At 36.7% G+C, this 110756-nt stretch overlaps 6 protein-coding genes and 4 long non-coding RNA genes across 17 annotated transcripts in view; 9 read left to right on the forward strand and 1 right to left on the reverse strand.

Annotated features, from left to right (window-relative positions):
- Positions 1-286, forward strand: part of LOC309490723 (monocyte chemotactic protein 1B-like) — a 1100-nt gene extending 814 nt beyond the window's left edge. The window contains exon 3 of the mRNA XM_082159943.1: positions 1-286. This exon is cut by the window's left edge and continues 255 nt beyond it. The gene's annotated coding sequence lies outside the window, so the exon portion shown is untranslated.
- Positions 287-8162: 7876 nt separating this feature from the next.
- On the forward strand, positions 8163-14133 carry LOC309490875 (monocyte chemotactic protein 1B-like). Of its 4 annotated transcripts, none has more exons than XR_014202861.1 (6): positions 8183-8322; positions 9296-9443; positions 10346-10463; positions 10570-13520; positions 13665-13788; positions 13900-14133. XR_014202861.1 is itself a non-coding variant. In XM_082160168.1 (4 exons), exons 2-4 carry the CDS (start codon positions 9380-9382, stop codon positions 13994-13996), a joined length of 279 nt encoding a protein of 92 aa, XP_082016294.1. In that variant the 5' UTR covers positions 8163-8450; positions 9296-9379; the 3' UTR covers positions 13997-14133. The 4 variants fall into 4 exon arrangements, 2 of the variants coding, with proteins under 2 accessions (XP_082016294.1, XP_082016293.1); XR_014202862.1 differs by having other exon boundaries at positions 8184-8450; XM_082160168.1 differs by lacking the exons at positions 10570-13520; positions 13665-13788 and having other exon boundaries at positions 8163-8450.
- Positions 14134-16030: 1897 nt separating this feature from the next.
- LOC309490940 (C-C motif chemokine 4-like) lies at positions 16031-17058 on the forward strand. Its single transcript, XM_082160269.1, has 3 exons — positions 16031-16320; positions 16464-16581; positions 16693-17058. The coding sequence occupies exons 1-3, from the start codon at positions 16257-16259 to the stop codon at positions 16919-16921; spliced, it is 411 nt and encodes a 136-aa protein (XP_082016395.1). The 5' UTR covers positions 16031-16256; the 3' UTR covers positions 16922-17058.
- Positions 17059-19993: 2935 nt separating this feature from the next.
- Positions 19994-20925, forward strand: LOC309490941 (C-C motif chemokine 4-like). The gene is made up of 3 exons (XM_082160270.1): positions 19994-20258; positions 20468-20585; positions 20694-20925. The coding sequence occupies exons 1-3, from the start codon at positions 20195-20197 to the stop codon at positions 20890-20892; spliced, it is 381 nt and encodes a 126-aa protein (XP_082016396.1). The 5' UTR covers positions 19994-20194; the 3' UTR covers positions 20893-20925.
- Positions 20926-25882: 4957 nt separating this feature from the next.
- Positions 25883-26777, forward strand: LOC309491328. Its single transcript, XR_014203032.1, has 3 exons — positions 25883-26038; positions 26239-26359; positions 26457-26777. It is a non-coding gene; the product is annotated as an uncharacterized lncRNA (long non-coding RNA).
- Positions 26778-32108: 5331 nt separating this feature from the next.
- On the forward strand, positions 32109-33076 carry LOC309490381. Its single transcript, XR_014202676.1, has 3 exons — positions 32109-32376; positions 32518-32641; positions 32727-33076. It is a non-coding gene; the product is annotated as an uncharacterized lncRNA (long non-coding RNA).
- A 2954-nt stretch (positions 33077-36030) lies between these two features.
- LOC309490879 lies at positions 36031-55219 on the forward strand. The gene is made up of 6 exons (XR_014202863.1): positions 36031-36230; positions 37295-37319; positions 41410-41469; positions 41584-41825; positions 51973-52087; positions 52232-55219. It is a non-coding gene; the product is annotated as an uncharacterized lncRNA (long non-coding RNA).
- A 1535-nt stretch (positions 55220-56754) lies between these two features.
- On the forward strand, positions 56755-90323 carry septin15 (septin 15). 3 transcript variants are annotated; one of them, XM_082160197.1, is made up of 13 exons: positions 56755-57024; positions 61160-61259; positions 72461-72567; positions 78326-78426; positions 79247-79381; positions 81187-81304; positions 81393-81485; positions 82229-82325; positions 85548-85599; positions 85769-85894; positions 87372-87507; positions 87595-87740; positions 88791-90323. In XM_082160197.1, the coding sequence occupies exons 1-13, from the start codon at positions 56986-56988 to the stop codon at positions 88828-88830; spliced, it is 1290 nt and encodes a 429-aa protein (XP_082016323.1). In that variant the 5' UTR covers positions 56755-56985; the 3' UTR covers positions 88831-90323. The 3 variants fall into 3 exon arrangements, with proteins under 3 accessions (XP_082016323.1, XP_082016324.1, XP_082016325.1); XM_082160198.1 differs by having other exon boundaries at positions 61163-61259; XM_082160199.1 differs by lacking the exon at positions 56755-57024 and adding an exon at positions 60615-60835.
- Positions 90149-92763, reverse strand: LOC309490905. 2 transcript variants are annotated; one of them, XR_014202868.1, is made up of 3 exons: positions 91747-92763; positions 91604-91654; positions 90149-91511 (listed from the first exon to the last, which is right to left on the reverse strand). It is a non-coding gene; the product is annotated as an uncharacterized lncRNA (long non-coding RNA). The 2 variants fall into 2 exon arrangements; XR_014202869.1 differs by having other exon boundaries at positions 91604-92763.
- Positions 92764-99529: 6766 nt separating this feature from the next.
- Positions 99530-110384, forward strand: uba2 (ubiquitin-like modifier activating enzyme 2). Of its 2 annotated transcripts, none has more exons than XM_082160194.1 (17): positions 99530-99738; positions 100664-100747; positions 100825-100895; positions 101011-101075; positions 101551-101651; positions 101739-101860; positions 104006-104073; positions 104323-104444; positions 105752-105851; positions 106871-107022; positions 107451-107544; positions 108209-108321; positions 108546-108701; positions 108823-108919; positions 109014-109119; positions 109198-109337; positions 109685-110384. In XM_082160194.1, the coding sequence occupies exons 1-17, from the start codon at positions 99598-99600 to the stop codon at positions 109879-109881; spliced, it is 1929 nt and encodes a 642-aa protein (XP_082016320.1). In that variant the 5' UTR covers positions 99530-99597; the 3' UTR covers positions 109882-110384. The 2 variants fall into 2 exon arrangements, with proteins under 2 accessions (XP_082016320.1, XP_082016321.1); XM_082160195.1 differs by having other exon boundaries at positions 109688-110384.
- Positions 110385-110756: the final 372 nt, after the last annotated feature.

The following is a 110756-nucleotide window of genomic DNA, read 5'->3' on the forward strand; positions in this document are numbered from 1 at the left end:
TATTGAAGCTATGGGGTTAAACAATCCAGAATGTACGTTGTTTGGATTTATCTTTTTGACTCGTCTGTCATTTGTTTTATTTCTAATGAGAGTGTTTTGTGCTGAAACTAAAGTATTGCAGATGATTAGCCTATCACTCAAAGGACAGACATTTATAGAAGAAAATTAAATGAGTTTGAATATTTATTCAATTTTGTCATTAGAAAGAAAAATGTAATGATTATTTCTCTTTATGTAAGTTTTTGCTAACCTAACCTCCTCATAATAAAGAATTTCTGAATCTCGATTTGACTTTTTCACACTTTTTTACTGCCATGATTCACGCGGTTCACACTTACATAGGTTGTCAAGTTTCGAGAATACTGTACATTCTGTACAAACTAATTAACGTTCATATTTGCATATTTGAGCAACCTATTGTATTTTATTCGATCTATGGAAATTTGGCAACATAAATCTACTTTGTTGCCTTACAGGTCCAGTAAGCAATTTTATATGGAAAAGTTATACAAATTATTTTCCTTACTTCGCAACCGCTAAAAAAGTATAAATGTGTGTAGTGTTAATGTAATCTGGATGTATACGCCATGTTGTCATTAACAGTTGACCTACCAGCGTCATTTATGTGGCTTCACTGCCATTCATGAATCCTCTCCAGTGGCCTCATGGGATAGTAAAGTGTCCAATATGCACACTTCAGAATCTCGCCGGAAGTCGTAGATCATCCGGGTACTTTAGCCAACTCTTTTATGAGTACTGTGAATTCGGACATAGCCTACTTCTTTAGTCACATACTGTTTTTCACCTTATATAGTATGTGATTTCAGATGCAGCCAATGAGTCGCAGACAGGTCCAGATATTAAGCATGTAAATATCTGCAAGGTCATCTGTAACGCATGCGCTTGTCTCAGATCGCATCTTTGATCATACACTGCGTGATTGTCACTCACGTGAACGAGCACCGATTCGCCTCCGATTTCAGGAATTTTTCGGCGATTTCCACAAAAATTTCGGCGAGTGAAAATCAGGGCTAAAATCGTGCAGTGTATTTGGCATATGGCCCGTTCACACCAATTATGATAACTATAACAATAACTATTAGCGTATGTCCACTCCACACACTGTATGATAACCTGTTTACAAGCACTCACTGCAGTTTTGTTGTCTGTCGCTTTAAAAGCTTGGGCGTCTTTAAAGCAGAATGGATTCATGTTGGTTCACAATGTTTTTATCATTCATCAGCTGGAAAAAAAATCTTTCTGAAAGTGATTACAACGATATCGTTCATCTGTGTCATTATTGTTTTGCTTTTGCATCAATTTGTTTTGATGTGGACTCTGCTAATCTCATAGAGTTGGAACGATTATTAAAACGTTATATCATTATCATTATAGTTATCAACACTGGTTTGACAGGACCTAAACACTGCTATTAAAGGGATAGTTTACCCAAAAATGAAAATTAGCCAATGATTTACTCACCCTGAAGCCATCCTAGGTGTATTCTTCTTTCAGACGAAAGACGAACAATCAGAGTTATATAAAAAAATGTCCTGCCTCTTACAAGCTTTATAATGGGAGTGAATGGCTGTATGACTTTGAAAGTCCATTAAAGCGCATCTATTCATGATTAAAGTAGACGCGGATCATTACGTTGTGTGTCAAGTTCAAGTGTTACTCTTGTGGCGTAAATAGATGCGTACGGCCGTCTGCTGGAAGCTAATTATTTTTGTCGATAAAGTTTTAAACATGGATATTTTTCTTACACAAACGCATCGCTTCACTTCAGAAGACCTTTATTAATCCGTGTCGAGCACTTTAATCATGAATAGATGCGCTTTAATGGACTTCCAAAGTCAAACGGCCATTCACTCCCATTATCAAGCTTGTAAGAGCCAGAACATTTTTAAACATAACTCCGATTGTATTCGTCTGAAAGAAGAATGTCATATACACCTAGGATGGCTAGTAAATCATGGGCTAATTTTAATTTTGGGTGAACTATCCCTTTAACACCTTATGAAACATACAGGAAAAATAAAACAAAAGACAAAAACAGACTTGTCACTGTTTTATGTTTTTCAATGCTTCCCTGAGACGCTGAAAATAAACAGCACGTGAAGAGCATGAATATGAGGCAAGCGCTATTTACATCATAACTGATTTCACTACTGCTAAACAACTCGTCATTCTAGCACGAGATGTACAGTACCACTAATACCATTGCTTTGTACATGTGTACACCCGATGGAAAGTTTGAGTCTGACGTACAGTGAGTGATCATTTTCAACCACACTGGTTTGTGGTCATGTACTTCACTGTTGAACTTGAGAAGGTTTATCTTCAAATATAACCAGACTTAGTTCTCTTTTCTCCCCACAAACAAACGTCATGTTGGTACTAGGAAGTGGCACTGTCTATTTTAGATCCAGATACTGTGTGTGTGTAGCTGTATGATTTGACCATATAGAGGCAGAAGCCAGAACTTTAATATTAAGACTAAAACTATGTAGGATTAAGCCTCGGGAGAAACAACAGAGGTCACTGACTGGCTGATTTTGATGGCTTAGTCAGAATCATACTGTGTATTCCGCTCTCAACAATATAGTCACATCATTTGACCTTAAGCGTTTTCAAACTTTTTCTGGCCATGGACTCTTGAGATTTCAAGTCTGGTCACTAATATAGTAGTATCATATGTGTAATGTATGTACATACTTTACATGCATACCTACTTTATATCGTTTACATTGCAAAGTCATTAAAAAATCAATACAGAGGTACAGAGTCATAAAGGCTACTGTACTTGTACATTTCATTTTAATTTATGAACTAAAAACGTAGTTCAGAGTCAAACTATAGTTGGCTAACAGTTAGCCGTCGTAAACTCTTTTGTCAGACTATGAGTTGAGCTTCATGAAATGCTGAAAGTTTTAAACAGTTTGTATGGAAATAAAATACCTTCACAATGGAGTGGATTTCAGCCTCTTTAAAAAATGGAAGTAAGATACATGTGTCTGGAGAGATACGCATGGTTTTGGGAAGTACAGTGGGTGAGAGAAACAGTTGCTTTCATACTGGCAGATCCTAAATAAGAGGAGTTCTCGGCTGACATCTGGTGGTGGATTTTGATTTATTTAGATTTTTTGGTGTTGTTACATTATGATTTTGATTTTTAAATCTCTCATTGAGATTTATGGGAATTATCTAAATATGACTAAAACCACTGAAGGCAAATATAAATATGAAAATGCTGTAAATGCTGTAAATCATTAATACAAATGAAGAACAAAATGAGCATGGTAAGCTTTTGATATACAGTAGCCTACAGCACCTGGTAGTGTTCTACAGTCATCTACTGCCACCTACTGATAGAAGTTTTCAGTCTGATGGGCTTTCATTGGAATGGAATGGAAATTATTTTATTTGAAACAGGGAAAATGCACAAATAAACATTAAACTTGTTAAACAAGAGAATATGTCTTGGGCCAGGTTATAGCAACAATTGCTAATTTCCACCTGTAGTCCATGAGCAGTATGACAAATAAAAAATAAAAAAAGATAACAATTTTACAATAGAAATTTCACAGAATTATGGATAAAATTATGTCCATTGTAATTACAAACAAACAAGTTTGCAAAAAACAGAACCAGGGAGGCCATCAGCCCATTTACTCTCTGTCACCTCTCTCTCCAGCAAACACACTTAAACAGTTCAGTAGCATCTTAAGCACACACACACACACACACACACACACACACACACACGCACGCACGCACGCACGCACGCACGCACGCACGCACGCACACACACACACACACACACACACACACACACACACAGGTATATCTCAAAGATGTGTGCAAACTTGCTTACTTATCAACCAACTCTTTGTCAGGCATGAGAAAGTGTGAGAATCTGTACATAAGATATGTTCCGTGGGAAGGGTATTCCACTGCCTCATGGCCACACATGAGAAGGAGGAACTCCCAAATTGGGTTTTACGTTGTGGGAAGCTACACTCCCCCCTTTTTACACTTCTAGTCGTTCGCACTGTTTTTTCGGAGCAGGGTGTCACAAACTTTTTCAGAGGGGGAGCAGTAGCACTATATATGATTTTATGTAGCAAAGACACATTTGAGTGTTTTATTAGATTATCAAAACTAAGTATATCATATTTGACGAGTATTTGACAGTGATGATAATAACGTGTTTTTTTATCATGGATCTTGAGACAGTTTTTATACAAAGATTCTAAAGGTTTTATGACTGTTTTACATGCCTGAGACCAGGATGTAATGCAGTACAAAAGGTGGGAGATGATCATTGCATTTAAATAAGTACTGGATGCTTCAGTGGTGAGAGTTTCTTATGTATCTAAAGTTTACTAAATTAAATTTCAATTTTTTAACATGACCTTTAAAACTAAGTGTGGAATCTAGAGTTACCCCCAAATATTTAAATGTATCTACATGTTTTATATGTTGGCCATTTACTAAAATTTCCGGATAAGTTTTAAGTAAACCGGTTTGTAAAAAACATAGTTACAGTTTTTTCAACATTTAATGTGAGGCATGAGTCATGTAACCAGTCACTGACCTTGCTCATGACACTTGATAAGTTTTTGCCTACGTCTGTTGCACTTCTCCCATGGGTATATAATACTGTGTCATCAGCATACATAACAATATTTATGCCCTTGCAGACCGAAGGCAGGTCATTAATATATAAGCAAAACAACAGTGGCCCTAGAATTGACCCCTGTGGTACTCCCATAGTAGAGACAAGAGACGTAGACAATGTGCCATTTATTTGCACACATTGTTTTCGATTTATCAAGTAGGATTTTATCCAATTTTGGACATTTGTGGAAATGTTGTATTTGGCCAGTTTGTGTATCAGTACCTCATGGTTAACTGTATCAAAGGCTTTGCGTAAATCTAAGAAGACTGCTCCCACCACTCCTCCTTGATCTAAGCTAGTTTTAATCTCCTCAAGGAAGTAGCAACATGCAGTTTCAGTGGAATGTTTTTTTCTGAAACCAAATTGCATAGGATGGAAAAAGGACTTAGAGTCTAGATGTGCTATAAGTTGTTCTGCCACAACCTTTTCGATTACCTTTGATGCAGCTGGGAGAATACTGATGGGTCGATAATTAGAGACCACTTGAGTATCCCCAGATTTATGGACAGGGGTGACAATGGTAGGCTTAAATACACTAGGAAAAATATTTTCGTTAAAAGACTTATTTATAATCATCACTAGAGGTATCATAATAGATGTCTTGTGTTGTTTAAGAAAAGCTGTATCACAACCATATATATCTTTAGCTTTACTATTAGATAGAAGTGAAATTACATTTTCAACTTTTCTGTGTTGATTAAGGAAAACTTGAAAGCAGAATCATCACAGGTTAAAGCTTGTGTGAGTTGAATTTTTGGTACCGTATCTCGTACCGAATTTATAAAATAATCATTAAAACATTCCGCAATAATCTGATCATCATCCTGGATACAGCCATCCACCATGAGTTTTAAATGTTTATTTGCTGATTTTTCCCTTCCAAGTAATTTGTCAATGCTCTTCCATAACTTTTTAGATTGGGATGAGATGGTAGAAGAGTGCTAGGCTACAGATAGATAATGCCATACCAAACGTTTGTGTGCAATGCTTCTGTTCGGTCATTGTAAGATTACAAAATTCCAGTTTGTAATGAATGTACAAGTAGAGGAACACATATGGTCTTATGGATCCTGAAGGACCCTGCAGATGTCTGGATTGATCGTCATAAAGGTCCAGACACTTATCATTTTAGTTTGATATAAAATAAATTAGTATAGTGAATGTAGTGAAAGCTAACATGTGAAAGAAAAGCTGCACTTTTCCTGACTTTACATTTGTAGATTTTATTTCAGCAGTTTAACTGGCTTCTCTATTAGAGTAAGAAAAGCAACTATAAAAAAGAAGAAGTGGTTGTGTTCTTTTTAGAGCATGAGTTTTGGTAAAAATTCTGATATGATCATGAAGATCTTCTGATTTATTACATGTAGACCCAGTTTCACAGACAGGACTTAAATTAAGTCGCTTTGGATAAATGCATCTGCAAAATGAATAAATGTAATGCAAATTAAGCCAGGATTATGCTTTTTAGTTCAATTAGTGAATTTAAGTGGCTTTTTTAAATGTGCCTTAGAAGAAAAAAAAAAACATTAGTGATGTGCATATTGAGATAAAAACAATGGCACTGATATATTTTAAGATCTGTCAGTGTAAATTGCTTTCAGTTAAAACGGCTCAAACATGCATTTTGGCTTTAAGCCTGCATGGTCTTTGAAACCGGTGGCAGCATGACAGGACTGAAAATGAAGAAGCCGTGTGTTGATTTCCTGAAGCGCATTTTCTATTAATCTAAAAGAAAAGTAGTTTTCGCCTTCTCACATGAGCGACAAAGCAGAAAAGGGATGTGGTAAAGGAAGAGTAAAGATTAAAAGAAAAAGAAAAAAAAAATCTTCAAACGGCTACTTGGAAAGGGATTTACAAGAATGTATTTTGGAGAAAAGTACAGGACTATATCGTACCCTAGGCCTATCTCAGGGCCGGCCCTGACCAATTTGCTGCCCTAGGCAAGATTTTACCTGGTGCCCCATGCATCACAGCCCATTTCACCCCGTCATTGTGTTCATGATAATTTAGCCTATATATATGCTAAATTATATATATATATATATATATATATATATATATATATATATATATATATATATATATATATATATATATATACACACACACACACATTACAGCCTAAACACAAATAGCAAGAGTATTATATCTAGCATTCAAGTCAAGTCACCTTAATTTATATAGCGCTTTTTATAATACAGATTATTTCAAGGCAGCTTTACAGAGATAACAGGAAAATAATGCAAAAAAGTTTGCTTCTCCTGTACAGCAGATCTAGAAGAAAATAGTGTCACAGTCCAGCTTAAGTAAGTTCAGTGATGGTTTATTTTTGTTGTAAATAAGTTATTAATTTAGTTCAATTATATAGCCACTCTGGATAAAACAGTGATGTCATCGTCCAAATGTCATTCATGCACAAACTATTCATTGAGCTCTAGCAAAAGTGTTTGTTTTCCAGTTGATGGTAGCAATCTTCCACTAAACTATGGCACGGTTCATGTTTACACTATGAATGAAACTGAGAAATGTATTCTTTAATGTGAATTTGACATAAAACATTGCTATTTTAATAAACCTGTATATAAATATCATTACTAATTTTGGCAAAAACAAAACAAAAAAGCCATATATTTCCCCCAACACTGCACAAAGTGTAAAACATTGATTAAAAAAGTGATAGTAGGCCTAAATGCGTCTAAAAAACTGGCATGATTGTTACAAAATCACACTGTCTGCGGCCTCTGGAGAACTCAGAACAACTGCTAGCATAAAGTTTAAGGAAAAAATAACTGCCATTAAATTATAGTATCTTACTACTATGCAATTAGATAAACTGTTCATTCATTCCATCACTTTACCTCTGTCTTTATCATCTTCTCTTCTTTTTGACACTGCATCTATTGCAGACTATAATGCTAATTTATAATGTGTCATGTAAATTCGGCCATCTGCCAAAAAGCGCCCTCAAACAAAAACAATGCGCCGAGAGGCGATGCTACACAACAAATTACCAACAACTGATTGCGCAACACATTCGCGCGCGCTCTCTTTCTGACGCACTTCAAGCACTCGCTGGGCGGTGGGAGATTGATGCGCCGAACCGGAGTCGGGGGACTTAGTTAAGTTTTTGTGCAGTTTTTTGCTTTATTTGGTAGTATTTCTAATTAATGGTTTTAAAATAGTATTAGTAATAAAAATTTTTTTTTTTTTTTTTTTTAATCAGTCTTTCAATCATTTTGGCGCCCCTATGGATGAGTGGCGCCCTTAGCATTTGCCATGCCGCGGGCCGGCCCTGGCCTATCTCTTACATAATAATGTGCTCAGACGTTTTTATAACACATATAACACATATTACTCATCAGTCCTATGCACACAAATATGTAGGCACAATAATTGTGTAAATTGTTCATGGCTCAGTTAACAGAAGTAACGGGTTTATTTTCTCAATAAAGTGTGGAGTTGTGAAATTCTGAAATTCTGAAGTGACTTTTGTGTGGACAATACAAAGGGTAGTTTATTTTGGCATGTTCATATCGGATGAAAGCTGCGCTTGCTTCCTCATACCATCCTGATACCATCAGACTAGCGGTGAAAGAGCAGACACGATTCCTGCTTCTTCATTTCTCCTCCTCTTAAAGGTGAAATATGGGTATTTTAGAATAAAAACACGTTTTAAATTGAATGATACTTTGGCTATTGCAATAGATTGTGAATATAAACCGTGGCGTTGGTGAGATTGGAGGATCCATCTGTAAAGTTTTTTGAGGTAGGCCTAGGCTAATGTTCGAGTTTTCTAAAATGACAAAAGTGATTCTTGCTCCAGCGACACTGAATAGTATTATGTAGCTAATTCTGGTGATATAGCCTAATGTAGCCTGTATTTTTTCATGCTAAAATTATGTAAGGGTTACATGATTATTAAACCGGAAACTGTGACCGTGATTTAGTGAACTAGTGTTCAAAGTGCGTTCGTTACTCAATCAGTCAATATTTATCCTTGCCCATCATTATTATTATTTTGTATTTTATTTGTATTCCTGTTCCCTCGTAGTCCCACGAGGAAAACATGGAAATTATCCAACATATTTAATTAATTTAACGATTAAAAACAAGCTGCATTGTTTTGTATTTTCATATTTGTCCTATTGTTTCCCTTTCATTTTCAATGGTGGTCATTTTTGATCGCAAACAATAGTGTGACAGTTTTTTTGTTGGGACCATTTAGCCTTTGCAAAGACACATCATCATTACTCCATTTGGCACACTTGCTTGTCACATGCTACACCAGAACAACATGCATAGAATATGAATCTTTTGTAAATCCACTCTTATAGGGGAAATTTGTGAATTATTTATAAAAGAGGTATACAAGTCATAAAATGTGATTATTTTATTTATAGCCTAATTCTAAATTGGACTGTTATGGAAAAAGGGACACTGAGATAAATTAAGATTGTTAAATATTTTATTTGTGCTTTTAAGAAGTAACAGAAACCAACTGATTGTTGTAAATAAACACTATCTGAGGAGCTGCGACAGTGCAGATGCTTCTTCATTTTTCCCTCTTCTTTCAAGGTAAATTCTCATCTGTTTCCTCTGCCTTCTGAACAGGTCCTAATATCAGCTCTGACATCTTCAAACTCAAGAGAACTTCTCTTTCATTCATTGCATCATTGTGAACAAACATCTTGAAGAATGAGAAGCCTGATGTTTCTGCTGGTCCTGGTTCTCTTCTGCTCTGTGCCGATGACTTCAAGCGGTGAGGACTCTTTGAGTTTTAATTAAGATAAAATGCATTGTTTCAGATGATTTATGTCAGGTTAGTTTGATTTGTTGCATTAGGTGATTTAAAAATATGGCAACTTTGTAATAAGTTAGTAACAAGAGTAATTGAAAACTTTTGTCTTTTTAAATTTTTTGCATGAGCATGGTACATATTTGTGATAGCCCTTTCCTAGCTGGAAAATTCAGTCAATGGTGGGGAAAGAGTAAAGTAGAATCAGAGTAAATTCCTATGTACACTTTCAGTGGACTAGCCTACACAAAAATTCAGATATATGCAGAATTAGATATCAATATTCTAATCAATATTGTCACACAATGTAAGTTTCATAAGACTGTATGCAAAACTATGTAAAAAAGTATATTTAATAGGCTACTCGATCAAAAGAGTTAACACAACTACAAGCCAAGTATACTTTGAATACTTAATTATACTTTAAGTGTACAGTATTTCTCAATCAAAAGATTGAGTTCAAGTACAGGCCAAATATACTTGGCCTTTTCTCTCAAAATTTGGTTTTATGTTTAAGGGTTTAAGAAAGTGAGTGATGGTTGCAAGAAATGTGTTTACAGTTTTTGCCTATTGCTTACACACTTTTTGCAGAATTTGGCTCATTATGTCAAAACTCTACACACAAGCCAATCAGACATAACACTTGGAAATTACAGTTTTTCTCAATTGCTAAAACACAATTTCTGAAACCTTGCTCCATTTTATGAAAACATTAAACACAAAACCTCATCTTCAAGCACTATTTACAAAACCTCTGACTCCTCTCGCAAAATGAAATCCCCTCGCGGGCGGGTGTACACCCTGTTACATATAGCAACTTAGGATATAACTGCCTTTGTGATAGGCCTATTTGTCTCCAATTTCAGATTCCCATGCCATTAATGTGGCAAACTGCTGTATGGAGTTCAGTAATGTGAAGATTCCTGTGAGACTGGTGAAGTCTTACTACTGGACCAGCAGCGAGTGTCCCAGACGAGCCATTGTGTGAGTGTCATCTTAGACATTTCATTTTTGAACTGCGAAGTCAATTTGAATGAGACACTCCATTAAAAAAAACGTTGATTTAAATATTTTGTATTTTTCCCCTCAGGTTTCAGACATTAAAAGGTAGAGAGATCTGTGTAGATCCAGAGACCACCTGGGTGAACGGCCATGTTGATAAAGTGGACAAGAGAACAAGAGTTCCCAATATATAATTGATCATTTTTATCATCATGCAGAATTGTTTTATCCTCTATTGCACACATTTTTAAAATAAACTTTTTATTTAAATTTAAGTCTATATATCTTCTGTTAAGAAACAAAGTGTATTAACCCTTGTGCATCAATTAAAAAAAGTCCATAAAATTTGAAGCTTAGGAGCTCAGACAGAAGTTTGGTCTCATTTTAAAGAAGACCCTTGGCAGATTATTGCTGAAGTAAAAAGAATTTACAAAGTAAATCCCCAAAAAAGTTATATAGGTTTAAGTTTATGAAAATGATTTATGAACATTATTTTATATAAAATGTATATTTTAAGAAACATGTTGAACTATAAAACTGATAGAAATTCAAAGCCATAAATCTAAACAAGTTGTGTTCCAAATTTGAGGATGATATCTCAAATGAGCTTTCGGTCAGATTTTGTTTGGGCGCAGTAACAGATTTTCCCCATTGGATGCCATGCAAAACTCCACTGGTGCACACAGTGATTGGGTTTTAGATTTGCAGTTGAGTTTTTCTCTCTCAAATATTACAAGCGCACACAAGCTCAGACATACACACATTTCTTTTATTACATACATACAAACCACACTCAGACATCCATACCAACACACCCACACAATTATCGTTGCATAATTTATCCAATTGGCTCTATAATATAATTATAGAAAACAGTCTACAATCTATAATTGAGAAAACAGGAATAAAGCGAGTATTTGCTTTATAGGCCAAAACTGAAAAAATGGCGTAATATTTTTTTATTTTGAAGCCTTGCCAACAGAATGAAAGCCTCTCAACAAAGATTGCATCATTTTATAGTTAAATGTCCCTGGGATTAAAAATTGCAGTTTTAATGGGTTTCAATGCAGACATTTTTGTCCAAAAGGCGCTGAGAGGAAGTATTTTGTGTACCTATAGTGCAAAATAGATTTTTTAAAGGAAATGGCGGTGAAATTGTAAAATTCCAGTAAAAATACAAACATTTTATGCCGTTAGCATTAACACAGGCAAAGTGATAAAATAAAATAAAAATAAATGTCCATAAGGATGCACAAAGGTTAAGTATCTCAGTCAGGCTAACATGAATTGTCTAAAAATGACTAACAAATCTGTTTAAACAACACATTTCATTGTAAGCACTAAAATACTTTACTTGATATTAATAGAATTAACAAAATTACGTGTACGTGTACTTACCTTAGAACGTACTGGCTAATATAAGATAACTATATGGGTTAAGGTTAGGTTCGGGGTTAGTTATTGCCCAGTTATTGCAATTACTATAATACATAATATGTACATGGGGAACAGGACTGTAAAATAAAGTGCTACCCTAAAAATTGTCCATTGTTGCTGCAAACCAAAATCTGTAATTGTAAGATTACAAGGAGTTCATCTGTAAGATTACAATCAAGAAGCAAAAAAAGGTACAGGACGTTTCAATGACAATTTATAATAAGTAAGAAAGTACTTACAAATCATTTGCAAACTATTTGTTTATAGTTAATTCATAGTTCATATATATTGTTAATATATTAGGCTATACAATCAAATATTCATTTATTGTCACTGTAATTGACACTTATTATTATTATTTAATTATCTCATATGTAAAGTTAGATAATCTTTTTTTATGCTTTGTTAAATTATTAACTGCAAATAGTTGATAATAGAATTGGAAAGTGTCATTAATTTAGTGCTTTAAACCAACCTTTATTAGATTAAATACATTAAGTGTTAAGTGTATTAAGTGTTCCTTAAAACTTTTAAAAATATATATATATATAATGAAGCTTGGTTTAAAGCACTTAATTAATGACATTTTCCGTGACCTAATCTAAAGTGAAAACTATTTAGTCCTATAATAATCAATTAACAATTCCTTTAATACGAGCTAATTAAAGGATAATATTGTGTTAAAGTGACAATGAATAAAGGACTCACTATTTGTGTAGTTTTTTAATATAGGCCTATTAACAATGTAGAGACTACAATATTAACTATGAATTAACTATAAACTAATAGTTTGTTAATGATTTGTACTTTATTACTGTATGCTTATCATAAAGTGTTACCGAAGTTTCTGTGGAACACAATTTGTCAAATTAATTATTAAAAGCATCCTGTGGATCTCTGGATGGATCTTCAGAAATGTCTTCTTTTAGTCAGAAAATGTGAATTATTGTTTTAGAAGTAAATCACACCTTTTTTTCTAATACTGTCAATACAAGAAAAGCTTCCTCTTTTCATGTCATTACTTTCACTGTCATTACCATATTTCAGTTCAGTGAAGCAGTTCAACTGTTGCTTCTCTATCAGACTATGAAAAGTCACTAAACAATAGTTTAGTGCTGACTGTGAGTTTAACAATAGTGGATTTAGTAGCTTTAATCAAACACCTCCATTCAGATTCAGATTTGATCATAAAATCTTTAGATTTAGTTGTCTACGTTTAATGCTGAGCAAGGCCTGAAAAGAGGAAGCCGTGTGTTGCGTTCCTGAAGCACGTTTTCAGCGAATCTGAAAGAAAAGTACCTTTCACTGTCTTACACGAGCGACAGAGCAGAAAAAGGATGAAGGAAAGGAAGAGCTAAAAACAACTTGCACCTTACAATGTTGTTACTCAGAAATGGATTTACATGAATGTCTTTTTGAAGAATTCCTCTCCTACTATGTATATAAGAAGGAGCTCAGCCGTTATTCTGGACACATCTGCTCTGAGATCTTCAAGCTCTACAGACTCTTTCTGTCATTGTGAACAAACATCTTGAAGAATGAGAAGCCTGATGTTTCTGCTGGTCCTGGTTCTCTTCTGCTCTGTGCCGATGACTTCAAGCGGTAAGGACTCTTTGAGTGATAATTAAGATAAAATTAATTGTTTTCAGATTTTTTATGGAAGGTTTAGTTTCATTTGTTGCATTAGTTGATTAGGTGATGGGAATGTATAGATTTGTGATAGGCCTATTTGTCTTTATATTTCAGCGACCAGTGCAATTGAAGCGGCACAATCAAAGTGCTGTGGAGAGCTGAGTAATGTGAAGATTCCTGTGAAACTGGTGAAGTCTTACTTCTGGACCAGCAGCAACTGTGCCAGACGAGCCATTGTGTGAGTGTCATCTTAAACATTATTTCATTTTCAAACTGCAAAGTCAATCTAAATGAGAAACTCCATTAAAAAACTTTGATCTAAATCTTGTTTTGTCCTTTTCCCCCTCAGGTTTCAGACATTAGCAGGTAGAGAGTTCTGTGTAGATCCAGAGACCACCTGGGTGAACCACCATGTTGATAAAGTGGACAAGAGAACAAAAGTCTAAAACAAGTTACACTGTTTCTATTTGAACTGTGCATTGTGCCTTTCATACTGTATATTGCTGATGTGTATATAAAACTATTTTTTTTACTGAATTATTGATGTGATTGGATTGTTGTTTTAATAAAATATAAATTATAATTTCTATTGTCATGCAGTATTGTTTTTATCCACTATTGCACACATTTGGAAATTAAACGTATTATTTAAATTATATATCTGGTGGATCTATATAGATGTTAAGAAACAAAGTATATGTATTAAGTATCTTATTCAGGCTAACATGAATTGTCAACTGACAATTGTTCACAAAAATTGTAAAAAAAAAACACATTTCCCTTGTAAGTACTATAATACAACATACTTGATATGAATAGAATTAACTAAATTAAATATCTACATCAGAAAAACTGTGTCCTTCCTGGTACTGTTCTGCCGTCTTTTACTTCCAATGTGTGGTGAAATGTTTTTAGTCTGATAGGCTTTCAGTGAAAAAGATTTCTTAAAATATTATAAATAATAATAAAACCATACTAAAAATCTTGTCAACTGTTGCTGAAACCAAAATCTGTATCTGTAAGATTACAAGGGCTACAACTTTAAGATTACAATTTGTAACGAACTGTTTGCTATATAATTGCATCGTAAAACAAAAATCAGGAAAGAAAGAAATTGCACAGGAAGCTTCTAGATAGCACACACACTTCTGCAAGATGTCTTGTTAAAGAGCGCTTCATCTGGAAAACCTCTACAAACATCTGAGAAACGTCTTTAAGATGTCAGTTTTACATTCTAAATCATAAACACCTTAAAGACATTTTCTAAATGTCTGTTTAACGTCTGACAGGAATCGTCCTTGAGATGTATTTCAGAAAAGCAAACACTCTAAAAAAATACGTCTTCCAGATGTAAACACACATCAAATAGACATCTGATCCTGTAGATCTCAGGGTGGATCTTCAGAAATTTCCAGAGACTCTCCTCCTTTCTTCTTTTAGTTGAAAAAGGATTAATTCGTGTTTTAGTCTGAATATAAATAACATTTTAAAGTGAATGTTTAACTCAGAGGTAAACCACACCTACTTTTCTAAATGTGAATAAAAGAAAAACTACCCTTTTCTTATTATTACATTTGCATATTTTAGTTCTGTGAAGCAATTTAACTGTTGCTTCTCTATTAGACTATGAAGTTTAACAATAGTGGATTTAGTAGCTTTAATCAAACACCTGAACCAGTTATTCAGGGTCTTTGGGGTTACTTTGTGAGTAAGGGGGTGAAGGTTTAGCATCTAATATTTGGTGATAGGAAATTTTGTTTATGAAATCTTCATATTTAGTACGTGTAAAGGGGTAATGACATCGATTTTTTTATTTTATTTTAATATGTTCCATTAGGTTCACTTATAATGTCAATAAAGTTTTTTGCAGAAAACAAATATATGCGGAAAGACTATCAATTACAGACAAAGCATTGTGAACTAATTTGATGTTGTTGTCAGATCCACTCAGTTGACTGCTTCATTTCTCAACAAAATTAAAAGACTCAAGAGCGTGAAGTAAGTCAGAAAGTGTAGCGTCTCAGTTATAATAATGAGTTTTATTTGCTTTTGATGCGAAGCTCACATCCAGGCAAATGTCAGCCGTTATGCGACTGAACGCCAGACAGTGGGCGGGGCTTATTGTTTGATGATGTATTCGTCAATGTCTTGCTCTGGACGCAGTCATATGCACTTTTTTCCGCCCATGTGATGTCACAGATCCCGCAATATATAAACAAGCTTTTTTTGGAGCTTGATTAAATAAAAGCTTTTTTTATACTGAGGAGGACGTTTTAAGCTCTGAAACTTGCAGGATTTTTTTTATTATTTTTTTTTATGGTACAAAGACCTCTTATATGTCAAAAGATCAAGGCAATTTGAATTTCTCATGTCATGACCCTTTAATGCTAAGCACAGCAGACTTGAAAAGAGGAAGTCGTGTTGTTTTTCTGGAACACCTTTTCAGTGAATCTGAAAGAAAAGTTCCTTCCACTTTTTTACATGAACAACAAAGCAGAAAAAGGATGAAGGAAAAGGAAGAGCTAAAAACAACTCGCATCTTTCAATATTGTTACTCAGAAATGGATTTACATGAATGTCTTTTTGAAGAATTCCTCTCCTACTATGTATATAAGAAGGAGCTCAGCCGTTATTCTGGACACATCTGCTCTGAGATCTTCAAGCTCTACAGACTCTTTCTGTCATTGTGAACAAACATCTTGAAGAATGAGAAGCCTGATGTTTCTGCTGGTCCTGGTTCTCTTCTGCTCTGTGCCGATGACTTCAAGCGGTGAGGACTCTTTGAATGATAATTAAGATAAAATGTATTGTTTCAGATGATTTATGTCAGGTTAGTTTGATTTGTTGCATTAGGTGATTTAAAAATATAGCAAATTTGTAATAAGTTAGTAACAATTTGTCTCCATATTTCAGCTCCCCTAGCCGTTAATGTGGCAAAGTGCTGTATGGAGTTCAGTAATGTGAAGATTCCTGTGAAACTGGTGACGTCTTACTTCTGGACCAGCAGCGAGTGTCCCAGACGAGCCATTGTGTGAGTATTATCTTAAACATTATTTCATTTTCAAACTGCAAAGTCAATCTGAATGAGAAACTCCATTAAAAAACTTTTTACTAAATCTTGTTTTGTCCTTTTCCCCTTCAGGTTTCAGACATTAAAAGGTAGAGAGATCTGTGTAGATCCAGGGACCACCTGGGTGAACGGCCATGTTGATAAAGTGGAAAAGAGAAGAACATCTGCTGCATCTGCTAATACAACAACAACAACAACATCATCAACAACAACTACATCAACAATAACTGCTGCAAAAACAAAATCATCTTCTGCTGCATCAACTGCTACTCCAGCAAAGACTCAGAGACCAACAGTCTAAAACAAGCTAAACTGTTTCTACTTGAACTCTGCATTTTATATTGTATATCTGACCACTATTTCTGATGTGTATATGAAAATATTTTTTTAATAAAATAACTTATGTGATTGGAGATTTTTTAATAAAATATAAAAGGAATATAATGTTGTGATGTTTTTAATGCAATCATGGTATTTCAACTTATTTTATTTTTATTTAAAAGTCAGTAGCGAAAGAAGATGGATAATACAAAAAAAAGTATAGTAAATAAATATAAAAAATCTAGCAAATAATATAAATATTTGATATAATGAATACAACTTTATTGTTAGTTTTCACGGAAATTAATTTCGCATCCATAAGGACAGCTTCATCATATCCATATTACCAACACGTTTTACATTATATATACACACATATATATATAATTCAGCAATTCAGTTTATAACATTTATAACAAGACATGCTGTTCTTACACAACATACTCCAAAAAATAAAAATAAAGATTGGATGTTTGAAGTTGATTCTCTTTAAGACGTGTGAGGGATCAGAAGAAGCACTACGGGCCAAAGACTGTTCCAGAGTTAAGCCAGTGATCTTTGCACAAATGCAAATTTGGTTAAATTATTTAGATTTAGGTTTACAGACAAACTATAAAACTACCGTCTTTCTTTGAATTGGTACACTGAAAGATTCGTCTGTCTTCATCCACAATCTACTGTCTGCACTAGTAGTGTCATGAACGAAAGAGAAAAGGCAAAAGCAGGTCAAATCACGTTTATTCGAGGATAAACAGAGAAGGTCAGGTTCACACAAAATACGACAGACGCAGGGACTTCGACGGGCAACCGGGCTGAAGGTGGATGGTGGATGAATGACGAGTCCAGTTCCAGAGAGTGAAGACGAAGAACGGAGACGAAGACACAACAAACAATCCAATAGGAACGGAGACCATGAGAGAATGCCAAACGGGAACAGGAACAAACACCGGAAACACCAGTCACTGAGAATATATAGCTGAGTAGAGTGGAATCAGCTGGCACACACTAATCATACACACACAATCACACGAGACAAGGAAGAGACAGTGAATTCATGAACCGTGACAAGTAGGTCTCAAGTCATTTTAGACTGAAAAGATACCAGATGCTCTCTGTGTGTACTTGGCCTCGTAAAAATATATAAAAATAACTGTATACTGTGCCTATAGGCCTACTGCATTCATATCAGCAAGAAGTTTCTATACAACAGTGACAAAGCAATACCTCACAACATACAAATAATTTATGACTGTAAATGTTTTTTAAAAAGACATTGAAAATAGTAAAAAAGTCACCCCTTCATTATTAATCATTTTAATGCAATCTGATATGCACCATTGGCCTGGATGCCAGCTGAACTTAGCCCCGCCCACAACATTTGAAGTCGGGAAGTTCGGTCTGGACTTGATCCGTTGTGGAGACCAGAGCTGTTGCTGTTCGGACCAATCAAATTGTCAGGGCGGGCTTTATACGATGATGGACAGATGATCAACAGTAACGTAATCATCCACGTCACCAAAAAGCGTTTGGGTTGAATTTCATTTACAACAAAGATGGCTGCCGCTGGAGAATTGAGATTTGTAGATTCCGCCATTGCGTCTGTTATAGAAGATATCGACAGCGCATTCATTTTAAAAGAGGAACAGAGAACCATCAAGGCATTTGTCAATCGTAAAGATGAATGAAGAACATACACTTACCCCATTGCTCTGATTGGTTGTAGGTCTATCCAATTGAGTGCAGAGGCATTTTCTTTCCTGGTTCGGTTGAAACACGCCCCATAATCACAGCCCAATGGAGCAGTTTCAGACTCACATTCTGACTAGAATCTGAGTATGGCGATGTCAGGCTAATGCACCATATGCTTTTGATGGAAATTGGTTTGTTACAGATCTAATACAGTTGGCTGCTTCATCTCTCAACAAAAGTTTCTTTGCAAACTCTGTATTACACTGTGCCTCGTTCACAAAACAAAATGCTCCGAACAAACATATAATCCTTCAATGTGATCCGGAATGAAATAACACATCCAGTTGTTTCCGACACTGGGATCCTTCTGAAGTCTGTACAGAGACGCAAAAGAGCTGTTTAAACTGGACGTTTCAAAGCGAATGTTCTTTCTCTCTTCCATTTGTCCTGTTGTCGACAGACTCAAGTTTGTGGAGTATGTCAGAAACTGAACGTGCATCTGTATACTGTACCCAGTGTTGAGAGCCTCAGTGATTATAATGGGTTCTATTTGTTTTTACGCGGCGCTCACATCCTTTTTTAATTTTTTTTTAATTTTTATGCAACAATAACAAATACAAAAACAAGACAAGACAGTAATGAACAATAATAGACAATAATGAGTCTGCTTTCGTAACACTTACATGCAGTTGAGTTTTTAGAGTACCTCAAGGAGTTTAGATACATATCAAACGCTTTCTTAAAAATAAAAAAGAAGGATTTTTCTTTGAAAATGTACATTTGTGAATATAACATTTGGCAAGAAAAAGTAGTAAATTAATTACAAATTTAAAATGAGAAGGGTCTAATTTCAGAGTCACACATTTTTTGGGGGAAAAGTCAACCCAAAGTACTTTGCAATACACACAGTCCCACACAAATGATTTCATTGTCTCTTCAAACTGATGACAAATGGAGAACATGTTATTGGAATGGAGAATGCAAATGGAGAAATACTATTATTAATTTTAGCAAGTTTATAATTAACTGGGTAGCAATTGTGAACAATTTTAATAGACTTCAACATCTTCCCATATTATATCATTAAATTTGTTACTCTAAAAGCTTACACAAGCAGGAAAAGAAATCTGAGCTCTAAGAATTGAGGGATTTTTTTTGTTTGACAAGCTTCTGAGAGGACATTGATTAACAAATATATTAGTGCTGTCAAAAATAGGACAGCATAAAGGAAAATGCTGAGCACATGCAGCAGACTTGAAAAGAGGAAGCCATGTGTTGTTTTTCTGAAACACGTTTTCAGCGAATCTGAAAGAAAAGTACCTCCCACTGTCTTACACGAGCGACAAAGCAGAAAAAGGATGAAGGAAAGGAAGAGCTAAAAACAACTCGCATCTTACAATATTGTTACTCAGAAATGGATTTACATGAATACTGTATCTTTATGAATAATTCCTCTCCTACTATGTATATAAGAAGGAGCTCAGCCGTTATTCTGGACACATCTGCTCTGAGATCTTCAAGCTCTACAGACTCTTTCTGTCATTGTGAACAAACATCTTGAAGAATGAGAAGCCTGATGTTTCTGCTGGTCCTGGTTCTCTTCTGCTCTGTGCCGATGACTTCAAGCGGTGAGGACTCTTTGAGTGATAATTAAGATCAAATTAATTGTTTTCAGATTATTTTTGTCAGGTTTAGTTTAATTTGTTGCATTCGGTGATTTAAAAATACAACAACTTTGTAATAAGTTAGTAACAAGAGTAATTGAAAACTTTTGTCTTTTTTTTTTGCATGAGCATGGTATATATTTGTGATAGCCCGATTTGTCTCCATATTTCAGCTCCCCATGCCATTAATGTGGCAAACTGCTGTATGGAGTTCAGTAATGTGAAGATTCCTGTGAGACTGGTGAAGTCTTACTTCTGGACCAGCAGCGAGTGTACCAGACGAGCCATTGTGTGAGTGTCATCTTAGACATGATTTCATTTTCAAACTGCAAAGTCAATCTGAATGAGACAAACCATTAAAAAACTTTGATCTAAATCTTTTGTCCTTTTCCCCTTCAGGTTTCAGACATTAGCCGGTAGAGAGTTCTGTGTAGATCCAGAGACCACCTGGGTGAACGGCCATGTTGATAAAGTGGACAAGAGAACAACATCTGCTGCATCTGCTAATACAACATCATCAACAATAACTGCTGCTGCAAAAACATCTTCTGCTGCATCAACTGCTACTCCAGCAAAGACTCAGAGACCAACAGTCTAAAACAAGCTAAACTGTTTCTACTTGAACTCTGCATTTTATATTGTAAATCTGACCACTATTTCTGATGTGTATATGAAAATATTTTTTAAATAAGTTATATGATTGGAGCTTTTTAATAAAATATAAATGATTATAAATATAATGTTGTGATGTTTTTAATGCTATCTTTTTATCTAAATGGTATTTAACTTATTTAATTTTTTTATTTAAAAGTCAGTAGTAAAAGGAGATGGGTAAAACAAAACAAATCTAGTAAATAAATATTAAACAATCTAGAAAATAATATAAATATTTCATACAGTGAATACAACTTTGTTGTTAGTTTTCACAGAAATTCATTTTGCATCCATAAGGTCAGCTTCATCGCAAATTACCAACACAATTAACGTAAATATTCAGTTTAAAACAATTACTACACAAGACATGCTGTTCATACACAACATATTCCAAAAAATCAACTCACATTTATCACAGCTCTGTTACTGGTTTAATAGACTGATCCAAAGAGTTTTTCAGTCTAACAGTCTAATTAAATCGAGGACTCTAAAATGCCAGAAGCTGATACTCAATATAAGACGTGTGAGGGATAAGAAGAAGAAATACGGGCCAGTATGATCATACTTTTGTTGTGAGCTATCGGAAAAGACTGTTCCAGAGGTAAGCCAACTATTAAAGTACTGGCTTTTTTTTGACTGGTACACTGAAAGACACATCTATCTTTATACTGAAAAGGTACCTCTAGATGCTCTCTGTGTGTATATATATTTGGAGTAAATATATATACATATAACTGTATACTCTGCATATGCATCCATATCAGCAAGCTGTTTCTAGACAACAGTGACAAAGCAATACCGCAGAACATACAAAAAATGTATATGACTGTTTTTAAAAAGACATTAAAAACAATGTTTACTGTGTGTCACTCCTTCTTCGTTAATCATTTTATTTCAATCTAATATCCACCATGTGATGGAAATTGGTTTGTTACTCTGAGGGTATGTTTACACGACGACAACAATGTACTAAAAACGGAAACTTTTTTCTTTTGCATTTTTGAAAGTTTCAGCATACAGAAGACAACTTTGTCAAAACGATCCCTGTTCACATGGATCCATGAAAACGACAAAAAATGCTATATTATGCTGCCTGGCCAGTAGTTGGCGATGTCACTTAGTAAAGAAACTCTACGTGCCTATAGACAACATACCATGCGCATGATGTCACCGTTTTCACAAGTTTCACATTTGCACATTTGTACACAGAGATGATAATGGTATTGTTTTCAAAACTTGCACTTTGAACCCCATTTTTAAAAAGTTTGCGTTTTCAGGCCCCGAAAACACCATTGTTGTGAAAATAAACGGCCAAAACACATACAAAGTTTTCCGTTTTTAGTTGAAAATGGTGTTGTGTAAAGTAAATGCCCCTGAGGCAACATCATGCAATAGGCTCTATGCACGATCGCTTCCGCGTTTTGTCCCAGTTACATCCGGTGCTGCGTTTTGCATTCGTTGGAGATAATGGTAAATTACACTCACTGTTTACAAGAAATTCCAGCGGTTAACGTGAATGATGTTAACAATATTGTGAGGCAGTAGCTGTCACACCTGAGAGTAAGAAAGAGAAGGGCTTTAAATTATAGATTTCAAGCTACATCTACAACTTTGAGGGTGAGTATTCTCTCATATCATGCGAAATCTGACTAGCTAATCGGTTTCTAAAATCATTGTCTCCGTTTCTGAGAAATTTACGAAAGTTTTGCCGCTAATCCACTTTGCTATAGAACGCACTATGCGGAAGTAAAGACACTGGCTGAGATTCTACCGGAAATACGTCAGCAGCGTTCGCGCATAGAGCGTATTGATGTTTAAAGGCACACTATGCAGTTTCCGTTTTTCTCAAACAGCGACCCCTAGAGTACTTGTATTTAACGTTACTGTCGTAAATACCACTCACGCAGAGCCGTCGTTTTCTTTTCCTTGACTCTTCCGACCACGCTTTCTTCGTTTTCTTCGTCGACTCTGCTAGTGTCTTCCATAGAGGCTGCTTCATATGTTGTTGATGTATGTGACGTTGTGCCGTAAAGTCTTGATTCTCGCGAGAGTTGTTGGGTCGCCACCTCTCAAACTTGCATTGCTGGTTTCTTGCATAGTGTGCCTTTAAAGCAGGGCTCAGTAGTTTCGGGATTTCTTCGCTGTATTCTCGCTTTTTGCTCGCAGGTTTCTCTCTAGAGCTCCCCCCACAGCTTCGGAATAGATATTTGACAACACTGTTGTAAAAACTCGTTGGCGATTCTCAGACACCAGAGGCTAGTAGATCAACGACATCAAAGCAGATGGGACATTCTTTCAAACGTCTTCTTCATTCGGGTTCGAACAGCGTGAGGGAGCGCAATAATGACAGCATTTTAGCAGATTTCTTTTGGCCGTAAAGCAATTGTTTACATCGCGAGACCACCTGATATCACACGATACTTCCTGACGCGGCGGCCCGCCGGCTCAAAGTTGCAAGTGCAGATTTTCCGCTCACGGGCACCAGGGGGGTGCGAAACGACCACCATTCAACCCGAAATAAGTAATATAACCATTCCAATGACTCCGAAGCTGTTCAGTTAAGGTAAAAAAGTTACTTAGAGCACCTTTAATGCTCACTACTTAAAATTCACCCTTAATTTGAGACTAGCAAGGCCGATCTTGAGCAAAATATTCAGTCTGTTGCAGTCTTAAGACATTACAGCGCAACATAATACAGAGCTGCAATTGTGACACAAAGCAGTGAAATACATGAATGTACGTAAATGCTGAGGAGGTGATTTTAAAACCACACAGACATGATGCAACACCACGTGTTCCATTCACAAGAAATCTAGTTTCTTCTTTCTTCTTATTAGTGGAGGAGCATGTAAAAACTGCCTGTCTGGGTCAAACTTATGTTTTGTTTTTACTTAGAATTTTTTTTTACAATTATGAAGAGAAGTGGTCTTGTTAGTAAACTAGAAAAGTACAGTGCCCCTAAAAGGGACATGGTGATGGAAAAAAAAATATGAGATGGGAGGAAAAACTATATTTAAATGCTTTTGCATTCGCTTGCAAAAGTTTTGCTTTCCCCCGAGAAACTTTACGTTCGCTCGCAAAACTGTAGTAAAAAGAAAGTAAGGGAAAGTCAAGTCTAAAACAAAACTATAATGAAAAAAAAAACTCTGGTGGACATACTGTACATCTCTCTTTCTCAGAATATTTGCCCCTGTGAAATATTCAGACAGTGAATGCTGAGTAAGCTAACTTGAAGAAAGCATGGATTGGGTCATTTCTTATAACACTGAGGAGAAATAAAACAGAAGTAGAATAATGATGATGAATGGAAACAGCTCAAACCATGATATCATCATGGTTGATCCTCAGATGTGAATTTACTTGAATATCTTTTACAGGATTCTCTTTCATACTCAGTAGGCAATACAATGAGAAAAAGTTACCCTCTGCATGACACTGAAATATGTTCTCAAAACATTTGCTTCTGTGAAATATTCACATGGCCCTTTAAAATGATAGTTCAACTAAAAAACTAAAATCTGTGATTATTTGCTCACGGACATCTCATTTCTTTCTAGTGGGAAACACAACAATTTTAATTCATAGCAGAATGTTCAAGATGCCCATTTTTAAAAAATGTTAGTCAATGGTTACCATGGCTATAATAAAGTAAAAATGTCAAGGTAAGATTTGAAAAATGAGTTTCATTCTGTTTCTCACACAAAGCTACCATGTCTTCAGATTTTTTGAAATATGCACACAGGTTGTATATGATCTATTTTTCGGATGATTTATGCTGCTTTTACTTTTTTTTTTCTTAGTGTGAAAAACATTTGAATAAAGAACCTTTTCCACTATAAAGAACCTTTTGTGCAATGGATCCTTTCCAAATGCCAATAAGAGTGCAGTTTGTCCAACAAGTGTTAATCAGTCATCAGTCTTACTTTTTCAAATCTATGTTTTTATGTAACTGAATTAAAAATGTTATAACCCTTCTTAAAGAAGAAAATAACAGATTACTAATTAGACTAGTCTAAGCAGTTTAAGCATCCAGACACTGATCACCATCCACTTTCATTTTATGGAAATTAGATGTAAACATTCTTCAGAATATCATCTTTTGCGTACCACCTATTAGAAAGATTAGGCCTACAGGTTTGGAAAGACATAAGTGAGTAAATGATGGCAGCATTTTTAGTTTGAGGTGAATTATTCCTTTTCATTGTAGTATGTCAAATTAACTAATTTACATTTAATCATAATATTATTTGAATTCTTTGTCATTAAATGTAATTATATATTAAATCAGCATTATTTAAATTTTTATTCTCTAAATATCATGTCATTGAAAAACAATATCAGTTGACCAAAATAAAGCTTCTTTGCGGTTCCATGAACATCCTTTAACATCAATGGAACATTTCCATTGCACAAAAGGTTATTTATAGTGGACAAGGTTCTATAGATTAAAATGTTCTTCAGACTATGCTTCTTTTAAGAAAAGATAATTGAAAGGTTCTTTGGGGAACCAAAAATGGTACTTCTACATGCAAGAAAAAAAAAAAAAAGTAAAAAAAGAAAAAAAAAATTTTTGGAACCTTTATTTTTAAGAGTGCAGAGATATTGATTCTAAATATAAGGCACTTGCAGAATCTAGAAATTGCACATAAAGACCATAAACAATACAATTGCATCAATTCAAAATTATTAAGAAATAATCATTTCAACTCAGAAATTCTTAAGTAAACAATACTTTCTGTATGTACCAAACCCCTTATTTTATGTCTAGCAAGATTGTAATTGCAGGAAAAACATTATTTTCTCAGAGCCAAAACATAATAAAAAAAAAAAGAAATTTGTGCAAGAGAAGGAACAGACAAAAAGGGAACAAATATGGATCCTCATTCAGTCACTACTTTGAAACAGATTTCTGTGAATGTCATCAATGAACGTCAATGTCCCTCAATATATAATGCGACACCGACAGGTCATTCAGTAGGCTATACACACTCTCAGACCAGACTCATAGATCAGTAAGGGCTGAAACGTGTGAAAAATGAGAAATCTGATGTTTCTGCTGCTCTTCATCTCTATTCAGCTGACTTCAAGTAGTGAGTACATTATGTAGATCATGTTATTTGTGCTATTATAATGCAGTTTATTTGGGGGATTATAATGCCGTTCATTTTTGGGGATTATAATGCAGTTCATTTTATTTCGTCAGCATTTGCATTTACTGTACGTTTATTAAGTTTAAAGGTGAAGCCTTTTGAAATGTTTTTCACTGACATAACACATTGAATTCGTTCAGGTCCTATAGCACTCGAAGCTCGAGCAACATGCTGTTTCCAGTTCTCCAATATCAAAATCCCCCTGAGCCGAGTGGTGTCTTTTTACAGGACCAGCAGCAGCTGTCCCATATCAGCTATTGTGTAAGTTTCCTCTCAAGATTTACAGAGCCAAACGGAATGATTCAGTCTGATCAAATCTTTTACCTAAGTGTTGTTTTGATGGTTTTTTTGTCCTCAGGTTTCGGACAGTTATTGGAAGGGAGATCTGTGTACATCCAAACACGTCCTGGGTGAGCGACCATGTTGCTAAAGTGAACAACAGACACAGAACAACTACAGCAAAGACTTCGAGCACTACAGTCTAAATCTTGTTTAGTATTTAAATGGAGAAAAATCTTCATACTTATTGTTCTATTATAATTATTTATTATTAATATTTCTTTTCAATTATTCTGTACACCTCTGCATGATAAACGTTTTCTCTCTATTTATACAAATATGAAGCTGCATTGTAGTGTTTTGCGGACATTAAAATGACTAATAAAAGTGCATTTCTAAAGGTGTCTTCTGATTATGATATTTCATTATAATACACAATAGTGCTATTTATTTCTGAAGTCAGATCTTTTTTTGAGAATTATTAAATGTATTGGGTTTTTCAAGAATTTCAATTGAAACACCTACTTGATCTGTCCTGGTAAAAATGTACACAAGGCATTGATAATTCATCAAACAGGTTGGCAGAACTGTCTAAATCGGTTTGCGAATCAGTTTGAATGATTTGTTCAGTTTCCTGTTCGCACTGAATCGTCTGAAGCGGTTTCACACTCGGACTCGGGAGTCGTAACAGGAAGATTTAAGTGGCCGTGGACCTACAGTCAAGTGAAAGCAAATCTACAAATGCATAATTTTGTTAGCCAGCGATGAAGATCTTTATTATCTGAACATCTTCGTATGCTGTCTGTGAATGAATGATTCAACAGGATGATAAATTCGATTTAATTTCATTGAGGTAATAAATCCATTTTACAACCAAACAGATTATTACGCCACAATACCACTACTACAAAGTATGACATTAGGCCTACCAGTTTTTTTGGACATGTAGGCTACCTAAATGTAGCCTATACATTACAGTTTTTCTCGATTGTTTACACACATTTTCTGAAAGCATGCCTCATATTCTCAGAACTCTACACACAAATCCAAAAAAACACACACAATGGGCAAAACCCCTCAATTCTCCTGCAAAATGAAACTTTACATTCAAAACAATGTTATTTCTTCTCAAAATGGTATTTTGTTTTTCAAATGACACACACAAACCATCAAATGAATAGACATTTATAAGATCCAGTTGAACACTGATGTGCTCAGTGTAAAACACTATGATGAATGGAAAACACTTCTTCTCCATTTATCATAATGACTTAGGCCTTTTTTTGTTCAGTGTTACACTTACTACAGACAGTACATACATAAGTGTGATGTAAAATATTTGAGAATATTGTTTTTATACTCAGAACACACAAATACATGGTAACAAATATATTTTATTTTTCCCACAAAAACAATGTACATTTGTACATTCCCACAATTTGTACATCCCAACCAACACAAAGTTGTACATACAGTGGTCTACATACAAAACAACAGAAGAATTTACTGTATACAGTTACAGTAAAAAAATAAAAAATCCAATGTTGGCATCCATTGCACCATTGAAGAGCTGACCTATTGCCCTTTTATGCTAAAGCTCTGATTGCTAATTGTAAAACTGTGTGACGGGTGTTTGCCCATGTGATGAGTCAGTGTGCATATTTGAATGGCAGTGTGTTCCTTGTGAAAACAAGAGATTTTCTGCATGAAAATTGTGCCAAAAGCAGAGAATTGTGTGTAGTGTTTTGAAAAAAGTGTGTTTTAGAACTGCAATTTGAGTGTAAAGCAGGAATTGTGCTTGTAGTTTAGCAGAATTGGTTCAGGTGGTTGGTGAATGAGTTACATGTTGTGGTCATTGTGTCTCAAGTACCAGAAAATATGTGTAAACAATGGAGAAAAACTGTAAATAAGCTACCATTGTTCACAGTTTATGAATGGAACACCCGCGCCATCCCGTGGTAATTTGTGTGTATTGAGCAGTGGAGTGTAAACTCTTGAAAACGAATGCCTTTGCCTGCCTTAGACACAATTAGCCAGTTTAAACGCGCTTGCAGAAATATACATCTGATTACATTTCGGAGAACAGACAGAAGAAGATCCATCAATGTGCATTTGATCGTTGTTTGTGTGTTCAGATGTTTATTAGCGGTGATGTGACGAGTTTTAACTCTTTCTTCTCTGTGGCAATGGTTCCCTTTACATGCATTTGAATGCAAAACTCTGCAGATTCACTTTATTTCGACATTGTTTAATAATCCAAATCTAGTTGTATAAATTACTATTATACAAACCAAAGGACAGGCAATGTATATCCAGAGGTGTAAAAAGTAGGCTACTCAAAAATGTTACTCAAGTGAAAGTACAAGTACTGAGGGAAAATTTTACTCAATTAAAAGTAAAAGTATCTGGCCAGAATCGTACTTGAGTAAAAGTAAAAAAGTACCACATTAAAATTGTACTTGAGTATTAAAGAAGTAAGTAAAAGCAAGAATGAAACTAGAGCTTTTAATCTCTAAAAACATGAAGTCAATGAACCACATACAAGGTTTTATCCTGCTTTAGAACTGTTTGTATTTAATTGTATTTAATTATCAAACTATAAGACTACTATCTAATGCCAGTATGCAACATGCTTTAAACAATCCACTAAACATACTTTTACCACTAAAAGAATAGAATTCGCTAAGGTACGGCCACGGGTTCGCAGCTGAATCACGTTCTTCCTCCATTGTCTTCCACTGATTGACTGTTATCATTTCTCTAATTTCCAGTTTAAGGTGCTGTGCATTGAGAGCCTAAGTCCCTCCCCTCCGCTTCCGGCTCATGGGACCTTATTTCGAAAAATAATATGTATGGTAGCCTAGGCCTAGTCAATGGCGAGAGACAACTTATATTTTTATTCCGTCTGAACTGTGCCCTGAATTACACATGATGTTTGTCAATTTAAAAGATAATTATGAAAGTTAAGAAAGCCGCAGTTTGTCATAAAACAGAAGTGAAAATCGCTCAATGAACTACATCTCTAATCTCGCACTATGTACGTCACAAGATCCGTTGCTCGTATGTGTGCAGTCTGGTACAAAACACTCAGGCATTACGGCGTAACATTACGATTATAACGTAAGACTATAGAAAAAATGACAGACGTAAGCTTCAGTAAAGTTAGCTTCATTCATTGAAAGAAAAGGTATGACGTCACATGTGCGCCTTTTGGGTTTGTAGTCTTTGTAATTACGTATTTTCACAGTCTTACACCTCAACAGTTTTACATCAAACTGCGACTTTCTTGACTTTAAAATGTATCTTTTTAATTGACAAACATCATGTGTGTAATTCAGGGCACAATTCAAACGAGATCAAAATATTTGTTGTCTCTCGCCATTGACTACCATACAATATTTCTCCGACATAAGGTCCCATGGTGGTCAACCGGAAGGGAAGGGACTTAGGCTCTCTATAGATGTATGAAGTCACTTCCAAAGGACCAATGAATGTGTCTTCCCAATTTCATGGAATGTGAAAACGAATCTTATTGGCAGAATAAATGACGTTTAAATTAAACTGGGCATGAGCGCAATTCAATTGGTTTGATAATAGCAAGGGAAAATAGAATGAAGTGATCTCCAAAAAAGAAGTACTTTTTGACTATAAATAAAATAAGGAGTAAAAAGTACTTTTTTTCTTAAAAATGTAATTAAGTAAAAGTAAAAGTATTGATTTTTAATTGTACTCTAGTAAAGTAAAAATCGCCAAAAATAATACTTAAGTACAGTAATCAAGTAAAATTACTCAAGTATTTTACACCTCTGTGTATATCACAACAAAATTATATATATAATATATATATATATATATATGTGTGTGTGTGTGTGTGTGTGTGTGTGTGTGTGTGTGTGTGTGTTATATATATATATATATATATATATATATATATATATATATATATATATATATCAGATGCAAAAGCCTCTAAGTGCCATCTGAAATTTTCTTCTAGAATGATTATTTTTTATCAAGCTCGTATATTTAAGTTCAGTAATTTTACTTCAATGGCAATGCAAATTACATATTAATTGTCATTTAAGTTTAATTACTGAACTGAAATATACAAGCTTTATAAAAAATTATCACTCTAGAAGAAAATTTCAGATGGCACTTAGAGGCTTTTGCATCTGAACTCTTAATATAGATATCTCGATTATTCCGGAGGTAGGCACGCCAATGATCTTTGTACAAATGTGATGCAATGAGATCCAGGCATACAAATCATGATTATGTCAGAGATCAAATTTGAATAAGGAATATCAAATTTACTAATTAAAATGGTAAAATTATAAAGACAACAAATAAATGTAATATATATGAAAATTATAATGGCAAATAGGTTTAGATGTAGAATAGATATGTAGAATAGATGTAGAAGAGAAGAAGCAGAAGTGAAGATAAAAATAAGGAAACGTACATCTTCCTAAACTTGTGATTTGATCTGATAAGAAAAGGTCAAACAGTTATCATAGTTGGTGTAATGGCTAGACTGCTCAAATGCTACAGTTGCAAAGAGACGAAAATAGATCCAAGTTTTGACACCTTTAAGATATCAGATTTCATGTCTGAAATGGATCTATATTTTGATACAAACGTACATCACCTAATCAAGGGAGAATGATCTTACAGCAAAGAAGAGAAACCAAAGATCTTTAATTTGGAAATAATCAAACATATCAGAGCATATAGTAAAAAAAATTAAAATATATAAATGATTAAAGAAATCAATAACATGTAAAATAATAATGCAACAAGGAATATAACGATAAATGATGATTAAATGAATACATAGCCATCAATGACTGGAATAGAAGAGATTAATAAGATTCATACAAAGTAATAATTAACAAAATAAATAAATAAAAAGCATTAATCAAAAGAATAAATTGAATAATCTTGAATATTAATAATTTCGCATACACCAAATGCAAATTTGATTAAATTAGATTTAGTGTTACAGACAAGCTATTACACCAGGTTGTATACAATACAAAATAACACTCTGATTATTTGCTCCAAATGATCTAAGCCAACAAAAGAGATAAATACGCTGTTCTATCTCCTTACTGAGAAATTCTATTTGAGGAGATCATGACAGATCAGATCATTATACTAAAATACTTTTAGGATGAGGCTTGATCAATTCCCACATTGTGAATTTTCACTGGATGTAGCTGAAGATAATCAGAAAGCTAGTTATGCAGTCAGCGTAAACCATAATGAAGAACTAAAGCAACCTTGAGGCATCCTTACATTAGTTACAATTCGGAAAGGAAAATGTATTATTTATCTTCACTATCTGTATTCTATATGTGGTGGTGGCGCAATGGATAAGAATCCACTGTGAGACACCAATGTGTCCCTGAGCAAGACACTTAACCCCTAGTTGCTCCAGAGGCGTGCGACCTCTGACATATATAGCAATTGTAAGTCGCTTTGGATAAAAGCGTCAGCTAAATGAATAAATGTAAATGTATATGTGAGAAACACATTGGATAAGATAAGGATTTAGCTCTAAATTAATTATATTTCTCACTGATAAATCCATTTGAATATTATTAAAAGCTGTAAAGATATAGGAAACTTTTATTGATACTGTAAGCGCAGTTATTTTAAGGAGCCTATGGGAGGTCATTTGAATTGAAGTGGGGTATTTACGTGAAGTTGTATCAGCACATTTGTATTTTTAGCACATAAAGCAACACCTTCAAGTAAAGAGGAAGAGGGTTCAGAGACAGTGTTGTACTTAGAAAATGTTGTGTCACTGGTCCATAGAATCAGCATAGGGGATTTCTTTCAACACAGTTCACCGTCTCTATATAATGGAGTGCTGAAAGTTCACGATACTCTAGCTTTCTCTCGTACGGTTTATCAAACCTGGAGAATGATGACAGTCCTGAAGACTTCGTTACTGCTTCTGCTGCTGTGTTGTGCTGTGCAACTTACCTCAGCGGGTGAGTGTCTGCTTCGGACATCTTTTTTCTCTTTCAGAGTGAAAACGGGGGATAAAGTTGTAAAGGATGTAAAGTCTGGAGAGTAAAAACATTCTGTTTAAAAATCTGTTGAATCACATTTTGAACCCTTTACTTTTTCAGGTACTCTTGCAGAAGATGTCGCAAATAGTATCTGCTGCTTTAATGTAACCAATATCAGAATTCCTAAGAAACAGCTGGAGTCTTATATCTGGACAAGTAGCAGTTGCCCCCTTAGACACATTGTGTGAGTATCCTCTCAATATCTACTAACCTTTAGAATTCCCTCACGTTCATGTTGTTTTAATGCTTTTGTCTGTAATCTGCTGTAGGTTCGTAACAGTTCGGAAGAGGCAATTTTGTATGAACCCTGAGAATCGCTGGGCCAAGTTGTACCTAAACCACATAGAAAACCACAAGAAAAGGGCTTCAAACTCACCTAAATGAAACTTGAAAGAATTTTTTTACATCTACATTTCAGAGTGTTATTATTGTAATTTTAATCTCATTATCAGTCAAAAATAAATGTACTGATATGAACTTTAAATGAGCTGTATTATTATTACTAATATTAATAGAGAATATTGCAGAAGTTGTCAAATGTTAAGATTTTCTTCATTTAATTGTCCATTATTTTTTTATTTACTATTTACTTACGTATGTACTATGTACTCACCAGTTTAGATAACTTGACAATTTAACTTCATATATTTCAATAAAAAACATGTCGATGTTTTAAAATTCTTGGATTGAATTCTATTCATTGATGCCAGTGTTGTCTTCAAGTAAAATTCATAAAAAGCATCCTGCAAATATTATTTTTAAATGTTATGTATGAAGTCTATTTTATGAACAAAAGGATATCAAACATTTAAACATTCATGTTCTAAAGGCAATAGAATGTCCTATAATTATTATAAATAGGGCACATTACAACTACTATTTGAATATTTCTCTAGAGGACACACGTAGGCCTACATCAGATCATTTCGATTACCAGACCTCTATATACTGTATATACAGTGGTGGAAATGGAGATTCACTGGGGAAACTCTAGTTGGGGACATATTTAAGATTTTTAAACCATAGATGCAGAAAATCCCACCATATTTATGTATGAAATTTGCATAGTGTTTGGAGGCTATTAGATGGATAAAACATGGAAATCATAGACATTTTGAACTGGAACTCCATCCCCCCTTTAAATTCACTCCCTGGACTCAGTTCCTCCAAAAACAAAGTCCATCTCTATCCCACCCCTAAATCTAACCTAGTCTCAGCCTCAGACGTAACACCCATGGATCGTTGGCTGAACGTCTGATGCATATGGCACACTTTTCTGGAAACACTTCAGGAGTTTCAAAGTCGTAATCTGATTGGTTCAATTCTACAGGATGTCCGGGAGACGTGTGTGTCGCGTTCTTTAACGGTCCGCCTGGAAACAAATGCGGTGACGTCAAAACCCCTCGTGGAAGAAGAAAGCCGTTGTGTTTACAACTGTGACAATGAGCGCTTATCAGGATCAACTAAACGCTGGATTTTCAAAAGTATGTGAAGTTCACGGCTCCATTGTTGCAGTAAACTAACTAGATGCTAAACTAGATGCACACCGGTCTGTAATAGGGACATCGACATTGTATTGTCACGCCCCTAAACATGATGCGGAACAAAACAAACTGTGATTGGTTGCATTACATCTCAGTCAAATGTCCTCTTGGGCGGTCCTTGGCCAAGAAAAGCTGCGATAAGAGTCCAGACCTTCTACCATCAGTCTGAAAGTCTGGCTATGCAAGACTAAATCTAACCCTACCCATCACTTATCTCTAAAATAAGAGGGAAAAGATATAGGTGAATTAGAATGGTGTAGAAGCCCCTAACCCTGGTTGTAAGTCTAAACTTAACTTTAAACCTATCCCTCGAATCTGATTGGTTGATTGGAATATTGTTCTACTTGGTGAAATCACATTCACCATGCTCCATACTAGTATACTACTCTATTTTGAATTTCACCTGCTAACTTGTCTGATGTCTTATGGTGCGTCCCAATTCGTATACAATCCGTCCTAAATAGTATTCAAAAATAGAAGTCCAATCATAGTATGTTGAAATGAGTGTTCCAAAGATACAGACCTGCCAACCTGTACGCATTTTGCGTAGCGGATACGCATTTTGACTTCAAAGTACGCTGGTACGATTTGTCACTCTAAACTACGCAAAAACCTGATGACGCCTCTGTGCACAATGCACGCGCTGTCCTCAAATCAAGCTACAGCAAAAGAAGAAAAGTTCGACCAATCATAGCGCTGGGTTCATTCCCCAAATAGCAAGCGTGGATGATTGACAGATGCGTAAGGCCTATCATTAAAAAGAGACTGAAAATCGACACCAATAAAGATTCCCGCTCGATCCCCCTTCCGCCGTCTGACTGATGTCATAAGCGAGGACAGTACAGTACGGTAGGCTACTTCTGACTCCTGAAGGTAAACGGCCTGGGGTCGATGTGGAAAGATGATTGTTGAGTTAACTTAATCTTATGGATTCGATGATCACACAGATCGCATGGATTATCTTAAAATACTCAGTTAAGTTATTCATGGTCACTCAGAAAAGAGGAAGACATCATTCAGTCATGCAAATAATAAAATGCTCAAGTAATGCTGAACTATAAATCTTGAAATCGCTATGGCTTAGTGATTATGAAAGTGTTGTGATTTGTGGATTAAGTCTGGAGAAACAGGCGTTTATTTATTCATTCATTCTCAGTGTTGAGAAACGTATGTGTTACGTTATTGTCTTAATTATATCTAAAGTAGCCTACCTAATTATGTTACATATTTATTTTGTATGAAAACTAGCGCGTTAGTTACTTATGGATTAAAAAGTACCGTTGTATCAGTGCTGCGCGAGCTCTCTCACAAACACGGACGCGCGCACACAGACATAAGATCATTGTAAAATGAAAATTGACGGGCTAAGTTTAAATTTTGTTCTTGCTTGTTTTTTTTCCTGTCAAAAAGCATTTTGTATTATCCATCCCTGCTTTTAAAATTCGTTAAATGACGGACGTTTACTGTTAACACAGCCCTCATATGTCGGATTCGGAACTTATAACGTTACTTTATATTATTTTTAGAATAAGTGATTCGTTATGCTATTATTGGACTCCTGTCTATTCTTTGTCAACTGTTTTCTATAAATATGTTTGTATTGGCTAACATTTATTCAGTTAATGCGTGTCCTGTTTAAAATGTGCAATGTTTAAATCATTTAAATTAAATGCAAAGGCAGCACGTCACAAATAGAAGCCCTTTTCCCTGTGGTATTTAGTATCATATTTGGATATTGGAAAATAAATGAATTAGCCTATCTTAATTGTACACAATGTTCCAATGTTTTATCTTTTTTAATCTTTTTATTTTATTTTATTTTTTTACTGGGGTTTCTCAATTTTAGACTAGTTGACCAGCACATATATGCAATGCAATTATATAACGCATGTGTGTCGCCGTCCAAACCGCCTGTGTGAAGGGTAGGGTATTTCCTGTGTGAAATGCACTGAGCAGCCCTTAAGAATTTTTGTACCTTGTAACAATACCAAATTAGGAGGAAGAGGGTTCAGAGACAAGTTGTTGTTAAAGAAAAGATTGTGTTATTGGTCCAGAGAATCAACAAGGAGGTTCTTACAACTCAAAATCTAATTCACCATCTCAATTTCTGCTGGCAATTCACCACATATTCTTCTGTTGAGGTGTATCATACCAGGAGAATGAAGACCTTCACAAAGACTTTATTAATGTTTCTGATACTGTGCTGTGCTCTGCATCTTACCTCAGCTGGTGAGTGTCTGTCTCTGTCACATTTTAGGCTGGAAAGCATTTCAGGCTCCATATTCAAATCTATCACAAACATATTTTAGCTGGCTCTTTGTGAAAATGTTGGTTAACTATCACTTACTCTGTATTTAAAACCTGAGGAATAAAAATAATGTTTCAAAATATGGTGAATCTAACACAAACTGTTGTTCCACAGAATATATTGCACAGATATAGTTTAGTCGGTAACACTTTACAATAAGGGTGCACTAATCTGCATTAATTCATGCTTAACTAATGCACAGATAATCATGTGTTAATGTATGATTCATGAAGAACTAAACCATTAATTAATGATTACTGCATCAGCAACTAATAAAGATTCTAAATGATTAATAGATTAAGTAATATATGAATTGTTATTAATTAAATGTGTCAATGTATTAAATCCTTAACTTATTTTATTAACTAAAAGTGTAAATTAATGCGTTATTTACCACAGTTGGTCAAAGCAATGTACTTCAACTTCCAGTTGTCTGCTTTAATTAATCATTAACTAATGATTTGCAAATGCATCACTTGTTGAGGCACATAACTGTAACTAAACCAAAATGGCATATTACTTACCAGTTAGTTAATAGTCATGTGCCTCAACAATAAAGTCATAACATAATGATACATTTGCAAATCATTAGTTTGATTAATTAAAGCAGACAACTGGAAGTTGAAGTACATTGCTTTGACCAACTGTGGTAATTAACGCATTTACACTTTGTTAATAAAATAAGTTAAGGAATTAATACATTATGACACATTTAATTAATAACAAGTCATATATTACTTAATCTATTAATCATTTAGAATCTTTATTAGTTACTGATGCAGTAATCATTAATTAATGGTTTAGTTCTTCATGAATCATACATTAACACATGATTATCTGTGCATTAGTTAAGCATGAATTAATGCTTATTAGTGCACCCGTATTGTAAAGTGTTACCGTTTAGTCTTGTATTAGAGTATTTGTATATTGAATAATCTCTCAAGGATTCTGCTCAGACTAATATAACATGTTATCTCGCCAACAGCTCAAGCTCTTCCAGTTTCTGAAAGGTGTTGTTTAATTTCTAATCCCACATAACATAATTTGGTAACACTTTATTTTACCTTGCCTTTGTTACATATGTTACATATACTTACTGTAGTAGCAATAATAAATTATGCATAATTACATGCAGCTAACCTTAAACCAAACCTTAACCCTAGCCCTAATTATATAGTAAGTACATGTTGTTAATTACAGTTTTTCTGAATTGCTAAAACACTAAACCCCATTCTCTGAACCAAATTCTCAATACTAATTTGTCAAATCAATCACTCTTTCTGTAAAACATTAAACAAGTTCAGGTAGTTAAACACTGTTTGCAGATCTCATGCACTCTTTATGATGGTGCAAGGAGATGAACCCAAAGGCAGACAGTATTCAAGTGAACTACGTTTATTACAGAAAAACAAAACCCACAAGGGGGCAAAACAAGACAGGATTGACTATATAAGAATAACAAGACTACACTAAGACTCAGACAGAAAACTGAACAATAAACTAACAGCTTAGACAGGATCAAACTCTTCACAAGACTTTCAACAGGTTACTCACGGTTGGTTTCACATAATGAATGACAATGAACCGGCACAGGACAGCAAACACAAGGGGATTAAATAGGGAGAAACTAATGAGGGAAACAGGTGACAAGGGTAAAGCAATGATGACTAAACGAGGGTAACAAGTGGGCGGGGTTACGTGACGAGACAACGCAAGCACACAGCCCAAACAAATGGCCATGTGCTTACACATAAAACATGGGTCTGTCATGATCCTGCCTCAAGACCAGGGAAAATTAAAGACTAGATGGCAGAATCATGACAGAACCCCCACCTTACCAGACGGCTACCAGACGCTCCCCAAGGTGACACTAAACACGGGACATGACGGACTGAGACAAGGACACAAACCAACAAAACATGACAAATAACAATAAAGGCAGACACAAATACACAATGACAGGATTGGGGTGACAAAATAAAAATAAACAAGGAAGAGGAGGAGGAGGAAACACAGAGTTCATGGGGGATTGTCCAGGGTGAATAGGAGGACTGGTGGGCTTAGGTTTACGGGGCGAGGGCTTAGGACAAGGGATCTGGGCGGGTTTGGGTGGTGTAGAGTGGGAAGTGGGTTTGGGAGAAACATTCCGAGGTTGAGCCATGACAGGGGTGACCGGGGAAACATACAGAGGTCAGGTGACAGCGGAGACCGGGGCAGACGGCAGCGGGTCGAAGACAAGGGGTGTGGCAGGTGGCAAGGGGTGTGGCAGGTGGCAAGGGAGCGGAGAAAGGCATTGCGGCTGACTGTGAAGCTGGGACAGGATCCGTGTTTACAAAAACAGACTTGGAACCTTCACTCTCCGAAGCAGACTCGGAACCAGCAATCTCCATTGCTGACTTGGAAACAAAGTTCTCTGCAGTAGTCATGGAGACAGCCTTCTCTGCAACAGACCTGGGTACAGCAGACCTGGGTACAGTGCTCTCTGCAGCTGGCCTGGGATCAGCGCTCTCTGCAGCAGACTTGGACACAGGGTTAGAAGAAAAGACAGGACTGACAGGGACATCAAGATTTCTGACAAGACGGGATAAATATTCGGACAGGGTTCTGGCAGCGATGATGACTGGCATCTCCTGGCGAGCTGATACGGACTCTATCACAGCCTTTGCAGCGGAATCGGCCGCTGCTTTCTCTTCAGCAGACTGACTGAAGACTCAGAGACGACATTCACGGTACAAGTCTCTGGAATGGATCTCCCCACCGCCGACTAGGATACAGCGCATTCTGCAGCAGGCTGTAGAACTATGTCTCCTGTTGCCAAGACTGGAACCACGCTTACAGCAGCGGGGCCAGGAACAGCGCTTTTGACTTCAGCGGCGGGTTGGAGAGCCATCGCGGACTCAGGAGGAGGTAGAGACGGAGAACCAGAAACTCCCCTCCTCCCCTTCTTCCTGGGTCGCGGAGCAGAGACGGTAGCCAGACTGGTGACTGGAGAGGGAAGTGAAGCAGGAACCGTTACAGGAACTGGGGAGCTCAGCGCAGGCGAGGAGGACTCCGGGCAGGAAGACTCCGATGCTGACTCCCACGACGGGTGCCTTCCACGCTTACCATGAAGATTGATGGACGTGGAAGGTGTCTCAGGAGTCGCGGCGGGACTGGGTTGGTCCCCAAGTGTAGCGACGGCTAGCAGACGACCCTCAGGGATCACAGGAAGTGTAGCGGGAGAAGAAGACCTTGTAGTACCCTGCAGCTCCCTCTGAGGGCGCTTTCACACTGGCAGTTTAGTGCGGACCGGGGCACGGTTCGCATGAAAAATCGTTAATGTGAACGCTGTCATCGGACCCGGGTGCGCACTAGAGTACCGAACCCGAGACTAGCTGGAGGAGGTGGTCTGAGCTCGGTTGCTCCCGAACCGTGGTGCGGTTCGCGTTAATGTGCAAGCAACACGGACTCGGGTGCGCGCTTGTTCAGGAAGTATAGTATCCCGCGCATGCGTATCACTGTCGATATCATTGTTTGATTGCGTTTGCGATGACGTAAGATCACTGCAAACGCACCTGGGTTCGATACAATTAATTGAGTGTGAAACCAGACCAACGCTGCGGGAGGCGCCGGGAACTAGCGCACTCGGGTTCGGACCGCAGCAAACGAACCCAGTGGAAAAACGCCCTGAGACAGACTCTCCACCATACTGTGGAACGGACGGCTGACCAGTCCTTCACGTTCAGAGAGAGGGGGAGGGACATTGAGACCCGCGATGAGGTAGCTATTGACTTCAGAAAACTGAGCTAAACTAACAGCTAAGACAGGATCAAACTCTTCACAAGACTTTCAACAGGTTACTCACAGTTGGTTTCACATAATGAATGACAATGAACCAGCACAGGACAGCAAACACAAGGGGATTAAATAGGGAGAAACTAATGAGGGAAACAGGTGACAAGGGTAAAGCAATGATGACTAAACGAGGGTAACAAGTGGGCGGGGTTACGTGACGAGACAACGCAAGCACACAGCCCAAACAAATGGCCATGTGCTTACACATAAAACATGGGTCTGTCATGATCCTGCCTCAAGACCAGGGAAAATTAAAGACTAGATGGCAGAATCATGACACTCTTTTTGTCCAAACACATTTTCACACATTTCATACTGTGATGCACTAGTGTTTCAAAACGCTAAACACATTTTCACACATTAAAACACATTTCACACTGTGATGCACTAGTGTTTCAAAACGCTAAACACAGGCAGGCAAAAGTTAAACACAACTACACACAACGACTCAAAATTGTTCACACTTATTTCTAATGATGTGACCAAACCATTAGAAATAGATGTGACCAAACCAACTGTACATAAATGATGTACATGATGCTGAAGCAGAATAAAATCTCTCTCACTGACCTTGATTTTGCAGTTGCAAAACTCTGAGTGTACAGTAACGTGCACATTTGGACAATTACTGTTACCTTTTTGGCTTTTGCAGTGGAGTTACTGTATTTTCACAGTATGCAAGTGCTGAATTACAGATTGAATATATTCAATATTATACAATATTCAGTAAAATACTATACTTGCAGTGCAGACAGTAAGTTATTCACCTTACTACTGTAAGTTGTCATTACTATACTTTTTTACGTAATTGTACAATTTGTTCACTTTGTTACAATATACTTTTTCTCTGTAACTGCTTGCTTTGGATTTTGTGTTCTCCATTTTTTTTATGTATAGTGTCTAACAAATGATCTGTAGTGTTTATAATATTGACTTGCTGTGTTTATGATCTGAAAGCATTGTTTGATTTGAGCACAGATAAAATGGTTTTGAGGCAGTTGTTTGATTTTGCCAGAAGAGTCAGAGAGGTTCTCTGAATGTGGTTTGAAAATTTGGTTTTGTGTTCAAGGTTGTGAGAAAGTGAGTGATGGTTTCAAGAAATGTGTTTTAGCAATTCAGAAAAACTGTAATAAGAAGACTTACTTAAATGTATAGTCACTGTAACAAAGACACCTTAAAGTAAAGTGTAACCCATATATTTTTTAACCAGTATATTATGGCAGCACTTTTAAACAAACATTTCAAATGTGATTTTATTTCCCTCAGGGCTGCAACCCCTAAAATCCAATTTTGTGTGAAACCAGATAAAGGGATAACAAGAAAAATGTGAGCTTCGCCACTGAAAATTCAACATATTTAGCCACAATTAGGCTGTTTATACTTCTAAACCACTCTTTTTTTTTTTACTAAAGATATTTTTTCCTATCTCCTCATTAACAGAGGTGGGGTGACAACAGAAGCAACGCTCACCACAATCATGCTCTTACCCCTCCACACCGACCCGACTTCACTGCACCCTACCCAGCTCCCAAATACCATCCCGACATCTCACTCCACGAATCTCCAGCCCACCTCAACATTTCAATCCTCCAAATCCAAGATCATCCCAGCAACGCTTCCTCCCATCCTGCCAAAGAGAGATGCACAACCCAAACCTCTACCTACCCACTACCACCACGGGCGTAGGTTTGATTTTGAAATTGGTGGGGACATCACCAGAAGCTGAGGATTCAGGAAATGAATAGGATAATGTATTAAGGCTTAGTCTATATTGAGTTTATGTTAACAATATGTCATGCTAATTAACAATATGTTAATTAATGAATTCTGTAATGTTACAGGTAACTAATAATTACAAGGTGGCAGTTTAACAGAGACTTAACTTTACTCTGTTCATAGTGCAATGCAATAGTCAATGGCTGTGTCCGAAATGGCCCTATACCCTTAAATAGGGCACTATTTGAGGGGACAGCCATTTGTAGTGGTGTCCGAAACCGTAGTGGACGTTATTGAGTGCACTCATTCAATCCCACAATGCACCGCAATAATGAGTGTACAACCGTTTTGTACGAGTTTTCATCAGCTCCTTCAAGTGGACTATATTAGTGGAGTAAACTTAGTTCTAGGAACTAGCCATCAGGGGGTTCCCTTAGGAACATTTTCCTGGTTGCATTCAGACTGCCAGTAGGAACTCTCAAGTGATTTAAGCCACGCTTGTTGTTGTGACTTTTATTTTGACGGTGCGGCGGACCTTTATTTTGACGGTGCTGAGAACGCCAGACAGAGCCACACACAGTGGCTCTCCGTGTTAATTAGTTTATGATCCATCTAACACGTTATTAGATAGAACTGTTATACATAGAAAGTAGACAGTAATAAAAAGTTTTTAGCGTGCGCCATGTGGTAGATGTCCACTGTTGCTAGCTGAGCAGAAATACATAGGCTAATCATGTTTCGCTTGATCCCCTCAAAGTTGTGTTGGATTTTCTCCTCAGCGTAAAGGTTAAGAGGCCCATCTATCACTGTTTTCCATGTTCGTAGAGTTAGTTTCTGGGGTAAATATGTAGGTTATAATCTGTTTGTTTACAGAGCCTTTTTAAAAATGGCAGGTGCTGGTGTTTCGCGTGCGTTCGGCCAATCAGCGTGCAACGTCACGGATAATTCCTATGGTGCTGGTTTAGACCCTACTCTGAAGTAGGAGCTAAATTAGTTCCTCCAAAAGGAGTTCCTAGAACTAAAATCATTCCTAGTTCCTGTGGTGCGAACACACCAAGATTCGTGTACTTCCGCCAATAGTTCTAGGAATTATGAAAAGGTTCCTCCGGTGCGAAAGCCCCTAATGTAGGGAATAGTGAATGAGGGCATAGGGGGCGATTTCGTATACAGCAAATGTGTCTACTGTCTTGTTCCTTGCTATTTGAATAAGCCAAACACATTTCTACGCCTGTCATTAACAGAAATGGATTGTTGGCATATTGTCAATGTCAATATTGTCCAGTTTGTCCTGGTGGACATGGCACACAGCAATACTGTTAAGTCTCACTTGTGCCATGATTGTTCTGAGCCATATTATGTTTTCAGTCTCCTAAGAGCACTGAAACTTCTTTCAGCCTCAGCTAATGAGCAGCCTGACAAGGTTTTCAACTTGATCAAACACTTTCCTCATTTGGACCGAAAAATGTCCCCACAAGGACAAGGATTTCGGATATTGTGGGGATCTTTGTGGGGACATTTTGTCCTCATTACGTAGGGTTAACCAGGAAGACCACAGTGTGGTCCCAGGCCCACACACACACACACTCACACACTTACTCACACACTCACTTACTCTCTCTCTCTCTCACACACACACGCACACACATACACTAACGATCAGGTTTGCCATTTATCCGGCGAATGTCATTGAAAAAACTGCACTGTCCCTGTGACGCGATTTGCACCGTATTTTCAAGCACAGAACTGTTGATTTCTCCCTCACTTACCACATCTTGGTTTTGGAGGAGCTTTGCAGCATTGCACAACCAAATGTACAGCCTCTCAGAAGTTAGAAAGAAAAAACAAAGCCAATCAGATTAGTGATTTGCGTTGGGGAGACGGGACTCAATTCTATTAACCGTTTGTATACCAGGAATTGTGCTTTTTTTCAAAGAACGCTCTTGTTTAAAAATAAATAAAATAACACGGTCAGTGACAGACCATTCTGGTTACAGCAGAGTTCAAACTTCACAGTCACTTTTAGGACATGCCGATAATGATGCCTACCAAATTTTGTACCAATATGTCAAATCGTTAAAAAGATATTACGATTTAGGACAAAATTCTAAATGGTGAAATGGGTATCCCGGATTTGACATAACACAAGCAGGGCTCGAATTTGGGCACAGGATTGTGGGTATTGCGCATAATTTTAATAAATCCCGCAGGTCTCCCATTTATAATACGGGAAATTCTCCCACAAACATTGATTCGCATGTAGAGTGTATGAGTAAATTAATCCACACAGATTATAAAATCAAATCAATCATTTTAAAACTTTCTGCGAGATGCAAATTCACAAACACCGTGAGTTTGTGCACCAGGGCTGCACAAACAGCGTGAGTGTTCAGCGGTGCTGCGTCATCTCTCTCTCTCTCTCTCTCTCTCTCAAAATGGTTTTGCACAAAGCAAGCATTAAGCGCTGCAGGCGGCGATACTAGACTCTCGCGTTTAGGAGTCCGGACATGACGGTATATTCACCTGTACAATTGGGCCAGCAGTGCATCGTAACAAAATGTTCATGTCTTTTAAAGGGCACCTATTATGCCCATTTTCACAAGATGTAAAATAAGTCTCTGATGTCCTCAGATTGTTTATGTGAAGTTTTTGCTCAAAATACCCAACAGATAATGTTAAACAGCATGTTTAAATTGTCATTTTTTGGGGCTCAGAAAAACATTTTAGTGTGTATCCCTTTAAATGCAAATAAGCTGCTGCTGCTGCTGCCGGCCTAGAGGGCGGAGCCTCACGAGCTTGCGCTCACGCCCGTTTCACACATACTCCGTGTGCAGTGCGTATGCGGTGCGTATTTTTTTCCGTACCCATGTTTACAGGTTAGAGCTTTCACACTGCACGCGGATGCGGTCCGTCGATCCGTTCCAGGTGCGGTGCGTATACAGCAGTGCAGAGATCGTTTCCGCACCGAGTCTATTTTTGCTGTGCTGCAAACGCTGAATTAAAGTGACAGCGCATGTTTCGTGGTCAAAATGAACACAGCATAAATGCGATTAATTAAATAAAATGTAGTAAATCTCACCATAAATGTATTTAATTAAATACTACTTTTTTCACTTTAAAATCGGGGTAAAGCAAGGAAAGCTACAATTTACCTCAACAAGGCGACATAATGAACAACACTTGTCTCATTCGTGGAGGTGGAAAAACAAGTTCTTTGTGACATGCAAGATTTACTGTATTAAAATTTAAATGAAAAAGAAAAGGCATGAGAGTCGGCTGTTTTTGTCAATTTTAAGTTTTAATTTAAAATGTTTGCGATTTAATATAAGTACATGGTTAAATATTTGACCACTTGCTTGAGCAACTTAATATAAGTAGAAGTAATGCATTGAATAATAGGCTGACGTGCATACGTCTATTATAGAGTGTATATGTGTGCATACGTCTATTATAGAGTGTATATGTGTACAAAGAGCATCGCAATGCTGAGACGTTAAGACCGGCGCAAATCAAGGGAAAATACAATTTACTTCAACAAGTCAACATAATGAACACACTCGTCTCATTCGTGGAGGTGGAAAAACAAGTTGTGACATGCAAGATTTATTGTATAAAGATTTAAATTATGCAAAAGAAAGGGTAAGTCTGCTGTTTTTGTCAATTTTAAGTTTTAATTTAAATGTAGGCTATGCGATTTTAATATAAGTAGCCTACATGGTAAAATATTTTACCACTTGCTTGAGCAACTTAATATATAATTATATAGAAGTAATGCATTTAATAATATGTTGTTTAAATTGTGTTTTTAACGTGAATACGTCTATTAAAGAGTGTATATGTGTACAGAGAGAATCGCAATGCTGACAAAAAAACTATTTTTAAATAAAAGTTGCTGATAACTTCTGGATTTGAAATACAAATAGTGAGTAGGCTATGTATTGTGGTATAGCCTACAGTAGCGGATCAGTTACGCACTGCAAACGCAGCATATGTGAAAGCACTATTGCGCGTGCTGCTCCTGCACTGTATACGCACTGCAACACGCACCGCATACGCACTGCACACGGAGTATGTGTGAAACGGGCGTCAGTCAGGACAATCTCATCTGATAATATCAAAACAGAAACTCTCAGTAGCAGTGTTCATTTCGACCCGGAGTTGGACAATAATGCCCACAAAGCCAGAGAATATATGCTGTATGAAGATAGAAATCAGCAAAAAAACTGTACTGTGAACTATCATGTAAACATGTGTCGCAAGCATTTTATCACCTCTCAATCTCTTCTTGCAAAACGCATCGAGCTTCAGTGAAAACTAAGTGAATATTTAATGATTACAATAGTGATTTCTCGCTAACAATGACATCATGGAAAACATTGATAAAACATTTACATTTACACACAAACTGATGACCAGCCGCAACTTTCAGACGCCATCTTTATTTTTCTAGCTCAGCTGTCACAGAATGGAGGGTTGTGGGATATCAAAGGCAGCAAAGGATACTTCTATGCTGCCTTCAAAAATCAATCAGATGAAGGTATCTCAGGAGACAGGAAGTGAAACTAACATTGCATCCTCCGAATGCAGCATTTATCAGTTTTCGGACGCAGCCTTGTCTTTTTGTGAAGAAAAGGTGCTTACTTTTGAGTGTGTAGCAGAAGAGTAGACAAGCTTTGGGACATACTATCATGTCATACAATTGCGTCTTTAACGGTTGCTCGCTGTCCCTTAGTTACACCCATTCTGTCACATAAACAATGAATGGCGACTGCAGAAAGCAAAAGCCGAATCCCGGACATTTTGGACGATCTCGACGGCCGGACATGTCCGGGAAAAGAGGATGGTAACCCCTACTCAGCTTTCTCCTACTACTCAGCTTTCTCCATGGAACAAAAGCCTGCTAGCTTAGCTTCCAAAGAAAGACGGCTGACACTATGGGCCAATCCCAATTCTACCCCTTACCCCTTCACTTACCCCTTCCCCTCTGTTTTGCGTGTGCACGTGAAGGGGTAGGGCTGTCTCAATTCTCTTTTGGTTGGAGGGGTAGGGGTAAGGGGAAGGGCCAGATAGCCCTTGAAACAAAGATTTTTCGGGACCACACTTCAAACGTAGGGGTATGAGAAATGTACCTGCATACACCGGCTACAGAGGCAACATGACTGCCAATAATCATTTTCTTTGTCACATTCAATCTCGTGTTCATATTTACGGTCATGTTCTTCAAAGAAACAGTTGCTAAAAAATCGTTAAAGTTCGTTAACAATATGACGCGTGTAAAAAGCAAAAGTTTGAAGCGAAGTGGACGCGCGAATGAGGCGAATTCGCGTCCACCGCGCCGCACTAAACGCCTCATTCGCGCCGCAAGACCTCCAGACGCGTGTAAGCGCGTCTTTTAACATTGAAATCACTCGCGCCAGACGCTCTATTCGCGTTTGGTGTGAACGCAGCTTTTAGGCGTCGAAGATATCGTCATCTTCGTTATTTTCTGCAAACTTCAGAAAAAAAGAAAAAAAAAGCTGTAACTCACGCAAGACTACAGCTGACGACGGCATCTTGGAAGTTTGTAATAAACATTGGCGCATCTCCTGTGACGTAGGCGCTAGCGACGATGTATAATGATATGTAACGGTGTAGTAGTGGTGTCCCATTTCTTAGGGGAATATTTTCACCCCTACGCCTTGACACTCTGTTTCAAGGGGCAAGGGTTAGGGGTAGGCGAAGGGTTAGGGGTAGGCGAAGGGGTATAAAATAGAATTGGGATTGGGCCTAAGTGTACAATCTGTGAGTGAGATCCCACCCCCTATGGGCGGGTTGAAAACATGCGGGACAGCCCCTCCTACTGGCTGTAGTCTTTAGCCTCTGGCCAAAAAATCCTTCGATGACGCAAAATGGCGATTTTTGCGTCATCGGAGGATTTTTTCCAGACAAAAAATACATAAATCTCTCATCTCAGGGGGATATGAGGCTGGAAAGCACGGTAATTCGAAAATACTACAGGTTTTCTACTAATACAAAGCTTAATGCTAAATCCTGAAGTATCCCTTTAAACTTTGATTAGTCACTCAAACCTTTATCTAAACCTCTCACCGTCGGTCCGCCGTGTTGTGTAGTTTTTAAACACTTTTTACTCGTGTTTGTAGTTCCTACTCCAAAGCGCAGTGGGTTGTGGGCAATATTAGCTTTTAGAGTGTGCACGGATCAACCAAGGGGGTAATCCAGCACCCGGAAAGCGTACCTTCCTTGGGGGCCGCCATTGGTTAGCAAGCCATCACCTGCTGTTAGCATTCCATTGACTCCCATTAATTTTCGCGTCACTTTGACAGCGAATAACTTTACATCTGAGGCGTTTAAAGACTCTATTTGTCCATTGTTTATTTCTAAAGAAACACGACAATTTATAAAAGGCTCCATTACCTTGTATCTTACGTTATGGTCCCGTAGAAGCAGTTTTTGTAAAAATAGGCTAACGATTGCGTCATAACCACGCGACTCTCTGTCGCACAGTATAACCGTGATAATAATGTCATAATCATTAGCCTACTGCTTAGTTAAAAATGGAAAATTCAGCATTTAAAGCATGCCATAAGGTAGGGTTGGGCAATAGCCGATTGCCAAAGAAATCTGAATTTTTGGGTTAAATGGCGATGTATAGCATAATCTCAGTATTTACATTTATTTTCTATTTGAAAAAAAATATATATCGGTCTTTAATTAAAAAAAATTTAATTTCAAATCCTGATCAATATTGTCCTACAAACAATTATCATATTGAAGGCTATGAAAACAAACATAACCTTGCAGTATATCTAAGCAGTCTATCCAAAAAAGGGGTCAAATCACATTGCATTCTAACATTGCAACATTACAAATATAAAAACAAAATAATGCTTTTTAAAGAAGTAGTTACATTTACTAAACTTAAAATGGAAATAAATAAAAACAAAACTGATATCATAAAAATCAACTCGTTGGTTTGAAATTCTTTAGCACATTTATGTTCACCAACAACAATAAATATTCAACAACAAATAATTTAGCTAAATATATTTATAATTTAGTGTTAATGTATATTTTAGTCTGAATTATTAAGCTCCTATTGTACTGCGCTCCGTCTGTTCGGCACGCATGCACGCGGCGGCGCTCGTTCACGGAAGTTTAGCCTGGAGAAGGCTCGTCCACTCATGACAGCAAAATGGAAATATTTGCTCGACTTTCTAACATTTACAGATGGAGAATATGTCCGTGGAATGTAAGTTATGCACCGAGGAAATAACTGGATGTCACTAAGCTTAAAGATTATTAATATAGGTATATTTGTTTCCACCAATCGCTGCACAAGTGAAGGTTACGTATGATGACGGCAGCAGTGCGAGCCCTCCCGGAACCTATACGCTGATTTCACGCAGCCGCCATTTTGAAATCTAAAGTGAGGCTCCGGTGGGAAGAACCCCGGAAGTAAAGATAAACAACAATGCTTGGATTACCAACCTGAAGCTGCTGCCGCGATTTACACTATTGGATGTTAATATTCAATATAGGATATAGTTCATTCCTGCTTCTTTTTTTACATTCTGAATTATATATATAAAAAAATATTTTATTTATAAATGAATTTCACTGTATATAGTATAAAGTATGAAAGAAATGTATGTACATTTTTAGAATTGACACAACATCATTAAACACAACAATACGCCATCGCATTCACGACTCTCCTGTGATTAAAGGCGACACTTCCGGTTTTCTTCCCACCGGAGCCTCGCTTTCGATTTCAAAATAACGGCTGCGTGAAATCAGCGTATAGAGAAGAATGCATGTAAATGTAAAATCCCAGGGGGCCAATGTTTCATAAAATATTGAAGCTTCCCCTGGCGCCGCCATTGATTAGCAGACCCCCACCTGCTGTTAGCATTCCATTGACTCCCATTCATTTTCGCGTCACTTTGACAGCAAATAACTTTACATCTGAAGCGTTTAAAGACTCCATTTGTCCATTATTTATTTCTAAAGAAACACGAAAATGTATAAAAGGCTCCATTACCTTGTAGCTTACGTTATGGCCCTGTAGAAGCAGTTTTTGTAAAAATAGGCTAACGATTGCGTCATAACCACGCGACTCTGTCGCACAGTAGAGAAATTACCGTATGGACAGGAGGAGAAGCTCATGCCAATCGGGGAGACGTGGAGGCAAAATGACAAAATAATTAATCAGAATACTTAGCAAAAGTTGCTCCTGCTCCTAGCTTATGGACAGCTCCTACTCACACTCTCCGTCTCTGCCAGTTTCGGAAGGGAATGATTCAGATTTCTCTTGGCACAGCTACTAGAAGACAGACAGGTTGCTCACGTCACATCTACGTCGTCAAGCTCAGTTTGAGTCTGCGCAGTACGCTCAGCCATCAGGAAGTGAGTGCTTCTAATTGACTTCACTTTTCTCTGTTGAATCCAATAATTTTATGGGTCACTGAGTCCATTTATTTGACTGTCTATGTGTAAAATACTCTTGCATTAACATTTGATTGTGTGCCCCCTATCGGTTAATACGTTAAATGTTGTTGTGTTGCTTCGATACTTGATAAACTACAGCGACATAATCTACAAAACACTGTGCATTAGTCAGAGATGGTTTGATATATCGACGTGAGGCAACAAAGACAAGTGAGTTTTTGTACATTGTACCGATTTATAGAGTGATACATTCTCATAATTCTTTTCTTCATAAAAGAGTCGTTGACTTCACAGCCAACTGCTATAACCATAGATCATTTGATTTTTGTCAGGATCAATAAAAGTCAGGATCATTCTGTGCTACTGAATGTTTCTGTGTGTGTGTGATCTGCGCGTGTGGTGTGAGCTACTGTCTGTATGTGTGTGTGTTACAATGCAGCAGCCCATTTAGAACAGCGATTAACTTACATGTACAATAAGCGGTTTAAAAAGAAAAAAGTGGACTTCAAAAATGTCTTATCCTGTTGCGCCCTCTAATAGGCCATGAATAATCAGCGACTAGTCGACTTACAGCGTCATGACAGCATTAAAGTGCACATTATTGTGAGCTTGGAGGGGGAATCTGTTGCAAAGATCAGCCGAAATCGGTTTTATTCGTTTATGAGCATGTATAGATGGAAAATCATCAGGAAAGTGACACTGATAGCCCTCCTCAGGAAATGCCTTTAGATATAAACTTAAGTAATATTTAAATAGCTCTGAATTGTGCACAACTCTTCAAATGTTGTCTTGTTGCCAATGGCGTGGAACTTGGTATCATAATGGGGTTGTACTTTCGTCATCTCCAATACTGCAAAAATTTCTCCACTGATTTTTACTTCACAAAAAGCTGCAATAAGCTTTTTAATAAGATGTGGTCAAGCTGTTTTTTTGGAACATTGCAACACAGATAGGCCTGCCATCATAAACTGGATTGTCCAGCAGGGTGTTTTATATTTCAGACATTTATTCACCATTTATTTCAATAGTTAATACTGTTCAGATTTACCTGCTAACAAATACACCATGACGTGACGTCATGTGATGTTCTAATGCAGCTGATTGATCAGCCTCTTGTGATTGACAGCCAATGTGTCAAGAACTTGATATCAAATTGTGTAATTTTTTTAATTAAAAAAAAGAAATAATAATAATAATAATAAAAAACCTATAGTGAATGCATTGCAATGCCTGCAGTTCGAAAAAAAATATCTTTGTTGGAACACTCTGGGCGATTCTAGGACAGAGTGAAATTGCCCAAAAAGAGGCGGTAATCCACAGAACGTGACTTGACGCTGATTGGACTATATCCAGAGGCAGAACAACAGTGTCAGCGTAACTCTGTGGTTGAATGCGAATGTGATTGAAAAAAGTCCCTTTCACACTTTGGTGGTGCGTCGTCCAATCACCCTAATGAAGAAATCGCCCCTGGAAGCAGACACGGATATGCTGATCTGAAGATTCTGCAAATTAACATAAAAAAATACTAAGGACCTTTATTTTGAAGGACGTTTATCAACACATTAATATTTAATGTATTTTGAAGAGGTTTGAATATTGTCCAGTTCTCTCCTAAAACAAATATATATATAGCCTACTTAAAGATATACATTTGTATCTCATCAACAGCTCATGCTGCAGTACCTGGGAGGTGTTGCTTCGATTTTATCGACTTCCAAATACCGGCCAAAAGAATTGTGAGTGTTGAGAGGACAAGTTCACATTGTCCTGTTGCAGGCGCTGTGTAAGTATATTAGACTATAAAATAAAGGCTATAATTTAGAAAAAACTGTCATATGCTCATTTTAAATTGTAGACAAATGATAAAAATAATTTTGCATATGCTAGCAATAACAAAACAAATAAAGTGAATCTGTACTTTTTTCAGGGTTACGACACGTAGAACCGAATTCTGTGTGAAACCAGACGAGGCTTGGATAAAGAAGTTTCTGTAATGGGGCAGCAGCTTCAGAAATGGAAACAACCTCTACACAAAATAATACTGTTATTTATTGCTTTATTCAACTGGCCTTTCTTATTAAATTACGAAAACGTGGGACAGTCAAAAGCAACTGATTACAAGACCTAAGAGTTCTTTGGGGAGTTTACGGAATCAGAATGTAATTTGGTGAAACACCGGATAGAGCCTTATACACAAACACAGCAATTTTAAAATCGATTCTGAACTTAACAGGAAGCCAATGTAAAAATCGCTAAACTAGGAGAAATGTGATCTCTCCTTTTTGTACCGGTAGGAAGTCTCGCTGCAGCATTTTGGACAATTTGCAGGCGAGAGATTGTAGTTTGAGGCAGGCCACAGAGGGAATTACAGTAGTCCAGACGTGATGTACTGAAGGCGTGGATTACAGTCTCTAAGTCTTTTGGAGACAAAAACTGTTTTACTCTCGCAATCGATCTCAAATGAAAGAAACTACCCTTTACAACTGATTTGTTTTTCAAAATTTAGTGCCGAATCCAATGTAACACCAAGATTCCTTACATGAGGTTGAACACTGACGGGGATAGAATCTAAATTAAAAAGAGATATGAGGACCTAAAATGGGCCTAAAATCAAGGCTTTTGAGATAAGAGGCCAACCACTGCAAGGCGACACCCTGAATACCCACAACTTTTTCCAACCGATGCAACAAGATACTAGTATCAAAAGCAGCGCTTAAATCCAACAAGACAAGCACTGCGTGCGAACCGGTATCAAGGATTTGCAAAAGGTCATTGCTGACCTTCAACAAAGCAGTTTCCCGAGATGGAACAAGAGAAGGAGCTGGTAAGGGTTTTAGCACTGAATCAATTATCTTAAACAGCATTCTCTGCCGATTTGCATTTTCTGTGATGAGTTTTGAGAGGAATTTAGATTTGGCCTCTTTCACTGACTTTTGGTAACTTATTAAGCTGTTAAACATTCATTTGAAACTTGGAGTTTATCTCTTTTCCACTTCCGCTCTGCCTTATGACACTCTTGTCTAAGAGAGCGAGTAAAATCATTTAAACAAGGCTGGGCCTTTTCTCTTACACTAGCTTTCCTGGGCTTAAGGGGAGCAACAGAGTCTAAAGAAATGGAGCAGGTTTTAGTAAAAACCTCCATCTCTTCGGTGTTTAATTCGTCGAAGGGGACAGCATCCGCAAGGTCGGCTTGATAGTACTCGGAAAATAAGCTGGCTGTGGAAGGTTGGATGAAACGAGAGTAACTCACAGACTGAGTGCGAGTCGAAGTGGGAAAAACAGACAGATTCAAACACAATTGGCAGATGGTCTGAAATAGCAGTATCAACACTCTCAGATTTGTTACGGGAAAACCATGTGACAACACCAAATCCAAAATGTGCCCCAATTTATGAGTAAGGCTAAAGACTGATTGTGACAGATTAAAATATTCAATAAGACATAAAAACTCTTTCACCAAAGGTTTAGATGGACAGCAAATATGAATATCAAAGTCTCCTAGAATCAACAGTCTATCACAGCGAGATACGAGCAAAATGAAAAATCAACCATTTATATAGGCTATATAATAGTTTATACAATGAAAGACTTCTCTACAAAATGCATTGGAACACATATGTTCCATGTAATAAATCAATGTAATTAACCTCTTGACTGCCGCAATTAAAAATGTGTATCTTCACTTTAAAACATTTGTGTCTCAATCCGCTTGTTAAGTCTGACGTCACTGACGTTCCAGGTCCAAAAGCTCTATCAGTTGCCAAAAGCAAACTACAAACTGTGCTAATACACATTCACAGTGTGCTGTAATACTCCTGAAAATTTTGATCCCAACCTTTATCTCTATACCGAAATCTCAGATGGTCACAATTATTCAGCTTTTTTGAATCGTTAAAATATGGGATGCTGTACGAGACTGAAGACTGTTGTACACCATACAGTAGCTTAGCTTAAATGTGTGAGGAATACATTTTTGCTCATAAATTGTTGAGTATTCTCACTAGAAAGAAAAGAGGCTTCAACCCAGAATCAGTATTCCTTACCTCACAAAAAGCAGATAACATCTTCACCTATAACAAAGTTAAGGTGCTGTAAAAATTGTTGTAGTTTAAACAAATTTTCACAGGTGAATTCCAGTCATTTCAATTGGAATCCACACAATAAGCAATTTCGTTGAAAATTATTGAAACTTCAGGTAATTTCACCGAAATTTCACAAATGTGACTGCACCTTTCTCCTAATTACGAATCACAATACTGAAAAGGTGTAGCAGCTTTGGTTTCTTTTTCTTTTCCCTCTTTTCTGGTGGATGGCCCAGTCACTTCAATGATTTTCAGGTCTACGGGAGGATTTGTATTCCTGTTCAGACTTCCAGCATACCAAGATCCCTGCTAAGTACAAAATTTACGGTTAGTCATGTTATTAAAGTGAGTTGTGAAATTAAGATAATTTCCTCAGCCTTGTGACATTCCAAACCTGTTTGTCTGTTTCTGTCTGGGGAACCCTAAAGTAGATCAGGCATAATGCAGGCCCAGTCACCGTATAAAAAATATTCTGTTAAGCTCCAAAAATGTCCAAGAAAAGATCCTAAAAAGTGTTATGAGGTTTGTTGTAAGACTCTGAAGACATGTAATAGCTTTTTTGTAATAAAAAAAGGCTAAACTTCAAGTTATAATTCAGAGTTAAAATGTCATTATATTCAAATGCAAATGATTAAGGTATAATAAAAAGGCATAGCATTTTTGACGGCAAACTTGTCGTATTTATCCGAGAAATGTGAATGAGATTTGAGAGCATGAGGGAAGATTTTCTGAGTATAACAGAATAAATTGTCAGTTCATCACCTTTATGTTTTGTATGGCTTCTAAAAATGAATATAGTGTATGGATGGTTTTAAGTGAATTTTTAAGTTTAATAGCTTCTATTCACTTTTGATGAATGGACAAGAGCAGCTTAGTTTAATTTAGATCATTAACTCTTACTTCTAAGACTCACCACATTACAGCACCTAACATTATCAGTGAATATCTCACAAACTGTCATTGAAATTAGATTTACAGTAGGTAGGTAAAGAGGATACATAAAAAACAAACAAACAAGTACAGTCAAACAAAACAATTTCACATAGAAGATACTTACATGTGGTGCAGGTAGGCTTGGGCGGTAATATAATGGTATACCGCGGGGTCATAGCAACGTATCAGTTTCAATACGTCATTAAAAAAAAAAAAAATGCAATGCACTGATATAGGAGACAAGGATTAAATATTATATATTATTTAATATTTCACGGCCCTGCCCTGTTAAAGCCGGACAAAGTAAACATGTTGGTTTTTCTGGCGAAAAATCTTGAATAGATTTTAGAGCCTATGAACTTATATAGGCTCCTAAAGATAATGAGGTGAACGCATCTTAACCAAACTAACTAATCACAGTAACCATAGAAACTAAAGAGTGGCGGGAATCTAAACAAAGGAACACGTGTGACTAATGAAAACTATCTAAAAGTCCACTAAGTGAACATAACTGTGACAGAAATGTTTTACATCTACACAGAAAAAATAAATGATATTGTAACATTTCAGAGTGTTATTATATATTGTAATGAATGTTATTCAAATGTGTTGATCTCATTATTTGTCATAATAAACCTTACTGGTCCGAAGTAAACTTTATATGAGCTGTAGGCTATTATTGTTATTATTACTCATATTAAATCAAAGAATATTGCATATATGCCTAGTGTTTATCATTTAAGATTTAATTCTTTTTTTTTTTTTTCTACCTATTTTTACTATATTATTTAGGCCTACTTAACAGTTTAGGTAAAACAACACAGTTTTATTAAGTTGCAGTTATAATTCATATTTGCTTCAAATAGTTTAAGTACAAAAATATTTTGAGTAAAAAAGACTTGGATTTCTTTCTTTCCACACTGATGCCAGTGTAGTCTCCAAGCAAACTTCCTAAAAAAACATCCTGCAAATATATTTTAATTTGATAAGGTCTATTTTATGAACAAAGGTTATCAAACTTTCAACATTCATTTTCTAAAGGCAATATAATATCCTATAATCAATATTAATTGGGATACATCACAACTACTAGGCTATTAAAATATTTCACTAGAGGGCACATGTAGCCTACATCATTACAGATCATAAACGCCTCATAATACGCTCTCCCGTGTCTGTAGAAAATTAAAAGTATTTCCCTGTATGAGATCTGGATGGTGACATAATTTCTATTCAAAATCTTTTCATTTGTTTTGAAGTATTGCGCATACTACATCTGTCGCATCTTTTTCCTGCGTCCACGTGCCTGCCACTACAAATACCACAATTCATTGTACAATCCAGTGAGCCAATGAAATGCGAGAGTGGGCGGAATTCTATGACATCACTACAAGCGGCCAGTCGCTGACCAATAGGGGTTGAATTCTCTAGGAGGAGGACAATCGCCTTTCATGCTCGCAGCATTGTAACATTTTTCCCCGGCCGATGCTCGCATGCTTGTTTATTGTCCTGTGCACGTTTACCTCCAATAAAAATCCATTTATTTAATCCAATTCAGAAGCAGCCGTAAGGGTTCATCATCGCTTCTGCACTCGACCGTTTCTGAGTCGACTCATCTTTTTATGCCTGATCTATTGGGATTCAGAGTGGGTGTTGTCACAGGACGATGATCGAGAGACCCGACTCAGCTGTTTCCAGCGTTGCAGTGAGTACAATATTCATACATTTATCTAAATCTGTCCAGAAAATGCATTTAAACCACATCTGTTTCATTGATTCATGGAATTGCATGGTGGTGGGCCAATTGATTCCTAGTGTGACTGTCCCTTAATCATCTGTCTGTTATGGCAAGCCCGATTCACATTTATTAGGCTACTTAAAACTAACTAGCATCTATTTTTGATGCAGTTAATTTCACCAATAACTATTCAATGGTCACTCATACATTTGCCAATGTTATTCAATTAGTAACTAGTAGGCTACTCTATCATTACATAACATTTTATTAATTTACTGTTTATCACTATACAAATAGTGACAAATAATTTCTTTGTTACCGGTAACAAATCCGTGGTGATTTTTTGTTAATGTATCAACAATTAGTAGTACTAGTAAAAATGTGATTGTTGATTCCACAACAACAGTTGGAATACGTACTAGTTGGCAGCGAATTGTTGATGTCTACCACAGATCCCCATAGAATTCAATGGCAAATATTTAATAAGGTAAAGGAATGATAATATTATATCTATGAAAACAATTGTAGTCACTATTAGATTACTTTTAGTTAATTAAAAATAAGTACTATTAGTGTAAAAAAAAACAAAAAAAATAGATGCTATTTGTTTTATAGAATTAAACGTTAAAATAGCTTACCATAATCTGGGTTTCCTTGATCAAAAGCTCACTGGTTCATGTGTATTATTGTTAAAGTAAATTATGCCACATGCGCTTTAGCTCATGCAGTGAAACATTGTACTTTCATCCAAACCATGCTAAGAAACAAACTAATCAAAATCTACATTTTCAGAACATGGTACAATATCTCATAACATGATCAGGTCAAAAACAATTTCCATATTGCCATACCATGCTGTAGGCATTTGTGAAGTTGTGAATCACCAATTTTAAAAGTGAACCTAAATTGCTGTTGTGTCAGACCATACATATGTTCATTGACCTCAAGACATACGATTGTGATTCCAAATGCATACAAATGTGGGGTTTTTTTGTTGAGTAAATAGTTGGGCTGATGTGTGTTAATAGCTGTTTGGAGAAGCAAATGAGAATGACAGGCTCTAAGTGTGATGCCCAGCTCCCTTGTGGAGAGCAGTGAGTGGAGATGCATTTCAATAGGGTTAGAGAGAGAGAAGACTAGAGCAGCCAAAAACTGTCACTGAGCATATATCATGATCCTTTCTGTGTGAACTTGAAGAAAACTGACTTCATAAATCGACTTAAAATCAACATGGGGCCATTTGTGTAAAAATAAGTGCTCAGGAAAGTGAAGTTAGTTACGAGAAAAGGCCTAGTTTGGAGATGCCAGGTGATATGTTTGGTATTTTGTTATCTAGTGCTTTGACGTTTATACATTTTAATACTCCAAGTGCTTTTTGGGCCCACTATATTTAGGGTCCTCATATCATGTTATACATCCTTCAAAGGATGAATGAACTGCACAAATGAACCTATTCTGAATATTAAGCTTGTGAACACCCACACTTTTTTCCCACCTACGTAGCATGCATCCTTCAATCTAATGTGGATACTAACATGGATAGAGGTTCTATAATGATATGCATCCTTCAATCTAATGTGGATACTAACATGGATAGAGGTTCTATAATGATATGCATCCTTCAATCTAATGTGGATACCAACATGGATAGGGGTTCAATAATCAATGATTAGATTCTCTCTTCTGGTCAGATGTTGTATTGTTTGCCATGTTGGGGCATGACATCAATCTTACAGTTACGTAAGAGCGCTTCAAGAGCGAAAGCATGGAAAATGCCCTGAGCTGTTCACAGCGCATGGCTATTTATAGACTGGTGTATGAATTATATAGATTTGAAGAAGATGCTGTCGCGTTTTGGGATGCGAGTGTCCATAAACTGTTTGAGGTGTCATATCAAATCCATTTTGATACATTGTTCTTTTAAAGGGATAGTTCACACAAAACAATTCTGTCATCATTTATCTATGCATGTCGTTCCAAAGCTGTATGATTTTTCACTGATATTAAAATCACGGCTGATGATTATTTACTTATGCATATTTGATTATTTTCTGATAATTATGTTACGGCTGATAACCTCTAAATTGCTACTATAAAGTATCAGAAGCAGCTTTTATTGTGACATTGACAGGACTCTTATTTTGACAACACTAAGAACGCTATCACCTGAACGCCGATGTGAGCGTAATCTTTCAAATCTAAGGCTGCATCTGAAATCTCATACTTTCCTACTATATAGTAGGTGAAAAACAGTATGTGACAAAAAGAAGTGTGTCCGAATGCACAGTACTCATAAAACAGTAGGCAAAAAGTACTCGGATGACCTACTACTTCAGGCGAGATTCTGAAGTGTACATACGAAGGACACTTTACTATCCCATGAGGCCACGGGAGAGGATTTATGAATGGCAGTGAAGCGATGCATGATAATGACAGCATGGCGAATGTAATACGTCCAGATTACATTCAAACTACACACATTCATACTATAGAACATACTTTTTTAGCGGTTGCGAAGTAAATGCTTATTCAAAATACTTATTTTGTACCTACTCGAGCGTATGCGATTTCCAACGCAGCCCTTGATTTCAAACTATGCTGTGCTATATCCATGTCATATTCACTGTGTACTGTATAAAATAACTGTTACCTTATCTTTATGTGAGAAAATATGATACCCAGTGCGCACAATTTTACCAGTTTACTGAGTGCACTATTGGTTACAGTGTTTACTTCCTTTTTATTAATGTTTTTAAACTATTTCTTTATTTATGAAAAATACTATAATAGGGTTAGAGATACAAGATTTTGCTAAAACAAACATAAATCTGTTTATTTTATAGATTTACTTTTATATTAATTCATTTTACAATTAATTATTTCTAAATGAGTAAATATGTAAATTATTTTTTGTAATGCATGTTATTGCAATTAAATAGTGTAATATTAAATAGTGTCATATTTATCAGCCTTATATCGGCCATTGGCCAACCTGCTCTTTTATATAATCATATAATATATTTAGTTTAAATGAAAATCTAAAATCAATCCTTTTAAATGCTACAAGTGAATTTTGTCGTTGCAACATCATAATATACAAACTGAAAAATGTATATTTTGCTGAATATTGTATTTAACAGTGTTAAATTTATTAGCGTTTTTAATGATTGAGCATCAAGTGATTACACAGTTAATCTAAATGTAAAAAAAGGGGGAAATAACAACCGTACCGACCAATGACCAATATGGTACTGACGTAACAAGCATCCTTAATGATGTTGTTTCTTTCAAGAATGATGAAAAAAGTTACATTTTCATTTTTACATGAACCATGTCATGCACTGTTTCCCAAAGAGTCTATTGACTTAGTTCTGATAAATAAATTTGTGGCCATGGTCATTCATTCAGGCCAAAAAGAGTTAACTCTCCCTGGTGATCGACGCCCTCCCCGTTCAAACTATCTGCCTCTCTCTAAATGATACTAGTTAGTTTTCCATTGGCCTACCATGCATGAGAAGCTCAGCCGAGCCAAAGCAGAGCGATCAATTGTGTTTGCCTCGCCTAGCGTGTGCTTCAGCGCTGTGCTTCCGAGAGCATGAGATTACAAGAGCAGGAAAGCGACGGAGAGAAAGCGATGGAGAAGCTTGTGAAGGAGAACTTGCACCTGGACAAGGCGCTGGCTGTGATCTGGAGCGAAATTCACTGCCTCCATGACGACATTGAGTTCATGATGGATTTGATACGAAGCGTAAATGAGCATGTGAAACAGACGTTTGTCACGAGATCCCATGTGTCCTCCCCTTTCCCCAGCCTCTTGGTTTCCAAAAGTTGTGTTTAGGCAAGCTTAACGCAGATATGTTTACTCATCCTCAAATTAGCAAAACTCCATGTTCTCCTTTGTTGTGGTATCCCTGCATGTTAGTTTAAGAGTTTGACTGTGCTAAGGCATTATCCACTGTAACTAATGTTAATATTAGCATAGCCTTTAATATCTTTCCTCTGAAGTCTTCTTGAGCTCTGTTTTGAGAGGGATAACAGTAATGGAGGAGCCGTTCTGCTCTTTAATCAGTGGAATGTGGAGTAAAGCTGTGTTTTCTTCCAGCAGAGGAATCTGGAGGGTTATGTCGGCTTCGCCAACCTCCCCAACCAGGTGTACAGGAAGTCCGTGAAGAGGGGATTTGAGTTCACACTCATGGTTGTCGGTAAGTCGCAAAATTCTTTTGCTCACCTCTGAGATTGCATTCTGTGAAATGGGTGCCTGTTCCAGTTTGATAAAGTGATTTTTTTGGCTGAGTATATTTTTGTAAGATTTTAGACATATATTAGATAAAAAGTGTGTAAATCAATTGCATCGTATGGAGCCAAAAATATGTCCACAAATTAACAATTCGTTCCCACGACTTACTAATACTTACTAATTCCCTTGCTTCAGTTAAATCAATGCAAGGGAATGAATCTGGACATGGCCACGATTTAACTAAAACGAGTGAACGAATATGCCCACGATATATATATTTTTTGTCCATGTCATGTGCGGGACTCCATAACATTGCGCCATTTCCGGCTATATTAATATTGTTTACTGTAATTATGCCTTCAGGAAACATTTAGGAAATGTTCAGGAAATGGTTGTTCAGGAAACACTAACAGGGTTGACGGACTTAGTTAAATTTGACATTGCAAGTCTTGTGTTTAAGGTTGTAAAATTAGTATAACGTATATTACTGAGAAAATGACAGCTGAAGTTTTATAGAAGTTATCTATTATTTTCTATATAATCATGGTAACAGGGTTGTCATTTGAAAATATTACTGACATCAAAAGATGAAAACAAAAAAGATGAGGTTTAAGTTCATGTTTAAGTTCTTTCACATTCATGTCTTGAAATGATGATGATGTATTGCATACATGAGAACCATAAATGGAACTTTTTTTGTAGAATGACACATAAAATAAGCTTTTTGTTTTTTACTTTAAGCGAATAATCTGTGTCTTTGGATGAAAGAGATTTATTTGCTGATGAACGAATGACTTTATTCCCACATAAAGAGTAGATAGATGACGAGTGTTTGGATGATCAATACTATTGTCATTATCACAAGCTCTCTCTGTGGTTTGAATGCTGTGACTAAAGCTATATTGGAAATATGGATCTCGGTGACATAACTGTGGTGGAGCGCCTCACCATAGTAACCGGGTGTGTGTGTGTCTGTTAGTGCTTGCTTCCCAGTTCTGGTGCAAAATAATCTCTTCAGTTCTCTCTTCCTCTATTCCAAGTTGTTACTCATTCTGTGTCTTTGTCTCTCACTCATTCCCTACCTCTGTTTAAAGGCTAGTTTGGGGTTTCCTGTTTGGTAAACCGCCGGCCAATTGAGATGCTTGTACTGGTATCAGGAGACAAGCCGCACTAGTCTTTGTAGAGAACTAGGTGTGTTGCCTTCATTATCGTCTGTGGCCTCTATTAAGAATATTTATTTTTAAATATATTTTGCGTATATTTGTAAGACAAAAGATTCCTTACGCTGATGAATTTCCAGCAGCAAGCAATTTGTCTGTTTACTTGTGAAATCATATATTTTAATAGTTTTTCTTTAGATTTTTACAATTGTCTTTGTGATGTTTGTCATATAATTTGTTCTTTTTTAATATGTATGAGGAGTCCAATAATATTTCAGTGTGGGCGGGGCTACCTAAATGTTCCCCGCTTATTGGTTGGCCAAAACTATGAATTACAGTCACTTTCAAACCAAGTAGCTTTCTGTTGGTTAGCACGGCAAGTTTAAAGTAGCCTGGCTCCGCCCTCCTACGTACTTCCACTCAATTTTCATTTTCCTTCAGGACTCCGTCTGGGTTTGCAGTATATTCGTGGGTTTACTTCTTCCAAATTCTTACCGGTCCGAACAGAGGGAGTGGCTGAGAACAATGACGTTGAGGTCGTGCGCTAGTTTGAGTTGTAGGGTTACGTCACGACCAAAAGTAAGCGATTGGTTATGGCAGATCCAGAGTGGCTCTGGGCAGATCCAATAGTTTTAAACTTCAACAGAGTTCCTGCCTTCAAGAAAGTTAACGCTTGTCAATAATAGAGAGTGGCCAGACTCTCTGTACAAATGACATGTACGAGAGTCTGGTAGGACCAGGCTAAGTTTAAAGTCCCCCTGTGGTGTAAATCAAGGATTTAATGTTGTTAATATGTCTATGTGGTATTAATATTCTTTAAGACAAACCTTGTGCAAATTCATAAGTCAACACCATTGTTGAATATTTTCTCCTTAAAACTGCAGTGAACCAAAGAGAGTCTCAAAAACGCGGTTTGAAATTGCTGGTGTTTCTGACGTCACAAACATGTGATCATCAACGAGTGGATCTCTGAGCTGGTGCGAGTGAGTGGAGGCAGGGCTAATTTGCATATTCATAGAACCGCATATACTAAATGAGGCAAGGGTATAGAGTTACATTCAAGCTATTTTTAGGCATGAAGACATTTTTTCCAAGGAAAAAAACGTTTAAAGGGATAGTTCACTTTGAAATTAAATTTTGGTATGTTTTAGCTTACCTCAAGTGCATCCAAGATGTAGGTGTCTTTTTTTCCGCAGTAGTTTCAATTTTGATATTTTTAGGTCAAACCGTTCTTGTCTGTCAGTCATATAATGCAGGTCTATGGTCACTGTCTCAAAGAGCATGCACAGAGTCCAAATTAAAACAATTCCCCGTCGTCCAAATTAAACAATTCCCCATCGTAAGTACACATTGATGGCCTAAGACACGAAACGAGCGGTTTGTGTGAGAAAACGAACAGTATTTATATCGTTTTTACCACTTATACACAGCCATGTCCGAGTGATCTGATCTGACGTGTGCGCAGACTGGTGCATAGATATATACACACTAGATGTCGCCTTGGCTACGGCAGTTCATTGGAACGAATGTCTTTAAGGCGACATCTAGTGTATATATCTATGCACCAGTCTGCGTACACATCAGATCAGATCACTTGGACATAGCTGCGTATAAGTGGTAAAAACGATATAAATACTGTTCGTTTTCTCACACAAACCGCTCGTTTCGTGTCTTAGGCCATCAATGTGTACTTACGATGGGGAATTGTTTAATTTGGACGACGGGGAATTGCTCTGTGCATGCTCTTTGAGACAGTGACCATCGACCTGCATTATATGACTGACAGACAAGAACGGTTTGACCTAAAAATATCAAAATTGAAACTACTGCGGAAAAAAAGACACCTACATCTTGGATGCCCTTGAGGTAAGCTAAAACATACCAAAAATTAATTTCAAAGTGAACTATCCCTTTAAATATGTCATTTTGGTGATCAAAGATTAAAGTTTAAAATGATTGACTACAGGGGAACTTCAAATAACCAACTTGAACACAAGCAAAATCTGCAAAAAACCTTTCCGCCATTACGTAAAGCTCCCGAACATGTTGGTTCCAATTGAAACGAAATTGTCCATGAAATCTTGCCGAGCAGCGCGGTAAATGTGACCTCATCTATAGTATTAAACTTTTATTCAAACTCTTTTGTAGACAATTTCAGGGTCCATTGGGCTTTGCATTGTGTTTTTGCTTTAAGAAATACGGTTTGAAAATGTATAGAATATTCAGAATTCTGTGACCAACAATATTTGCATATGGAATTGCAGTTGGTTTTTTTACATATATTTGCACACTGAATAGGATTTAGTCTTATCTTTTACATATTTGCAGCACTGATACTGATTGGTCATATATTTCACATACTGTATACAGTACCATTGAAAAGTTTGTGGTCGGTAAGATTTTTTTAAGTTTTTAAGATTAATCTAACCAAGGCTGCATTTATTTGATCAAAAATACTATATAAAAAAAAAGTAATGTTGTGAAATATTACACTTTAAAATAACTTTTTTCTATTTTAATATATTTAAAAATTTAATTTATTCCTGTAATGGCAAAGCTGAATTTTCAGTATGATCACATGATTTTTCAGAAATCATTCTAATATGCTGATTTGCTGCTCAAGAAACATTTATTATTATTATCAATGTTTAAAAACAGTTGTGCAATATTTCTATGTAAAATGTAATATATTTAGTTTTTCAGGATTCTTTGATAAATAGAAAGTTCAGCATTTATGGAAAGAAACAGCAGTTACTTAAAATGTAAATCTTTTGAAACATGTAAATGTCTTTACTGTCACTTGATTAATATGATTCATCCTTGCTGAATAAAAGTATTACCTAATTTCTTTAAAAATAAAAAGGTTACTGACTCAAAACATTTGAATGGTAGTGTATTTTACTCTAAATAGTAGCACTGCAAATCTAGTGAGTATTAATATTTGTCTTTCTTTTAACAGTGTTGTGCATTCACTAATATTAAACTGCACTCCTGCCACATTTTACCTCAGAAGCAAGATTCCACCTCCACAAATTCTCTCCATAACATACATCTTCCTCAGACTGGGCTGAAATTTGCTGTTCAGTGTCTAAGACATGTAATAGGGGCTTGCTGGGTTTTCTTAAAACTGTCCTTTGGGACGTCCAATGGCCTTTTGAAGAACAAAACTGTCGTCTTGTTCTCTTGTCACTCATCCTGACAGAGACTACAGGGCTTTGGCTGTGGACTCCAGTTTTCCCTCCAAAATTTCAGGGAGGAAAAAATCTGTTTCCTGTCTTTTCTCTCGCTCTCTCCCTTGTGTTTTTTTCCACAAGCATTTCCTTTCTTGAGCTTTCCCTCTCACACCAGCTGGCAAAATGTTTCTTCAGGGAGAAAGCGTTGGAAAATGTGAAGAGTTGTCGAGGTTCGTTTTTCAGATTGAGTTATCTAAGGCGTGTTGGAGGTGGTAAAGCAGGCCTTGCAGTTTCTAGTCTTGTTTAAAATATGGTTTTCTTTGTACAAAGTCTCTTTTAATAGCCAATTTTCAAGCTGTGTTGGAGAATTCACACCTGTACAAGCAACAAATAGAAAAAAATAGTAACAGTTTCGCACATGTTTTCGTTAATTGCGCATTTGCATTCCTTTGCAACAACAACTCCGACAGCTGTGTTTGGACGAAACTTGAGATGTTTTAAAGTGATGATTTTTCCAATCGGTAGCTGAAGTCTCCAGACATGACATGTTGAATTCCATGTCATCCACAGATATTTTCAACAACACGGCAGCAATTTGTCTAATGTGGCCGCGTTAGCATAGCTACCGCTAGGAGCTGCTGCTTTTCTCGTACATTACTACGCTGTAGGTCCGTTTAAAAGATCCCTGGCTGAAATACGGACACACACATGGAGGATATTTAATCCCTGGATTATGAAGCCAAAGCTTCCACTCTCCGCCAACAGGTCATCTAACAACCTGGTCATGGAGCTAAGCCTGTCAGACAGTCTTAGCCAACACATGCAAATGCTTCTGCAAATGCACAAACAAACACTGGCATATCTTTGGGTTTTCAAACAAACTTTCTTTTAAAGTTTCATTCAAGTGAAATATGGGAATATTTTTAGTTTGTTCTTTTTTCATCAGACTTGTTCTTAACCCTCAAAAGCTATGAGTGTATGAAGGAGTGTAACACCATTATGCCGATCTTCTCTCACTACAGAAGCCATTGATGAGTTTCACTGTGTTGGACAGATTTTTGTTTAGATGGGGTTTTAGTAACAAACAGTCAGGGATTTGGGCTTGGCAGTATAAAAGATATAAGTTGTTAAGATTTTGCTGTTCTATTTCCAGTGCAGTCCTCTTTGTTAATTATTATGAGTATTAAATATATCTATTTCCTTTGACAGGATTTATTTGAATTCCACATTTTTTGTAATATTATTAATGTCACTTTTAATACATTTAATGTGCCCTTGCTGAATAAAAGTATTATTAATTAATTTGACTGAATTTAACCATATTTACTCACAATTTACGACATATAATACTGCAATAGTTTCATGTTCATTTCTTAGCCAAAATATAAAAAAAATAATTAAAGTTTTGCAGCACTTTAATTTACTTGAGATTTTTAGTTTTCATTTGTAAAATCTGCCAAATCTGTATCCCAGTCTGTTCAGTGGTCCCTTTAGTTACTGTTCTCTTCAGTATGTTTATGAATCATTCTGAATCATTGCAAAACAATGTTGTTGAATCAAACAGGCTTAGTTGTGACTCAAGCCTTTTAATATCATGTGGAAAGTGACGTGTATCTTACTCAACGTTTTTATTTGTGTGAAGACCAATATGAATGAGAACAAGTCATTTGGAGAATTTATATTCTAACAGTTGACGGAGTTCTTACTCTTTTATTAAGGCTGTGTGTGCAATATATTACAGGTTCAGAACAGTTTCTGCACATTTCAGAAACATAGTCCATAGCTTAAGACAGAAGATGCAATGCAAGCAACCCCAGCTGTGAATGTGAGGATCTCACATTGCCGTTGGGGAACGTCTAACTCGCTTCCGCCATATGAGGCTACATCTTCATTAATCTGGATATATTTGATGTTGTTGTTTTCGTTTCAAAACACTTTTCATCCACAATAGCGTTTAAGCTTTTTCCAAAGCTTTCTTGTCTACACTGAAACTTCAGAAAAACGTACTGTCTGTGCATAAAACATAACTGAGATGATACCAAGAGACCAGACATAATAACATTTTCACACTATTCTACTAGAATGATGATGATATTATTAGCAGAATATACCACAATTTACTGGTGTGTCCAGGTCGCACTCAATCACTATTTCACGTATGGTCTAAAACTCAATGTGCCTCATGTTTTGCCACAGGAGAGCAATTGCGAGTACATTTTCTGTCATCTTTGCTGGAATGTAACACAGGCACATGCCAATATAAACATATCTATGGGCACAATATACGTCACATGACTAAATATGCCTCATTTTCAAAGACTTATTTTTTCACAATCCACACTACAATGCAAATATGGCGTTTTAAAATTCATCCACTTGGGAGAGCATCTTCAAAGCTCAATTTTCGCTGTAAAAAGAATGCCTTCTCCGTGTAGACGGAAAACTAAAATATAGAGTAAAGGATGCATTTTCAAATTTATCCAGATGTAGACCAGTGGTTCTCAACCCTGGTCCCATTTCAGGTCTTGGAGTTTCTACTAATGAGTTGATTCCCAGGTTTGTAAATAATTATATACGAATCCACTGGTAAGGACCCTGGTTCACTACACATTGGGACAGTGATTACTCAATGTCCGTACATCACTATATCTTTTTGATATTATTTTTATGCTGTTTAAAAGCTTTGTTCTGTTACATATCCTTACAACATTTCAGCCAAATATTAGTTATAACTGTTAACTAGATGTGTTCACTACCTGTCTAGCGTTGTGTGTTTTTGCTGACATATAATTAAAAAAAGGTTTCAAACTCAGTTCCTAGAGGGCCACTGTCCTGCAGAGTTTAGCTCCAACCCTAATTAAACACACTTGAAGAAGCTAATCAAGGTCTTCTGGAAACTTCAAGGCAGATATTTTGGAGCTGGCCCTCCAGGAGCGGAGTTTGACACATGATATAGAGTGTGTATGTTGATTGCGCACGTGCAGTGTGTAACATCACACGTGCCACCTCATAGATCTTATTTTCTATGTAGGACAGATTGATTCTCCTATTTGAAGTGACTTTTGTGTGTGTGTGTCCATGGGAGTTTTTTACAGAGCATTGCTGATTGTTATCTCAGGCTGTTCGGAGATGAACTCTGACCTTTGTTGCCGAACAATGGATCTTATCACTACAGGAGCCCCTCTCTGCAAACCAGTTAAACACACACTTACTATCAAACTTGCATTCTCACATCCTTTAAAATCAGTAACTGTCGTAAATACTTGATCGGAGTGTTTTCCAAAGCTCTAGTTTATTGTAATTAGTTTAAATTATCATAGTTTGCCCATTGTTCTCTGTTTATCTGTTGAGGTAGTGGGCCTCTCTTTCGCTCTCTGTCAGCTATCTGTTTGTTAAAGAGTTAAGCAACTGTATGGCAGTGGTACTAGAGCCCCTTTTATGAGGGGAAAAACAGTGAGGAAGAAAAGGGATAGCTGGGATTAGATGGGGGCAGGGCAGTGGAAAGGGGGTGGAGGTGGGGGATTGTCAGGATATCTGAGCCCAGTAATGGGCCCTGGGGTGCTTTCTGGCCCATAGCATGATGACAGGAAGAGGTAAATAGATGAAAGTCAAGAAGAATGTGTGGAATCTCCTAGAAAGTTTCTCCATTTGTCCCAGTCCTCCAAACCACCCATCCATTCAGGGTAGAAGTAATAAGTAGAAAATACATTTAAAAAATAGACCCTGAATAGGGCCGTTTATGATTGATTGATTGATGGATGGATTGTCACACATTTTTTAAAAGTCCTTTTTAAAGGTTAACCAAAAAATAAATAATCTGTCATCATTAGCTTATATTGCTCCAAACCTGTATGACTTTCTTTCTTCTGTTGAACACAAAAGAAGATATTTTGATGAACGTTGGGGAACCAAACAACATTGAAGCCCATTGACTTCCATTGTATGAACAAAAAACACATTTCTCGAAATACCTTATTTCATGTTCCACAGAGGAAAGTAATACAGTTTTGACTGTTCATTAGTATTTTTTATAGTATACTATAGTATTTATTAATAATTGGAATTGGTTTATTTGTCATGTTTCTTATTTATTTAATTATCATTTTAATTTAACTTTAATTTTAGTTTTAGTAATTTTATTTGCTTTTGTTTATTATTAGTTTTATTTTAGAAATGTTTCTATTTAATGTTTATTTTTTTAAGTTTTAGTTATATTAGTTATTTCTCATCTAATTAAATTTTATTTCAATTGATGAAAGCCATTTTTGATATGAGATGAGATGAGGGTGAGTAGAAAATTACAACTTTTTATTTTTGAGTGAATCTTTTTAAATGTAAAGGTAATTTTTTTGCATTAAAAAGGTGCAATCTGTTTGAGGTTTATGTCATGTAATGCTAATTTGACACCTCTAGCACTGCAAGCTAAACTATCTTAAAGATGTTTAATGATGTTTTTGATATGTAAATTTGTAATAAAATCAAACATTATGATTGTGCTGGACATGCTATATTAGCATACTGCACAAAACACTGGTTATTCAAATGCTTTTGGAACACCATTCGCCCCACTTTTTTAAGCTAAGCGCTAACCGTGTCAAACTGGGTCAGGAAGTGATGCTAGCATGCGCTTTTAATTCGGAAATGTCTGTTCCCCTGGTAGCCTGTCTGGGTCTAGTTCAATGTAAAGCCAGTGGAAATAGGGTCTGTTTATCCGCATGTGGTTGGGCCAGTCTATTAGCACAACTATAGACCTTTTTCCTCTATTTAATGGTTTTTTCCAGTGTCTCTGTTTGTCCCTGCTGGAGAGGCACATGTGCTGTAGTAGTAAAAGTCAGATGATAGAGGGACCAAAATGAGAAGGGGAGGTGAGTTCACTCCATTCATCCATGGGTCTGATAAAGGTCAGCCAACTGTGAACTAGACCTGGATCCTTGCTGTGTGACTGAAGTGTCTCATTTTCAGAGATCATGTGGACCGATATTTAATTAAAAGAGGGGATGAGGCTAATTGGTTCTGGCTTTACCCTGAGGGGGTGAAAGGGAAAGAGAGGGAGAAACAGGGCTTTAGAGCTAGCTGGAGCTGGAGACGCTGGCTAATCTACTCATTCTCACCCGTTAAAGCATGGAAATGGTTAGAGCAATTCAATTTGTAATACATTTTTGGTATGTTTTCACAAACATTTTATGTGGTTATGTAATCAAAAGTAAACTACAATAATTAAAATAATAATAGTTTAAAAAAAAACATTATTATTATTATTATGAAAAGTTGTTTTATGATCTAAATGGTCACAAAATATATTTTTGTCTTTGTTTTTGGCTTTATCTAACTGCATATATTAGCAGAAGAGAAGAGAGGATGCTTTTTCCCATTGGTCTTTCTTTTGTGTTGGTACATGGCTTCCATTAAAATGCCAGCGTAAGTGCAGACCGATAAAACAACACCCTGTCTCTCTTTATCTGTCTTTCTTCCTCCCCCTTTACTTCTCTTCCACTGGTCTCTGATGTCCTCCCACCCCCACAAACACATACACATAGATGCTCTCACAGTCCAGTCACTCTGTCTTGTTTAGGTAAGTCCACGTAGCCTGGGGCATGGAGGAGTAAATTTACTTAACAGGCAGAGGGTGGGTTTGGTGTCTGTGTGTTATCTCTGGCATAGCACAGAGAATCTTTAAGTGTGTCTGTGCAGATGTTTCGGCTCCATAGGACGCACTGGGAACGGCTCCTGCTTTGGCAAAAAGAGGGAGAGGGTCCAAATGAGGGGGTCAGGGTTGAAGGTTAGGCACTGATATCAACTGATATCATGAGGGCATTGGGTCATCTGGGTCCAATTTAACTGCATTTTGTTACTTTCCAAATTGCATTACGTTATAAGCTTAAACACAACAAATATACGATTAATTTACAACAAAACTATGATTAATAGTATTTCTTAATGCATACAATCAAGCTCCTGATTAGCTGATTGTCAAAAGTGTTATTTATTTAGAAGCATAAAAAAAAGTGTATGAATTGTCAAATTTTTGTGTCAAATTAATCATCTTACAGAAGGTGAATGCAATGTGTAGTCCATGTTTGTGACATTATCAGCAATTAGACTGGCATTTTCAGGCCTGTTTGCTCTCCCATGTGGTAAATGAATAAGATAGGAATTGGAAGCTCAGGCGCTGAGGACTGTCTGTGGGAAGATTGTTTATTGAGAGAAGGAGATTTCAACACCCCCTTGAAGCCTAGGATCAAGCTTGTGTCAAAAATGTTGAGTGAGAATGTGTATTTGAGTGGGTGAAGATGGTGTACACTTCAGTTATGCATTGGTGGTCCGCTCTGCCAGAGGAGCCCGAGTGTTCCCTTCCCCCAACTCAAGAGATGTTCAGAAATGACACCGCCTCTTGCTTATTAGTTGTAAAGAGAAGTGTGGAATTGTCTAGAAAGAATGGAGCAAGCAATGTTTTATTCCCTCAGAATAAAAGAGCTTTCTCTCTCTCTCACTCTTCCTTTTTGTCCACAACATTTTCCCAATATACCCATGAAATCCGCTGTCTTTTGATTTCTGTCCTCAAGAAGAAACTATTGAATTTCTGGCCAGGGTCCCACATGTGCCATTGGTTGGCTCAAAAACAACAAACTAATTGTGTGTTTCTGTGTGGGTGGATGAATGTGAGAAAGCTTGTGAGGATCTGTGGAGAATCTTATAATCATCACCTCCTGTTTTTAAGTATGGATGTCTCTTGCATGTGGCATTTCATCCCTCTCTCACTTTTTGCTTATATTAGCGCATTTCATGGCACCAGTTGAGCATGGCAACTTAATTTTTGTTTGCCTCTTTTCTAGGTGAGTCTGGACTGGGCAAATCCACGCTCATCAATTCCCTCTTTCTGACAGACCTGTACTCCAAAGACTACCCTGGCCCATCTCAGAGGATCAAGAAGACCGTTCAGGTATGGCCTCTTTAGTTGACCTTTATCTTCTGATACTGATCCTCTGGTCTTTGCTTAATCTACCATTATCTATATGTTAGGCTTGCTGTAGTAATCGGTGTTACATGGTGTTCGTCCATACACCGATTACATTTCTTGCCCACCGTGGCACTGCCCTCATTGTCGTTTTGCTTTTTTATAGAAATAAATAACATATAGTTCAGTTGGACAACGGACGCTACAATTATAAACTGAAAGCGTATGCTCTGCTCTGAAAGTTTTCTCACCGTGACATTCCTACTCTGTATTAGTCTTGCTCTCTCTTACTTCCCTTACCTTCGACCCTATATCTCCAGCCATCATTATCCTCCACTGCCTTGCAGCCAAATGTGATGTAGAGAAGCCATGAAGGAGGCTTCTAGGGTCTGATTTCTTGTCCTTAAAGGGATTGTTCACTTTGAAATTAAATTTTGGTATGTTTTAGCTTACCTCAAGGGCATCCAAGATGTAGGTGTCTTTTTTTCCGCAGTAGTTTCAATTTTGATATTTTTAGGTCAAACCGTTCTTGTCTGTCAGTCATATAATGCAGGTCGATGGTCACTGTCTCAAAGAGCATGCACAGAGTCCAAATTAAAACAATTCCTCGTCGTCCAAATTAAACAATTCCCCATCGTAACTACACATTGATGGCCCAAGACACGAAACGAGCGGTTTGTGTGAGAAAACGAACAGTATTTATATCATTTTTACCTCTTGAACACAGCCACGTCCAAGTGATCTGAGAGCGCGGGCGGGTATAGATATATACACTAGATGTCGCATTGTGTATATATGCGACATCTAGTGTATATATCTATACCCCCGTTAATTTGGACGACGGGGAATTGTTTTAATTTGGACTCTGTGCATGCTCTTTGAGACAGTGACCATCGACCTGCATTATATGACTGACAGACAAGAACGGTTTGACCTAAAAATATCAAAATTGAAACTACTGCGGAAAAAAAGACACCTACATCTTGGATGCCCTTGAGGTAAGCTAAAACATACCAAAATTTAATTTCAAAGTGAACTATCCCTTTAACTTGGACCAGGAATTGGAAACCTTTTTTTAATGATCAAAGTTCGCCATTCGAGTGGAACTGTGCTACCTACCTGACCAGTTCAGCTTCTTATGCAGTTCATTAGATAACCTGCATGACTATGGATCCTTGGGCCTTGTCACATTAATCACACTCATGCACTCAATGTTGTTTTTTGCCTCTTTAAGTCCTAGTCAACCAACACCTGAATGTGTTCAGACAGCTGGAGTGCAGGGCACCAATCAGGCTCAAGCAATCACAAACAGATGCTGCCTTCTGAGAGTTCCAGGCCAGAGCAAATGCTCCCAGACTCACCAGAGGAAAGAGACAGCAGAGTTTTGACCTTATATGGATTTGATAAACAGGATGAGAACAGATGCTGAGGCTGGAACATCAGAAATGGGGGAGGATACACTGCTTGCGATATGATGGAGTGACTCAAATGGAGTGTTTTTTAAAGAGTATAGGAGGGGCAATACGAAAGGGTCTAGATTCCTCTGGAGGCCAGTAGGGTTCAGTAGGAGGTCAAGAATTTTCCCACGAAACCCAACACTCGGCATTGACTTTCCCACCACCCTAGAAATGGGATGTGTTCTGAGGTGTCCCAGCCCTTTCTGGTATTTAACTGCAGCCACTCTCGTTTCTCTTTTATTATGATGAACAAACAATCTCTCTGTCTTTGCTGCACTCAAGACTAAGTTCACGGTTTCGATTCAGATCAAAGTAGTTTTGAAACTTGGTTGAGCTTGGATGACATGACAGATCCTTTCTAAAGCAAGTCTATTGACTTGGTGGCAATCTTGAAAAAAGCTACTCAGTCATGCAAGTACAGCTCCAGTCTACTTGAATGGGTAAAATCAAAATCTCAAGAACTTGCCTGCCATGTTTATTTTGCGATAAAACAGGGATGTCAAATTCTTCTTCCCGAGGGCCACTATATGGCAGAGTTTACTTCTAATCCTAATTAACACACCTGAACCAGTTAATCAAGGTCTTCAGGATTGCTAGAAACTTCACGGCAAGCGTGTTAGAGCTAAACTCTGCATGACATTGGCCCTCCAGGAGCAGGATTGGGCACCCCTGCAAAAACAAAAAAACATCAAATCTGACTGGTATCAGACGTTTTTCTTTTTTTGCTCAAATTAGGGTGGTCAAATTCACGTGTGTCCTGCAGTCGTTATGTCAAACCCTGTCTCCAATGACTTCCTAAATCCCTCAAGTCCTTCTCCAAGTCCACACTTCAGTGACGTAATGTCACATAGACTGTTGGGTAGAAGTCTGTGGAGCATCAGTGAAGGCTAGGGATGCGGCGATTAACTGATTTCACTATTAACCGCGATTTAGAACGTCACGGCTAAGTAATCGTAAAGGCACTGCAACACGTGTGTTTCTGTTACACGGAACGGAACTGTTGCAACTTGCACAAAACGAAAACAAAGTTACACCAGCGGTGCACCAGCTTAAAGTGCCGTGCTTATCAGAGACACAGAGGCTTCTACTGTACCAACGAAGCTTTATTTCCACCAAAGAAATGCCTGAAGTCGGCAGTCTATATTCTAGCTGAGCCGGCAACGTGAGTTTAAGGCGACCGTTATTTTAGAACATATTATTTAAATGCCAATGCGTCATGCAGCCACACGTATCGTGTTTATTTCTTTATTTTCTTATTTATTCAAAATATTCACAAACTTGGCTATCATGAATTATATGATATATTCTTATGGTCAAATATGTGGAAGTGAATGTGTTGTCGTTTAAACACCGTTAGAATGACCATGTTAGTTGATAAAACCTGCTTCAAAAAACTTCAGACAAACATACCAAAATAATAGAAATGATTTTCTCAGGCTACATCCCACATGTAAAATTAGATGAATTATTAAAAGGATTATTAAAATGAATATGTATGGATGACAGTTGGTGACAATAACAGTTCAGTTTATTCCCCTAATACTGACATGGATGTTTTTTGAACTTTATTTAACTCCAAAGTGAAAGATGAACTTGTCTTTATTATTATTTTGTGCTGTACTATTTGGTTACTTTGTTATTTCTGTTTCAAAAAGCAGCAATAAATAACAGTTTAAAATCTAAAGAGTGTTCATGGGATTTTATACATTGTTGTGAAATTAATGAATGCATAATGATCGTGATAATCGTGAAACCATGATTATTCCTCAGACTATAATCGTACCAACAAAATCTATAATTATTGCATCCCTAGTGAAGGCTCATGAGCACCCTTCTGAAACCTCAAATGACAAATGGGACACCCTATAACCCTCATATGGCGCTTTTCCACTGCATGGTACGGTACGGCTCGGTTCAGTACGGCTCACTTATGACGCGTTTCCACTGCATGGTACGGTACGGCTCGCTTCGGCTCGCTTTAAATGGTACCACCTCTGTTGAGGTTCCAAGCGTACCGTACCGATACTAAAATGTGACGTGAAAACACTGCAGATCACTGATTGGTCAGACAGAATCATCACTACCAGCGTCATTGTATTTACAACACGAGACACTAAACCCGCTAGATTTAAATAGCCAGTAGACAACAGCCAACACTGTAGCGCCTGTTTTAAAAGTATTTGCTTCAAAAAAATAGTATAAACTTTAAAAAAAAGAAATGGCTGAATCGTGGTCAGTGGACGAGGTGCAGACGTTCCTCTCGTTGGTTGCCGAGGAGTGGATGGGGAAACACGGAATGAAAAATTCGCATTTAATATGATGATGTCATGGCAGTAGAGACGGCAACTATAACGATCAGTTATATACACTTTGAAGCGGTACTAACTGCAGTGGAAAAGCAACCGAGCTAAAGCGAACCGAACCGTGCCGTACCGAGCCGAGTCGTACCACGCAGTGGAAAAGCGAAGCGAGCCGAACCGTTCCGCGCCGAGTCGAACCGTACCGAGCCGAACCGAGCCGTACCATGCAGTGGAAAAGCGCCAATAGACTTCACATACACCGTTACTATTGCAAGACCGCAAGTACACATGAAGTGTGCAGTTTGGGAATTAACTACGTCCATTTCATTCCACTCATAGTAGCCTGTGTTCTCTTTGTGCTGTATGTTCATGTGGGTTATTTGCTTTTCTCAGCGCTGTGCAGAAACCGACCAAACACAACCTTCACATCATCTTGCAGTTTGAATGAAACTGTGGCATCTGTCACCCAACATCTAAACAAATCCATTCTCGTTTGGATAGATGATCTAAAACCAAAATGGCTTTGCTTGCTGCCACTGGAATTCAATGGAAGATTCATCCCAAAGCACCACCTCTCTGTTTTTACCTCAAAACAACTAAAGTTTAAAAGATTTTAGATTTTAGATTGAAAAGATTTTAGATTTCATCATGTCACTTGCAGTATAGGCTTACTTGGACTTCACATTCTCTACATCACTGCTTTCATAGATGAAATCTGTGACATATTAACGTTTCTCATGTCCATGCTTTCCTCTTGATATTTAACCTACTCTGGCACTCTCCTGGGTGGCAAGATGCCTTTGCGTGATGCACTTGAGCTGTTCCACCATGAATGCCCATGGTATAAATTTGTCAGCTTGGCCAAAGGCCATGTTGTGATGTGTGGCTGTCTAGTCCTCTGTGGTCAGTTTAGGCAGGACATGGAGACAGCGGTGAGAGTATTTATATTCCAAAACAATCTGCAGTGTTTGTGATAGCAGCCACACAAGGGCCACTCTGGTTGCATCGAATGAAAGTCTTGACATTTTTGTGGCTTTGTGTTTCTACATTTTCATTTATTTCTTTTTCTATGTTGATGCAAACTGAAGTGGTCTGACGTGCCTCATAAACATCCTAGCATGAGCGAGAATGGAAGAGCTTTATTAAGGTTTACTCCACTTCTCTCCTCCATTTCTCTCGTTTTCTCTTTCTCACACTTTCTTCTCCTTAAGTCTCTCCTTTTTCTCCCTCCCTCTATCTCCTCTTTTTGAAGAACTAAGAGAGGTTATGGTTGTTTTTGTTAGCGAGAAAGTTGCGCATGTGTGAATGAGGGTGCAGTTTTAGAAAAACAGGGTCAGCCAAAAATAACCAGGCCTGTGAGAATAAGCGTTTGTACTGAAAGCAGCTGAAATAACTTCAGGAGATGAAGCTCAATCATAGTGACATCGGAGATGACTATTTCAGTGTCTCATCTCAACACGGTGTCTCACACATGGCCTGCCCTAGAACACAACTAATGCACATGGTTGCCTGAATTATTAGTTGACTAATCAGAAGATACCAACTTTGATTTTGAATACTCACTCCTTTCGGTTTTAAAGTTGGACTATTTTTAGCTTTTTAAAACATGAATGTGTATGTTTGTAGCAGCATTGAATTTAAAGATTCATAAACTAGTCAATGTAGCCATTTGTTGGACAACTAGTTGACTATCATGGCTTATCCCTTGTTAATGCCTATATTAGTCATTAGCTTCTTTTGTATGAGCTATAAGGGTATATTGTTCATCAATGTTATTGGCTCACTTTTGGTTTGATGCATATGCAAAAGTACAAACTCTTATGCAAAAACTGTATTACCAAACCTTCCAATCATATGAGTGTTTGTAGTTTAGGGTTAGTTAGCATTTATGTTTCGTCAATGATGTGAATCTGGAGCAAACAGGCAAGCCTGGTTTCTCAGACTATGTCACACATTCTGTTGTAACAATTCTGGTCCTTCTTTCAGGTGGAACAGTCCAAAGTGCTGATAAAGGAGGGGGGCGTTCAGCTCACGCTCACCATCGTCGACACACCAGGCTTTGGAGATGCGGTGGACAACAGCAACTGGTGAGTTTAATTTCAAGTGCCTTTCAAGGGATACTCCACTTTTTTGGGAAATAGGCTCATTTTACAACTCCCCCAGAGTAAAACAGTTGAGTCTTACCGTTTTCGAATCCATTCAGCCGAACTCTGGGTCTGGTGGTACCACTTTTAGCATAGCTTAGCATAGATCATTGAATCGGACAGGACCATTAGCATCTCTCTCAAAAAAATGACCAAAGAGTTTCGATATTTTTCCTATTTAAAACTTGACTCTTCTGTAGTTACATCGTGTACTAAGACCGACGGAAAATGAAAAGTTGCGATTTTCTAGGCTGATATGGCTGGGAACTATACTCTCATTCCTGCGTAATAATCAAGAAACTTTGCTGCCATACCATGAGTCCAGCAGGCGTAATGATATGACGCAGCGCCTGAAAATAGTCCCCAGCTCGGTAACTTCCAATGTTTGAAAGGTCATTTTTTTGAGAGAGATGCTAATGGTCCTGTCCGATTCAATGATCTATGCTAAGCTATGCTAAAAGTGGTACCACCAGACCCGGAGATCGGCTGAATGGATTCGAAAACGGTAAGACTCAACTGTTTAACTCTGGGGGAGTTGTAAAATGAGCCTATTTCCAAAAAAAGTGGAGTATCCCTTTCAGACTCTTGGAATAGACCCTGTCAGAGACATAAACTCCATTTATAGTCAAAAGATAAAATCATTTTATATGCAGAATGGTATATGTGATGGTTTTAAATCTATTTATTACATATTATGATGCACTGACTTCTCAAGCTTTGCATCTGACTTTGCCTTTCATCTCTCCTCCTCCCCTTTTTTCAGCTGGCAGCCAGTCATCAACTACATCGACAGTAAGTTTGAAGACTTCCTGAATGCTGAATCCCGTGTCAACAGGAGGCAGATGCCTGACAACAGGGTGCACTGCTGCTTGTACTTCATCGCCCCCTCTGGTCACGGGTAGGTACTGCACCCTCTACAAATGAAGCCTGGCATGAATCAACCAGCTTAAAATAGAAGCACCACACACACACGTCCTGATTTACACATTTTGCACTTTGTTCAGGAGTGGGATGATGTTGGAATTTTGTACATGAATACTATACGACTGTGGTACAATGAAGGCATCAGAACATGTGACTGCGCACTGATTTAAATGCATTAACGAGTGAAATGGAGAGACAGAGGACATGTGAGCACAGATGGAGATACATACTTCCCACACCCATATCCAAAAGCATTACATAATGCCCACTAAACTCGGCCTGGCGTATGATAGGCGTTGCCTTGTTTATTTTTGAAAATGAATAGCTTATTTGGCTTAGTTTTACTAAGGAAAGGAACGTTTGTTAAGACAGAAATAAGATTTGTGCTAATATATGAAATTTTTTGTGATGCAAGAATGCTTTATTTGCTTTGGGGGATATTTATCGCAGGATCCTTGAAACGTACAATTAATTAATTTATTTTTGGTTGTTTTTATTTATCTTTTTCAATTCATCTGTCCATTGTTGTGTGATTTAATGGCATTGATGTGGGAAAATCCTTCAAATTCTTTAGTGTATAGTTCATCATCTACACTCTCTGAATAGAAAAAAACAAAGCCCTGTTTACTTTTCTATTTACATTCAGTGACCCCGCGGTCCTATGTGTTCAAACAGCCCCACACATTTTCTTGCGTGCCCTTTTTGAGACGCCACTATGAAGCAACATTCATATCTCTGTGACCTTTGTGTTGCATCTTCTGTCTCGACATTCCTGAAATGTATAAACAGCCCCTCAGCTGGCCCCTAAACCACACAAACACACACAAACCCAGCTCCATGTAAAGAACAGCCTCTTTGTCTGGAATCCCAAGTGAAAGTGATGCTAAGAGAGACAGAGCAAGGCCCTCATTCCCTCCATGACATAATTTTTCTGGTTTGGAAGGAAACGATGAGAAAAGGGTCAGTGCTGTGTGGCGGCTCTGTGCTGACAGTGGGCCTTCTGCTCTGATCTGTTTATTCATGCCTGTTTCTGGACCCTGACTTGTTTTTAGTTGTATTGCATCACTTCAAAAATGACATTTTTGTATTTGGTTTATGTGGAAGCTTTGCAGACTTATCTAATGGTTTGCTTTACCTTACTGTTACTGTTCATTATAGTCATATAACCTGTGTGGAAAAGCTGGACCTTTTTATTGTTTTATTTCCCCCCCCCCATTGTTTCATGTAGTTGAAGTGGTTTCTCTACTTGTAAGACTTTTGCAAGATTATTCATATTTACATTTTTATGCATTTGGCAGACGCTTTTATCCAAAGCGACTTACATTGCATTATCCTATACATTTATACATATATACTTGGTTGTAAAATGATTTCCATAAAGGACTATACAATATCCTATCCTATGCTATGCTATATTATATAATATAATGCTCTATACTATTCTTTACAATTCTATTCTATACTCTATACGTCTAGAAGACAAAATGTAAAGGGCTCAATTTATTTTTCATTCAAATAATTATTTTTTATTTATTCATATATATTTTTATTTTTTATTTTACTTGACTACTGTGAAACCAATAAGTGTATTTTAGGAAGACAATAGTGAGAAGCATTAAAAAAGTATTTTTTTGATTTGCCATACTGTATTGTACTACACCTTGTTATACAATAATTAATTTAGTAATCTAAATAATAATGTATTCGCACCACAAAGCAGCTTCACAAAACAAATCTAAAATGTTAATGCAATTGAACTGTATTCTGAATCTTTTTCAGACTGAAGCCTCTTGACATCGAGTTCATGAAGCGTCTGCATGACAAAGTCAATGTCATTCCCCTCATCGCTAAGGCCGATACTCTCACGCCAGAAGAGTGCCAGCTTTTCAAGAAACAGGTGTGTGTTAGTGAGATTTCACATTTTACTGCTAATGATTTACATTTCACCATTTTTCTCAAGTATGCTACTATTCTCTCATCATAAGATTATGAAGGAGATCCAAGAGCACAAAATCAAGATCTACGAGTTTCCCGACACAGAGGACGATGAGGACAGCAAACTGATCCGAAAGATAAAGGTAAAGAGTCAGTCCAGGTCAAAGACCTTTTAACTATGTTGTTGTTGTTGTTGTTGCGTCACTTCATTGCCATTCACAAATCCTCTCCCGTGGCCTCATGGGATAGTAAAGTGTCCATTAAATGTGCCCTTCTGCGGAAGTACTAGGTCATCCGGGTATGTTTCGGATACAATTATTTCGGACATACTGCTCTTTTGGCGTACTGTTTTTCCCCTACTAAATGGGAAGGGAAGTGTTCTATTTCGGATGCAGCCGCAGTTGTTTAATTAAGTGTTTTTTCCATTTCCTGATGTTAGTGGTTTTGGAGATATGAGATTTCTGCCCGACAGTGACGATATGTAATTTATTATATAAAAATGAGTCAAAGTGAACAACTGGAAAAGTCTAACTATGGAGAAGTCATGGAAACGCATTCAGTGAGAATCTTGAAGCATTAACTAATGTTAACATACACAATGTTTCTTAAATTATGAGATTTGAATTTCACAATGGAAAAGCAATACTAAATGGTTTCGTCATTGAAGTCTTCATTATAAACAGCATCCACAGTGTTGTTTGTTTCTCTAGGTCAGCTTGAGGTTATTATTAACGAGATGAACTACAGAATTAATTTAGTTGTCTGATCCGGCCTGATCTGGATCTAAAGATCGATGCGAACCTACGTCAGACCCCCTGCATCCGTTCACTTTCCCAGTGTGTGGTCGATACAGACTCTCTGTAATTATGCTATATTGTACCGACAGGAGAAGATGCCTCTGGCCGTGGTCGGAAGCAACGTGGTGATCGAAGTGAATGGCAGGAAGGTCAGAGGTCGCCAGTACCCCTGGGGTGTGGCAGAAGGTACGTCCTGCATCAGCATGACCCATATGTGTTCGTCATGAGGATTGCACCATTTCTAAGGGAATAGGGGTGTTCCAGTGCGTACAAAACAAATGCATGAGCTTGCTGGATGATCTCCCTCCCAGCTGAGGGATTCTGGAAAAGGGATGACGACGAGGTATAAGGTTTTCCAGAGAGAAAGACCGTCACCCCTTCTTTTCATCATGGCCCACAAATGACTTGTTGTGGTTTTACTTTCCCCGCCTTTCTTACTTTACAAAGCTCTCTCCTCCCTGCAAAACTTTTTCATTTGGAATTGTTGTTGTTGGTGAGTGAGTGTGTCTTTTTTCCTCAGTTGTTTACGTGTCATTCTTTCTTTTCTCTTTTTTTTTTTTTCTTTCTGTCTGCTCTTTTCCATGACTGACAGAGGGCATTATTGGTAAAGAAAACCATTTTTCATTTATATTCTCTTTGTTAAGGCCTCCCCCTCCTTCCTCTTCCACCTTTTTGCTGCTCTGAAACTTTGCTGATTGTCAGATGTTTGCTCTATAAATAGTCATGGAGAAACCTATAAGCTACAGCCCCCGTAGAAAATAGAGCAGGGCTGCTCTCTAACATGTTTATATGTTCTTAATTACCCTCTATGTAGGGCTGGACGATATAGAAAGCAATTATATCTCACTATTTTACAGCCTTTTGATGATGCATTTTTCTGATAAAAAAAAAAATCTAAGTAAATTATAATTTGAAAATGAAAGTAAAAACTCAAATTATTATATTGTTGAATAATATAGTTTGAAATTCTGTAATATTGTTAAATATAAAAAAATATGTAATTTATTCCTGTGATGCAAAGCTGCATTTTCAGCATCATTACTCCAGTCTTCAGTGTCACATGATTCTTCAGAAATCATTCTAATATGATTTACGGCTCAAGAAACATTTATTATTATTATCAATATTTAAAACAGTTTTGCTGCTTAATATTTGTGTGATTCATTTTTTAAGGATTCTTTGAATTCAAAAGAATAGCATTTATTTGACGTTACATAACTGCTGTCAAATCGATTAATCACGATTAATCACATCTAACATACATATTAATATCTATATATATTTATATGACTGTGTGTGTATATATATTGTATACACACACACACAGACACACATATATATATACTTTTATGTTAGATGTGATTAATCGCGATTAATCGATTTGACAGCACTAAATTTCTGTTTTTTAACTTGTGTGTGTGTGTGTGTGTGTGTGTGTGTGTGTGTGTGTGTGTGTGTGTGTGTATATATATATATATATATATATATATAATCCAAAAAAATTACCGAATTCTTTTATCATGTTTATTTTATATTTGCTAATGTGACAATGTTGATAAGCAGCAACGTTTACTTGCAGATATTTTGTGAATCATAGACAATGAGGGAACACAAAGCTTGTCTAAATTAAAACTGTATGTTGTTGCTTAATTTGATATTGCCAACCAAATCATTGCGAATACATCATAAATATTTGAGATATCATCCAGCCCTACTCTTATTTTTAAACAAAACCTTATTCAGACATGCATGCCTCCCATTACTTATTTCCAACTTCCATTTTGGATTTAAATACATTGAGGGGTGCAAAATGCGCCTTGGGTCTGGGGTAAATTTTTTTCCCCGTTACATAATTTTTTTTTATCACAGTACTTTTGACATCATCATTTATGAGCTTTTTTGCCTCTGAACTCTGATGCGGGTTGACTGAGTGCTAATGTTTCCATCCTAACCTCTGATGAACATTATTCTAACACATGATTCAATAAATGGGATGTGTTCTTGAGGCACCCGTCCATACCTGTCAGCATCAGGAGTTTGCTGTTGCTGTCCCATCAAAAAAGAAATTACAATTCCCATGATCCCTTTAGACGTATGACTCCACCTCCTGCCCCTCCCCCTAGCTCCATTTGGCTGGAATCTCTGCTTGTCATCGCTATGCCATGTAACCCTTCCCACAACACACCATTTTTAGTCTTAGTAGCCCATAAATCACAGGTTGAGTGGGGGTTCCAACAGGAGAGACTTTAGTCCCGCCCCTCCAACTGCTCTCTCACAGGTAGGTGGTTGTAGCAGATGATTGACACGTGGGGCAGTCAATCAGAATGAGTTCTCCGTATAGGTAAGGTTCTCGCTTGGTAAAGCATCTTAGGGCTCTATAACTGTTATAACTGTGCAGGTTAGACATGCACAAGACGTTTCATCCTTTAACCATCTGTCAGAAACCAGTGTCTCTGGTCCTTTTCCAGAATCCCATGTGATGACAGCGATTTTTGATCATACATACCTGTGTATGATCACATAACAGCGGTCTGAACTGCTAACCTTTTGTTTATTTTTGTGACTGTTTAACCTTTTAGCATTTTCAGTTTGGTATCTAAACACTAAATTGTGTTTTCGTTTAATTGACAACCACCTGACTTGTTTTTTTGATTTTTCATTTGTCAGATGTTGTTAAATTTATGTTCCATCAACAACCTCAGTTTCTGATCCTGTTTAATTTGTCACTGTATTATGTCTGTTTTTATATGTTTTAATAATTAGGGATGCACTGATATTCAAATTCTGGCTGATATGAGTAGTCCATTCATTATAAATGGCTAGTAGTATAATTCTATACTATTTTGCCTAAATAAATACTAAAATAACAAATCACAAAATCACAAAATTATTGTTTTGAGATTTATTAAAGATTATATTTAACACTTTATTAAATAATTGTTTTTAAAGATTAAAATATTGCAAACACTGTCTAAATGTAAAAATATTGGAAATGAGCATCCACAATCAAATATCCAATATTGACTGATACTAAAAGGGCCTATAATCGATACAGTATTGATATATCATGCATCCCTATAAAAATGTGTTTTTGACTGGGGTTTTTAATCAAAATATAGGTCATCATAACTGCATACTGTACATCTACAAAAATAATACATTTCATGTCAACTTTTATTGTTACACTTAACAATTTTACTACATTATATGTTGTAGTCCTGCACATGAATATTCAATTTGAGCCTACTTACTATTTTTTTATATATATATTAAGTGCTTAACTTTGTATTTTCAAATTTTTTGTAAAATCAAAAAAAAAGATCTCTTAGGGATTCTAAAGTTTAGAAGGGTTTGGAAGTCATTCTCATGATGTTATTGGGCTAAAACATCTGTTTCGTCTTGTTTCAGTGGAGAACGGTGAGCACTGTGACTTCACGGTCCTGAGGAATATGCTCATCAGGTGAGATGAGATCGTTGTGAATTAACACTGTGTCCTGACAAGTCGCTAACAAGTAAAATACTGTGGATGCAGATCATTTCTGTTTCTAACAAAATGCATGTTACATTTCTTTGTTAATTAGTTTTAATCAGCGTTTAACCTATCAGCTAACTGTCCATTGCCATTCCAGGACTCACATGCAGGACCTGAAGGACGTGACCAATAATGTTCACTATGAAAACTACCGCAGCAAGAAACTAGCAGCCGTCACCTGCAACGGGGTCGATGCCACCAAGAACAAGGGCCAGCTAACAAAGTACGAGAACAGTTTTATTTTTAGTTCAATTTTTGTCCCAAACTACATAAACTGTTTCCCTCCATTTATTTTTATGCTAATTTTGTGTTATCGCATAAAAAATCGCTGGATGGAAGCTCATAAATTCTAATAATGCAAATATACTACGCGCATAAACTACAGTGGAAACACATTTACAGAATAAATTTGATGTGCAACAACTTTGCACCAGGCATCCGAATGACAGATAGCATGACAACATTCATTGCGTTTCTTCTGCATGCTCTAATTTATGATGTACGAAAAAAGAGCCACAGTGTCCCCGATTAAGCAACTTTCATTTTACTACAGGTATTTTGCACCAATTTCCCAGGAAGTGAGGATTTAGATCTCTTGAACACATGGGATGGAAATGTTTTTGCGATATTCCAATTTTGCGTGTAATTTACATTCTCAACTTTGGATGGAAACATATCTATTGAGTATGTGACTGAGATCCTGAATTTCTTGCAGTTCAAGACATTGATGGTGATCTCAGACCTGTAGCCTAGTGGTTACAAATTCCAATGGACAATTCTTATTTTTTATATAATATTGCAGTATTTATTATAAATGATTTATTTGTCCACATAATGTTTTTTATTCATGTGACCTTGTTATTTTTAATCAAAGTAACTCTTTTCTGATGGCGTGTCACTCACATGAGATCACAACAATAGCCAACCACAATGATCCAACGATCCAATCAATTCTCCATGGACAAAATCAATTCCCGCCCAACGTATGGAGGACCAAACCTGCAGAAATTAAAAATGAATAAATAAATGAATGAATAAATAAATAGGTAAATGAATAAATAGATAAGTAAATGTGATTAATTTTGATAATAACTATGGAATGCCAAACCTGACTTAAAAATAAATAAATAAATATGGGAAGAAATGTAAAAAAAAAAAGAAATGTATACTTTTATTTCCTTATTTATGTATAATTATATTTTTTTCCACATTTATTTATTTTTTCATTTATTTATTTATACATTTATTGCTCTGTATGCTAATGAGGTGGGCGTGTTTTACCTCAGACGTAGCAATCGAGCTCAGAGTGGCAGTGCTGAAGTGCTGAACTGTAAAGTCACGTCCACAAACCTCTAGCGTATTGTTTGGTCACACCACAAGGTGTCACTGTGGCCTCAAAGCTTCAGCACTGCCACTCTGAGCTCCATTGCTTTATTTTTTATTTTTTTATTTTTTTATTATTAAGTCAGGTTTGACATTCCATACTTATCACATTTATTTATATATTCATCTATTTAGTCATTTATCGATTTATTTATTTATTCATTCATTCATTTTTAATTTCGGCAGGTTTGGTCATCCATACATATACGTCACAATAGGGAAGAAAAGACTGTCACAACTTCCGTTTCATGTCGAAGTTAACACGTCTAGTCTGAACATATAAAAAAAGGTTCCTTGTCGCAATGTCACTCTTGTAGGAGTCCCTTGGCCCAGATGGAGGAGGAGAGGAGGGAGCATGTGACGAAGATGAAGAAGATGGAGACCGAGATGGAGCAAGTCTTTGAGATGAAGGTCAAAGAAAAGAAGCAAAAACTGAAGGACTCTGAGGCAGAGGTGTGAATGTGTTCGGTTTCTACTTACATTTAACATGGAGTATCACACATACTTACCTGAGTTCATCCCTGTGCTTCCTCGATGCAGTTGGAACGGCGTCACGAACAGATGAAGAAGAATCTAGAAGCTCAGTATAAAGAGCTTGATGAGAAGAGACGCCAGTTTGAGGAGGAAAAAGTCAACTGGGAGGCCCAGCAACGCATCCTGGAGCAGCAGAAACTTGATGCGTCAAAGTGAGACTTTCTCTGTTCATCTCAATTCCTCAGTGCCCTGCTTTCTCTCTTAAAAAAGTCTTTCTGTAACTCTGCATTATTCAGTCACTAAATAATGCAGTTATTGTTTTTAATAAGGAACTGCACTCATGCATAGAAATAGATTCAAGCAGGCTGACGGTCACATTTGCCTCTTATAATCAAAAATGTTTGTTTTTAAAGAAAGTAATAAAAAAAATTATTTAGTGCTTTTACAATTTCATTATTTAAATTTTTTTTTAATATAGTAAATTTATATTTGATACATTTTAAACAAAAGGTATTATTTAAAATGTATAAGACAAATCTAAGATATTCGGTTTATATCTTTTCTAAACTCACTTTATACTTTATACAAAATTCTTGATTACTGTTATACATTCACTACTAAGATTTGGGGTCGGTAAGATTTTTTTAATGCTTATGTCAAGGCTGCATTTATTTAACTAAAAATACAATAAAAACAGTAATATATTTTGAAATATTATTTTAATTTATAAATAACTTTTTTCTATTTGAATATATTTTAAAATGTAATTTATTCCTGTGATCAAAGTTGAATTTTCAGCATCATTACATCATTATTCAGTGTCACATGATCCTTCAGAAATCATTCTAATATGCTAATTTGCTGCTCAAGAAACATCAATGTTGGAAACAGTTGTGCTGCTTACATTTAATACATTTTATTCAGGATGTTTGATGATTTAGAATTTTTTGTAACATTATAAATGTCTTTGCTGTCACTTTTTAATCAATTTAATGTTTCCAATTTCTTAAAAACAACCTTACTACCTCCAGAGTTTTGAAGGGTAGTGTATATTATTAGCAGAGCATCGATACACAAAACAAAAGCAGTGGGATAATAGGAAAAAGGGAAAAATAGTATTAATTATAACTACTAAAATAGGAAAATATTAGTAATTACAATAAAGTTACAATAGCTATAACTAATATTTCACTCTGTCTTGTTAAATTTATATTTGAAATGGTTCCTATTGGTTAATTTCTTCTGTCTTTCTTTGTTTTCAGGACAATGGAGAAGAACAAGAAAAAAGGGAAAATCTTTTAAAGAAATCACGAAGCTCCATTCCTCTTAAAACCAGAAACTCCTTGCATCTCTTTTGATGCTCTGATGTTCTATGACCCCATTAGAAACACGTGCACAAGTGCTACTGTACACGTTCACAGCACACTCCATTGCACCAAATGAAATGAGTTTATCACCATCTTCTGGTTGACTCTCACATCACACCACATGCCCAGTCTGTCAAGTGCATGTCTTACTTGACCAACATTCCCTTGAAACGTTAAATGATGATTATTACAAACAAGACTTTGCGTTTGTAATATTTCCTTACAGAACAGGCTGTTTTCAGACATTTTCAACTCTGCTGACATCATTCGCACACCTTAGTCTTAAGAAGGTCTCAGTAGGTTTGTAAAGATGTGATGGAGAATGAGACAGACGGATGGAAGCATGTGCAAAGGGATAATACAGAATTAAGCATGTATGTGTTGAAAAGCAAAGCTATGAATAGATGTTTTTTTGCGTTTGAGACCTGCTGGTGTGCGTCACATGATGTTGTGTGTTTCTCTGGGGTCATAGACAAACCTGTTTAAACATTATTGCACAGCTAAATGATGACAATAACCGTTTTCCATGTTTTTAAACCATTTGCTGGCTGTGTACGTAGATAATTGTGTCCCTACCATAGTTGGTGTTCTACAAAATGGCACGATTGCCAACATTAATAACAAACAATAGTCGGTTTTGATATGGATGGATATAAAATAATTACAATAATATTTTAGGACGTTGCTCGAACGTTCTGCCTTAAAATTGCAGACTGTTTCGGCATTTGTCTGCTCATGTTTTGTTTTTATTGTGATCATGTCAGATGTCCCTCAGTCTATTCCTAAACTGATCTGAGACCAGTTTGTTTTCATTTTAATAGTTGGGACTTTTTAGTTGTTGGGGCTGGTCCTGGATCAGGGCTTGGTGGTCAGTTTTAACCTAAGTGAGTTCAATATATCTTATTTTAGCCATACTTACACCCCTTTATAATAAACTCACTTTACATTCCAAATGTTGATGAGAATCGAAGCGCTCTTTGTTTCTGTTGGATAGTTTAGATTGACGGCACGCAGGCTCTATCACATGCCAAACAGCGTATAGACCGCAACGTGCACAAAACTCTCAACCTACCCATTGCAAAGAGTCCCTGTATGCCTCATGTGTTCACACACTATTATATATTTTGCAGGTTTGTCATTATGCAAGATCGAACACTCAGTTCTTCCTGTCGTGGATCGCTAAGCCACACAGACGCTCTGAAGTACATGTTTGTTTTTTAGTAGAACAGTATTTTGGAAAAAAGGAAAAACTCTTTTCTTTAACCACTCTACACTTTTTTTAATAGTAGACCTGAACATGGCTCTAGACATGTTTGTTTTCTTATTATTTTTTGTACATGTATTCGATTTTCAATCTCCAATTGTTATCTTCGTCTGTTATTCTTTCTGCCTAACTGTACATTATTAAACTCGAGATGTTATGCTGATGATGGTTGTCTTGTCTTTTCTTATCTTATCACTATTTGTTATGACACAATGTCGAGACACCAGGTAATCTTTGATATTCATTTACATTTTCAATTGTTGAGCATGGATTCAGTACGATTTCTGTGAAATGAGAACAGTTTTAGTATTCTGATTTTACTGTTCAGTTTTAGTGTGTGTGTGTGTGTGTGTGTGTGTGTGTGTGTGTATGTATGTGCCTAATATCTTGCAGTATTGAAGAAGTCAAATATAAGTCCGATAAAACACAACACAAAAATGTTTTTTAATATAATAACCCCTGAGGGGATTTTTATTTAATTTTTTGTAGATTTTTCTATCATTGAAAGCCCCCCAGTAGTCAATAATTTTATCCTTTATAACTCATCTTTGATCACCAAAATCCTTAAAAAAAAAAATCTTCATGCCTTAAAATAGTAACTACACCCTTGCCTCATTTAGTATACGCGGTTCTATAAATATGCAAATTAGCCCCGCCCTCCACTCACTCGCACCAGCTCAGAGATCCACTCGTTGATGATCACACGTTGATCTGATTGGTTACAATGTAGTTTGTGGTGTTGACTTGTGTATTTGTACATGGTTTGTCTTAAAGCATATTAAAAACACCACATAGACATATAAACAACATTTAAAAGCTTGATTTTCGCCACAGGGGGACTTTAAGATAAACACATTCATTCTTTTAAATCTTTTTAGAACTAAATGCAGACACAATGAATTAGTCTTCAGAGTACTGAATTTTTGTTGCGTGGAATTTGAAAGTCAGTGAAAATAAAAAATGCCTCTCAGAATCTGGTCTTTAAAGTTTTTAAATGTACTGTATATTTGATTGAGTTTTAGTAGTATTCACAGCAATTATACCAAAAGACAACAACGCTGCTCTTCAGAAAACAGCAGAACAGTATTTAAAGGTTATTTTAATGGTTCTTTGTAGCTCTTCGCATTCCATAAAGAACCATTTTCTGACCTACTGTAGCCTATTTGGAGAAGAGAACTTACAAATATTTGAGTTAATTTTCTCCATCTCCACTGTTTTCTGCGTCAGGGTCGTTGTTGGGGGTCGTTTGCTGGCATGGGCATTTGCAAAGGCAAAGGCCTTGGGTCTTGGGTTGCCAGGATGAATTTTGGACACTAGTTGAGGGAGGAGTTGCCAGTTCTGTCACACCACCCCTGTTAATGAGACATTTAGATAGAAAGGAGATGGTTCTGAAAAATAAACTTATTTTGGATACAAACGTTGCATTTTCAATGACAAAGCTCACATTTCTCTGTTTTCCCAAGCCGCATCTGGTTTCACACAAAAGTTTTCAACCCTGAAGGGAAAAAGTTTGTTTGAATTGCTGTGACGAAACATAAAAAATTATGTCGTGTGGAATTTTGGAAGTCTATAAAACTGAAACCGCACCTTTCAGAGATTGGAGAAGCTTGAGCTGTTGGTGAGATAAAAACAACAGATTTTACACTAACTATGACTGATTTCTCTGCAGAACATCTGTGTCCTTGTGTTAAGTTGTGTACACCTTAATGAATCTATTCAACACTCCAAGAGAACCTACTTTGAGCCTCAGAAGTCCAGGCCATTAGCAGGACCATCCAGACCCCCAGATAAACACAAGATGTCCTCATGGTTTCTTAAGTTGATCCGCAGTCTTTGATAATGAGTTTTTGAAGATGTCTGAGAGAGTCACATTTGCTTCACGTTTTAAATACTGTCTGGTATGATGTTACATAAAAACTCTGATCTGAGGTTTGATAAACACTGATATGTTTTCAACCCCTACCTCTACTGAGTTTCCTGGACCTACAACCTCACTCGAATATTCTGGTTGAATGTAATATGTTGTTATTATAGGAAAATATGTCTAAATCTATTCCTAAACTAAACTGAGAGTTTGTTTCATTTCAATTGCTGAGACTTGGAATTTCAGTTGTTGGGGCTGGTCCTAGATGAGTTCATTATATTTCAAAATATCTTATTTTATACAAAGGGGAACAAAGATACAGGATATATCTTATATGATCACACACTCTTTTTGCAGCGTTGTATTTATGCAAACGTGTTTCTTTATTTGTAGGCCTATGTTAATTTCCGGTTGTTGTTATTTTTCATCTTATCTTTGTCCATTACTCTTTCTACATTTATTAAACATGAGCTGTTAATGCTGATGAGAGTCGTACTGCCTTTTGCACTTTTTTGCTATATTTTGTACATGGATATGAATACATAAAGTGAGTCTGACACCAGGTAATCTCTGTGCATTTTAATATTAATTTGCATTGATAGAGCGTGAAATGACAACATTCAGTATATTGCAGTATTGATCAGGAGATGCAAAAATGTATAAGAAAGGACAGTTGTATAACAGTATTATTTTGTGCAGAGGTGTGGCATTTCCATTTCCGAATCTGCTGCCCCATTACAGAAACTTCTTTATCCAAGCCTCGTCTGGTTTCACACAGAATTCAGTTTTAGGTGTCGTAACCCTAAGGGGAAAAAAGTTCATATTACTCATTTTTTTGTCATTGCTAGCTTATGCAAAATAATTTTTAGCATTTGTCTTCAATTTAAAATGAGCATATGACAATTTTTCTAAATTATAGACTATATCTTAGAGTTTAATATAGGCCTACTTACACAACGCCTGCAACAGGACAATGTGAACTTGTCCTCGAAGCACTCACAATTCTCTTGCCCGGTATTTGGAAGTCGATAAAATCGAAGCAACACGTCGTAGGTACTGCAGCATGAGCTGTTGGTGAGATAAAACGTATATCTTTAAGTATATATATATATATATATATATATATATATATATATATATATATATATATATATATATATATATATGTTTTAGGAGAGAACTTGACTATATTTAAACCTATTCAAAATACATTAAATATTAATGTGTTGAAATACGTCCTTCAAAATAAAGGTCCTTTGTAGTTCTTTGTGTTAATTTGCAAAATCTTCAAGTCAGAATATTGGCCTCTGGGTTTCTTTCACGCACCATATGTCATTTTTTTTTTTTTTTTTTTTTTGTTCAAAACTTGAGAATATAAAAGATCATTGAAGAACTTGCAAAGACTGTAAAATTCTTTTGTTTCTAATTTGATCAATTTCAAGCGTGAAATATCACTTTACATCTATGTGCAATTAAATTTTAATGGCTTATGTTCATATACATGATAATTTAGTCAAGAGCAAAACTATACTTCAAGAAAATAACTTACGCTGAGCCTCAGAAGTCCAAGCCGTCAGCAGGACCAGCCCAAACACCAAGCACAAAGAAGATGCCCTCATGGTTTCTGATCTGAAGCTGAAAGTTGATCTGGAAGCTTGATAATCTTTGTAGATGTCTGAGACAAAGTGTGTCTGCTTTGCATTTTTAAATGCCTTCAAAAGTGATGCAAGATAGAAACTCAGATCTGTGGTTAGATAAGGACATGTATTGCAGCCCCCCACCTCTTCTTCAAAGCCTACACGGATAATCACCACATTTGCTATTGGCTTCCTGCTTTTTGCAAGAAGAGATTGTGAGGTGATAAAATGCTGGTGTCACAAGTTTACAGCAATGATACACATCTTCAGACTGTACTTTTTTTTTTTTTTTTTTTTTTTTCTGAAGCCCATTAAAAGAAAGAGTCATACTTATTCTATTTATTTATATTTTACTTGTTTAACATTCAGTGCAAAATAATGTCCAAAACACATACAGACTATAATTCCTCTTGGGCTATTCCATACGGTAAATTCATGATGCGACTTTTTCCACCCGTCGGCATTTGCATAGGAAAAAAAAGTTCATGCCCACTGCATTTTCAATAAGCAAATATTAAATATGGAAACGTGATGAAGTAAATAATTATAATTCTTTGTGATAACTTTCATGTATAATTATGTAAGACATGTAAGACAGATCAATAGTTAATTCACACCAAAATGTGATATGATCAGTAAGTCACGGCAACTGTGTTTTCACATTACTTTAACTCATCAGAATCGTTTAAGCAATTTCAACTTTTTTGAATAAGTAATACGAGATTAAACTCGGTGAGTTTAATATATTTTAAGTTGAAATGATTTACAAACAAACTGATTCAACTTAAAAAAATTAAGTTAGAACTGAATTTAAGTTGTTAAGTTGAAATAGGTGAAATAGATTTTTTTACAGTGAATATGCATCAATGTTTCATGGCATTATGGAGGTTCAGGGCAAATATGAATTCATACATAGTCATGTATAACTATATTTATTATATAATTATGATATGTATTATTTAATCATTGACATTTTGTAATAACTTATTAAAGAATAAATTATTATTTAATTTGAAACATTATGATTATTATTCTTATGCTACTACTAATACTAACAATACGTTGAAATAAAATAAAATTCTAATATTTACTTTCTATACATAATATTGAATTAATTTAGGCCTAGATGATTATCATATTGCCTATATTTTATTAAATCTTTTTATCAATTTTTTTAAATCAAGATCCCACACAAGTTTTATCTCGTGTTTTTTATCGTGGTTTATTTAGTGCTGTTATTTGTGGAAAAAATCTAAACCAAAAAAGAAAACCCCTTTCTGCTCTTATTATCAAACTGTGACATCTACGTTCTGTCTGACATTGATATGAGTTTTTTTCCACTTAGAAGTCTTCAGTGTTTAGCATTTCTCTCTATCCATATGAATTTTCAACTTTCTTTTAAGAAAATCTTGATCTGTTTATAGTAGTGATACTCTTTACCATACATGGTCATTCTCTTGCAAACCTTGCAAAGTCATGTTAAGTTGTAAGATAAAGGTGTTGCATCTCAGCAAGCATCTGCGCAGCCTGATAATGATCAGCTCTTTTGGCCTGTGGTTTGTTTTACGATATGTACCCTCATTTTCTTGTGCGGCAAATGGCATACATGCAAATATTGTACTAGGATGTGTAAATGTATGAATATGTATATCCGTTTCAGTCACATAATCATCCATAGCTCACAAACTGTGCATATATATTTGTTTTCAGCAGTATTCACGGTTTGAGTTTATTTTGATGGTCCCTTTAACACATTCTGTTGACTATAATGTCTACTAACTCTCATTAGAGTGTTAGTATTAGTATACTGGTAGGGTTAGGGTTAGAATAAGTTGACATGTAGTTGCAAAGTTACTTATAGTCAGAAGAATGTCTGTTGGAGGCGCATCACAATAAAGAGTTAGTAAATATTAAGCAGACACTCTACTAATACTTTAATGAAAGTTACAGTAGTTGACATGTAGTTGCAAAGCTTGTCAACAGAATGTTCAAAAGGGACCATCAAAATAAAGTGTTACCGTATTCACAAATGGAAATGTTTGATAATTAATTAGAATATCATATAGACCTGCTAAATATACTAATTTATCATGACTGACTTAGCAGAACTACCAACAGTGTGTGACAATTAATTTCCAAAGTGACATGAGAAACACTGATTTGCTATAAAGCATGACTCATTTTGTCTTTTAACAGCTTAGTAACGTACAGTGCACAATGCTTGTAATTTAGGCTAACTCTTATTAGTCACACACATGGTTTAGAGACTTAACTCTCAGCTTTAATGCAATGCTCTCTTAAAGTTACATACAATCACAGTATAAAGGCTAATCCACTTAATCTAAATTAATCTTGTAAATATTTTACATATTCCTCTCATATAAGAATTAGTTGAATTAGTTTTCACCAGAGGCGCAGAACGGAACTTTTAGTTCACTGGAACAGACCGTCATTATTCTGAGAAACATATCCTTCTGAAACTCTCGCCTACATTTCACGAACATTCTGCGGTGGCTATTTATTGCACAGAAATTTTGCTGTTAAAGTTTTTGTTAAAATAGCCTATGCAACAAACCATTAACCAAACCTGAATCCAAACCCGATCGTTATCTCAGTAACGTGTTGTTACAGGGACACCTTAATATAAAGTGTAACCATAAATAAATTACATAGGCGGTGTTGTTATTATATGTTGAAGGAAATGCAGAGTTATGTTGGCTTGAAAACGCCAAAACACTGAAATGCGTTTTAAACGTAATATTCTTCTTCCTCTTCTGAGACTAAAATGTCCTAGCTTAAGCTATAGAACCATCAAACTCGAGTCAGACCTTCAGACTGTTCTGGCTCGGTATGTGCTAGATCTTTTCTAACTGATCTGACTTATGATTTTGTTAAATGGACGAAAAGTCCCATAGACTTTCATTCAGGGGGTCAAGACTTTTAATAAGACAATAAGGCTTATACCCCCGGTTTTACAGACAACTCTTAAACTATAGTCCCAGACCAAAATGCATGCTTGAGCTGTTTTAACTGAAAGCAACTTGCACTGACATATCTTAAAATATATCAGTGTCATTGTTTTGTCTCAAGATGCACACCAGTAAATGTTTTTTTCTTTTTTTCTAAAGTACGTTTATAAAAGCTACTTAAATGCTGTGAAACCGGGCCATAGAGTTTTTAGGCTTCATCCACCAAATTTCTATCACTAGCAAAGCCTTGCAACTTCCTTGGGACATGCTAACAACATGCTAATTTATGCTCGCAACGTCTTAAAGCATGCTTGCAACATGGTAATTCATGACAGCAATGTGTTAAACATGCTAGCAACATGCAAAATCATGTTAGCAATGTCCTAAAATATGCTAGTGACATGCTAATACATGCAAGCTACATGCTAGCAATGTGCTAAAACGTGCTAGCAATATGCTTATTTATGTTAAATGTGTGTTAAAACTATAGACTGTAAAAAAAATATGGTCGTAGATTCCGTGACGTCACCCGTAGGTTTCTGAAGAGCATTTCTGATGCCCAAAGTGGGCGGAGCCGTCCGTCGCCATCTTGGCAGCCGCCACGGGTTACTCCCGGCTAAACGAAAAAGGGCAAAAAGGCGGGATTAGCTGAGTTGACATGACGGCTAACTGACAGCAGAAAAACAGCTAGTAGTGACAGCAGTGGCAATCCACCTTTAACTCATGTGGGCACGCCCTTAATTATGCAGAACTTTAAGGCTTAATATAATTTAAACGGATAAGTTATAAAAAAATTCACCCCTCTCACAGTTGTCGTGAAGGGCAAAATTAGACATATAGACCAAACCCACTTTTTGTACCAGGCTGTAAACATATTTTTTTCTGCTGTAAAGTAGGGCATATTAGCATGGGGGGGTATATGGGATTGACTCTCTTTTGGATCCTGTCTCTAGCGGCCAGTTGATGAATTGCAGTTTAAGTCACTTCCGTGTAGGATTCAAGAGATAGACCAGACCGGAAGGTTGCCGCTTGGTTAAAACATGCTAATTCATGCTAGCAATGTGCTAAAACATGCTAACAATGTATTTAAACATACTAGCAATGTGTTAATTCATGCTAGAAACATGTTAGCATTGTGTCAAACATGCGAGTAACATGGAAGCAATGTGCTGAATCATGCTAGCAATGTGTCAAAACGTTAACAACATGCTAAAACCTTATCTTTCTCTCTATCTTTCTATCTATTTATCGATCTGTTTTTCTGATGCACTGTTGCAAAACCTTCAAACTTTTACAGTTTTTCTGAATTGCTAAAATCCCATTCTCTGAACCAAATTCCCAATAGCCTAAACCAAATCACTCTCTCTGTAGAACCTTAAACAAGTTCAGGCACCATTTGGATGTGTGAGGTCTGTAATATTAACGAAACAGTAGAACATGTAATTATTAATTGTCATAGGTATAAGGAGGAAAGGATTAGGCTGAAAGAATGGTTTAGAAAAGAAAAAATTTGATTTGAAATGAAGGAAATATTACAAATGAATTCAGGGCATGTAGGGTATAGAGCGATATTTGTGTTTTTGAATAAAACAGGGATTAGTAGAAGGATATGAGTTTAGTTGTCTTAGAAAGTTTTATTTAATAATAATAATAATGTATGAATATTAATAATGTTTTTAGGTATTTATGAAGTTATTTATTGGTGTTATTTATGTATGTATGTATTTATTTAGTTGAATGAATGAATGAATGAATGAGGCATTTTTTTATATGTACTACTACTGTACACCCAAAGCGCTTTACAATCTTATCAGGGGATCTCTCCTCAACCACCTCCAGTGTGCAGCATCCACTTGGATGATGCGACGGCAGCCACAGTACAACGGCGCCAGTGCGCTCACCACACACCAGCTATAGATGGAGAGAGGAGAGAGAGTGATAGAGCCAATTCAATGTAAGGGGATTATTAGGAGGCCATGATTGGTAAGGGCCAATGGGTGGAATGTGGCCAGGACACTAGTTCTATAAAGGGTAGTGAGAAAAGGTTAATGTGATCAACACTCCATATCAGAAGGTGGTGGTAATGCACACTTAAAAGTTGTTTGCCAACCGCCATTAAAAGATAGAAGAAGAAGAAGAAGAAGAAGAAGAAGAAGAAGGCACCATTTGCAAATCTCTTTATGATGACTCGCTGAATTTTGTCCTAATTTGTAAGTCGCTTTGGACAAAGGCGTCTGCTAAATGACTAAATGTAAATGTAAATCTCATGCACTCTTTCTTCTTCTTTTTTTTTGCAAAACCCTAAACACATTCTCACCCATTAAAACACATTTTGCACTGTGATGCACTTGTGTTGCAAAACGCTAAACACAGGCAAAAGTTAAACAACTAAAGCACCATTGTCATAATTTACACACAACGACTCAAAATTGTTCACACTTAGGCCTATTTCTGATGATGTGATCAAACCAACTGTACCAAATTAAGCCTGTTCAGAGCACACAGGTGCATTGAATGTTGATATGAACATAGATGGAAACGATCTGAGAGGGAGAGGAGGAAGAGTATGTGTAAGAGGTGGTTGACGAGGAAGAAGAGGGTGAGGACGAGAAAGAGCAAGGTGTGGACAGTGTTGTCAAGGCTGCATCTGGCACACTATAGGGTTTTCCACGCCTGTGACGTGGACAGTGTCCTCAGGTCGGACTCAAAACGAAGACGTGATGCTGAGGCAGAATGAATATCTCACTGAATATCTTAGTAGTTGCACAACTCTTTTGAGTGTACTGTGTCTCTACTTAACAAGAAATTCAATGTAGCTCAGCCGCACCAGCAGAGGTCGCCAGTAAAACCTCCTGCGCTTTTTTGCAGCTCGCTGTAACCTCTGCGCATGCGCACTCACCGCGCGTCTCTTCCCTCCCCGCAGGATCAAACTGCTGCTTGTCCGCGCCACCGAAACGCCGAGCCGACAATGGCACAACTGGTGGGACCTCTCCGTAAAGAGCTCGCCGACTCCCTCTCCTCATGCCGGGTGTTGGTGGTCGGGGCGGGAGGTATCGGTTGCGAGCTGCTGAAAAACTTAGTGCTCACCGGCTTTAAGAATATTGAAGTGGTAAGTTGGAGGAAGGCGGACTCTCTTTGTGCTGCATGAATCAGGCCCCATTATCACCGACCCACATTTATAATAATCTACAATGAAAATGAGACTCACGGACTGTATATAACAATGTATTACACGTTGCATTAAGCGTTTTAATAGAGTAATGCTGTTCGTCTCATCGTAAACATAGAGAACAGATTTTTTTTTCTTTGCCGCCATGCTCTGTGACGTAAAACATCCCTTGAAAACATTGACCATTGTGGCCATACTTTACGCTAAATTACCACAGTTTCCCCGGGTCATCACGCAAAAAGGTGCTTTTTCTATTAAAAAAATATATTTTAAAATGCAATTTTCTTTAAACATAAAATCTGATATATAACATTTATACATGATATCCGACGAAGAATGTTTTAGTGTTAATAAACAGCTTCTTGCCATCTCTAAATGTAATTTATGTTATGATATATAACCTCTATGTCTCTTCTAAGTAACTGGGTTGATGGTAGCAGGATTGATTGTTTTGTAGTTTATTCAGCCATTATTCATATTGTACACAAGCTTATGAAACATAAGCGTGTTTATTAGATGGAATTATTTTAATTTTCAGTTATCAATAATTAGTTGTTTAACGTTACTGTACAAAATCATGGTAACAGGGTTGATTATTAAAGAAAGTTTCCTACTGACAAATGGTAACAAGCACAAAGTGCTAAAAAGCAGAGACATATTTGACCTTGTGTATTTCCTGAAAGAAGGATTTCAGTGTTTTATTTATTCATGTAATTGTACATAATTTTGTTTAGGCAGTGTTACAATGGAACACAACCTGACAACTGTTAGGGTGTCTTTAAAATGCTTGGTGGGTTCATGGTGATATCAGGGTTTTCACTAACAATTTGTTCTGTTGTGGTTTTTTTTCTTCTTTTCTTTGCAGATTGACCTGGACACCATTGATGTCAGCAACCTCAACAGACAGTTCCTGTTTCAGAAGAAACATGTTGGGAAGTCCAAAGCTCAGGTAAATGGAAAAACTGACTTTAACTCGTGTGTGATTTAGAAATATCCACCAGACATTGACGACTTGGTGTGTTTCAGGTTGCCAAGGAGAGCGTGCTTCGGTTTTGCCCATCTGCGAACATCACTGCCTACCATGACAGCATCATGAAGTGAGTCCAGTTACGTTATTGCCAAGATAAAGACTTGTCTCTAGTTACTATATCAAACTCTAATTCTTTGTCCAAAAAGTTTGATCTCCATGGTTGTTGTCTTTGCTCCTTGCAGCCCAGACTACAATGTGGAATTCTTCAGGAATTTCCAACTTGTCATGAACGCTTTGGACAACAGAGGTATGATTTATTCAGCAAATCTGAAGGTACACTATCTTAATTCCATCTTAGGGTGTACTCACACTAGGCACGGTTGCCATGAACCGGGCCCGAGTACGATTGTCCCCCCTCCCCACTCCCCCTCTGGCCTGCACTCACATAGGGTTTCAGCATTCGTGCCGGAGCACGCTTACTTCATTATGGTGCGACGGTTTCGGGATAAACAGGAAGAGCGGCGCTCTCACTGAACACAATGGAGTCCAGCACGGTTAGCGCTCACACTGCATGCGAACCGCGCCCGAGTCCAACTGAACCGTGCTCTGGCCCACCTCTTCCAAGCGGGCCAGGGCCGGCTAATCGAGCCGCGCCCGGGCACGGTTCGGAGCACTCACACTAGTCAAACGAACCGCGCTTTGGTGGTCAAACGCACTCGGGCACGGTTCAAACTGGCTAGTGTGAGTACACCCTAAAATGTGTCTTTCTGTCGTCCTTGTAGCGGCCAGGAATCACGTCAACAGAATGTGTTTGGCTGCTGACATTCCCCTCATCGAGAGCGGCACGGCTGGCTATCTGGGACAAGTCACAGTTATCAAGAAGGCAAGGCTCTTCTATTAAATCAACTTTTTTCAATATTCATTTCAGTGTGCTCTTGGCATTCATATTTTGTAAATTTCCAAACTGCAGGGTCAGACGGAATGCTACGAGTGCCAGCCTAAACCTACACAGAAAACCTTCCCAGGTTGCACCATTCGTAACACGCCCTCTGAACCCATTCACTGCATTGTGTGGGCCAAATATCTCTTCAAGTAAGTTCTCTACGATAACATCTGTCCCGTCTCATCTCAGTGACTAAACTGATGTAGTTCCTAATCTAGGGTCCTATGAAATCAGTTTTTTTTTTTTTTTTATAATTTTTTTTTTTTAAATTCCATGTTTTCCATTCTGTTTTTTTCTATTCTGTTTTTAGTGTTAAGTTTTAATACCGGTAATTAAAAAGGATTTCTAATCAACTGACTTCATAATTGTTTTTTACTTTAAAACAATTTTATAATGCCTTAACATTTTTATTATAATAATAATAATAGTGAAATGTTTTGTTTTTTCCCAAAAATAATTTTTCTATATTCTTTGTTTTATAATTTAATACAAATTTATTATCAAAAATGATGGAAATCAAATTAATGTGTAATACTTTGCCACATTAATCTTTTAAATGATTTTAATTGTTTGGTAAACAGCACTGCACAACAGTTGTTTACAGTTTAAATTAAAATATGGATGAAATATTGTGTGATATTCTTTAATTTTTTATTAGTATTATTAGTACTTTGAGAAGTACATTGTACTGTACAATGTTAATATATTTCTGCTATAGTTTTTCTTTCAAACCAAACCTTTTTTTGGCTGGTTGTGGTGGAAAACCTTTGAGTTTTTGTGTAGCTGGTGATATTTTTGTCATGTGAAGTGGGTGTTGTGGGTGGATTATCTTGGTTTTGAGTAGGGCTGGGTATCGTTAAAAAAATTTCGATACTGATACCGATACCTTGATTTCGATACCGGTTCCTGAACGATACCAATTTTATGAAATCCATTTTAACAAGATTACATAACAAATTACCTCAGAAAAACTTTGGTTTTATTTTTTCAGTTCGACTCATGCTCCTTAGCCAGTGCACAAAGGAACACATTTTTTTTATAAAGAGCTCATGCTCACCAAAGCTGAATTTGTTTGATAAAAAATACAGTAAAACTTGTAATATTGTGAAATAGTATTACAATTTAAAATCTTATTTGAATATATTTCAAAATGTAATTTATTCGTGTGATGTCAAAGCTCAATTTTCAAAATCATTACTTCAGTGTCACATGATCCTTCAGAAATATGAAAACTAATAATATTAAAATAATTAATAATAATTAACAAAATAATATTTTGGAAACTATGATACATTTTTTCATGATTCTTTGATGAATAATTTCAAAAGAACAGCATTTATTTGAAACGAAATCTTTTGTAACATTACACATGTTTTAAAGGTATAGCGGAGGATGTTTTACTTCCTGGTGGGTAACCTATACTATTGGTCCTCCTAATTGTCAATCATTCTGGTGAATCAATCAAACTTTTCAAAAAGTGGAGAGGGTGGGTCTTATCTAAAATTTGGAAAGATCCTCCGCTATACCTTTAAGGTCACTTTTGATCACTTTAATGCATCCTTACTGAAAAACAAATTCTGACTAACCAACACATTTTTAAACGGCAGTGTACATTCAGTAGGTCATTATTGCAATATAAACACTGTCAGAGTGATCAACAAGTTATCTCTTCATTTACCTGTCCAAGACGGAGTAACTTTCTGCTATTATGTTTACTCCGTGCACTGTCAAGGGCTTCATCATATTTGTCGTGGTACCGGCCTTTGCAGCAATTATTTTACCGCAAATACTGCATCGCGCCTGGAGAAATGTAGCCACACTTTTGATCGACTTTTCCACATCTTTAGGGTATTGTGTGTGTGTGTGTGTGTGCTCGCGTCTCATATGAGCATGTGCGCGGAGAGTTTGTGTGTGTGTGGTCGCGTCTCATTGAGTATGTGCGCGAGTTTGTGTGTGTGTGCCTGCGTCTCATATGAGTATGTGCGTGGAGAGTTTGTGTGTGCGCGGAGAGTTCCGCGCGTCTCGTGTGTGTGTAGAGTTTGCGTGTATGTGCGTGAGCGACTTTAGGTGTGTCGTTGTGCATTTCATATGTATTTGTTTGAGCACTGACGTTGACGAATTCACCCCTTAGATATCGAAATCTGGTACCGAAAAACATGTCATTTTTCGATACTCGATAGTATCGAGGCAATTCGGTCGGTACCTAAAAAGTATCGAACTCGGTACCCAGCCCTAGTTTTGAGAGCTAATTAAATTGCCCTAAGCTTACATGTCATATTGAATTGCTTCCATAGTCAGCTTTTTGGCGAAGAGGATGCGGATCAGGAAGTATCGCCCGACACGGCTGACCCTGAGGCTGCTTGTGAGTAGCCGCACATTTACTTATTTACTACTACAATGGAGATTATTTGTGTGGTAGGGTGCTTTTTATATACTTGAACAAAAAATTATGTACGATCTGGTGTATCGAATCCAGAAACCACCTACATATTTATTTATGGAAACTTGTTCTGTCGAGTATGTACTGCAAGTTAACTAATTCTCAACATGCTGTCGTTTTTATTGGGACCGTTTGATGAAAATATGCTTGTGCATTGTTTATCAACCACAGGGAACCTCGCAGATGCAGCAGCCCGTGCTACAGCCTCAGATCAGGACGGAGACATCAAGCGGGTGTCCACTAAAGAGTGGGCTCGCTCAACAGGCTACGATCCCGTCAAACTCTTCAACAAGGTGCAAGCTCTTTTGCAAGCTTGGCGTTTAGGGGTGTAACAATACACTTGTCATGATACGATACTGAACTCACGATACAATACTATTACGATACAATACTATTGCGATACTTTAAGCCAAAATAAAGAAGAGGGTTATTACTTCTAAGACATATGGTAACAAGTTACAAAAAATGTACTGTTGATTTAAAATGCTAAATTTGGTATAAACTTGGAGTTTGTCCTGCATGCATAGGGCAGTGGTGACACCAGAATAAAAAAACCTGAACCTGAAAAGCCTTATGAATTAAAAGAATTATGTTAGACACACACACTTGCTAGGGATGAGTCATGATTTTTGAATATTCGGTAAGTTGTTTAATTATAGAATATCGAATAGATATGGGGATTTTTTTAAGACAAAAATCGCACCGTTTTCGGTGGTGACGCGTTCATAACCAGAGGTTGACGCTGCCAATAACGCATCTAAATTGTCAATCAACTGTGACTTGCTAGTTTGAAAATATGTGAAATAAGAGGCTGCCCCCGACTAAAGTTTTTTTCTAGTCGACTTGTAGTTGTTCATTTACGCCATTAGTCAACTTATCGCATATTTAAATTAATTTAATTACTTAAATATATTTTGGAGAGAATACTAAATAATGAGCGGTTAAGTAATATATATGTAGCCTATTCCGCACTCAACTGCGTGCATAAAGCTTGCCACAAAGAACCAGTTAAAGTAATGATTATGAATGTGTCAGATATAGCAAGGAGACATTTTAATTATTTTATATTGTCTGCCATATTTGCTTCTTATTTAGTAAATCAAGACATTTGATTGATGAAACATTGATTAAAATTAAGATACAATTTATACAAAATGAAATTCACTTTAAAGAAAGGCTTTCTACACAATGAAATTTAATGAAGTGGTCAAAATCGAATCATCGAATATTATTTTTGCTTGAAATGCCCATCCCGAATACTTTCACAGATATAAATAATGTATGCACTTTTTTAGGGGAATTGACTTTAAATTGAGGGACAGAAATCTTAATTTGTGTTTAGAAGATGAACGAAAATCTTATATGTTAGAAACGGCATGAAGGTGAGTACATGACAGAATTTACATTTTTTACAGTAAACTAAGTCTTGGATAAAACTAACTAGTATCGCAAATCATATTGTTTACAGCAAAGATACATGTCATTGGATTTTTTTATATCTCGATATTACGATGTATCGTCACACCCCTACTGACATTACATCATTATCCAGTCCGTTCTTTTAGAAGCGGTCTAAAAGTGATCTTGTGCTTCCTTTCAGCTTTTTAAAGATGACATTATGTATCTGTTGACCATGGATAAGTTGTGGAAAAAGAGGAAAGCCCCATTACCTCTAGACTGGGTGGAAATCCAGCAGCATGGTGAGTCTGTTGACTAGTTTAATCTAGTTATGGAAACAAATATACAGTACCAGTCAAAATTTTGGAAACATTACTATTTTTAATGTTTTTGAAAGAAGTCTCTTATGCTCATCAAGCCTGCAGTTAAAAAAACAAAAACAAACAGTAATATTATGAAATATTATTACAATTTAAAATAATGGTTCTCTTTTTTAATATATTTTAAAATGTAATTTATTTTTGTGATGCAAAGCTGAATTTTCATCAGCAAGTACTCCAGTCTTTGGTGTCTTATGATCCTTCAGAAATCATTCTAATATGATGATTTGATACTCATTTATTATCAATGATGGAAACCGTTGTTTAATATATTTTTTTGGAATACTTTTTTCAGGATTCATTGAGTAAAACGTTAACAGCATTTATTCATTAAAACAGCATTTATTCAAAATAAAAACATTTCTAACAATATAAATCGTTACCATCACCTTTTATCAATTTAACGCATCCTTGTTGAATTAAAGTACTAATTTCTTTAAAAAAAAAAAAGTTATTGTTCCCAAACTTTTGAACGGTAGTGTATATTGTTGCAAAAGATTTCTATTCTAAATATACAGTTCTTTTTAACTTTTTATTCATCAAATAATCCTGAAAAAAGTATCTCAGGTTATAAAAAAAATATTAAGCAGCACAACTGTTTCCAACATTGATCATAAATCAGCATATTAGAATGATTGCTGAAGGATCATTAGACACCAAAGACTGGAGTACTTGCTGATGAAAATTCAGCTTTGCATCACAAAAATAAATTACATTTTAAAGTATATTAAAAAAGAGAACCATTATTTTAAATTGTAATAATATTTCATAATATTACTGTTTTTTTGTTTTGTTTTTTAACTGCAGGCTTGATGAGCATAAGAGACTTCTTTCAAAAACATTAAAAATAGTAACGTTTCCAAACTTTTGACTGGTACTGTATGTAATTGTATTTAAAATGTAAAATTGTGTTTAATGAGGCTGTATGGTGTGTGTAAAAGCATGTTCTCAGGAGGAGGCCTGTGGCACAGGTCTGAAGGACCAGCAGGTGTTGGGTGTTCTGGGTTACGCTCAGCTCTTCCAACGCAGTGTAGAAACTCTCCGATCTCAGCTGAGAGAGAAGGGTGAGGGTGCGGAGCTAGTCTGGGACAAGGTGAGTTTCCACAAAATGGCTTGAATTGTCCAAAAGTTATAGTTATGTGAACGGGTTCAAACTAGAGAACAACCAATACACTCAGTGGTCACTCAATGTGAGCGTCCAGCAGAATTAATTCAAACTGGTTTTGGTTTCTACAGAAATATTAAGCTCCACAACTGATTTTAACATTGATCATAAGAAATGTTTCTAGTGCAGCAAAAATAAGCTTATTTAAATGATTTCTGAAGGATCATGTGACACTGAAGACTGGAGTAATGATGCAGATATTTTTTTAACAAGCAAAAGTGTTGAATTATATGAAAAAAATATCATCGCTATCTGTCAATTTCTATATATTTAATCGAAATAAAAGAAATGCAGTTTTAATTTCTGATTATTAAAGATTGTTCAGCATGAATTTACATTTGTGGTGCTATTTTCAGGATGATCCTCCAGCCATGGACTTCGTAACAGCAGCTTCAAACTTGCGAATGAACGTCTTCAGCATGAACATGAAAAGCCGCTTTGATGTCAAATGTAAGTGATTTCAAGGCTGTGTGGCCACTGTGATTGTCTTACATTATTTGAAATTCTTTTTAGTTGTTGTTTAATAACAATATTTTGGCACTTTTCCACTGCATGGTACGGCACACTTATGGGGGATTTTCCACTGTGTACTGTACCTAGTACCTGGTACTTTTTTTTAGTAACACCTTCATTGAGGTTTTCAAACGAGCTCTACCGATACTAAAACGTGACACTGCAGTTCACTGATTGGTAAGAGAGACCGTCACACGCAACTTGGAAAAAAAGAAATGGCTGTATCTTGGTCAGTAGACGAGGTGGCGGCCCACACTATAATCCCACCCACTTTGAAGCGGTACTAAACTGCAGTGGAAAAGCAAACTGAGCCCAAGTAAAGCAAGCTGAGTCATACCACGCAGTAGAAAAGCGCCATTTGTTGCTTTTAGAGTGAGACAAAACTGTTTTTTTGTTGTTGTCCCTTATTGGCTTTATAAAGTTGTTGTAATGCTTTCTTTACCAAGAACTCAATTTTAAATAGATGCATTATGGCCTTATATAACTCAAGAGACCCAGACTCTTTGGCTATGAAACAAATAAACAACATGCTTCAGAATGATGTTTCAATGAAAAGTTGGTTCTGAATTCAATGTGACTTTAAACCATGTCGTCTTTTTAGCCATGGCAGGAAACATCATTCCAGCAATAGCCACCACTAATGCTGTCATTGCCGGTCTCATTGTTCTGGAGGGACTCAAAATTCTCAACTCAGACTTCGAACAGTGTCGTACGGTGAGCTTGCGGTTGTTCATTTCAAAGATTATGATCAGAAATTTGACATCTGAATTGCATCATATCCTGTGTTATCTAACAGATCTTTATATTCCTTTTTCTCACTTGGTTTAATTTGATAACATCTCTACAGTTGTGAAGAACATTTTGACCTTTTCCTGTTTTGAAAGTTTTGTCAAGTGTTTTAGTTGGGAGTTATGGTTTTAATTACTGTTTCTCTTTAGATCTTTCTGAACAAGCAGCCGAACCCCAGGAAAAAGCTTCTCGTACCGTGTGCGCTGGATCCTCCCAATCCCAACTGTTACGTGTGTACTAGCAAACCTGAGGTCACAGTCAAACTTAATGTGCACAAAACCATTGTGCAAGCTCTTCAGGACAAGGTACTGACAAGTTTTTCAATGCTCAAGCTTTGTTTTAGATGCTGATCTTTGTGTGACCTCCATGAGAGGTTAAAGTTTGGATTGGAAAGTTCTTATTTATATCACGGTGGGGCTTTTTCAGATACTGAAGGAGAAGTTTGGCATGGTAGCACCAGATGTGCAAATTGAGGATGGAAAGGGAACAATCCTCATCTCCTCGGAGGAAGGAGAGACAGAAGGTGTGAATTAAGTCTGCCTCTAGAGGGCATCTTTCTCTACCATAACAAAATCTGAGCTTTGCTTTAATGTTTTGGTGTCTCTGTTTCTCTATAGCAAACAATAACAAGTTTTTGTCCGACTTTGGGATTCGAAATGGGAGCCGTCTTCAAGCAGACGATTTCCTACAGGATTACACACTTCTGGTCAATGTCATTCACAGGTTGGTGTGTTAATTTAGCTAAGCATTTACTACTTTGCTCTTTCTTGAACATTAAAATTATTCTTACATGTATTGTAGCGAGGAGTTGGAAAAGGATGTTGAGTTTGAAGTAGTGGGTGACGCCCCGGATAAGGCGCCAACTCCCAGTGCCCCGGAAGAAGGGAAAAACATTGCCAACGGTAACAAAGATTCTGCCCAGCCTTCTACCTCATCTAAAGGTAAGAACAACATTGATTGCCTGCAAACCTTTGGCAAAACATCAGCTTTTTAAAGGGAATAGTTCACTTGAAAATGAAAAATATCATTCCAAACCTGCATTTTCAATGGTTCCTCGTGCAAAACTATCACATTTCTCCTAAAAACTTGTAAAATAGCACACAGTACTCATACTTGCTTTGTCATTTTGGACTTTTGCATTAAAAAAATCCAGTTTTACAGTTTATAGCTTCAGTTCTGCTGAACAGCATCTGTGTTTCACGGGCGAAAGAAAATAATCCAGCATTGCAGTGACAGAATTTTTATTTCATCATTGCTGTTTATGAATACACTATTTGTGTGTTTGCAGCAGCTGCAGAGGATGATGACATCCTCATCGTAGACTCAGACGAAGAACCGTCCTCGAGCACCATGGAAACTTCCCCGGAGTCTAGTAACCGCAAGAGGAAGCATCATGATGCTGAAACAGACGATGCTACGTCTAAGCGTAAACGCCTCGACCAGCAGCCGGCTGATGATGATGAAGACATCATCGCTCTAGACTAGCATCTTTGACAAGATATCACCTGCCCAACAATAGAGGACTTTCCTCAAGTTGATTTTTTGTACTGTTTCTCTTACCAAACATGTAAATATATCTGTACAATATGGTTCAAGCTCAATGGATGTCGTCTTTTCCTTCTGTCCTTTGTTTTTTTGGGAACAGAAAACGGCTGAGTTATGAACTGCACTCGGTTAGGTTTTCCTCAGATGGATAAAATGCTTTTCAACTTTGTATTTTTTACAAAATGTGTGTCCTGGTATTTTGCAGTGTTTTAGAAAAGCTGACACGGTATTTGAATGCATTTTTCATCTTAAAAATCATATTCCATATTTATTACAGGTTGTTTTTGTTGCCAACCTCAGTAATATTTCAAAATTACCAAATCATTGTACAGTAACACTATTACTGTATGATGGCTTGTCTATCTTCTGTTGCTTTGCTTTAGCACCACAATGAGAAATATTGTGACTTAAAGAAAAAGAAAATACACTCAGACAACTATTTATACCATTGTGTTTCATTCTTATGTTTTTCAGTCTTTAGCAGTATAAATGAGTCATGCCTCATTTACTGACCAAACAGGAGATGAATAAAGGACATCATCTCATTTAACCTTTATTCACCATAAAAGCTTCTTGAAAGGGTACAATGTCCTAATTGCACGTTGTTTACATTTAGAATGTTTGACGTAAGAACATTCTGTTTTCACTTATTACTCACGTAGATGTCAAGAGTCCACAGTTCACGTGATAGATGTCGTCAGTAGGGTTCATAAGATGCTACGTGACCCGTTTACCCTTCCCCTAGTTGGCACCCCAAGCAAAATACAAGGTTTACGTTTTTAGTGGCATGTTTTATGGGCGATGGTCAATGTTTG

Source organism: Leuciscus leuciscus (assembly GCF_965113295.1).
Source record: "Leuciscus leuciscus genome assembly, chromosome: 25".
Taxonomy (NCBI): Eukaryota; Metazoa; Chordata; class Actinopteri; order Cypriniformes; family Leuciscidae; genus Leuciscus; species Leuciscus leuciscus.

Excerpts from the sequence above, each read along its gene's own strand:
- LOC309490875 (XM_082160167.1), top strand. The coding sequence starts at position 13,457 with ATGAGAAGCCTGATGTTTCTGCTGGTCCTGGTTCTCTTCTGCTCTGTG. Across the intron at positions 13,521-13,664 it reads TGTGCCGATGACTTCAAGCG|CGACCAGTGCAATTGAAGCG; the intron begins GTAAGGACTCTT and ends TTTATATTTCAG. Across the intron at positions 13,789-13,899 it reads TGTGCCAGACGAGCCATTGT|GTTTCAGACATTAGCAGGTA; the intron begins GTGAGTGTCATC and ends TTTCCCCCTCAG.
- LOC309490940 (XM_082160269.1), top strand. The coding sequence starts at position 16,257 with ATGAGAAGCCTGATGTTTCTGCTGGTCCTGGTTCTCTTCTGCTCTGTG. Across the intron at positions 16,321-16,463 it reads TGTGCCGATGACTTCAAGCG|CTCCCCTAGCCGTTAATGTG; the intron begins GTGAGGACTCTT and ends TCCATATTTCAG. Across the intron at positions 16,582-16,692 it reads TGTCCCAGACGAGCCATTGT|GTTTCAGACATTAAAAGGTA; the intron begins GTGAGTATTATC and ends TTTCCCCTTCAG.
- LOC309490941 (XM_082160270.1), top strand. The coding sequence starts at position 20,195 with ATGAGAAGCCTGATGTTTCTGCTGGTCCTGGTTCTCTTCTGCTCTGTG. Across the intron at positions 20,259-20,467 it reads TGTGCCGATGACTTCAAGCG|CTCCCCATGCCATTAATGTG; the intron begins GTGAGGACTCTT and ends TCCATATTTCAG. Across the intron at positions 20,586-20,693 it reads TGTACCAGACGAGCCATTGT|GTTTCAGACATTAGCCGGTA; the intron begins GTGAGTGTCATC and ends TTTCCCCTTCAG.
- septin15 (XM_082160199.1), top strand. The coding sequence starts at position 60,653 with ATGAGATTACAAGAGCAGGAAAGCGACGGAGAGAAAGCGATGGAGAAG. Across the intron at positions 79,382-81,186 it reads ATCGCCCCCTCTGGTCACGG|ACTGAAGCCTCTTGACATCG; the intron begins GTAGGTACTGCA and ends AATCTTTTTCAG. Across the intron at positions 87,508-87,594 it reads TGAAGGACTCTGAGGCAGAG|TTGGAACGGCGTCACGAACA; the intron begins GTGTGAATGTGT and ends TCCTCGATGCAG.
- uba2 (XM_082160194.1), top strand. The coding sequence starts at position 99,598 with ATGGCACAACTGGTGGGACCTCTCCGTAAAGAGCTCGCCGACTCCCTC. Across the intron at positions 107,023-107,450 it reads CGGAGCTAGTCTGGGACAAG|GATGATCCTCCAGCCATGGA; the intron begins GTGAGTTTCCAC and ends TGCTATTTTCAG. Across the intron at positions 107,545-108,208 it reads AAGCCGCTTTGATGTCAAAT|CCATGGCAGGAAACATCATT; the intron begins GTAAGTGATTTC and ends TCGTCTTTTTAG.